Below are 144,179 nucleotides of genomic sequence, written 5' to 3'. Positions count from 1 at the left end.
AACAGAGTTGTGTGCCAGAGAGATCACTACGTGAATGTACAGACCAGCAGATGTCACAGAGAAATAACCAGGGAGTGAGATTCGTTGAGGGAGCTCCTCCCGAGGCCTAGCACAGACACAATGGGCCAAATAACCTTCTTTGCAATAATTGGGAATTAGTAATCGGATCCCACGGAGCAAAGGAACAATCTAGGGAATGCATTTCAAATGGAAGAGTTACGTAGTAATTAGTGCAATCGCTTTTCAATGCCAGCAGTTGCTAATCGGGGTCAGTTCCCACCACTATCTGAAAGGAATCTGTATGTGAGCAGAGCGACAAAGCATCTTTCTCCATGCCGGGCAGGACCTCTCACCTGAGCCGAGTCCGTCCCATTTCATTGTCAAGAACCCTCACCACCCAGGACATGCCCTTTTCTGATTACTACCATCAGGGAGAGGTACAGAAGCCTGAAGACGCACATTCAGTGTTTTGGGAACAACCTTTTCCCCACCGCCATCAGATTCCTGAACAGTCCGTGAACCCATGGACACTACCTCACTATTTCACTCTTTTTTTGCTCTTTGAAGGACTTTTTACAACTCATGTTCTTGGTTTTTTTGCACAATCACCCCACTATAGGAAAGATGTTGAGGCTTTGGAGAGGAAGCAGAAGAGGTTTACCAGGATGCTGCCTGGATTAGAGAGGTTGGACAACCTTGGGTTGTTTTCTCTGGAGTGGTGGGGGATGAGGGGAGATGTGTTTCTCACCATGAACACTCATAAAACGCTTGATTGCTCTAATAGGCTTATTTCTGGAGTAGCGTCTACAGCCGCACTCTGGCGGAAAGCTGTGGACCAGTCGCTCAGGGTTACCTCGATGACATCAGTGGGTGAACAGTTAAAGAACAGCGACCACAACTCCTTAACTTTCTGGATAGCTATAGATAAGGATAGGTATAGTCCTTGTGGGAGAATTTTAAGTTGGAGTAGGGCAAATTCCGAGGGCATTAGGCAGGAACTAAGAAGCGTTAATTGGGGACACCTTTCTCTGAAAAGTCCACATCAGGCATGTGTTGGGAGGTTAAAGATCATGGAGTACAGGAAAGGTATGTCCCTGTTAGAAGGAAGGATGGGGGTGGAAAGATAAGAGAACCTTGGATGACCAAAGAGATGAAAAAGGAAAAGTACGTAAAGCTTTGGAAGTCAGAATCAAATGAAACACGAGGAGTATAAAGAAGTCGGAAAAGAACTGAAGAAGGTAATTAGGAAAGCCTGCAGGGGCCATGAAAAGTCCTTGGCAAGTAGGATTAAGGTGAATCCCGAGCCATTCTATACTTACATCAAGAGCAAGAGGATAACTAGGGAGAGGGGGAGCCCACTCAAGGATTAAGAAGGTAACATTTGCTTGGATGCGGGGAATGTGAGTGAGGTATTTAATGAGTACTTTGCTTCAGTATTTACCAAGGAAAAGGATACGGAGGACCAGGAGATCAGTGCAGAGTGTATAAATACGTTAGGGCATCTAGAGGTCAAGGAGGAGGAAGTGTTGGGTCTCCTAATGTGTAATAAGATGGATAAGTCCCCAGGGGCTGATGGGATTTACTGCAGGTTATCGAAGGAGGCAAGGACGAGATTGCTTGGCCCTTGACCAGTATCTTTGTGTCCTCTCTAGACACAGGTGAGGTCCCGGAGGACTGGTGAATGGCTAATGTTGTACCTCTACATAAGAAGGGAACAAGGAAAAATCCTGGAACTATGGACCAGTGAGTTGTTGGGAAAGTGGTGGAGAGAATTTTTAGGGGATAGGATATATAAGCACTTGGAGACCTGTGGACTAATTACGGAGGTCCAGCATGGGGCATTCTGCGGGGCAGGTGGTGCTTTACCACCCTGTTTGAGTTTTTTGACAAGGTGACGAGAGAGATCGCTAAGGGTACAGTAGTGGACATTGTCTTCGTGGATTTTTAGTAAGGTTTTTGACTAAGTCCCTCATAGGAGGCTAAGCCAGGAGGTTAAGATGCATGGGATCCATGGTGAATTGGCTCTTTGGATTCAGAACTGGATTGTCCATTAAAGACAGTGGTGGTAGAAGAGACGTACTGGAGCTGGAGGTCTGTAATTAGTAGAGTTCCGTAGGGATCTGTGCTGGGACCTCTGCTGTTTCTGATGTATATGAATGACCTGGATGAAAATGTAGATGGGTGGGTTAGTAAATTTGCAGATGATACCAAGATTGATGGAGCTGTGAATGGTGTGGAAGTCTGGCAAAGAATGCAGTGCAACATAGATCAGTTGCAGACATGAGCAGAGAAATGGCAGATGGAGTTTAGCCCAGGTAAATGTGAGATGTTGCACCTTGGTAGAGAAAATGCAAAGAGACAGTACACTGTTAAGGGCAAGATGCTTAAGTATTGCTGAACAGAGAGCTCTTGGGGTCCAAATTCATAGTTCCTACATAGATTGATAAGGTGGTTAAAAAGGCTTATGGAATGCTTAGCTTTATTAGTCGAGGCATTGAGTTCAATGGGGTAGATGGTGATGAGGGGTAGATGGTGATGAGGGGTAGATGGTGATGATGAAGTAGATGGTGATGAGGGGTAGGTGGTGATAAGGAGGTAGGTGGTGATGAGGGGTAGGTGGTGATGAGGTAGATGGTGATGAGGGGTAGGTGGTGATGAGGGGTAGATGGTGATGAGGAGTAGATGGTGATTAGGGGTAGTTGATCAGGAGTAGATGGTGATGAGGGGTAGATAGTGATGATGAGGTAGCTGGTGATGAGGAAATAAATGATGAGGGATAGATGATGAGGGGTAGGTGGTGATGAGGAGTAGATGGTGATGATGAGGTAGATGATGATGAGGAGGTAGATAGTGATGAGGAGGCAGATGGTGATGAGGTAGATGGTGATGATGAGGGGTGGATGGTGATGATGAGGAGGTAGATAGTGATGAGGAGGCAGGTGGTGATGAGGGGGTAGATGGTGATGAGGTAGATGGTGATGATGAGGGGTAGATGGTGATGAGGTATATGATGATGATGAGGAGTAGATGGTGATGATGAGGTAGATGATGAGTAGATAGTGATGAGGAAGTAGGTGATGAGGAGGTAGATAGTGATGAGGAGGTAGGTGGTGATGATGAGGGGTGGATGGTGATGAGGAGGTAGATGGTGATGATGAGGAGTAGATGGTGATGATGAGGCAGATGGTGATGAGGTAGATGGTGATGATGAGGGGTCGATGATGATGATGAGGGGTGGATGATGATGATGAGGGGTAGATGGTGATGAGGAGGTAGATGGTGATGATGAGGGGTGGATGGTGATGAGGTAGATAGTGATGAGGAGGCAGGTGGTGATGAGGAGGTAGATGGTGATGAGGTAGATGGTGATGATGAGGGGTGGAAGGTGATGATGAGGGGTAGATGGTGATGAGGTATATGATGATGATGAGGAGTAGATGGTGATGATGAGGTAGATGATGAGTAGATAGTGATGAGGTAGATAGTGGTGAGGAGGTAGGTGGTGATGATGAGGGGTGGATGGTGATGAGGAGGGGTGGATGGTGATGAGGAGGTAGATGGTGATGATGAGGAGTAGATGGTGATGATGAGGAGGCAGATGGTGATGAGGTAGATGGTGATGATGAGGGGTCGATGATGATGATGAGGGGTGGATGATGATGATGAGGGGTAGATGGTGATGAGGAGGTAGATGATGATGAGGAGTAGATGGTGATGATGAGGTAGATGAGGAGGCAGATGGTGATGAGGTAGATGGTGATGATGAGGGGTCGATGATGATGATGAGGGGTGGATGATGATGAGGGGTAGATGGTGATGAGGAGGTAGATGGTGATGATGAGGAGTAGATGGTGACGACCCGGGCAAGGCCAATGTGGCTCTCCCCTTCTTTTAGACTACAAACACTCTTTGCCTTCTGTGGGCAAGCCAGTTCTGGATCCACAAAGCAATGTCTCCTTGGATCCCATGCCTCCTTACTTTCTCAATAAGTCTTGCATGGGGTACCTTTCAAATGCCTTGCTGAAATCCATATACACTACATCTACTGCTCTACCTTCATCAATGTGTTTAGCCACATCCTCAAAAAATTCAATCAGGCTCGTAAGGCACGACCTGCCTTTGACAAAGCCATACTGACTATTCCTGATCATATTATGCCTCTCCAAATGTTCATAAATCCTGCCTCTCAGGATCTTTTCCATCAACTTATCAACCACTGAAGTAAGACTCACTGGTTTATAATTTCCTGGTCTATCCCTACTCCCTTTCTCGAATAAAGGAACAACATTCGCAACCCTCCAATCCTCCAGAACCTCTCCAATCCCCATTGATGATGCAAAGATCATCACCAGAGGCTCAGCAATCTCCTCCCTCGCCTCCCACAGTAGCCTGGGATACATCTCATCCGGTCCCAGCGACTTATCCAACTTGATGCTTTCCAAAAGCTCCAGCACATCCTCTTTCTTAATTTCTATATGCTCAAGCTTATATGTAAGTCATCCGTACAATTGCCAAGATCCTTTTCCATAGTGAATACTGAAGCAAAGTACTCATTAAGTATCTCTGCTATCTCCTCCGGTTCCATACACACTTTCCCACTGTCACACTTGATTGGTCCTATTCTCTCACGTCTTATCCTCTTGCTCTTCACATACTTGTAGAATGCCTTGGGGTTTTCCTTAATCCTGTCTGCCAAGGCCTGTTGCCGTGGAGTGAGCTCGTTGGGTGGAAGGGCCTGTTGCCATGGAGTGGGCTCGTTGGGTGGAAGGGCCTGTTGCCGTGGAGTGAGCTCGTTGGGTGGAAGGGCCTGTTGCCGTGGAGTGAGCTCGTTGGGTGGAAGGGCCTGTTGCCGTGGAGTGGGCTCGTTGGGTGGAAGGGCCTGTTGCCGTGGAGTGAGCTCGTTGGGTGGAAGGGCCTGTTACCGCGGAGTGAGCTCGTTGGGTGGAAGGGCCTGTTGCCGTGGAGTGAGCTCGTTGGGTGGAAGGGCCTGTTACCGCGGAGTGAGCTCGTTGGGTGGAAGGGCCTGTTGCCGTGGAGTGAGCTCGTTGGGTGGAAGGGCCTGTTGCCATGGAGTCAGAAGAGGTCCACGCGGATACTGCTTCACCTGGAAGGTGTTTCTGGTTCCCTGGTGGTGGAGAGGGGGAGAAGTGAGGGTCAGATGCTTCATGGGAAGATGGGAAGTGCAAAGAATTATCTTATGATCTAATGATATTAAGAATTGTCAATATACAGACTCTAGGCCTGTACTCACTGGAGTTTAGAAAAATGAGGGAGGATCTCATTGAAAACTATTGAATATTGAAAGGCTTAGATAGAGTGGATGTGGAGAGGATGTTTCCATGGTGGGGGTCTAGGACCAGAGGACACAGATAGAGTGGATGTGGAGAGGATGTTTCCTGTAGTGGAGTTTAAGACCAGATGGCACAGATAGAGTGGACGTGGAGAGGATGTTTCCTGTGGTGGGGGAGTCTAGGACCAGAGGACACAGCCTCAGAATGGAAGGACAATCATTTAGAATAGCGATGAGGAGGAATTTCTTTAGTCATTGCCAGAGACGGCTGTGGAGGCCAAGTCATTGGGTATAGTTAAAGTGGAGACTGATTGGTTCTTGGTTAGTCAGGGTGTCTAAGGTTACGGGGAGAAGGCAGGCGAATGGGGTTGAGAGGAATAATAAATCAGCCGTGATGGAATGGCAGAGCACACTTGATGGACCAAATGGTCAAATTCTATTCCTATGTCTATGGTCATATGGTAAAACGGGGCATGTGAGGAAGTGTCATTAATACAGCTGTAGTGGCTGTGGATTTGTTTGGCATTGACTGACGTGGATGTGCCTTGACGTGGAAGCAGACAGACCCAGAGAGGGACGGGCTCAGAACTGACCACATGAAGGTGGGGATACGGTGGACATGGGCAACTGATAGTGTCGTAGAGTCATAGAAGAGTTCAGCACAGAAACATACCCTTCAGCCCTGCACCTGGACCCTCGCTCTCCATACCCCTCCCATCTAGTTCCCTATCCAAATTCCTCAATAACATTGAAATCGAGCTCGCGTGCACCACTTCCACTGCCAGCTCGTTCCACACTCTCACCAGCCTCTGAGAGAAGTTGTTCCCCCTCAGGTTCCCTTTAAAATTTCACCTTTCACCTGTAACCCATGACCTCTAGTCCTAGTCTCACCCAACCTCAGTGGAAAAAGCCAGCTTGCATCTACCCTGTCTATACCCCTCATGATTTTGGAAACCTCTATCAAAATTTCCCCTCATCCTCTTCTGCTTTAGGAAATAAAGTCCTAACCTGCTTAACCTTTGATAGAATGCGAGCTCGATTTCAAAGTTTAAGAGAAGTTTGGATAGGTACATGATCGATAGGGGTATGGTGGGCTATGGTCCCAGTGCAGGTCGATGGGAGTAGGCAGTTAAATGGTTCAGCATGGACTAGATGGGCCAAAGGGCCAGTTTCTGTTCTGTACTTTTCTATGATTCCAGTTTTCCTATAACTCAGCTCCTCAAATCCCAGCAACAACCTTCTAAGTTTTCTCTACACTCTTTCAAACTTGTTAATATTTTTCCAGTAGGTAGGTGACCAAAAATATCTTCTTAGGCAAGCTCTAGGCTTTCATGACAGCTCTGTGTGTGGCACTCGACCAAACTGGGATGTGTGATAACTGTCACGGATATTGCTCTGGGATTTCTTTGGCAGAAGCTGTGGACACCGATAAAGACTTCATTACAAATGCTGGGTCCATGGGTCTTGTTGTTTTGGCATATTTATCTTGTGTTGAGTGCTAGCATTGACCCAAAACAGTTTTCCATGTTCTCCCTGCCATTGAGACTGTGGAAGCCCTTGGCACAGCTCTGGCCCAGGGAAGCCTATTATTCAGCATGCTAGCAGGCCTTTCCAGCCCAATGAGCTCCACACCCAATTAAACCGCTAACCCGTACGCCTTTGGGAGGAGACTGGAGCACCCGGAGCAAACCCTCACAGTCACGGAGACGACGTATAAACTCCTTACAGGCAGTGAACCCGGGTTGCTGGTACTGTCATGGCGTTACGTCCCCATGTCACAAGTGTCGATGTTGGGAAGTCAAGTTCAAATGGAGTTTATTGTCATCTGCACAGGTCCGTGTGCGCACAGACGCAGGGAAAAACTTACTTTCAGCAGCATCAGCGACACAGCTTTCACAAAAACACAAACATTTAACATTATTTTTTCAAGAACACAATATCAGAACAAAAAAGAAATTCAAATTCTATGCTCAGCGTGATCATCATGTCGCTAAACGGTGGTGACTAGGGTTTTGCTGGCTGGTTCAGGAACCGAATGGTTGGATTGAGGAAGCTGCCCTTGATAGGTGGTGTGGCACCTCAGGCTTCTGGCCCTTCTGCCTGGTGGCAGCCGTGAGAAGACAGCATGGCCCAGATGGAGACATGTGAGCCTGTCCCCAGTACCTCTTCCGACTGTTCCCTACTCTTGACCTTTCACCTCTTCTCACCTCCCACTGGGTCCCCTCCTCCTTCCCTTTCTCCCGCGGTCCACTCTCCTCTCCTGTCAGGTTCCTTCCTCTCCAGCCCTTGACCTTTCCCACCCACCTGGCTTCACCTATCACCTCCCAGCTAGCCTCCCTCCCCTCCCTCCCCTCCCTCCATCTTTTTATTCTGGCATCTTCCCCCTTCATTTCCAGTCTTGAAGAAGGGTCTCGGCCTGAAACATCAACTGTTTATTCATTTCCATAGATGCTGCCCAGCCTGTTGAGTTCCTCCAGCATTTTGTGTGTGTTGCTCTGTGTTGTTTGTAGATGCAAACAGTGCATTTCGATGTTAGTGTGACAAGTAAAATTAATCTCTCTGAATCTGTGTCGTCGCTGATGATGGATGTTACCTGCTTGAGACAGCTCCTTCTGTAGATGGTGGCGACAGTTGTGCCCGTGATGTCACTGGGCCGACTCCACTCCTCTCTTCAGTTTTGTCTGCATTCGAATTGCCGTACTAGACCATCCCGTCGTGGCCTCAGGAGTTTATGCGTTCTCCCCGTGACAGCGTGGGTGTACTCCAGGTGCCCCCGTTTCTTCCCACAGTCCGAAGACATACCAGTTAGGAGGCTGATTGGTTATTGTAAACTGTTGCATGATTAGACTAGGATGAAGCAACACACATCAAAGTTGCTGGTGAACGCCGCAGGCCAGGCAGCATCTCTAGGAAGAGGTGCAGTCGATGTTTCAGGCTGAGACCCTTTGTCCGAGGATTAGACTAGGATGAAACTGGGGTTGCTGGGCGGCGCAGCTGGAGAGGCTGGAAGGCCTGACCCGCGCTCAAACCGCATGCAGTGAGCCAGGACACAGCCAACATTACAGCTCGGATCAGAAACAAGATGGACATTGATGACTGTGAGACCAAAAGAGGCCATTCACTACTGGGACCATTCCAGCAGCCCAGGAAGCAGTGCCAGCACTATCATTTGCCACTCTCTTTATTCCCCTGTCCCCGTTCAACTGATTATCACATTTCTGCCAACTCTCCTCTGATCGTTAGGGGATACTTAACCAACCCACATTTTGTTAGGAGGCGGGAGGTGTTGAAATCTGATGCTTTTGCAATCCGCAGGTTCCTTGGCAGACAAGAATGTCATTGTCATGGAAAAGTACAGCACAGAAACAGGCCCTTCGGCCCATCTAGTCCATGCTGAAACCATTTAAACTGCCTACTCCCAACAACCTGCACTGGATCCATAGACCTCCATATCCCTACCATGCATGTACCTATTCAAACTCCTCTTAAATATTGAAATCGTGCTCACGTGCACCACTTGTGTTGGCAGTTCGTTCCAACATCCTCACCAGCCTCTGAGTGAACATTTCCTCTCATGTTCCCTTTAAACTTTTCACCTTTTGCCCTTAATCCACAACCTCTCGAATATGGTGTAAAGCTTGTTGCTAGCTATTTCATTTAGTGTTCAACAGAGAAAGGCAAAGAAAAAGTACACCTGGCAATCTCATACTCATAAACTTTCCAGTGATAACAATTAACCTAAAAATTTAAGGTTAATTAACTTTATTAACCTTAATAAAATTATGGTTATTCAAGTGGTGTGATGCCTGCAACTGAAAGCTAAGAAATTTCTGGAAAAATACAGAAGTAACTGCGCTGTAATTACCTGAAAATTCACTGAACAGTTGCGTGTGTATAGGTGATCGTATAAAAATGCAAACACAGGAAAATTAAACTACACAATACAGGATCGAGGTAAGCTGCAGAAAGTTGTAAACTCAGTCAGCTCCAAGGTGGGCACTAGACTCTGTAGTATCCAGGACATCTTCAAGGCGCGAAGATGGTGTCCATCACTAGGGACCCCCATCACCCAGAACATGCCCTCTTCTCATCACTACCATCAGGGAGGAGGTACAGGAGCCTGAAGGCACAATGATTCAGGAACAGCCTCTTCCCCTCCACCTTCCGATTTCTGAATTGACATTGAACCCATGAACGCTACCTCACTACTTTTTAATTTCATTTTTGCCCTACTTAATTAATTAAACTATTTAATCTCCATATATGACTGTAATTCGCAGTCCAGCAGAGGAAACAGGAGCACCTGGAGCATCACACTACCAGTGACATGTGCTGCAGTGGAGATTTCTTACATGGATATTCCTGCCAAGCGACAGTAGTGGGAATTAAATGAGTGTAATAGATAGTTGTGTTCTATGTGCTTCTTAGCGGTCAGCTTGGCATGTGAGAGCTCCAAACAGACTGACAATCTTTGGCTTGATAGGAACCTCGGAACGTGTTCAAAATCAGAATCAGGTTTACTACCATTGATATCCAGAACTGTGCAGAAGTCTTACACACGCTCTGTATATATAGCTCGGGTGCTGAAGACTTTTGCACAGTACTGTAGGAATTTTATAAATTGCACTCAACTACTGTCACAAAAAAACCAAATTTCATGGCATATGTGAGTGATGATAAACCTGATTCTGATATGGGTCTCTGTTGTGGACTGAGAGTGGGAAGTGGGCAGGATGAGGGGAATCGAGGTTGGGAAAAGCGGGAGGGAGAGGGGAGCGAGTGGGAAGCACCAGAGAGACATTCTGTAATAATCAATAAACCAATTGTTTAAAATCAAATTACCTTGCTTGGTGTCTCAGGGCTGGGTGTGTCTGCACCCACAGCACTCCCACCCCTGGCACTCCTCTGCCACCTGTCCCAGGCCCCTCCTGTGGCCCTCCACCTCGCCATTCATTCCCAACATCCTTTGCTCTCACCAGATTTACAAACTGGCTCTCTGCTCCACGTTGACAAATACAGTCATGTGCAAAAGTCTCAGGTTCCCTAGCCTGCGTGTCGAAGAGTTTTGTACTGTATGTATGTTGTGAAATTTGTTGTTTTGTGGTAGCAGCACAATGGAATACATAAAAGATGCTGTAAAGGACTATTTAATGTGTATATATAGTAGCATAGTGATTAGCCCGACACTATTACATCACAGGGTGTCGGAGTTCACAGTTCAATCCCAGCATCCTCTGTAATGAGTCTCTGTACGACCACCCCATGGAACGTGTGGGTTTTCCCCGGGTGATGGAGTTTCCTCACACAGTCCAAGGGTTAGGTTAGGGTTAAATCACGGTTGTTGGGTGTCACGGGCTGTGTGATTCAGAGGGCTGGAAGGGCCTTCTCCACACCGTATCACTAAATCAAAAAACTAGTCAGACCGCTCTTCTCCAAATGCTCATAAATCCTGTCGCTAAGAATCTTCTCCATTTATTCGTCCACTACTAATGTAATGGGATACTGCTCTCAGTAGTACGAATGTCTGAAACTCGAGGGAATATGTTTAGGATAAACGATCCATTGGTAAATTGGTTTATTGTTGTCAAATGTTCCGATTTGCAGTGAAAAAGTTTGCTTTGGTATACTGACCGTACAGGTCAATTCATTCAAAGGTCAGAGTTCATTCATTATCAAAGTTATACAACCTTGAGATTCGTCTCCTTACAGGCAGTCACAAGACGAAGAAACCCAATAGAACTAATTAAAAAAAGACCATCAAACACCCAATGTGCAGAGAGAGAAGAAAAACAAATCGTGTAAACAATAAAAATAAGCAAATGGCTTCAGAACTGAAGTTGTACAAAAGCCACAAAGCCAGGCGTCACTGTAGCTGGAGCAGGTCACAGCCCCAGTTCAGTGCAGAGCTGAGTAAGTGCCGTGGAGTAGCGAGCAGAACCGGGCAGAAACAGCCTTCACCTCACCTTTAGTCCCGGCACCCTGACCATTTCAATCTGGCCCGGCACTTAAGTCGTCCAAACAATGGGTCGTTCCTTGCTCTTTGACTGATTCAGGGCCCGGACCCCACCGCCATGATTCGATCTTTCCGATTTGGCCCGGCGCTTAAATCGATCAGAGATCAGAATCAGAATCAGGTTTATTATCAACGGCGTGTGACATGAAATCTGTTAACTTAGCAGCAGCAGCTCAATGCAATACATATTGCTCTCCGTGCTCTTGGGAATGCCACCACTTTACCTCGGCTCTGCTTTGACCCCACCTCCACATTCAGTTGCCTCGACCTCTCCTTACTGCACCTTTGCCTCCACCACTGCCATCTCTCACCTCTCCACTTTCAGCGTTGGTCGTTATTAATAAGCTATTTAGTAGTTTTCTTAGTTTTGTTTTTGCTACCGATAAGTAGCTGAGCATCACCCGTGCCACCTTAAACTGGTACGGGTGGACACAGGTCACATCATTACACAGTGCATTGAGGTAGTACAAGGTAAAACAGAAACACAATGCAGAATAAAGTGTTACACTTACGGAGAAAGTGCACCGAAGACAGTCAATAAGATGCAAGGCCATAACAAAGTAGATTGTGAGGTCAAGAGTCCATCTTATCATCCTGGGGACAGAGGCGGAGCTAAGATGTCAGCAGAGGGCAGCTTCTTCTGCAAAAGTAATTGCTCATTAATGTCTCTGTTTTTCTTTTTCAAGGTGGAGGGTTTTGTCGGAGCCCGTGATCTACAGCTGCACCCAAACTGCGGTTCTTTACGGTGATGGTAGCTTACTGACCGGACGTTTATTGATATCCCCAGGATGTGGTCTGGAAGATGCACGCCTTTGGGGTAAGGCCCTGTGGATGAGCTGATTCCATGGCGGTGTCGCTGACTGAGGGGTTGTGGGAGAAACGGAACATCGTAAACTGTGGATCGGCTGTCAGAGGCCTCTGTATTTGGGATAGAGGGAGGGGGAGAGTTGATGCTTTGCTGCTGTTTGTGCATGGGAGGGTGAGGGGGAGCTTTGGGGTTCTAACGCTTTTCTGTCATTCATTCTTTGGGATTCTCTTTTGTTTCCATGGATGTCTGTGAAGAGTAAGAATTTCAGGTTGTTTACTGTATAGATTCTCTGATATTAAATTGAACCATTGAACGGTTCAATAGTCTGATAACAGTGGGTTAGAAGCCGTCCTTGAGTCTGATGGGATGTGCTTTCAGGCTTTTGTATCTTCTGCCCGATGAGGGAGGGGAGAAGAGAGAATGTCTGTGGTGGGAGGGGTCTTTGAATATGCTGGCTGCTTTACAGAGGGAGTGAGAAGTGTAGACAGCGTCCATGGAGGGGAGACTGGTTTCCGTGATGTGATGAGCTGTGTCCAGAGCTCTCTGCAGTTAGAAGTTTGGAGGGGACTTGAGGAGGAATATTCGGGGTGGGGGCAGTGAGGATTAGAATCTGGTAAGCACCTCCTATGATGGCTCTGGGCTGAGACTCTTACAACTTTGGAGAAGCATCTGGATTAGCTCTTGAACATCCAAGGCAGAGCAGGCTACACACCAGATACTGGGAAATGATGATCATAAGACCATAAGACAAAGGAACAGAAGTTGGCCATTCAGCCCATCGAGTCTGCTCCGCCATTTTATCATGAGCTGATCCATTCTCCCATTTAGTCCCACTCCCCCACCTTCTCACCATAACCTTTGACGCCCTGGCTACTCAGAAACCTATCAATCTCTGCCTTAAATACACCCAATGACTTGGCCTCCACTGCTGCCCATGGCAACAAATTCCATAGATTCACCACCCTCTGGCTAAAAAAATTTCTTTGCATTTCTGTTCTGAATGGGTGCCCTTCAATCCTTAAGTCATGCCCTCTCGTACTAGACTCCCCCATCACGAGAGAGAACTTTGCCACATCCACTCTGACAATGCCTTTCAACATTCGAAATGTTTCTATGAGGTCTCCCCTCATTCTTCTAAACTCCAAGGAATACAGTCCAAGAGCGGACAAACGTTCCTCATATGTTAACCCTCTCATTCCCGGAATCATTCTAGTGAATCTTCTCTGTACCCTCTCCAACGTCAGCACATCCTTTCCTAAATAAGGAGACCAAATGAATGCAGTATGAACAGGATGGGCCAAACGACCTCCTTATCTGGTGTTTATAACTCAATGAATGGAATTCAGAACAGAAACACTGGAAATTTTCTTAGTGTTCATTTTATTTTCTCCTTGTGTTTGCTGAGCACTGATCCGCACCCAAACACAAAAGTTCTCTTGTAAGGAAGACTTGCTGTGGGCTTTTGGTGACCAGGTTCAAAGGTGAGAGAGCGGAAACACAGCTTGATGGATGCAGGTCAAGTCAAGTCCATTGTCATGTGCACACTTGTGGTCAGGTACGGGTGTGGTGAAGAACTTGCCTGTACCGTCACAGGTGCGAAGGTACACACACTGCACAGAGAATACCCTCAGTGACCAATTATTAGGCACAGGAGTCGAACCTGGTGCGGTTTTCTGCTGCTGTAGCCCATCTACTTCAAGTTTCAATGTGTTGTGCATTCAGAGATGCTCTTCTGCACACCACTGTTGTAACGTGTGGTTGTCTGAGTTACTGTCACCTTCCTGCCAGCTTGAAGCAGTCTGCCCATTCTTACCTGACCTCGTTCATTAACAAGGCGTTTTCACCCACAGAACTGCCGCTCAACTGGACGTTTTTCACTCCTTTCTCTGTAAACTCTAGAGACTGTTGTGTGTGAAAATCCCAAGAGATCAGCAGTTTCTGAGATACTCAAACCACCCCGTCTGGCACCAACAATCATTCCACGGTCAAAGTCACTTAGATCACATTTCTTCCCTGTTCTAATATTTGGTCTGAACAACAACTGAACTTCTTGACCATGTCTACATGTTTTTAAGCATGTGAGTTGCTGCCACGTGATTGGCTGATTAGATATTTGTATTAACAAACAGGTGGTCAGATGTAGAATCATAGAGTCATAGAATGCCACAGCACAGAAACAGGCCCCTCAGCCCATTTACTCTGTGCTGAACTATTAATCTACCTGGTTCCATCGACCCACACCGGCACCATCGCCCTCCATACCCCTCCCATCCATGTACCTATCTGAATTTCTCTCGAATGTTGAAATCAACCCCACTAGCACTGGCAGCTCATTCCACTCTCTCACCCTGCTCTGAGTGAAGAAGTCCCCCTCATGTTTCCCTCAAACATTTCACCTTTCACCCTTAACCCATAACAACCAGTTGTTGTCTCACCCAACCTCAATGGAAAAAAACCTGCTTGCATTTACCTATCTCTACCGCTCATATTTTTGTAAACCTCTACCAAATCTCCCCTCATTCTCCTAAGCTCCAAGGAATGAAATCACAATCTATTTATCCAATCCACGTAACTCAAGTCCTCAAGCCCTGACAACTTCCTTGTAACATTTCTCTGTAACCTTTCAATCTTATTGACATCTTTCCTGTAGGCAGGTGACCAAAACTGCACACAATACTCCAACAACATTTTATAAAATTTCAATGTAGCGTCCCAACTCCTGCACTCAATATATTGATTTATGAAGGTCAATGTACCAAGAGCTTTCTTAATGAGCCAATCTACCTGTTCCTAGCCTATCTAGCCAATTATGGATCTGTATTCACAGCCCCCTCTGTTCTATCGCACTCCTCAGTTCCCTACACTCACTGTGTAAGACATACCCGGGTTGGTCCTCCCAAAGTGCAACACCTCACACGTGTCTCTATTAAATTCCATCTGCTATTTTTCAGGCCATCTTTTCAACCAGTCCAGCTCCCTCTGCAAGCTTTGATAGGCTTCCTTGCTCTCCACTACACCCCTGATCTTGGTGTCATCTGCAAATTAGCTGCTTCAGTTTACCACATTGTTATCCAGATCTTTGATATAGATGGCAAACAACAATGGACCCAGCACCGATCCCGATGGCACACCACTAGTCACAGGCCTCCAGTCAGAGAGACAACCCTAGACTACCATTCGCTGGCTTCTTCCGTAAAGCTAATTTACTACCTCATCTTGAATGCCAAGCAACTATAACTTCTTGACCAACCTCCCATGTGAGACCTTGCCAAATGCCTTACCTTCATCAACATTCCTGGCATCTTCCTCACAAAACTCTATAAGGTTGGTTAGACATGACTTACCACTCGCAAAGCCATGCTGACTATTTCTAATCAGACGCTACCAATTCAAACACTTATATATCTTTCCTTTAGAATACCTTCCAGTAACTTTCCTACTACTGATGCCCAGCTCACCAGCCTATCATTTTCTGGCTTATTCTTAGAGCCTTTTTTAAACAGTGGAAGAATATTAGCTATCCTCCAGTCCTCCAGCATCTCACCGGTGGCTAAGGACGTTTTAAATATCTCTGCCAGGGCCATGGTAATTTCTGCATTTGCCTCCCAAGGTGTCTGAGGGAGCACAGTGCCAGGCCCTGGGGATTTATCCACCCTAATTTGCCTCAATGCAGCAAACACCTCCTCCTGTGTAATCTGCACAGGGTCCATGACCTTGCCTCACATCTATAGACTCTGTGTCCATCTCCTGAGTAAATACAGATGTAAAACATCCATTTAAGATTTCCCCATCTCTTTTGGCTCCACACATGGATTACCACTCTGGTCTTCCAGAAGACCAGTTTTGTCCCTTGCAATGCTTTTGCTCTAAAGTTATCTGTAGAATCCCTTAGGATTCTCCTTCACCTAGTCTGCTAGAACAACCTCGCGCCTTCTTTTAGCCCTCCTGATTTCCTTCTTAAGTCTTCTCTTGCTTTTCTTATATTCAAGTACCTCCTTTGTTCCTGCCTGCTTATACCCTTCTTCTTCTTAACCAGGGCCTCAATATCTTTTGAAAACCAAGGTTCCCGAACCTATTATCTGTGCCGTTTATCCTGACAGCAAGATACAAACTCTGTACTCTCAAAGTTTCACTTCTGAAGGCCTCCCACTTACCAAGTACACCTTTGTCAGAAAACAACCTAACCCAATCCATACTTGCCAGATCCTTTCTTATACCATCAAGATTGGCCTTTCTCCACTTTAGAATCTCAGCCCACATACCAGACCTATTCTTCTCCATAATTGCTTTGAAATTAATGGCATTATAGTCATAGTCATACTTTATTGATCCCGGGGGAAATTGGTTTTTGTTACAGTTGCACCATAAATAATAAATAGTAATAAAATCATAAATAGTTAAATAGTAATATGTAAATTATGCCAGTAAATTATGAAGTAAGTCCAGGACCAGCCTATTGGCTCAGGGTGTCTGACCCTCCAAGGGAGGAGTTGTAAAGTTTGATGGCCACAGGCAGGAATGACTTCCTATGACGCTCTGTGCTGCATCTCGGTGGAATGAGTCTCTGGCTGAATGTACTCCTGTGCCCACCCAGTACATTATGTAGTGGATGGGAGACATTGTCCAAGATGGCATGCAACTTGGACAGCATCCTCTTTTCAGACACCACCGTGAGAGAGTCCAGTTCCATCCCCACAACATCACTGGCCTTACGAATGAGTTTGTTGATTCTGTTGGTGTCTGCTACCCTCAGCCTGCTGCCCCAGCACACAACAGCAAACATGATAGCACTGGCCATCACAGACTCGTAGAACATCCTCAGCATCGTCCGGCAAATGTTAAAGGACCTCAGTCTCCTCGGGAAATAGAGACGGCTCTGACCCTTCTTGTGACAGCCTCAGTGTTCTTTGACCAGTCCAGTTTATTGTCAATTTGTATCCCCAGGTATTTGTAATCCTCCACCATGTCCACACTGACCCCCTGGATGGAAACAGGGGTCACCGGTACCTTAGCTCTCCTCAGGTCTACCACCAGCTCCTTAGTCTTTTTCATATTACGCTGCAGATAATTCTGCTCATACCATGTGACAAAGTTTCCTACCGTAGCCCTGTACTCAGCCTCATCTCCCTTGCTGATACATCCAACCATGGCAGAGTCATCAGAAAACTTCTGAAGATGACAAGACTCTGTGCAGTAGTTGAAGTTCGAGGTGTAAATGGTGAAGAGAAATGGAGACAAGACAGTCCCCTGTGGAGCCCCAGTGCTGCTGATCACTCTGTCGGACACACAGTGTTGCAAGCACACGTACTGTGGTCTGCCAGTCAGGTAATCAAGAATCCATGACACCAGGGAAGCATCTACCTGCATCGCTGTCAGCTTCTCCCCCAGCAGAGCAGAAGTCAAAAAACATGACCCTCACAGTGCTCGCTGGCTTGTCCAGGTGGGTGTAGACAAGGTTCAGCAGGTAGTTCCACCTGTTATGATCACGAGAGTTCCCCTACACAAACTTCTGTCACCTGCCCTGTCTCATTCTCTAATAGCAGATCAAGAATCGCACACTCTATCGTTGGGACTTCTATGTACTGATTAAGAAAACTTCCCTGAACACATTTGACAAACTTTATCCCATCTAATGCTTCTACAGTACGGGATTCCCAGTCAATATGTGAAAAGTTAAAATCACCTCCTATAACAACCTCATGTTTCTTGCAACAGTCCGCGATCTCTCTACAAATTTGTTCCTCTAAATCCCCCAGACTGTTGTCTGGTCTGTAATATAGACCCATTAATGTGATCATACCTTATTATTTCTCAGTTCCGCTATAATGCCTCATTAGACAAGTTCTCCAGTCTGTCCTGAGAGAGAACTGCTGTGACATTTTCCTTGACTATTAATGTCACCCCTCCCACTCTGTCAAGTCTAAAACAACGGAACCCCAGGATACTGAGCTGCCAGTCCTGCCCCTCCTGCAACCCAGTCTCACTAACGGCTATGTTATAATTCCACGTGCTGATCCATGCCCTAAGCTCATCCGTATCCTCCAGACTTAGTGGGAATGATTCCTGACCACTGCTCTATCTGTTCCAGCACTCTGGTTCCCAACCCCCTGTAACCCTCATTGCACTAGCAAACCTTCCCACTAGGATATTAGTCCCCCCGCAGTTCAGGTGCAAACCGTCCTTTCTGTACAGGTCCCACCTTCATAAGAGAATGCCCAGTGATCCAAAAATATTATGCCCTCTCTCCTACACAAACTCCTTAGCCACCTGTTCAACTGTATAATCTTCTGACTTCTGGCCTCACCAGCACGTGGCACAGGTAGCAGTCCTGAGATCACAACACTGAAGGTCCTGTCCTTTAACTTTGCACCAACTCCCTGAACTCACTGTGCAGAACCTCATCACTCTTCCTGCCGACGTGGACCATGACCTCAGGCTGCTCACCCTCCCATTTAAAACTGCCGTGTACTGGATCCTTGATATCCCAGACACTGACACCCTGGAGGCAGCAAGCCATCTGGGATCAATCCCCAGAACCTCTGCTTCATTCCCTTAACCAAAGAATTCCCTGTCACTACAGTGTGCCTCTTAACCCCCTTCCCTTCTGAGCCACAGAGCCAGACGCAGTGCCAGAGACCCGACTACTGTGACTCTCCTCTCCTAGGCCATCCCCTCCCAACAGTATAATTATGATTATGATTATGAGGACACACAGTCCCCTTTTATTCTCATTTAGTAACGCATGCATTAAGAAATGATAAAATGTTTTTCCAGAATGATATCATGAAAACACATGACAAACCGACTTAAAAACTAACAAAAACCACATAATTATAACATATAGTTACAACAGTGCAAAGCAATACTGTAATTTGATAAGAACAGACCATGGCACAGTAAAAGTCTCAAAGTCTCTCGAAGGTCCCATCATCTCACGCAGATGGTGAACCTCCAGCGCCGCCAACTTGCCAGTGCAATATCCTGGAAGCATCTGACCACAGTCCGACTCCGAGTCCATCTGAAAACTCTGAGCCTCCGACCACCTCTTTGACACCGAGCACCGAGCACCGTCTCTGCCGAGCGCTTCGATCCCTGGCCCCGGCAACAGGCAATAGGCAAAGCCGAGGATTTGGGGCCTTCCCCTCCGGAGATTCTCGATCGCACAGTAGCAGCGGCAGCGAACCGGGCATTTCAGAAGTTTCTCCAGATGTTCCTCTGTGCTTCTCACGTCCGTCTCCATCAAATCAGAATTGTGCACGACCCCCTAGTTACACATACAATATTCATTCGGAACGGCTGCACGCGCGTATGCAAAGTGTTGTTGAGAGGAATGGCTACGGGGGTACTCCCACATTGACTGCCTATTCCCTTTCCCCCTCCTGATAGTCACCCAGTTACCTCCGACCTACACCTTGGATGTAACTACCTCCCTGAATGTTCTGTCTACCAACCCCTCCGCCTCCCAAATGATCTGGAGTTCAGCCAGTTCCAGCTCCAGCTCCTCAACACAGTTTATAAGAAGCTGCAGCTGGATGTACTTCTTGAGGGTGTAGTCATCAGGGACACTGGAGATCTCCCTGCCCTCCCACATCTCACAGGAGGAGCATTCCAGTATATTGCCTAACATCCCCACTGCTCTAAATGTGTAATAGGAAAGAAAGGAGGAATAAATAACAAACAGAAAAAACCTCCATATGGCCTACGCCTCTCCTCGCTGAAACCTAGATGACCCAAAGCCTCACATCCCCACTCCAACACTGGCCCACTCACACCATTGCCACTCCTACAGTGGCTGTTCTGCTTAAACATAATTTATTTTTATTGACATTGCCAAATGCTTAATTATGCATAAACCTTGTGACTGTGGCGCATGAAAAGTGTTGACTGTCTTCGCTCATTTCTTTTAAACTCACTCTCTCTCCCTATGCAATTCAGTGCCTTCTCGGGACTGTGGTGTGCAAAAGGCGCTGACTATTCTTGCTTGCTTCTTTTAAACTCTCTCTCCCTCAATGCAATCTGGATCTCCTTGGGATTGTGACGCACAAAAGGTGTACCTAATAGAATAGCCACTGAGTGTAAGTTATACAAAGTATTGTATTCTGTACAGTTTTGGTCACGCTGTTTTAGGAAAGTCATGATTAATCTGGAAAGTGTGCAGAGAAGATTTACGAGGATGTTGCCAAGACTCGGGGGTCTGAGTAATGAGGAGAGGTTGGCCAGGACAGGTCTTCATCCTTGGACACATGGGGGGTTGAAGGGCAACCTTACACAGGTGAATAAAATCATGAGATGTGGATACAGGGTGAATGCACATGGTATTTTAGCAGGGTTGAGGAGAGGGCCCAGGTTAAGGTGAGAGGGAGAGATTTAATAGGAACCCTTCACCCGGAGGGTGGTCTGTACATGGAAGTGGTTGAAGCAAGTACATTAACAACATTCAAAAGATATTTGGCCAGGTATATGGATTGGGAAGGTTCAAAGGTTATGGGCTAAATGGGACTATCTTAGATGGGCAGATTGGTCAGCATGGGGCATTTGGGCCGAAGGGCCTGTTTCCATGCTCTATGACCTCTATAAATTATAGAAACGACGTACAGTTCTGTCGTGCCTTTTACACACAAGACACCCACGAGTGCTCGACCAGTGAGGCCAATATTGTGGTGAAGGAAATGTCCAATCGGCAGATATCAGCAATGAGAGGAATGAGTTTCTGGAGGAAGTGGACGAGGAAACTGCACAGAGCGGACAGGGAGGCTCTACAACGGGTCGTCAAAACTGACAACACATCACCGGCAGCAGCCTACCCGCCATCAAGGACATAAATACAGAATGGTGCCGTAAAACGGCCAGCAACATCATGAAGGATCCCACACACCCTGCTCATGGACTGTCTGTCCCACTCCCGTCAGGGAGGAGGCTATGTAGCATCCACACCAGGACCAGCAGACTCAAAAACAGTTACCTTCCCCAAGCAGTAAGGCTGATCAACACCTCCACCCACTAACCCACCCCTTCACACCCCCAAACACCACTACTTTATCACTTCCTGTCAGTCACACTCCAGTACCTAGTGTCACTTTATGGACATACAATCAATCTATGTATTTATATATATATTTTTTAGATTAGATTATGAGGACATGCAGTCCTCTTTTATTGTCATTTAGTAATGCATGCATTAAGAAATGATACAATATTCCTCCGGTGTGATATCACAGAAACACAGGACAGACCAAGACTGAAAAACTGACAAAAAACACATAATTATAACATATAGTTACAACAGTGCAGCAATACCATAACTTGATGTAGAACAGGCCATGGCAAAGTAAAAAAGTTCAAAATCTCTCGAAGGTCCACACATCTCACGCAGACGGGAGAAGGAAGAAAACTCTCCCTGCCATGCCCGACCACAGTCCGACTCTGAGTTGTCCGAAAACTTGGAGCCTCCGACCAGCCCTCCAACATCACAATAATACATTTATTGTGTTTTTTGTGCTGTAGTGGATTCAGAGTAACAATTATTTCAATTTCCTTTACACTTGTGAATTGGAAATGCACATTTAACAATCTAGAATCTTGAAAATAAATAAATAATACACAGGAGGAGTAATGAGGTAAAACAGCGGGTGTTAAAGAAGAACAGAAAGAAGATTCGCTTTCTGTGTCACGTGCACATCGAAACACGCAGAGAAATCCATCAACGACCAACACAGTCTGAGAAGGTGCGGGGCAGCCGGCAAGTGTCAGCACTAACATAGCCTGCCCACAACCTCCTAACCCTAACCTGTACAGCTTTGGAATGTGAGAGGAAAATGGAGCACCCGGAGGAAACTCATGTCGTCACGGCAACATCCTTGTACATTTTCTCTCTGCTCTTTCAGCCTTATTAATACTTCCCTGCAGGTGGTGACCAGAACTGCACGCACTACTCCAAAATAAGCCTCACCAACATCTTATACAACTTCAGCATAACGTCCCATCTTCCTAAGGCCGTAAGATACAGGAGCAGAATTAGGCCATTTGGCCCATTGAGTCTGCCCCGCCATTTCATCATGGCTGATCCATTTTCCCTCTCAGCCCCGATCTCCTGCCTTCTCCCTGCTTCCTTTCATGCCATGACCAATCAACTTCTGCCTCACATACACCCATTGACCTGGCCCCCACAGCTGCCTGTGGTAACAAATTCCACAGAGTCACCACTCTTTGGCTAACTCCTGTACTCATGGAACATAGACAACCTGCAGCACAATACAGGCCCTTCAGCCCACAATGCTGTACTTACTTTAGAAATTACCTAGGGTTACCCATAGCCCTCTAAGCTCCATGTACCTATGCAAGAGTCTCTAAAAAGACCCTATCATATTCGATACATTGATTTATGCCAAAAGATCTCTTTACAACCCTATCTACATGTGACACCACTTACAAGGAATTATGGATCTGTATTGGTCCCTCTTTTCTAGTGCCCTATGCAAGTCAGTCCTATCCTGGCTGGCCCTCCCAAAGTGCAACACCTCACGCTTGTCCCCATCAGCCACTTTGAGCCCGTTTTTCCAGCTTAGGGAATTGGCGGAAGGTAAGAGATGGATAGTAGGAGAACAGAGAGTGATATGTGTTTAAAACTCACTGCTCTGCTCTGCACATTACAGGAGAGATGTAACTGTGCTGGAGGGGGTGCAGAAAACGCAGGATGGAGAACGATAGTGAGACACAGCCAACACGGAACAGGCTCTCGGCCTGCACCACTCTCCCCTGCACAGACAGCGCTGGGTGCAAGGCTGCAACGAGCTCGATTGTGAGGTCGGGAGTCTATCTTACCGTACCAAGAGACTCTTCAGTAGTCTTATAGAAGCCGGCCTTGAGCCTGGTGGGACGTGCTTTCAGGCTTTTGTACTTTCTGCCCGATGGGAGAGGGGGAGAAGAGAGAATGTCGGGGGTGGATGGGGTCTTTGATGATGCTGGCTACTTTACCGAGGCAGTGGGAAGTGTAGACAGAGTCCATGGAGGGGAGGCTGGTTTCCGTGACGTGCTGAGCTGTGTCCAGAACTCTCTTCAGTTTCTTGGTCTGGTATCGGTCAGAGCGAGCTGAAATGTATCTGGATGGAATGCTTTCTATGGTGCACAAATTAGAAATTGGGAAGGGTCAAGTTACAGGCAGTAACAGAGAGAGTGCTCCTTTAATATTCCTGTGTTTCAGCTCATAAACGAAAACACTCTTCTGGGTTTTTTAACCCCCTTGTTCACCTGGGCTGCTGCCCATATAGATTTGTGTGTGCATATGCAGTCCCAGTTCTCTCCACACCACCCAGAACCCTCCCATCCTCTTGCCTCGATGAAACCGCCCCCGTGCGACATCTCTCGTCTCCAGATTAAATTAAATGACGCCTTACTGCTCTCGTCCGACCAGCTTCTCTCTGCAAGAGCTAAACATGGAATACCCACCCCCACCTTGCTTTACTGGACCAACTACATTCCCTGCTAAACAAGTTCTTGCAGAGACCCCTGCACCTTTCACCCTGACCTTATCCTGGCCCGTACTCAGGTAATTGCAGTCTGCGAACATGTCAGAAAAGTGCTGACAGACTTCCTCTTTCATACTGTTTACTGGTCTAAGTTCATCCCCCGTGCGGTGACTGCTGTATTCTCCCAGTTCAGTGCACCTCCCACAATCTCCTTAACTGAACTGCCTGGTGCCTCGTTCCTTTTCAAACCTCTGAGGGTCTCTTCGATCAGTACTTTCAGCACCACCTCCTGTCTAACTTCCCTGTGATCCTGCCCCATTACGTTTGCAGAGTTGCTGTAATTCCAGGCCACCAGTGTCCATTGATGCCCACAGCTCAGGCTTGTTAACTGGAAATAAAAGAAAAGAAACACTAGAACACTGAAATAAAACAACTTCTTAAAATGCAATTTACATTGTAAATCTTTATTGTCATGAGTGCCCTGTCGTATGATGTGGGTGATCATAGTCTTTGACCGTGATTGTTCTTGGCAAAGTTTTCTACAGAAGTCGTTTGCCATTTCCTTCTTCTGGGCAGTGTCTTTACCAGACAGGTGACCCCAGACAATTACAGATGGGCATGGTCGACATTGTGGGCATCACTGAATCAAAAGAAGATTATAGCTGGGAGCTTAATACCCAAGGGTACATGTTGTATCAAAAGGACAGGCAGGAAGGCAGAGGGAGTAGCATTGTTCTGTTGGTAAAAAATGAAGTCAAGACTTTTTTCAAATTTCTTACTAGCTCTTCCTTCAGTTAGTCCTGACGAAGGGTCTCAGTCCGAAACATCGACTGTACCTCTTCCTAGAGATGCTGCCTGGCCTGCTGCATTCACCAGCAACTTTGATGTGTGTTGCTTCAAGTCATTATAAACAGGTGACATAAGGTCAGAAGGTGTTGAATCATTGCGTGTAGAATTAAAGAACTGCAAGGGTAAAAGGACCCTGAAGGGAGTTGTATACACACCCAGCCCCCAAACAGTAGTAAGAACGAGGCCTACAAATTACAACAGGAAATAGAAAATGCATGCCAAAAGGGCAATGTTACAATATTCAATGGGGGACTTCAATATGCAGGTAGACTGGGAAATTAGGTTGGACCTAGATCCTGAGTGGGAAAATTTCTAGAATGCCTACGAGGTTATTTTTTAGAGCAGATCATGGTTGACCCCTCTAGGAGGTCAGCTATTCTGGATTGGGTGTTGTGCAATGAACCAGAATTGATTAGAGAGCTTAAGGTAAAGGAACTCTAAGGGATCAATGATCAGAATATGATAGAATTCACCCTGCAGTTTGAGAAGGAGAAGCTAAAGACAGATGTATTAGTGTATAGTGGAGTGAAGGGAATTACAAGGGCATGAGAAAGGAGTTGTCCAGAATTGATTGGAAAAGAACACTGGCAGGGATGATGGCAGAGCAACAATGGCTGGAATTTCAGGAAGCAATTCAGGAGGTGCAGGACATACACATGCCAAAGGAGAAGTATTCTAAAGGAAAAATGACACAACTATGGCTAACAAGAGAAGTCAAAACCAACATAAAAACCAAAGAGAGGGCACATAATAGGGCAAAGATTAGTGGGAAATTAGAGGATTGGGAAGCTTTTACAAACCAACAGAAAGCAACTAAAAAAGTCACTAAGAAGGAAAAGATGGAATACAAAGGTAAGCTAGCCGATAATGTTAAAGAAGATATCAAAAGTTTCTTCAGATATATAAAGAGGCACAATTGAGAGCATCCTGACTGGCTGCATCACTGCCTGGTATGGGAACTGTCCCTCCCTTAATCACAGGACTCTGCAGAGAGTGGTGCGGACAGCCCAGCACATCTGTAGATGTGAACTTCCCACGATTCAGGACATTTACAAAGACAGGTGTGTAAAAAGGGCCTGAAGGATCACTGGGGACCTGAGTCACCCCAGTCACAATCTATTCCAGCTGCTACCATCTGGGAAACGGTACTGCAGCATAAAATGGTCTCCAGGACAGCTTCTTCCACCAGGCCATCAGACTGATTAACTCACGCTAATACAATTTTATTACTATGTTATATTGACTGTCCTGTTGTACATACTATTTATTACAAATTACTATAAATTGCACATTGCACATTTAGATGGAGATGTGACGTAAAGATTTTTACTCCTCATGATTGTGAAGGATGTAGGAAATAAAGTCAATTCAATTCAATTCATTTCAAGACTAAATGAGAGGCGAGGGTGGATATCAGACTGCTGGAAAATGACGCTGGAGAGGTAGTCATGGGGGACAAGGACATGACAGATGAACTGAATAAGTAATTTGCTGGAAGTTCAAGAGTGTCAGGGGGCAGAAGTGTGTGAAATTACCATTACTAGCAAGAAGGTTCTTGGGAAACTGAAAGGTCTGGATGTAGATAAGTCACCTGGACCAGATGGTGAACACCTCAGGGTTCTGAAAGAGGTAGATGAAGAGATTGTGGAGACATTAGTACTGATCTTGCAAAAATCACTAGATTCTGGGATGGTTCCAGAGGACTGGAAAATTGCAAATGTCACTCCACTCTTCAAGAAGGGAGAGAGAGGCAGATGAAAGCAAACTATAGACCAGTTAGTCTGACCTCAGTGGTTAGGAAAATATTGGAGTCGATTGTTATGGATGAGGTCTCAGGGGACTTGGAGGCACATGATAAAATAGGCTAAAGTCAGCATGGTTTCCTCAAGAGAAAATCTTGCCTGACAAATCTGTTGGAATTCTTTGAAGAAATAACAAGGAGGATAGACAAAGGAGAGTCAGTGGATGTTGTGTACTTGGATTTTCAGAAGGCCTTTGACAAGCTGCCACACATGAGGCTGCTTAACAAGTTACAAGCCCATGGTATTACAGGAAAAATGGATAAAGCATGCTAGAGAGGCAAAGAGTGGGAATAGAGGGAGCCTTTTCTGGTTGGCTGCTGGTGACTAGTGGTGTCCCACGGGGGGTCTGTGCTGAGCTGATTCTTTTTACATTATAATGTTATGACTTGGATGATGGAATTGATGGCTTTGTGGCAAAGTTTTCAGATGATACAAAGGTAGGTGGAGGGGCAGGTAGTTTTGAGGAAGTCCAGAGGCTACAGAAGGACTTAGGCAGATTGGGAGACTGGGCAAAGAAAAGGCAGATGGAATAGGGTGTCAGAAAGTGTATGGTCATGCACTTTGGGAGAAGAAATGAAAGCATAGACTATTTTCTGAATGGAATTAAAATTCAAAAATCTGAGGCATAGAGGGATTTGGGGGTCCTTGTGCTGGATTCCCTAAAGGTTCGTTTGCAGGTTGAGTCTGTGGTGAGGAAGGCAATTGTGATGTTAGCATTCCTTTCAAGAGGACCAGAATATAAAAGCAAGGATGTAATGTTGAGACTTTATAAAGCACTGGTGAGGCCTCACTTGGAGTATTGTGAGCAGTTTTGGGCTTCTTATCTTAGAAAAGATGTGCTGACATTAGAGAGGGTTCAAGGGAGGGTCATGGAAACGAGTCTGGGGTTTTTGACGGCTCTAGGCCTTTACTCACTGGAATTCAGAAGAATAGTGGGTGAGGTGACCTCATTGAAACCTATTGAATGTTGAAGGGCCTTGTTAAAGTCAATGTGGAGAGGATATTTCCTACAGAGAACACAGCTTCCAAATAGAGGGGTGTCGTTTTAGAACGGAGATGAGGAGGAATTTCTTTAGTCGGAGAGTGGTGGATCTGTGGAATGTGTTGCCACAGGCAGCTGTGGAGGCCAAGTCACTGAGTGTATTTAAGGCAGAGATTGATGGGTTCTGGATTAGTCAGGGCATGAGGGGATAGAAACATAGAAACATAGAAAATAGGTGCAGGAGTAGGCCATTCGGCCCTTCGAGCCTGCACCGCCATTTATTATGATCATGGCTGATCATCCAACTCAGAACCCCGCCCCAGCCTTCCCTCCATACCCCCTGACCCCTGTAGCCACAAGGGCCATATCTAACTCCCTCTTAAACATAGCCAATGAACTGGCCTCAACAGTTTCCTGTGGCAGAGAATTCCACAGATTCACCACTCTCTGTGTGAAGAAGTTTTTCCTAATCTCGGTCCTAAAAGGCTTCCCCTCTATCCTCAAACTGTGACCCCTCGTTCTGGACTTCCCCAACATCGGGAACAATCTTCCTGCATCTAGCCTGTCCAATCCCTTTAGGATCTTATACGTTTCAATCAGATCCCCCCTCAATCTTCTAAATTCCAACGAGTACAAGCCCAGTTCATCCAGTCTTTCTTCATATGAAAGTCCTGCCATCCCAGGAATCAATCTGGTGAACCTTCTTTGTACTCCCTCTATGGCAAAGATGTCTTTCCTCAGGTTAGGGGACCAAAACTGCACACAATACTCCAGGTGTGGTCTCACCAAGGCCTTGTACAACTGCAGTAGTACCTCCCTGCTCCTGTACTCGAATCCTCTCGCTATAAATGCCAGCATACCATTCGCCTTTTTCACCGCCTGCTGTACCTGCATGCCCACTTTCAATGACTGGTGTATAATGACACCCAGGTCTCGTTGCACCTCCCCTTTTCCTAATCGGCCACCATTCAGATAATAATCTGTTTTCCTATTTTTGCCACCAAAGTGGATAACTTCACATTTATCCCCATTAAATTGCATCTGCCATGAGTTTGCCCACTCACCCAACCTATCCAAGTCACCCTGCATCCTCTTAGCATCCTCCTCACTGCTAACACTGCCACCCAGCTTCGTGTCATCCGCAAACTTGGAGATGCTGCATTTAATTCCCTCATCCAAGTCATTAATATATATTGTAAACAACTGGGGTCCCAGCACTGAGCCTTGCGGTACCCCACTAGTCACCGCCTGCCATTCTGAAAAGGTCCCGTTTATTCCCACTCTTTGCTTCCTGTCTGCTAACCAATTCTCCACCCACACCAATACCTTACCCCCAATACCGTGTGCTTTAAGTTTGCACACTAATCTCCTGTGTGGGACCTTGTCAAAAGCCTTTTGAAAATCCAAATATACCACATCCACTGGTTCTCCCCTATCCACTCTACTAGTTACATCCTCAAAAAATTCTATGAGATTTGTCAGACATGATTTTCCTTTCACAAATCCATGCTGACTTTGTCCGATCATTTCACCGCTTTCCAAATGTGCTGTTATCACATCCTTGATAACTGACTCCAGCAGTTTCCCCACCACCGACGTTAGGCTAACCGGTCTATAATTCCCCGGTTTCTCTCTCCCTCCTTTTTTAAAAAGTGGGGTTACATTAGCCACCCTCCAATCCTCAGGAACTAGTCCAGAATCTAACGAGTTTTGAAAAATTATCACTAATACATCCACTATTTCTTGGGCTACTTCCTTAAGCACTCTGGGATGCAGACCATCTGGCCCTGGGGATTTATCTGCCTTCAATCCCTTCAATTTACCTAACACCACTTCCCTACTAACATGTATTTCACTCAGTTCCTCCATCTCACTGGACCCTCTGTCCCTTACTATTTCTGGAAGATTATTTATGTCCTCCTTAGTGAAGACAGAACCAAAGTAATTATTCAATTGGTCTGCCATGTCCTTGCTCCCCATAATCAATTCACCTGTTTCTGTCTGCAGGGGACCTACATTTGTCTTTACCAGTCTTTTCCTTTTTACATATCTATAAAAGCTTTTACAGTCCGTTTTTATGTTCCCCGCCAGTTTTCTCTCATAATCTTTTTTCCCCTTCCTAATTAAGCCCTTTGTCCTCCTCTGCTGAACTCTGAATTTCTCCCAGTCCTCAGGTGAGCCACTTTCTCTGGCTAATTTGTATGCTACTTCTTTGGAATTGATACTATCCCTAATTTCTCTTGTCAGCCACGGGTGCACTACCTTCCTTGATTTATTCTTTTGCCAAACTGGGATGAACAATTGTTGTAGTTCATCCATGCAACCTTTAAATGCTTGCCATTGCATATCCACCGTCAATCCTTCAAGTGTCATTTGCCAGTCTATCTTAGCTAATTCATGTCTCATACCTTCAAAGTTACCCCTCTTTAAGTTCAGAACCTTTGTTTCTGAATTAACTATCTCACTCTCCATATTAATGAAGAATTCCACCATATTATGGTCACTCTTACCCAAGGGGCCTCTCACGACAAGATCGCTAATTAACCCTTCCTCATTGCTCAAAACCCAGTCCAGAATAGCCTGCTCTCTAGTTGGTTCCTCGACATGTTGGTTCAAAAAACCATCCCGCATATATTCCAAGAAATCCTCTTCCTCAGCACCTTTACCAATTTGGTTCACCCAATCTACATGTAGATTGAAGTCACCCATTATAACTGCTGTTCCTTTATTGCACACATTTCTAATTTCCTGTTTAATACCATCTCCGACCTCACTACTACTGTTAGGTGGCCTGTACACAACTCCCACCAGCGTCTTCTGCCCCTTAGTGTTACGCAGCTCTACCCATATCGATTCCACATCTTCCCGGCTTATGTCCTTCCTTTCTATTGCGTTAATCTCTTCTTTAACCAGCAACGCCACTCCACCTCCCCTTCCTTCACGTCTATCCCTCCTGAATATTGAATATCCCTGAACGTTGAGCTCCCATCCCTGGTCACCCTGGAGCCATGTCTCTGTGATCCCAACTATATCATAATCATTAATAACAATCTGCACTTTCAATTCATCCACCTTATTACGAATGCTCCTTGCATTGACACATAAAGCCTTCAGGCGCTCTTTTACAACTCTCTTAGCCCTTATACAATTATGTTGAAAAGTGGCCCTTTTTAATGCTTGCCCTGGATTTGTCGGCCTGCCACTTTTACTTTTCTCCTTTATACTTTTTGCTTCTACCCTCACTTTACACCCCTCTGGATACGGGGAGAAGGCAGGAGATTGGGGCTGATAGGGAAAATGAATCGTCCAGAACAGATTCGATGGGCCAAATGGCCTAGTTCTACTTCTATACCTTCCGGCCCTGTTATCAATACTCCACAGAGACTGCCTGCCTGGTGACAGTGATCACATAACCGGGATTGTGATATGCACCGAGTTCTCATATGACCATCCACCACCTGCTCCCATGGCTTCTCAGGACCCTGCTCTGGGGGGGGGGGAGGGTAATGGGGGGGGGGAGTGCTACACCTTGCCCAAGGGTGACCTGCAGGCTAGCAGAGGGAAGGAGCACCTCACACCTCCTTTGGTAGAGACGGATCTCCACCCCACCACCCTACATTGTAAACACATGCTGTAATTACTGTAATTATGCACATTTTATTACATGTCTGTATTTCTAACTTTATTTTAGTATAATTCTTTAAAAGGTCAAGCTTTAACGTAAAGTTATTATCAAAGTTCATACCGTATATGTCACCATCTACAGTCCTGAGATCTATTTTCTTGCAGGCATTCACAGTGGAACCAAGACATACAATAGAATCAATGGTAAGCTACCCACAGACTGACAAGCAACCCATAATACTGAAAACATGAGTTCTAGAGTTCTGGAAAGTGAGTCTGTTGGTTGTGGAATCAGTTCAGTGTTGAGGTGAGTGAAGTTATCCACACTGGTTCTGGAACCTGGTGGTTGATGGCTACAGGGAAGAAGTCATCACCCTGACACAGTGGTGTCAAGAAAACAACCTCTCCCTCTACGTCGCAAAGACAAAGGAGCTGGTTGTGGACTACAGGAGGAATGGAGACAGGCTAACCCCTATTGACATCAATGGATCTGGGGTTGAGAGGGTGAACAGCCTTAAGTTTCTCGGCATCCACATCACTGAGAACCTCACGTGGTCTGTACATACTGGCTGTGTGGTGAAAAAGGCACAACAGCACCTCTCTCACCTCAGACGGTTTTGAAGAAGTTTGGTATGGGTCCCCAAATCCTAAGAACTTTCTACAGGGGCACAATTGAGAGCATCCTGACTGGCTGCATCACTGCCTGGTATGGGAACTGTACTTCCCTCAATCACAGGACTCTGCAGAGAGTGGTGCGCACAGCCCAGCACATCTGTAGATGTGAATTTCCCACTATTCAAGATATTTACAAAGACAGGTGTGCATAAAAAGGGCCCGTAGGATCATTGGAGACCCGAGTCATATCAACCACAAGCTGTTCCAGCTGCTACCATCCAGGAAACGGTTCCGCAGCATTGAAGCCAGGACCAACAGGGTCCGGGACAGCTTCTTCCACCAGGCCATCAGACTGATTAACTCACGCTGATACAATTATATTTCTATGTTATATTGACTGTTTGGTTGTATATCTTACTGTACATACTATTTATTACAAATTACTATAATCTGCACACTGCACATTCAGGTAGAGATGTAACGTAAAGATTTTTACTCCTCATGTATGTGAAGGATATCAGAAGTAAGGTAACTGTTCCTGAACCGGGTGGTGTGGGACTCAAGGCTCCGGTATCTCCTTCCTGCTGGGAGCAGTGAGAAGCGAGCGTGGCCTGGATGGTGGGGGCCCTTGATAATGGAGGCTGCTTTCTTGTGGCAGTGCTCCTTATAGGTGTCCTCAATGGTTGGGAGGGACTTTCCTGTGATGGACTGAGTCGTATCTGCTACTTACTGCCTGCTTTTCCGTTCCTGGACATTGGAGTTTCCAAACCAGGCTGTGACGCCACCAGTCAGGGTGCTGGCCAGAGAAGTTTGCCAAAGTTTTAGGTGACATGCCAAATCTACGCAAATGTTAGTCTCACAACCGTTGAACGTTGAGGTTTACTTGTTGGATTTGTTATAGGTTTTGGACCAGGGAACTTGAAATTGCTCACTCTCTCCACTTCTGCTCCCTTTATGTTCCCTCGTCTTACCCTTGCTGAAATCCACAATCAGCTCTTTTGTCTTGTTGACGTTGAGTGCTGATATTACTGACATTACCACACAGCACAGGTCCTTCAGCCCATGATGTTGTGCCAACCTTTAACCTACTCTAAGATCATTCTAACCCTTTCCTCCCACACAGCCTCCATTTTTCTACCATCCATGTTCCTAACTAAGAGTCTCTTAAATGTACCAAACGTACCTGCCTCGACCACCACTCCTGGGTGACCCATGCCCTGAGAATCCCCCTATACCTTCCACCAGTCACCTTCCAATTTTGCCCCCTCGTTTTAGCCATTTCCACCCTGGGAGAAAAGCCTTTGGCTTTTCATTTCAATGTATCCATCTTATCATCCCATACACCTCTACCAAGTCATCTCTCATCCTCCTAACCCTCACCCTCTCTTCATAACACATGCTGTCTAATCCAGGCAACATCCTGGTAGATCTCCTCCGCACCCTCTCTACAGCTCCACATCCTTCCTGTAATGAGCTGACCAGCACCGAACACAATATTCCAAGTGGGTTTTATAGAAGAGCAATGTTACCTCACAGGTCTTGAACTCAATCTCCCGTCTAATGAAGGCCAACACACCATATGTCTTCTTAGCCACCTTATCGACTTGCGTGGCTTTGATGGATCTATAGATCCTTCTGTTCCTCCACGCTGCTAAGAATCCTGCCATTAACCTGTTCTTTGCCTTCAAGTTCAAAGTAAAATTTATTATCAGGGAACAATCAGGTCACCACACACAACTCTGAGATTCTTTTTCTGCGGATTTCAACAAATCTAAAGAACAGTAACTGTAAACATCAGGGACTGCTTTCAGACTGAAGACTGTTCATCACCATTTGGGAAGTCAAAGAAAAAATATGTTGGTGAGCACACATCTCCAGTCACCCAGCTTTGTGAAAGACGTGATTACGATGGAGTGGGTGCAGAGAAGATTCACGTGCAGGCCCTTCCCTCTGGGACTTGAATGTCTGGACCTCTGGCCTGGGGACAAATATTGCCCACTAAGCTGAGAGGGGAGAGTTTTAATAGGAACTTGACCAGAGGGTGGTGAGTATATGAAACGAGCTGTCAGAGGACAGGGTTGAGGCAGGTACATTGGAAAACATTTACATGATATCCGGGCAGGTGAATGCATAGGCAAGGTTTACAGAGATATGGGCCAAGAGCAGGGAACTGGGATGAACTCAGAAAGGCGACTTGGCTAACCCTGTCCCCTCTAAGGTGCATGGCCATGCAGTAACGGAAATGGTCCCGCGCACACAGCCTTCATTGCCACACAGCTGGAACAGACAGACCAGTAAAAGTTTATGAAAGACGAAAAAATGTTCTTCTTGTACTGTATTTCATTATACTCTTCCAAATCAAGAGTGTTTTTTAAATTGTCATTCTCAACATTCATAGTATACATATTACAATAAAGAATTAACATGCCACACAGTTTTCAGGCCGTGTAAAAATTTCCAGCTCTCAGCAATTGTTGGTGTGTGCAGCTAACAGAAATTGTGAGGGAATCTTGTTGGTTGGCCTGGATCCGTTGGGCTGAATGGCCTGTTTCCTGTTGTCACGGCAGCACCAGCCTCCGAGGGAAATCCCCAGCTCCGTGTTGTCCTGTTCTGACAGAGCAGATGTCAGCACTCCTCAGGTCAGAGAGTAACACTGTGCTGGTGTGTGCTCACGTTCATCGGGCCTATCCTCACTCACACACACACACACACGCACACACACACACACACACACACACACACAGACACTCACACACTCTCACACACACACACACACACACCCATTCACACACACTCATACACACATACACCCATACACACACACACTCACACACACACGCACTCATACACACACTCATACACACACACACTCATACACACACTCTCACACACACACACACTCATACACACACACACTCATATACACATACACATACACACACACAGATATACACACACACACATACACAAATATACACACACTCACACTCATACACACACAGATGTACACACACACACTCTTACTCACACACAGACATACACAGATGTACACACACACACATACACAAATATACACACACTCACACTCATACACACACACACAGATGTACACACACACACTCTTACTCACACACAGACGTACACAGATGTACACACACACACATACACAAATATACACACACTCACACTCATACACACACACACAGATGTACACACACACACTCACACTCACACACAGACGTACACAGATGTACACACTCACATTCATCTCTTCAGTTGTCCATCGAAATCCATGACGATGTCCATTCCTTTAACGGTGAGATCTTTGATGACTGTACAGTCCTATCCTGGACCCACAAGCTCTGTTGCAGGTGGGACATGTATATGTAGTAGTGGTGGCAACTATGGCTGCATTTCTCCTGGCTCTCTTCTGCTGTCTTCTGGTTGTTCTTTCCATCTCCAGAATACGAACCCCGTCCCTACACAGCTGTCGCCAGGTGGTACAGTCAGCAGCAACATCCTCCAGGTCCTCGGGTCTAATCTTTCACTTCCTTAAAGCATTCTTCATCTGACCCTTATAGCGCTTCTTCGGCCCTCCAGCTGAGCGTCGACCATGATGTAGCTGGCCGTATAACACTCTGCGGGGTAGCCGACATGGGGGCATCCTTATCACGTGCCCCAGCCACTGCAGCCGACGCTGGGTGATCATGGCCTCAATACTCCTGCAGTTGGTCTTTACAAGTATTTCAGTGAGAGGCACCCGCTCACGCCAGGTAATTCCCAGGATGCGCTGGAGGCAGCTTATGTGGAAGTGCTCCAAGGACTTAATGTGACGGCTGTAGGTTACCCAAGCTTCACAGCTATAAAGGAGGGTGGTGACACAGACCGCTTGGTATATGGTGACCTTTGTGGAGGGACGAAGGCTCCTGTTCTGAAAGACTCTATGCTGAAGTCTCCCGAAGGCAGTTGATGCCTGTTTAATGCGGCTCTGGATGTCGTTGTCAATGCCGCTATCCTCAGAGAGAATGCTCCCCAGATATTTGAAAGATGGCACTACTGACAGCTTTTCATCACCAACAGTGAAGGCAGGTAGAGTGGGTGGGACACTGGTACTCCATTGGCAAACCACTTCTGTCTTGGTGGTATTGACAGTCAGCCCCACCCTGCTGTACACTCTCACCGCCACAGCAAGGACAGTCTGAAGATTCTCCGGAGTATGGACCACAAGAGCACAGTCGTCTGCATACTGCAGCTCCAGGACCTGCTCTCTACGGAGTTTGGTGGTTGCATGGAGCCTCCTGATGTCAAAGAGGTTGCCATCTAATCTGACGTCCACTGCCACACCACTGCTGTCTTCAATCTCGTTGTGAAGAAGCACTGGCGCGAGCACACACCCCTGCCTCACCCCTGTGTGTACAAGGAAGGGCTCCGACTCTTGTCCTCCTGTGGTCACCCCAGCAGTCATCCCATCCTGAAGCTGGTGGAGGATGTTAACAAATTTATTGGGACAGCCAAACCTGAGGAGGACATCCCATAAGAGCTCTCTTTGCACAGTGTCGAATGCTTTGGAGAGGTCGACAAAGGCCATAAACAGGTCCTAATGTTGCTCCCGGCAGTTTTCCTGAAGCTGCTGGGCTGTAAAGATCATGTCGATCGTGCTCCTGTTCTTCCTAAATCCACACTGTGATTCAGGCAGCATTGACTCGGTGATGTTGCTGATGAGTCTCTGAAGCATCACCTTAGCCAGGACCTTTCCAGCAACAGAAAGCAGTCATATGCCCCTACTATTGCCGCAGATGGCCTTGTCACCCTCCATTGCTGTAGGATGTTCTCATCAGTCCAGGCCTTGGTGATGTACTGGTAGAGGGTGTGCATACACATGTACCCTCCGTTCTTCAGTAACTCAGCAGGGATACTGTCAGTGCCGGGGACTTGTTGTTCTTAAGGGAATGGACAGCTGATAGAACCTCCTGGAAGGTTGGTGGTAGACTGAGGTTGTGGATAGGAGGAAGTTCAGGCAGTTCGTCCAGATGGTGGGGTCTGCGTCAGAGTCCTGATTAAGCAGGGTGTTAAAATGCTCAGCCCACCTCAGCAGAATTGTATTCTGATTCTTCAGAAGTGTTAGACCATCTGCTGTTTTCAGGAGGGTAACGCATCGATTTATTGGGCCGTGAATGGTTTTGACAGCGTTGTAAAAATGATGCATGCCATTATTATCGGCAAAGGACTGGATTTCATGTGCCTTTTCAGTCCACCATTCATTTTGTATGGCCCGTATTGCCTTTTGCACATTCCTCTGAGCTGCCTGATGCTGGTGGATGACAGTTTGTCTAAAGTTGCCCGGTATGCTTTGTGAATGTCCTTAAGCAAGTTGTGGATGGTGTCTGAGTTATCGGCAAGCTCACATTCATACACACACACACACACACACACACACTCAGATACACTAATACACACGTGTATACACACACACACACACACACACACTCACACTGATACTCCGTGGCCTGAAGCTGCAAGGAGCCTGCCTCGTGAGCTTGGGGTAGGATGACAGGATGATGTCGCTATGCCTCTCCCTGGGGGGCCTCAGCCAGCAGAGAGCCCCTAGGCCCCCAGGCAACAGGCAGTGTCTGGCCAGTGGACAAGGGAAACTCGGGCTGCAGAGAGTTAATGAAGTGAAACTAGATCTGTGCTGGGCTGGAAGGTGAAACCAAGAGCTCATTGTCTCTGAAGCTTTCGATTTCACTGTGCAATCATCTGCTATTTCAAGCGAAGTGCGGCCGCTCTGGAATCAGCCCAGTCCTTTAAGCTACTCGTGAGCTCTGCACCTCAGACCTGAGGCCCTGGCCCTGTACCCAGCTCTTCCCTGCAGGGGCTGCAAGACGAGGGCTGCACAATGCAGTATCTGGCCCTGCAGAGTTGAGTGGAACGCCGAACTTGAGACACCCAGCCTGGGTAAATATTGACCCAGCATCGACCTTCTGAATTTTGTATTTTTTTCAATGAGACCACCTCTCATTCTTGTAAACTTTGCAGATCATAGGCTGGAAAAATACCCCCCCCCCCACCGCCCTCACATGGTGTCAGGTTCCACCATCTTTGGCCCTGCTTGCCACTATCCCCACTCTCCTCTTCTCCACATACCCGTCACCTGCCACCTCACAGGAAACGTGCTCTTCGGCCAAAGCTGTCCACGCTGACTCCTGTGGCTGCGTGAAGGAAGTCACCAGAGGAAAATGCAGGTGGAAATGGAGCAGCTTCGATATTCCACAAAGCGAGGTACGGCGGGCATTGGGCCGAAGGTCTGGCTGGCCCAACGTGGAGCTCAATATTTTATGTGCTCAACATCAAAGAACAATTGCATATTTACAATGCTGTCTTTGAAACTACACACAAACCTCACACTTCCTGATGTGCACCCACACCGCAGACATCTAAAATCATTTTAATCAGCATTTCCCAGTCTGTGAGTCAAGGCTTTTAGGACCTTATAATTCAGAGCTGCATTTTAAATTAAATCTACAATCTATATTCAGATTTGAAGATTGGTGGCTGAGAAGTCATTAGCTAAATGTCAAAATTGCTCTAACAACTCCCCTACCCCGGGAAAAAGACTGTGACCATCTATCCCCTCCCTGACACACGTCACCATGAGCTGGCATTGAGCCGATGGGCTGAAAGGCCTGGAAGTACAGAGGCCGGAGTTGAAGGGGTTACAGTACAGGACTGGTAACGTTATCACACCCCGTGAGGAAGGTCAGGATACAAACCCGGAGAGGTGAGAGCGTGTCTGGTGTCACACACAATGGGTGAATGAACCCGGGGACAGGGAGAGCGCTTGGCTTCACCTCTGATAGGGAGAATGCCAGCGATGGACAGAACAGGGTCAGGGATGGTAAACCAGTGAAGAGGTGGGAGGATCCCAACAGGAATAAAAATAGCTGATAGATAAGAAAATGGAGAGCAAAGGTCAAGATCCACATAGATTAAAAGATAAATACGATGCTGGTGGAGGGCGGGGGCTGCAGCAACAGGAGCAGCCTGACAGAAGCACAGCAAGACTCCAGTAGAAGACAATGGAGATCAAATACTGCAGGTGCTGCAATTCCAAAACAAAATCTCAGATTTCAAATTCTCAACAGGTCAGTCAGTGAGAGAAACAAAATGCTAATCCTCTCTCAGTGTGACCCTCCCTCAGTACCACCCCTCCCACAGTGTGACCCCCCCCCTCGGTATCATCCCCCCCACAGTGTGACCCTCCCTCAGTACCACCCATCCCACAGTGTGACCCTCCCTCGGTACCACCCCTCCCACAGTGTGACCCTCCCTCGGTACCACTCCTCCCACAGTGTAACCCTCCCTCAGTACCACCCCTCCCACAGTGTGACCCTCCCTCAGTACCACCCCTCCCACAGTACCATCCCTCCCACAGTGTGACCCTCCCTCGGTACCACCCCTCCCACAGTACCATCCCTCCCACAGTGTGACCCTCCCTCGGTACCACCCCTCCCACAGTGTGACCCTCCCTCAGTACCACCCCTCCCACAGTACCATCCCTCCCACAGTGTGACCCTCCCTCAGTGCCACCCCTCCCACAGTGTGACCCTCCCTCGGTACCGCCCCTCCCACAGTGTGACCCTCCCTCAGTGTGATCTTCCCTCAAAGTGACCCCCTCCCTCAGTACGACTCCTCCCAGTGCTACTCCCCCTCCCTCAGGACTGTCCCCACACCCACTCCGTGTTACACTGTAAGAAATCACTGAAGACTGGAAGGTCAGTGAAAACTGTAAACATTTATTAATTTTTTTTTACTCACACATACAAGATCAAAGTTTCTAATACAATTCAAACTGTTACCTAAGAAAGCACATGACACATGAATATACCGTATCATATAAATACATATTTTTTTATATCCTTTATCTGTCTAAAAAAAACTTGCAAACTGCTAAACATTGAACCGAGTCTTGGTTCAAAACAGAGAAACGGTGAGAATTGGACAGGAACCGGCCCCCAGACAGCAACTGTGGGACAATGAGACTCACCCCACCCTCACAAACCCTTCACCACTAGGCCTGGTGTCCCAGAGTTCGGCAGAAAGGTGGGTGTGTAGGTAGGGGGAGAGGGGAGGATAGGGTGAGGGGCAGAAAGGGAAAGATAAAGAGGGTAAAGGGGTATAGTAGAGAGAGGGGGGCTGGGGAGACAGGGAATGGGGTGGAAGGAGGGGGAGCCTCAGGCTGACGAGGCAAATTCTGCTTCCCACCTGCAGGTTGTCTTGAGAGTGGGGATGGAATGGTAGCCATATCCCTTAAACCACCTCCCCCCCACCCAACTCTTTACCAAGTGGCCGGGGTTCCTGCCATGAAATTGAAACAATTCGACACGAGTCGACAGAATTACCAGCGAACTTGTCGAATTCGGAGAACGCAACATTTCCGTATATAAAACAAAAATGCACATTGTTTTTCAAAGCTTATTCACTAGGAAAAGTGTTTGGTATCTAAGATTGCAAATCTGTCGTCTTGACACATTAAAAAAAGGAGTTAAAATGCTATGTAAGTCAGGGGCACCTGTATTTACAGAGGGCATCAAGAGGGGCTGGGGTGGGGAGTTTGTGGATCAGAGTGATCACTACATCAGAGAGCGTCAACAAACGCAGGTTTTTTAAATACACAAAGCTTGTATTTAATCACTCAATAGAATCAGAGCAACAAATTCTTGCCAACACTGTAAGAGATCAGTGTAGTGTGAGCTGCTTCCAGCACTGCCTTCCTTCTGCCAAGGGAGTTCTCAGTGGCACACACTCAACTATCTGCCTCCTCTCAGTGAAACTGACCCTGCCAGCGGCCTACAGTGTGCATTGCTAGTGTGTGTGATTGAGTGTGCACGTGAGCCTGCACGCTCACGTGTGTCTGTGTTGAGTGTGCACGTGTGCCTATGTGCTCACGTGTGTGTGTGTGAGTGATTGAGTGTGCATGTTTGCCCGTGTGCTTACGTGTGTGTGCGTGTGCATGTGTGGTTGAGTGTGCAAGTGAGCCTGTGTGCTCACGTGTGTGTGTGTGTGTGATTGAGTGTGCATGTGCCCCTCTCCCCCCGGGTTTGTCTGGACTGGCCCTCTTGTAACCCTAACTATGCACAGCCCTGGCAATGGTACCAGACTCACCCTGGACAATGGTGCTAACTCCAAGTGGGGGGTTGTTAGGAGAAACGTTCCCTCCCCACGTGAGACCAGGAACTCCATGGGTATTGGGGGCCGATACCTCTCTCCATCTGGGACTTGAGCTGCATGAGGGACAGGGGAAATCGAGCTCTTCTCCAACTGGGACCAGAGCAGTACGGGTGTTGGGAGCGAGGGACCTCTGAGGAAGTGTGTTACGCGGCGTGGCGCGGCACCCTGGAATCACAGAACGTGCCCACAGCCGTTCAGATCTGGGCGGGCCAGAGTGGACCATAGATCACTGGTGAAGGTGTTCAAATCTCACCTCCCTACTCCCCACTCACCTGAACAGGGGGCAGTGATTTCCAGTGAGCCCCGGGCTGACCAAAGCATCACATTTCCCTCCTAGAGATCCAGCAGGGTTCTCTGCAGGGATGTCCTGGTGGTGGGGGGGGGGGGGTGCAGTGAGTTGTCCTCAGGTGGGACGAGGAGGGGCGGGGTGCAATCAGGAAATACAGCACCCACTGTCCACGGCAGGGCTGCGCTGTAGAGAGGAACCCCCTCCCTCACCGCGGCTGCAGGTTGGGGCAATATCTCTCGCCCCTCCCTCAACATTAACCCTACATCCATGTGGGGTCTGTGTGTGTGGAAAGAGGGTTCGGAATGGCCTCAGGTTCACTCTCCAGGTCTGGGGTAGAGATAGTACAGTCCAGCATCGTGTTAACTCTCCCTCCCCTCCCCTACCCACCGTCGCTAACCCAAGAAGGTGACATGGGGGCCAGTTCAGTTGGGGTGAGAGACGGAGAGAGTGATGGAGGGTGGGAGAAGGATGAGGGGAAGGGAGAGGGAGGGAGAGGATGGGAGAGGCAAAGAGAGAGGGGAGAGAGGGAGGGAGGGAGGGGGGGAGAAAGAGAGAGAGAGACTGACTGTCTTTAAATACTCCAGAAGTACTCAGTCATAGAACACTACACTACAGAAACAGGCCTTTCTGCCCATCTAGTCCATGCCAAAAAGATCCAGTGACAGACCAGTAGCACTGTTAAGCTGCAATATATTCAATGCTTCTCAGTAAAATATACAGTAAACCTACAACAGATTAACACAAAGTTGTCGTGGATTGAAAAATACGCTCCATACAAAAAAAACAACAAGGATTTTAAAATCTTCCTCAAACTCTCTACAATATTGATGCTGGGATCATGTGCACAATGATCTTTGTTACAAAAAGCCACAGGTACAATGTAAATTTAATTAATTATTCTTACATACAGGCTCGCACACACACACACACACACACGCACACTCACACACACTCATACACACAAAAAAGTCTTAAAACACTGTGCAACATATTTTTTTTTAAGCTTTTTGTAAATCTACCAGCTGTATGTCATTGACAAAGCAGCCTCCAGCCACACCATCTCCTGGCCATGGGATCCTGCCATTTACGGGGGATTGGTCCAGTGTTGTGTGGGATTTGGGCACTCCCCCTGATTTTTGGGAGAGGAGGGGGCAGGGCGTCAGAGGGGGAAGGGGAGATAAAACAGGGGGAGAGTAGACTCCCGACAGAGTTCAGTGTTTTGAACTGAAACTCATATTGCCCCAGTAATATTTAAGGGCTGATGGTATTGACAGAGAGAGGGGCAGGGAGTGTTGGCGGCAGAGACTGGAATTGGCCGGTTCTCTGCAACGACTCTCCCCAGCAGTTTGACAGGGTAATCCCACCCACCCACGAGAACCTGCAAAGCGAGATTCGAGGGCGGTGACAAGGGAAGGGGAGGTGGGGGGGGGGCACAACAAATTGCCTACCCGCCAGACACCTCCTCCTTTGGGAGCGGGGAAACGGGCGTTGGATTGGGGAGCAGGTTGACCACTCGGGCAATTTCGATGGGTTGGTAGGTCGGTTTCATCGTTGCCGGAACGCCAGTGGGCTTGGACCAGCTGCTGTGAATGGACGAGGTGAGACGTGGGGGGGGACTATGCTGGACGGTGGTGGGGTGGTGGAGAGGGAACTGGTCCTAAAAAGACTAGAGTTCGTCAAAAAAAGCAGAAATTGAGTCTCTCACAGAGAGCTTACATCGCAGTTTCTATAATTATTTGCGGTGGTTTCCCTCCATCGCTTTCCACAATCCCATTGGGACTGAGTGGGACCACAGCTTCAGCATCCAGAGCCACATCTTTGGGCTTCCGGCCTTCTCCTTTGGGTGCTGTGAGCAGTTTGATCCGCTGGCGAGAGAAGGGAGAGGAGCAGAAATGATGAAGCACAGGGGAGAGCTCGCCCGCCCCTCCGAGATCCCAGCACACGGTTCCGAGGAGTGATACCCCGCCTGCGCCCTCCCCTTCCCGGCCGTGGGGGAACCCGTCTCCCCCTGACCATCAGACTGTCTCAACGCCCTTCCCCTGAAGTGGGCAGCCAATATCCCGGCAGATTTGTAACTGCGTACTGGTGACCGGCTACAGGAGAGAAATCTTCCACCCACCTCTGGGGAACAGAAGTATGATCTCTCCTAGGAGTCTCCACTGGATTGTGGTGCTGAGGTAGATCTCCCGCTGACCACTAGATCGTGCCCACCCACCAGATCTTCTGACAACCAAATGTCCCCTAACCACTAGATCCTCCCCGGGTACCAGATCTCCTACCGATAACCAGATCATTCACAGGCCATCAGATCCTGACAACCAGAGACCCCCCACCCCCCACCTCCTTCAGCCTTCACAGACCAGGCAGGACAATGGCATAGCAGGGAGGGGTGGCAAGGGAGAGTCATCCTTAGCACAACACTTCATAGCACCAGAAACCCAGATCAATTGCTGCCACTGTCTGTAAGGAGGTTGTATGTCTGTCTGGGTCTCCCCCAGGTGCTTTGGTTTCCTCCCACGTTACAAAGTGGTACCGGTTAGGGGTTTGTGCGTTGTGAGCACGCTGTGTTGGTGTCAGAAACATTGGGACACTGGCAGGCTGCCCCAGCACATCCTCGGACTGCGCTGGTCATCGATGCAAACACATTTCACTGTGTGCTTCGATGTACGTGTGACATGTAAAGCGAATCTTTAAACCTTTAAGTGCCCACGTTGGAGGTCCATCTGTTGTGACCCAACTCAAGTGAGAATGACCCAAGCCCGTCGGGTGAATGATGTTTGAAGAGGATCTCTCATCAGCCACTTACCTCAATGATCGGCCCATCTGAATGAATGATCTTCACCACCACCACCAGCGGGATGCAGACCATGGAGGAGAGGGCAAGCAGCCAGCCGACTCCCTCTGCCCAGTCCGGGTACTTGTACGACTTGTTGTAGGTCAGGGGTGTGTACTTGGCCAGAGAGAACACAAAGCAAGCCTGTGGAGAGAACATCAGGATGATGCTAGTCCGCCAAGACCTTGCCAAACTTCGCCCAACCAGTCCTTCCTCTTCAAGACCTTTCAAACCTTCATCCATGAGCACTCCCACCCACTCCCTCCTCTTGCCGATCCACTAAGACCCTGCCAACCTTCACCCACCCACTGCTGGTCCAGCGAGACTTCGCTAACCTTTACCACATACACTCCCCTTCTACAGACACACTGAGATTTCACCAGCCTTCACCGTGTTAAACCCCAGCCATCACTCCTGTAAGACCCTACCAACCTTCGCCCACCCACTTCTTCTTGGTTGGTCCAACAAGACTGTGCCAATCTCCAGTGTGTACACCTCCCACGCACTCTCTCTCTGCTGGTCCGTCAAGAACTTACAATCCTTCGTGTGCACCCTGTGCCTCCCCTGCCACTCCGGGGCAGAGAACACCCATGTAAACATTGAACCAAATGATGGTTCAGTTGTACACCATAGAAACAAGCCCTTCATCCCAACTGGTCCATGTCAACAAAGGTCATTGTACCATTTGCCCAAGTCTGGCCCATATCCCTCCAAACCTTTCCGATCCATGGACCTGTCCAAGTGCCTTTGAACTGTTGTTATTGTGCCTGCCTCAACCACTTCCTCTGGCAGCTTTTCCACGGAGATAACACCCTTCATATAGAAGATTTGCCTGTCAGATTCCTGGAAAATTCCGGTTAGACCACACTACAGAGTATTGAGCCCTTCAGCCTAATCATCCATGCTGACTCCCCTACCCCAGGAAAAAGACTGTGACCATGAGGCACCTCATCTCTGACCTTCAAGATGTCACAAATCTCTAAAGGTTCACTGTATGGAAAAGAGCCTGTCCAATCTCTCCTTGGAACTCAAGCCCTCCAGTCCTGGTAACATCCAGATGAATCATTCTGCATTCCTTTCCAAGTTAATCACATCCTTCCTTTAGCTGGGTGAGCAAATCTGAACACTCTCCTCTAATAGTGGTCTCACCAACATCTGTACACTGTACCCAACTGTGCTCTCACCAACATCTGTACACTGCATTCCAACAGTGGTCTCACCAACATCTGTACACTGCATTCCAACAGTGGTCTCACCAACATCTGTACACTGTACCTCAACAGTGGTCTCACCAACATCTGTACACTGCATTCCAACAGTGGTCTCACCAACATCTGTACACTGCATTCCAACAGTGGTCTCACCAACATCTGTACACTGTACCTCAACAGTGGTCTCACCAACATCTGTACACTGCACTCCAACAGTGGTCTCACCAACATCTGTACACTGTACTTCAACAGTGGTCTCACCAACATCTGTACACTGCACTCCAACAGTTGTCTCACCAACATCTGTACACTGTACCCAACTGTGCTCTCACCAACATCTGTACACTGCACTCCAACTGTGGTCTCACCAACATCTGTACACTGCACTCCAACTGTGGTCTCACCAACATCTGTTTCTTCAAGTTTTCTAACTGTGATGAACAACCTTCAGCCTGAAAATATTAGCTCTGTCACCTGGATGAGGGTGTGGAAGGGTGGGTTAGTAAGTTTGCAGATGGTGGCATTTTGGATGATATAGAACATTGTCATAAGTTACAATGGGGCATTGACAAGATGCCGATCTGGTCTGAGAAGTGACAGATAGAGTTCAATCGAGATAAGTGTAAAGTAGTTTACTTTGGAAGATTAAACTTGAAGGCAGAGCACAAGTCAATGGCAGAATTCTTGGTCCATGAAGTCTGATCCATAGCTGATTTATTTTCCCTCTCGACTCCGTCCTCCTGCCATCTCCCTGTAACTTTTGACACCCTGACTAATCAAGAGCCGATCAATATCTGCTTTAAATATACTCGATGACTTGGCCTCCACAGCCATCAGAGGAAATGAATTCCACAGATTCACCACCCGCTGACTAAACAAAATGACGTCCTTCTGTTCTGAGGCTGTGCCCTCTGGTCCGAGACTCCCCCGCAATAGGAAACATCCCCTCCACATCCACTCTATCTAGGCCTTTCAACATTTGATAGGTTTCAATTAGATCTCCCTCATTCTACTAAACTCCGGTGAATACGGGCCCAGAGCCACCATACACTCCTCATACATTAACCCTTTTATTCCTGGATCCATTCTCGTGAAGCTCCTCTGCAGCCTCTCCAATGTCAGCACATCCCCTTTTAGATATGGGGCCCGACACAGCTCATAATACTCCAAGTCCCCCAGTTTGACCCTGCAGTGATACTGGTCCCTGTGAGTGATGCATGCACAGCCAGCCTCTGCCACAGTGAACCGGTAATGACTCAGCCAGGCCCCCCGCCCCCCACTCACCATGCAGAGGAACGGAGTGATCACTGCCCAGCTCCACTTCATCCACCGCCCTGGTCGGTACCCAATCATGTCCTCCACTGCGTCATAGAAGTTGTCGGCTCCTGTTGGGAGTTGGGAGAGCTAAGTGAGTCACCGGGGCACGCTGGAAAATGGCGCCCAGCAGCCGGGCACTGTACTCGTAGACTGCTGGAAAACTGGGGAAAGGCAGTTCACAGTGGCTGTAGCAGCAGAACTCACCCTGGGACCACCTTAGAGGGGATGGGACCATGGATGGGGTCCTGGTCAAGATGGGGAGAACTCACCCTGGGACCACCTTAGAGGGGATGGGACCATGGATGGGGTCCTGGTCAAGATGGGGAGAACTCACCCTGGGACCACCTTAGAGGGAATGGGACCATGGATGGGGTCCTGGTCAAGATGGGGAGAACTCACCCTGGGACCACCTTAGAGGGGATGGGACCATGGATGGGGTCCTGGTCAAGATGGGGAGGGTGAAGGATCAGCCAGGGCTGAAGCCGGTCAGGAAGGGTGGTGGGCAAAGACATTTATGGGTGTTCGAGTCCGGGAGAAACCGGAGGCACAGGAGCGTAGCCATTAGCGCAATTGTGATCCAATTCCCACTGCCCGTAAGAAGTTTATATCTTCTCCCCGTGACAGCATGGGCCTCGCCTGGGTGCTCGTTTCCTCCCACAGTCCAAAGACGTATGGATTTAGGATTAGAAAATCATGTTTTGTACAGCACATCGATCTCAGTGACCTTTCACCAAGAGCTACAAATCAGAAGGTGGCCGATATTCTAACAGATAAACACCACCAAAAATAAATGAGAGTGAGAGAGACCAGTGCTTTGGGGATGAGCCTAAACACTAACAGCAAGTCTTCAACACTGACCAAAGATGGTCAGGACCATGTATGGAGAGAGAGAACAGCTGCAGAAAGAATCCAAAAGGATCTCAATCCAATCAGCAAAATTCAGCACGGCCCCCCGCATGGAAAAGATTTAAAATTAGACTCTGCAAAGTCAGTTCAGGAAGAGGCAATCTGCGAGAGAGGGCACTCTGCATTTGTGTCTGTGCCTGTGTAGCACCAGGGTACAGTACCAGTGGGGACGGGTCTGTCACTGTGTAACACCGGGGTACGGTACCGGTGGGGATGGGTCTGTCACTGTGTAACACCGGGGTACGGTACCGGTGGGGACGGGTCTGTCAGTGTATAACACCGGGGTACAGTACCGGTGGGGAGGGGTCTGTCACTGTATAACACTGGGGTACGGTACTGGTGGGGACGGGTCTGTCAGTGTATAACACCGGGGTACGGTACCGGTGGGGATGGGTCTGTCACTGTGTAACACCGGGGTACGGTACCGTAGCTGTGTAACACCGGGGTTCGGTACCAGTGGGGATGGTTCTGTCGCTGTATAACACCGGGGTTCGAAACGGGTGGGGGGGGTCTGTCACTGTATAACACCGGGGTTCGGTACCGGTGGGGACGGTTCTGTCACTGTATAACACCGGGGTTCGGTACCGGTGGGGATGGGTCTGTCACTGTATAACACTGGGGTACGGTACCGGTGGGGAGGGGTCTGTCACTGTATAACACCGGGGTACGGTACCGGTGGGGACGGGTCTGTCCCTGTATAACACCGGGGTTCGGTACCGGTGGGGACGGTTCTGTCACTGTGTAACACCGGGGTACGGTACCGGTGGGGACGGGTCTGTCACTGTGTAACACCGGGGTTCGGTACCGGTGGGGACGGGTCTGTCACTGTATAACACCGGGGTTCGGTACCGGTGGGGACGGGTCTGTCACTGTGTAACACCGGGGTTCGGTACCGGTGGGGACGGGTCTGTCACTGTGTAACACTGGGGTTCGGTACGGGTGGGGACGGGTCTGTCACTGTGTAACACCGGGGTTCGGTACGGGTGGGGAGGGGTCTGTCACTGTGTAACACCGGGGTTCGGTACCGGTGGGGATGGTTCTGTCACTGTATAACACTGGGGTACAGTACCGGTGGGGACGGGTCTGTCATGGTACAACACCGGGGTACAGTACCGACCGGTGGGGACGGTTCTGTCACTGTGTAACACCGGGGTTCGGTACCGGTGGGGATGGTTCTGTCACTGTATAACACCGGGGTTCGGTACCGGTGGGGATGGGTCTGTCACTGTATAACACTGGGGTACGGTACCGGTGGGGAGGGGTCTGTCACTGTATAACACCGGGGTACGGTACCGGTGGGGACGGGTCTGTCCCTGTGTAACACCGGGGTTCGGTACCGGTGGGGACGGGTCTGTCACTGTATAACACCGGGGTTCGGTACCGGTGGGGACGGGTCTGTCACTGTGTAACACCGGGGTTCGGTACCGGTGGGGACGGGTCTGTCACTGTGTAACACCGGGGTTCGGTACGGGTGGGGACGGGTCTGTCACTGTGTAACACCGGGGTTCGGTACGGGTGGGGAGGGGTCTGTCACTGTGTAACACCGGGGTTCGGTACCGGTGGGGATGGTTCTGTCACTGTATAACACTGGGGTACAGTACCGGTGGGGACGGGTCTGTCATGGTACAACACCGGGGTACAGTACCGACCGGTGGGGACGGTTCTGTCACTGTGTAACACCGGGGTTCGGTACCGGTGGGGACGGTGATGATCTGTGCGTTTGATGTTCGCTGTGGAGGACAACTCACCATACACCCAGGCTATTGCAATGCATTCAAAGAATGCGACCCAGAGGAGGCACATGCCACTGGCTGCATAGTAATCGAACAGCTGGAACACGTACAGACCGCCCTGGGGACAGAGGAGGGAGAACACAGTGAGGGTCAGAGCGAAGAGAACCGGATTCCACTGCCCATTCTACCAGAAATGCACTCTCACTCTCCCACCCCTCTGCATTTCACAACTCCCCCTCCCTCGTTAACTTCTCCAGCCACTCCCTGAACAGCTCTTCCCCGGGGTCAGCCTGGTTTTACCTTGTCAGAAACATCCCCCTCCCTCACCCTGCTGTTTTGTCTGTCCCCTTCTCAGCTCTGATGAGATTGTTGGTCTGAACCAATGTGGGTTTCTCCCTCGTAGAGGCTGCCCAACCTGAGTGTCTCTGGCCGGCTCCACCACCCCCCCCCCAACCATCCTGTGCCTCTCGTGGAAGGGCCACTTACCTGGGTGACCATAGCCAGGCCCATCAAGTAGCTGAGCGTGCAGGTTATAGCGATGAAGATTTCCCTTCGGTAACCCTTCCTTAGGAAGGATGGGTACAGGTCCACCAGCGAAGTGATCTGACCTTCTACCTCCACGAACTGCGGGCAGAGATCAGGGGTTAGTGACTGGTTCGATTCCGGGTAGCATCCACCCACTACCCTCCCAACTGAGCAAAGGATCTGTGCCGGGAGACCCCTGGATTCTAGGGAGTGGCAGGGAGTCTGGGTGGAGGAGATGGGTGGAGCGGACACAGCTTAGGAGAGAGGGGAGGTAAGTTAAGGGAAGGCGAGAAGTAAGATGAGAGGGGGGATGGTGTGAGGAGGGGAAAGTGAAGTTGTGTAAAGGGCGAGCAGATATACGATGGGATGGAGGGGGTACTGTTTACTCAAAGGTGTTGGCTAGGACAGCTTACAGGGGTTCAAAACCAGCAAAAGGACACAACTGAGGGAAACGTTTCCCACTGAGGAGGGCTAGATTCCATCACAGACTATCCCACTGCCTATCTCAGTGCAGGGACAAAATGGATGAGAAGAGAGTGACACTCCCTGTCCACTGTCACTAAACACAAATTGAGTGAAACTTGCCCCCACACACTCCCAGCGTCATACACAGGGAGACCTCCGTCATTCCATCCCATCACACACACCCAGGGTTAAACACAGACAGAATCTCCCTCCACACTGTCCCATCACACACTCCCGGGGTCAGACACAGAGTGAAACTCCCTCCACACCGTCCCATCACACACTCCCGGGGTCAGACACAGAGTGAATCTCCCTCCACACTGTCCCATCACACACTCCCAGGGACAGACACAGAGTGAAACTCCCTCCACACCGTCCCATCACACACTCCCGGGGTCAGACACAGAGTGAATCTCCCTCCACACTGTCCCGTCACACACTCCCGGGGTCAGACACAGAGTGAATCTCCCTCCACACCGTCCCATCACACACTCCCGGGGTCAGACACAGAGTGAATCTCCCTCCACACTGTCCCATCACACACTCCCGGGGTCAGACACAGAGTGAATCTCCCTCCACACCGTCCCATCACACACTCCCGGGGTCAGACACAGAGTGAATCTCCCTCCACACTGTCCCATCACACACTCCCGGGGTCAGACACAGAGTGAAACTCCCTCCACGCCGTCCCATCACACACTCCCGGGGTCAGACACAGAGTGAATCTCCCTCCACACCGTCCCATCACACACTCCCGGGGTCAGACAGAGAGTGAAACTCCCTCCACACCGTCCCATCACACATTCCCGGGGTCAGACACAGAGTGAAACTCCCTCCACACCGTCCCATCACACACTCCCGGGGTCAGACACAGAGCGAATCTCCCTCCACACCGTCCCATCACACACTCCCGGGGTCAGACACAGAGCGAATCTCCCTCCACACCGTCCCATCACACACTCCCGGGGTCAGACACAGAGTGAATCTCCCTCCACACCGTCCCATCACACACTCCCGGGGTTAAACAAAGAGAGAACCTCTTTCACACCGGCCCATCACACACAGACTGAGCTCCTTCACTCCACTCCATCACATACTCCCAGGTTAAAAACACAGAGTGAAGCTCCCTCCACACAGTCCCCCTCTTAGGACGCTAATCTTTCTAATGAAGAGAGGTAGACAGGCTGTTGAAGGTTGCCTTCTGCAGCTTGGTTACTACGCTGCTGAGGCTGTGCCTGGAGTACTGTCAGCCATGCCAGTCACCACACAGCAGTGTGATTACGCTGCAGAGGGGGCAGAAAGGATACACTGACACGTTGCCGGGACCGGAGGGCTGGAATTTCAAGGCGAGACTAGTACAGGCTGGAGTGAAGGGGTGGCTGAGGGTGCCCTTATAGAAGTTTGTAAGGTCAAGAGGGACTTGGATAAGGTCACTGTCTATCCCCGGGGTAGGGGATACTGAAACTAGAGGGCACAGGCTCACGGTGAGAGGGAAGATTTAAGGTGGATCCTGGAGTCATGTTTTTCATGCAGATGGAAGAGGGTCTCAATGCAATGAGCTGCAAAAGGAAATGAAGCAGGTTGGTATGAGTACAATGTTTACAAGCCACTTAGATAGGTACATGGATAGGAAAGTTCCGGGGGATAGGCACCAAATCTCCCTCCACACCGTCCCATCACACACTCCCGGGGTCAGATACAGAGTGAATCTCCCTCCACACCGTCCCATCACACACTCCCGGGGTCAGATACAGAGTGAATCTCCCTCCACACCGTCCCATCACACACTCCCGGGGTCAGATACAGAGTGAATCTCCCTCCACACCGTCCCATCACACACTCCCGGGGTCAGATACAGAGTGAATCTCCCTCCACACCGTCCCATCACACACTCCCGGGGTCAGACACAGAGTGAAACTCCCTCCACACCGTCCCATCACACACTCCTGTGGTCAGACACAGAGTGAAGCTCCCTCCACACCGTCCCATCACACACTCCCAGGGTCAGACACAGAGTGAAGTTCCCTCCGCACCGTCCCATCACATTCTCCTGGGGTCAGACACAGAGTGAAACTCCCTCCACACCATCCCATCACACACTCCTGGAGTCAAACACAGAGTGAAGCTCCCTCTACACTGTCCCATCACACACCCCCGGGGTCAGACACAGAGTGAAGCTCCCTCCACACCATCCCTTCACACACCCCTGGGGTCAGACACAGAGTGAAGCTCCCTCCACACCATCCCATCACACACCCCCGGGGTCAGACACAGAGTGAAGCTCCCTCCACACTGTCCCATCACACACCCCCGGTGTCAGACACAGAGTGAAGCTCCCTCCACACTGTCCCATCACGCACTCCCGGGGTCAGACACAGAGTGAATCTCCCTCCACACCGTCCCATCACACACTCCCGGGGTCAGACACAGAGTGAAACTCCCTCCACACTGTCCCATCACACACTCCCGGGGTCAGACACAGAGTGAATCTCCCTCCACACCGTGCCATCACACACTCACAGAGATTCCCAAGGAGCTGTGGGTGACGTATATGTTTTCCATAGCGGTTTACAGTTGGATATGTGGGAGAGTATCAACGTACCCCAGCGTTATTACCAGGAAATATGGCTGCATTGTTTATTCACTATTTGTCTTGGCCAGCTCAATGCTAAACATACAAGATCTTTCTGCTAATCAGTCGTTTGTCAAAGACACACCTGTAAGTCAACATTACACGTACGTGTTTTAAGTCTTTTACAGCCTCGCGAGATTGTGAGTTAGACTCTGACCACAGGCAATGTCTGACAATGTGTTAACACCCAAATGGAGTTTCTGGAACATTCTGCCAACCATCTGGTGCACATCAGATGTTTAGCTAGGGTGGGGAATCGGAGAACATTGAAAGACTCCCAGTAAGTAAGGTGAGGCCAGTGACCTCTGCTTTCTTTCCACCTGTCGATGTCCCTGAGAAGCAGCCGGACATTGGTGGAGGACTGGGTGACAGGGAGCGCTCACTACGATGGGCAAAACCCCATCAGCTGTGGGCAATACGGAAACGTGGCAGTTACAGCCACTGAGGCTTGCTTCCCGCTGTCGCTCTCCCCATGACTGTGTGGGTTTCCTCAGGGTGCTCCAGTTTCCTCCCACATTCCAGAGATGCATGGGTTGGGTCTAGTTAGTTGTGGGCAAGCTGAACGTGGTGCTACTTGCAGGCTGCCCCCCTGCACGTCCTCAGACTGCCTGGTTGTTGGTGCAAACGACACATTTCAGCTTGTGTTTTGATGCACACAGAGCTAATCCCGTACCTCTGAAACACCCCTCCACCTCGGGCTGGGAGACGGGCAGACGGGGAGGGGAGCTGCAGGCTGCACTCGGAGGTCAGGCGAAGGTCAGAAATATAACCGGTGAAGGCAGAGAGCACAATGGAAATAAAACACTTACCTGCACACACACAACAGGATGTGATCAACAATAATTAACCCACACTTCAAGCCTCTTGACTGTTCTCCGGGTACACACACCCAGCAGGCGCGACAAGACCAATGTCCCTGAGTACACCAGCCCATCCCTTGGCACACAACCACCTCCCGATCCCTGGCAGATGCCATCTTCTCTGTTCTTCTGCCCCACGGGGAGGGAGCTACGCCAGGTAAGATGGGCAGACAGACTCCCTCGCACTCGCCAAAGTACAGGCTTTGTGCGTTGACTAGACACTGGAGATTGTGCAGACACTGGAAATCCAGAGCAACACACACACACGAGATGCTGGAGGAAATCTGCAGGTCAGGCAGCGTCTACGGAGGGGATAAAGTGCCCCACTGAAGGGCTTCGCTCTGGCCGCTACAGAAGGCAGGAACTCCTGGTAGCCACCCACTCCAACTCTGACATGTCAGTCCCTGGCCTCCTTTGCTGCCACGGAGAGCCCCTCTCAGCCTGCAGGAGCACCACTCCATGTTGTGCCTCCAAACCTGACGGCACGAACATCGATTTCTCCAAGTTCGGGTAATTTCTCCCCCTGGTTCCACTCGACCCCTCCTCATCTCCTCACCCCCCCATTACTCCCTCTTATTCACCTCCTCCTTCCCTTTCTGCCAGTCCACACTCCTCTCCAATCAGATTCCTCCTTCTTCAGCCCTACTCTTTTCCACCTATCACCTCCCAGCTTCTTAATTCATCCCGCCCTTCCACAAACTACCTGCCCCCTCAGCTGGTCTCACCTCTCTCCCCCCCCCCCCCACATTCGGGCTTCGTCCCCCTTCTTTTCCGGTCCCGAAACGTTGCCTGTTTCCCGCCCTGCCGAGTTCCTCCTGCATCTTGTCTGTGCTTATTGACTCTGTCAGTGTACGGGGCACCAAAGACCAGTTTGGGTCTGGTGAGTATGCCTTCCAGGCTGGGGAGCAGCCCGAGCCAGGCTGGAACCAGCAGTTCGTGGACAATCCCGGTGAAGAGAGACTGTCCTGGGTGTGAGAATGGGCTTGCACACCCACTACACACCGAGAGAATCTCACACACACACCCAAGATATCCGTGTCCAGGTGCTTCTCGGTAAGGCGAACGCACACATCTCACCAAGGAAAGGACACGTGTGCATGCATGGTGTCGATCCAGAGACACGCGTGTGTGGGCACGAGTGCCCAGAGACAACGGCAGGCGGGTGCCTGAAAAGGACATGTGGGTGTGGGGAGAACATGGGACACGCACATACGTGACCCAAAGAAAAGCGTGTGACACACATACACACACACACAGAGGCCAAGGCATACACCTGGCCAGAGACACGCGGGTGGACGCGTGCTCAAACACGCGTGTGGGAGCTCATGCAATCCAGAAACGGCATGCGTGAGTGCAGGGGATGAGCCGCCTCGTGGTCTGGATGCCAGTCAGCACCTCCTCCCTCACTGCGGGGGAGGTAGGGGTGGGGGATCCAAAGCGGGGAGTTTTCTTTCGCCCCATGCTGTCGGGTGGGGGAGTGGGGGGGGTTGGTGGGTTGACTCTCATTTCCTGGCTGGGCTAACCCCAGCCCCCATCTCCCACCCTGCCCTCCGCCCCGCCAAAGCCCCTCCCTCGCAGAGGGGCACAGCCACCAAGTATTGATGCGCGGCGGAGACCCTCGCCCCCGTGGTAGGGGGAGGGAAGCGAAGAGAAAGAGGAGTGGGGGAGCAGAAAGAGAGGGGGCGAGCACGGCACACCCCACTCTGCACTCCCCCCCCCATTAAACGATGAGAGAGACACAGTAACTGACCTGACTGTCCAAGCCAAGAAGAAGGATCATTACGAAAAACAAGACGGCCCAGAATGTTGGCCAAGGCATCAAGCTCACAGCTTTAGGGTAAGCGATGAATGCCAGACCGGGACCTGGAGGAGGCAATGCAGAAATAGAGGGTGGGGGTGGGGAGAAATAAAACGGGGAGGTGGGTAGAGAGAGGGGAGGGGGTGATGTCAGGGGAGGGTGTGGGGAGAGGGGAGGGGATGGGGAGGAGGGGTGTGGAGAGAGGGGAGGGGGTGAGGTCAGGGGAGGGTGGGGAGAAGGGAGGGGGGTGGGGATATGGGAGGGGGACAAGAGGCACTAAATGATAATGCTTTTGCATTGAACAAAAGTACAAGCACATCACATCGCAGCGGTATCTCTTAAAACAAAGCTAACGTTCGACCTGATGAGATCTCCCACCCGACGGTGTGGGTGTGGATAGCAAACCTACAGTTACAGGAACTCCCTCCCTAAATATGGCCCAGCACGTGGTGATGGGCAGAGTGGCCTGAGAGGCTCGGTGCAGGCCAGTCTGAGTGGAGGGGTGTGAGGGGGTGGGTGGTTCTCAGACAGAGTGCCCGTTCCTTACACAGCCTCCTCTGTGGTTAAGTTCCAGTCTTCCAGGAAAGTGATTAAAGGGCACGGAATGTTCCAGAAACTGCAGCAAAATGTCCAACAGAGATCGTATGGAGATACACAAATCCTCTCCCTCCCAAAAAAACCCTTTTGGCATCTTCCTCGTTACGGCAGAATGTGAACGTCAGTAGGAATTACGCAGGTTACAGCTTAACAACGCAAATCGTTATCCAAAAAACAAAGCAATGCAGAGAATTGTGTGTGTGTGTGTTTGTGTGTGAGTGTGTCTGTGTGTGTGTGTGTGTGTGTATGTGAGTGTGTGTGTGTGTGTGTGTGTGTCAGAGTGTGTGTGTGTGTGTGTGGCTGTCTGTGTGTGTGTGTGTGTGTGTGTGTGTGTCTGTGTGTGTAAGTGTGAGTGTCTCTGTGTGTGGATCAGTGTGTGTGTGAGTCTCTCTGTGTGTGAGAGTGTCTGTGGGTCTGTGTGTGTGTGTGTGTGTGTGTGTGTGTGTGTGTGTGTGTCAGAGTGTGTGTGTGTATGTGAGTGTGTGTGAGTGTCTGTGTGTGTGTGTGTATGTGAGTGTGTCTGTGTGTGTGTATGTGTGTGTGTATGTGTGTATGTGAGTGTGTGTGAGTGTGTCTGTGTGTGATAGTGTGAGTGTCTGTCAGTGTGTGTGTGAGTCTCTGTGTGTGTGTGTGTGTGTGTGTGTGTGTGTGAGAGTGTGTGTGTGTATGTGAGTGTGTGTGAGTGTCTGTGTGTGTGTGTATGTGAGTGTGTCTGTGTGTGTGTATGTGAGTGTGTGTGTGTATGTGAGTGTGTCTGTGTGTGTGTGTGTGTGTATGTGAGTGTGTGTGAGTGTGTCTGTGTGTGATAGTGTGAGTGTGTCAGTGTGTGTGTGAGTCTCTCTGTGTGTGAGTGTGTGTGAGTCTTGAGGATATGTGTTTCTGTGTGACATCACGTGCAAGTTTGTGAAAGTGTGTGGGGATGTGGGTCCATCAGTTTGTGTGTGTGTGTGTGGGAGGATGCGAGTGCGTGTGATCACAGTTACGATCAGGTCAACCAGTTACTGGGCAAGAGAGAGACGTGTACCCCTGACGCTGTGGGGGCTGTACTGGGGAGGTGCTGGGAATGAAGCAGATTCCGTTTGATGTTGGGGAGTGGGAGAGACCGGGGGCTGAGTCAGAGGGAGATGTTGGTTTGGGTTGAGAGTGGGGAACAGCAGGGGTGACTTGTGGGAACTGAGAGGGAGTGGTGGTGGAGGGAGTCCTGGGTATCAGGGAAGGATAATGTTTCAGAGACATGGAACTACATCCATCTTGCAGTGGGTGGAAAGCTGATGTCAATGGCCTCTGCGGATCGAGCACAGGCCTTGGCCGGGAAAGCTGCATATTGACCTCAGATATCAGGGAACGTGGCAGATGGGCAGGCCAGTGGCCAAGTTCAAGGTCTGGGCAAATCAATCATAAGATTTACAAAAAAAAATTCCAAATAGCCTTGGTTTGAGATCTCAGTTCCACGATTGTTTACACTGAAGAAATCGATGAACATTACAGCAATCGATGCAATGAAACCGTGTCAGTTCTGATCATCTCCTGGCCACCAGGTATCACGTTTGGCCAGCTCTCCTTGACATGAGGTGGTGGCACACAGAGGGATGGACAGCTGGGGCAAGGCTGGTGCCCAGCAATGTTACGGCTATGAAAACCATGAGCCCTCTGCCCAAAGTGATAGACTAACCCTACGCGAAAACTAGTGAGGGACAGCTTGGGCCGTCGAGACAGAGCGGTGGGAAAGGCAACGGACATGGACAACAAAACATATCTCGACAAATAACAATAACATTTCAAACTTTCTGCCACAGATTATGGTGTTTACGTTAAACCCTTGGTAGACACTTATTAAGGGTTTATAATGTGGGCTAAAACTATAAACTCGGGCAGTATGTGGAGACTACCACGGCAGCTCACTGAGCATTATCCTAAACTGTTCCCACCACACTTGACCAGATCTACATCTCCCTCCACACCATCCCATCACACACTCCCGCGGTCAGACACAGAGTGAAGCTCCCTCCACACCGTCCCATCACACACTCCCGGGGTCAGACACAGAGTGAAGCTCCCTCCACACCGTCCCATCACACACTCCCGGGGTCAGACACAGAGTGAAGCTCCCTCCACACCGTCCCATCACACACTCCCGGGGTCAGACACAGAGTGAAGCTCCCTCCACACCGTCCCATCACACACTCCCGGGGTCAGACACAGAGTGAAGCTCCCTCCACACCGTCCCATCACACACTCCCGGGGTCAGACACAGAGTGAAACTCCCTCCACACCGTCCCATCACACACTCCCGGGGTCAGACACAGAGTGAAGCTCCCTCCACACCGTCCCCTCACACACTCCCGGGGTCAGACACAGAGTGAAGCTCCCTCCACACAGTCCCATCACACACTCCCGGGGTCAGACACAGAGTGAAGCTCCCTCCACACCGTCTCCTCACACACTCCCGGGGTCAGACACAGAGTGAATCTCCCTCCACACCGTGCCATCACACACTCCCATGGTCAGACACAGAGTGAAGCTCCCTCCACACTGTCCCATCACACACTCCCGGGATTAGATTGAGTGAAGCTCTCTCCACACCGTCCCATCACACACTCCCGGAGTCAGGCATAGAGTGAATCTTCCTCCACACTGTCCCATCACACACTCCCGGGGTCAGACAGAGAGTGAAGCTCCCTCCACACCGTCCCCTCACACACTCCCGGGGTCAGACACAGAGTGAATCTCCCTCCACACCGTCCCATCACACACTCCCAGGGTCAGACACAGAGTGAAGCTCCCTCCACACTGTCCCATTACGCACTTCTGGGCTCAGACACAGAGCGAAGCTCCCTCCACACTGTGCCGTGGTCTGCCTCTGAACGAACCCTACTCATGCTGGTCAGATGTGCTTGTGTAGTTTCTCACGGAGTGAGTACATCGGTGGCTCCATTTCCTGACTGCTCAGTAGGCCCATCAGAGAACAGAGTGTAGAACACAGAACGTTACAGAACAGTACAGGCCCTTCGGCCCACAATGCTGTAGCCACCTATTAACTTACTCCAAGATCAATGTAACTCTTCCCTCCTATATAGCCCTCCATTTTTCTTTCATCCATGTGCCTATCTAAAGTGTCTCTTAAATGCCCCAAATAGGCGTCTGCATCCACCCTGTGTAAAAATCCTACCTCTGACAACCCCCTGTACTTCCCTCCAAACACCTCAAAATTATGCCCCTCATGTTAGCTATTTCTGCCCTGGGGGAAAGGCTCTGGCTGTCCCCTGCATCTGTGCTTCTGGTCATTATCTACATCTCCATCAAGCCACCTTTCATCCTCCTTCACTCCAAGAAGAAAATCCCTCACTCGCTCAACCTATCCCTATGAGACATGGTCTCTAATCCAGGCAGCATCCTGGTAAATCTTGTCTGTACCCCCCTCTCAAGCTTCCACATCCTTCCTACAGTGAGGTGATCACAACTGAACAGCTGCCCCCCACCCCTACCTGACTCCGCCACGTCGGCGATGTTTACTCCTTGCTCTTGCGCCATGAAGCCAAGGATGGAGAAGATGGCGAAGCCTGAGACGAAGCTCGTCCCACTGTTCAGGCATCCCAGAAGCAAACAGTCCCTGAAGGCAAAGGCGATAAGTGGTTCTGGTTATTTCTACACAGGGCACGCCCCAACACTTCCGCCACCCCTCCCTCTCCTCGCTGCCCCGCAGTCTCACCGGTAGCAGTTGTACTTGTATTTGTTGTAACTCCCCAGGGACGTCATCGCACCCAAGCAGATTGCATAGGAGAAGAAAATCTGAGTTCCTGCATCAATCCAGACCTGCATGAGGATGGGGAGAACCAGAGAGAGAGCGAGAGGGGGGAGGGGAGAGATACAGAGACAGACAAGGGTAGAGGTCAGGACAAGTTATCGTACCAGTGGTGGGAACCGCCCACACAAAGAATCAAACAGGCCCTTTGGCCCAGCTCTTCCATGCTGACCAATGTGACTGCCTGGGCTAGTCCTGTTTGCCTGTGTTTGACTCTTATCTCTCAAAATCAGGGGTTCCCAACCTTCTTTATGCTAGGGACCAATACTATTAAGCAAGGGCTCGATGGATCTGCTCTGAACCTTTCCTGTCCATGTAAACGAACCTGTCCAAATGGCTTTTAAAATTCTAATTGTACCCACTTCCACCATGTCCTTGGACAGTTCATTGCGTATATCTACCAACCTCTGGAGAATTTGGTCCTCAGGGTCCTTTAAATCCCTCCCCTCTCATTTTAAACCTCTGCTCTCTAGTTTTAGAGTCCTTCACTCTGGGGGAAAGAAAGTCTAACCACCTACCTATGATTGCCCTCTTGATTTTACAAACCTCTGTCAGGCTCCTCCACTCCAGGGAAAACACTCCCAGGTTGTCCAGTCTTCCCCTGGAACTCAAGCCCTTCAGTGCCGGTAACTTCCCTCGTAAAAAGTTTCTGTACCCTCTCAAGTTTAATGACCATCAGAACTATACACAATTCTCCAAATGTGGCCTTAACATCATAGTCATAGTCATACTTTATTGATCCCGGGGGAAATTGGTTTTCGTTACAGTTGCACCATAAATAATAAATAGTAATAAAACCATAAATAGTTAAATAGTAATATGTAGATTATGCCAGTAAATTATGAAATAAGTCCAGGACCAGCCTATTGGCTCAGGGTGTCTGATCCTCCAAGGGAGGAGTTGTAAAGTTTGATGGCCACAGGCAGGAATGACTTCCTATGACGCTCTGTGCTGCATCTCGGTGGAATGAGTCTCTGGCTGAATGTACTCCTGTGCCCACCCAGTACATTATGTAGTGGATGGGAGACATTGTCCAAGATGGCATGCAACTTGGACAGCATCCTCTTTTCAGACACCACCGTGAGAGAATCCAGTTCCATCCCCACAACATCACTGGCCTTACGAATGAGTTTGTTGACTCTGTTGATGTCTGCTACCCTCAGCCTGCTGCCCCAGCACACAACAGCAAACATGATAGCACTAGCCACCACAGACTCGTAGAACATCCTCAGCATCGTCCGGCAGATGTTAAAGGATCTCAGTCTCCTCAGGAAGTAGAGACCAGTCACCCTGACCAGTGAGAAAGTGATATCCCATCTCCTGTCCTCGGTGCCCTGACCGACGAAGGCTAGTGGGCCAAATTCCTTCTTCACCAGTCTGTGAGAGAACCATGCATGTGACCCCCGGGTCTGTCTGTTCTATGACATGCCTCGGGCCATCGCAGTTACTGTGAAAGTCCTGCCCTGGTTTGTCGCCAATATATATTGCTCATTTATTTATAATTATTATTTCTTTCTTTTTGTATTTGCACAGTTTGTTGTCTCTTGCAGACTGGTTGTCCACCCTGTTGGTCTGATCTTTCATTGATTCTGTTATGATTATTGGATTTAATTAGTATGCCCTGAAGAAAATGAATCTCACAGTATAGAGTAATATATACTTTAATAATATATTTACTTTGAACTTTGAAGAGTTTGTTCGTCACGGGGTCCAACTACTTTAGGATGGCATTTTGAAAGGGGATGGGAGAAAGATCCAACTCAGGGCACTATTATTTCCTTCTACCCCAGGCATAGAAACATAGAAAACCTACAGCACAATACAGGCCCTTCAGCCCACAAAGCTGTGCCAAACATGTACTTACCTTAGAACTACCTAGGCTTACCCGTAGTCCTCTATTTTTCTGAGCTCCATGTATCCATCCAGGAGTCTCTTAAAAGACCCTATCGTTTCCTCCTCCACCACCATCACCAGCAGCCCATTCCACGCACTCACCACTCTGCATAAAAAACTTACCCCTGACATCTCCTCTGTACCTACTTCCAAGCACCTTAAACCTGTGTCCTCTTGTGCAACCATTTCAGCCCTGGGGAAAAGCCTCTGAATATCCACACAATCAATTACCTCTCATCATCTCATACACCTCTATCAGGTCACCTCTCATCCTCCGTCGCTCCAAAGAGAAAAGGCCGAGTTCACTCAACCTGTTTTCATAAGTCATGCTCCCCAATCCAGGCAACATCCTTGTAAATCTCCTCTGCACCCTTTCTATGGTTTCCACATCCTTCCTGTAGTGAGGCGACCAAAACTGAGCACAGTACTCCAAGTGGGGTCTGACCAGGGTCCTATATAGCTGCAACATTACCTCTCGGCTGTTAAACTCAGTTCCACGATTGATGAAGGCCAATGCACCGTATGCCTTCTTAACCACAGCATGTGGCCCAGTGAGGAGAGCGAGCCCAGCACCCGAACACAGCAGGCCATACTGATGGAGCTAAGGCAGCCATGTTTGATGTGGGCAGGGTGGCTATTCTTGCTCTCTGGATTTCTGGTCATTGTTCTTAAACATGAAGTCTTTTTCTCTCTCCATTGATACTGAATTGATGAAAGTTGTTTCATGAATTTTCTATTTTAATTCACTGTATGTCATGGGCTAGGCAGCTATGTTTGATATAGGTATATCGGCCATACGTTAATTGGGCATAGAGGCCTTTTTTTGATATTGGCTAGGTGTAGGTAGGGTGGCCATGATTAATGTGGGCAGGTTGGCCGCCATTCGTGAGGTCAGGCTGGCCATGATTAGCATGGGCAGGCTGGCCACCACTGGCATGGGCAGACTCAATGGGTGTGGGCAGAGCGGCCATGATTAATGTGAGCAGGTTGGACACTGTTGGCATGGGAAAGATGGCTACGATTAGTGGGTCAGTTTGGCCATGAGTAGCATGGGCAGAGTAAAACATCATTATTATGGACAGGGTGGCCATGGTTAGTCTGGTCAGGAAGCCAATGCCTGACAAGGCATTGGCAGCTGTGTTTGATTGAGGATGTTTCACAGTTGACCTCAATGGAAGCTCAGCCCTGATCTGGAAGTTTCTGCAGGACACTCACCTGTGGGTCACCCAGGCGTGTCATGTCAGGATACAGATAAAACTTGATTCCCTGAGTTGCTCCTGGCAGGGTGACTCCACGGATTAACAACACCAACAGCATCAGGAAGGGGAATGTGGCAGTGAAGTACACAACCTGGCAGGGAGAGAGGACAACGGGCAAGAGAACGGTGAGTGTTAACATCATCAGTAGCTTTCCCCACTGTCACCCGCTCGATTGACACACCGTCCACCTACACACTCGCTCCCACCAACACACACTGTGGCCGCAGTGTGCTCCGTCTACACAATGTACCGCGGTGACCACCAAACCCACAACCGCTTCCATCCAGACGGACAAGGGCAGCAGGAACACCCCCACCCACAGGTTCCCCATCCAGTCACACACGCCCACCCACAGATTCCCTCCCAGTCACACACCCCCAACCACAGGTTCCCCATCCAGTCACACACCCCCACCCACAGGTTCCATATCCAGTCACACACCCCCACCCACAGATTCCCCTCCCATTCACACACCCCCACCCACAGGTTCCCCTCCCAGTCACACACCCCCACCCACAGATTCCCTCCCAGTCACACATCCCCACCCACAGGTTCCCCTCCCAGTCACACACCCCCCACCCACAGGTTCCCCATCCAGTCACACACCCCCACCCACAGATTCCCCTCCCAGTCACACATCCCCACCCACAGATTCCCTCCCAGTCACACACCCCCACCCACAGGTTCCCCTCCCAGTCACACATCCCCACCCACAGGTTCCCTCCCAGTCACACACCCCCACCCACAGATTCCCCTCCCAGTCACACACCCCCACCCACAGGTTCCATATCCAGTCACACACCCCCACCCACAGGTTCCCCATCCAGTCACAAACCCCCACCCAGATTCCCCTCCCAGTCACACACCCCCCACCCACAGGTTCCCCTCCCAGTCACACACCCCCCACCCACAGGTTCCCCATCCAGTCACACACCCCCACCCACAGATTCCCTCCCAGTCACACACCCCCACCCACAGGTTCCATATCCAGTCACACACCCCCACCCACAGGTTCCCCATCCAGTCACAAACCCCCACCCAGATTCCCCTCCCAGTCACACACCCCCCACCCACAGGTTCCCCTCCCAGTCACACACCCCCCACCCACAGGTTCCCCATCCAGTCACACACCCCCACCCACAGATTCCCTCCCAGTCACACACCCCCACCCACAGATTCCCTCCCAGTCACACACCCCCACCCACAGGTTCCATATCCAGTCACACACCCCCCCCACAGGTTCCCCTCCCAGTCACATACTCCCACCCACAGGTTCCCTCCCAGTCACACACCCCCACCCACAGGTTCCTCTCCCAGTCACACACCCCCACCCACAGATTCCCTCCCAGTCACACACCCCCACCCACAGGTTCCCTCCCAGTCACACCCCACCTTGTCTGGGAGATCCATTTCTGTTCTGTCACTGGCTCTAACCTCAGGAACTCTCCCCCCATCGGCTTTATCTCTGACTCAGGAGGGTGGGGACTCGGTCAGCTCCCACCCTCCCACCTCCTACAGCCCCGACTGAAGCGCAATACAGAATTAGGAGAGACACGGGACAAAAGCACGCCCCTCCACCCAACTGGTCCACACTGACCAGTCACATGTGCCTCCATTCAGTGCATATCCCTCTGAACCTTTCCTGTCCAGAGTCGCTGAAAGTTCGAAGTTCAGAGATTATAGACGTCAGGAGGAGGAAACCACAGGTCCATGACCCGGTCCTCAGCAGGCGGGGGAATCAGAGGGAGAGAATCGGCAACTTTAAATTCCTCAGTGCCGTCATTTCAGAGGGCCCAGCGCAGGACGGTGATTACCAAGGAAGCACGGCAGTGTCTCTGCTTCCTTTGGAGTTTGCGGAGACTTGGCATGACACCTGACTTCTACAGAGCTGTGGTGGAGAGCGTACTGACTGGCTGCAGCACAGAGGCGAAACCATCGAGCATCTCCACACGAAACACTGTCGCAGGAAAGCATCCCCGCCACCCGGGACGTGCTCTCTTCCCACTGCTGCCATTTGGAAGGAGACACAGGCACCTTCTGATCTTCTCCACCAGGTTCAGGAACAGTTACTAGCTCAACCAAAGGAGATAACATCACTCACCCCATCATCAAAATGTCCCTACAACCAATGGACTCACTTTCAAGGACTTTTCATCTCGTGCTCTCAGTATTTACTGCTTATTTATTTATTATTATTGTTTCTTTTTTTAGGATTTGTACATTTCGTTGACTTCTGCACTTTGGTTGGATGGTCTTTCATTGGTTCTGCTTTGCTTGTTATTCTATAGAATTATCGAGTATGCCCACAAGAAAATGAATCTCGGGGTGGTATATGGTGACATATATGTACTTTGAACTTTAAAGCTTTCCTGGCCATGAATGTGTCCCAGTGTTGTTGTGAGTGATGGTGTTACCAGCTCTGGAGAGAGGACATGAACATCATGGCATAGTACAGGCCCTTTGTCCCACAATCTTGTAACCTATTCTAAGATCAATCTGACCCTTCCCTCCTACACCCTCCATTTTTCTATCATCCGCCTGCCTAATTAAGAGTTTCTTAGATGTCCCCAGTGTATCTGCCTCCATCACCACCTCGCAGTGCATTCCGCCTACCTCTGATATAACCACTATACTTTCCTCCAATCAGTTAAACTTATGCCCCTTTGTATTAGTCATTTACTAGTCTCTGGGTATACACTCGATCTCTGCCTCTCGCCATCTTGTCATGCAGACGTGTGGCGGCAGGTTGCATCGGAATAAAGTGATTTAATTTAGGGGTGAGGGGCGCAGGCAGGTGAAAAGGATGGGCCTGCAGTCCTGAGTGAGCAGTAAGCCAGGGGAGAGGCGTTTGGTCTGATAACGGCCCTCACCGGGTGGTGGGGAGCCTGGGGCAAGGGAGTGGTACGGGTTTGGTGCCGACGGACGAGCTGTGCTCTCACCTTCCCGGTGGATCGGACGCCCTTCCAGATGCAGAAGAAACAGATGACCCAAGCGGCAAGCAGGCAGAGGGCCAACTCCCACCGCAGCTCGCCCATCTTCTCGATGCCCGTCGACAGATCGAGGACATTCCGCCTGGGGAGGGGAGAAGAAAAGGAAGGGAGAGAGGGGGGAGAAGAAAGGAGGAAGGAGAGGGGGAGAGGGACGGGGAGAGTGGGGGGTGAGATGGGAGAGGGTTGGAGCAAGGGGAGAGAAGAGAAAAGACATTACTCAATCTGTGGGCCAGGGAGTGTCTGCAGGGGTGGGTGGGGAGGTAGGGGCCGGGAATCTCCTTCAGGTTGTGCCAAACATGCTGATCGGAAGCAGAGAAACTCGCCTCGTCCTCGAGCTGGGAAAAAGCCGGCATGCAAAAACGCTCGGAGAACATTAAAAAACAAAAGAACCAAGGGCTACCTTTGGGTCAACCCAAATTCCAATTTAGTGTGCGCACTCCGGCTGACAGTACGGCACGCTGGGCACAGCCGTGGGGGGGAGGAGCACCAGGCTGGCCGGGGGTGGAGTGTGTTAGCCCCCTGTCCTGTGCAGCTCTGCCGTATGGCGTTCACGACCCCGCTGGATCAGACACCCCCACACAGTGCAGGGGGCGGGGGCACGGGTTTAACAAGGGCACACATGCCAGCACACTGCAAATAACATCAGAACACAGATTGGTGCGGATACAGATTGCCAGAGCACTCTGTTACATTTCAAATGAACCCCCACCCTCCACCCGCCAGTTCAAATGCAACAACCTCCATGTTACACCACCCACCCCCCCCCTCCACATAAGAGTAACAGATCTAACAGCAGAGACTCTTGCAGGTGCTGGAAATCCAGAACAAAGCACACAAAATGCTGGAGGAACTGAGCAGATCAGGCAGCACCTACTGAGGGGAATAAACAGCCACTGCTTTGGTCCTGATGAGGGGTCTCGGCCTGAAACGTCGACTGTTTACTCCTCCACAGAAGCTGCCTGACCTGCTGAGTTCCTCCAGCACTTTGTGAAAGTCCTTTACAGTTCACTGTACCTCTGACAAACAGATCACCGTTAGCACCAATGATCAACGTAGTCTTGAGAAAGTGCTGGGGACAGCCTACAAGTGTTGCCACGCTTCCCTGACCCATGTTTTTTTGGAACGTGGGAGGAAACGGGAACACCCGGACGAAACCCATGTGATCTCCTCAAACAGGGAGAATCCTCACGGACAACGGTGGGAATTCAATCCCGACCGGTGATCGCTGGCAATGATATAGACTTGCACAAACCGTGACAGTGCCGCCCACATATTGAACCTGTACCGTATGACTCACAGAGTCACACCGCACAGAGTCACCCTTTGGCCCAACCAGTCCATGCTGACCAAGATTCTCATATCCCTTTAACTTTCCTATCCATTTACCTGGCCAATTACCTTTAGAATGTTCTTAATGTACCTGCCTCAACCACTTCCTCTGGCAGCTCGTTCCACATACAGACCACCCTCTGGATGAAAAAGATGCCCCTCAGGTTCCTATTAAATCTCTCTCCTCTCACCTTAAACCTGTGCCCTCTGGTTCTTGATTCCCCGTCCCTGGGAGAAGGGCTGTGTGCACTCAGGTATGAATGCGCGGCCTGTGTACAGATTGTAATGTCAACCAGCGTTTGGGAGACGGTGGAATGCAATTGCCAGCCGCAGGAATCTTCTGCTGTGTGTGGCCGCACATCAGACTTGTGAACTGCCCGGATAGCGGACAGTTCACAGGAGCGGAGCCCGGAGTAACCTGGGAAGGAGCTGTATAGAGTCATGTAAAATATGCATGGGATTTCAACGAACACCAGGGAATAGGCCTCACTACACTGTCCCATCACACACTCCCAGGGTCTCAGAGTGAAGCTCCCTCCACACCGTTCCATCACACACTCCCGGGGTCAGACACAGAGTGAAACTCCCTCCACACCACCCATCACACACTCCTGGGGTCAGTCACAATGTGATGCTCCCTCCATACCGTCCCATCACACACTCCTGGGGTCAGTCACAATGTGATGCTCCCTCCATACCATCCCATCACACACTCCCGGGGTCAGACACAGAGTGAAACTCCCTCCACACCGTTCCATCATACACTCCCGGGGTCAGACACAGAGTGAAACTCCCTCCACGCCGTCCCATCACACACTCCCGGGGTCAGACACAGAGTGAAACTCCCTCCATACCATCCCATCACACACTCCCGGGGTCAGACACAGAGTGAAACTCCCTCCACACCGTTCCATCATACACTCCCGGGGTCAGACACAGAGTGAAACTCCCTCCACGCCGTCCCATCACACACTCCCGGGGTCAGACACAGAGTGAAACTCCCTCTACACCGTCCCATCACACACTCCCGGGGTCAGACACAGAGTGAAACTCCCTCCACACCACCCATCACACACTCCTGGGGTCAGTCACAAAGTGATGCTCCCTCCACACCATCCCATCACACACTCACAGGGTCAGACACAGAGGGAAACTCCCCCCACACCGTCCCATCACACACTCCTGGGGTAGGACACAGAGTGAAGCTCCCTCCACACCGTCCCATCACACACTCCAAGGGTCAAACACAGAGGGAAACTCCCCCCCACACCGTCCCATCACACACGCTCGAGGTTAGACACAATGTGAAGTACCCTCTACACCGTCCCATCACACACTCACAGGGTCAGACACAGAGTGAAGCTCCCTCCACACCGTCCCATCACATACTCCCTCCACACCGTCCCATCGCACACTCCTGGGGTCAGACACGGAGTGAAGCTCCCTCCACACCGTCCCATCACACACCTCCAGGGTCAGATACAGAGTGAAGTTCCCTCTACAGCGTCCCATCACAAACTCACAGGGTCAGACACAGAGGGAAACTCCCCCCCCACACCGTCCCATCACACACGCTCGGGGTTAGACACAATGTGAAGCTCCCTCCACACTGTCCCATCACACACTCCCGGGGTCAGACACAGAGTGAAGCTCCCTCCACACTGTCCCATCACACACTCTTGGGGTCAGACACAGAGTGAAACTCCCTCCACACCGTCCCATCACACACTCCCGGGGTTAGACACAGAGTGAAGCTCCCTCCACGCCGTCATATCACACACTCCTGGGGTCAGACACAGAGTGAATCTTCCTCCACACTGTCCCATCACACACTCCCGGGGTCAGACACAGAGTGAAACTCCCTCCACGCCGTCCCATCACACACTCCCGGGGTCAGACACAGAGTGAAACTCCCTCCACGCCGTCCCATCACACACTCCCGGGGTCAGACACAGAGTGAAACTCCCTCCACGCCGTCATATCACACACTCCTGGGGTCAGACACAGAGTGAATCTTCCTCCACACCGTCCCATCACACACTCCCGGGGTCAGACACAGAGTGAAACTCCCTCCACGCCGTCCCATCACACACTCCCGGGGTCAGACACAGAGTGAATCTCCCTCCACACTGTCCCATCACACACTCCCGGGGTCAGACACAGAGTGAATCTCCCTCCACACCGTCCCATCACACACTCCCGGGGTCAGACACAGAGTGAAACTCCCTCCACACTGTCCCATCACACACTCCCAGGGTCAGACACAGAGTGAATCTCTCTCCACACCGTCCCATCACACACTCCCGGGGTCAGACACATAGTGAATCTCCCTCCACACCGTCCCATCACACACTCCTGGTGTCAGACGCCGAGTGAAACTCCCTCCACACTGTCCCGTCACACACTCCCGGGGTCAGACACAGAGTGAAACTCCCTCCACACCGTCCCATCACACACTCCCAAGTGAAGACAGGGGTTCTCTGTCCTTCACTCTCTGATCCCCTCATCACCCCACCCCTGCATCTATTCTCCCCCCACCCCCAGTCCCCAACACACACATGTGAAACTAAATATAAAGGGTGATAGAATGAAGAACAACTGGACTGGATCACCAATATCTGTAAAGAGAAAGAGGGGTGAAAGTTGGTGTATCGGTGCCGTGGAGGGGAGGCGTGGCTGACGGGGTGTGAGTGTGAGGCTGTATTAGTTCTCAAGGATGTGATGGCCACACTGGGCTCTGGCGTAGCAATCCTTGGGCTGGAATGAAGCCGCAGAATGGACAACACGTATGTCCCTCCGAAACAGAATCTGCTTCCCACACCGGACTGACATATCCCTCTGTTCAAGAGAGAGGGTCAGTGTGTAAGACAGAGAGGGGGAGAGGGAGAACGAGGGTGGGGGAGGATGGAGGGCGGAGAGGTGGTGAGGAAAAGGGAAATGAAGAGAGGGAGGTGTGACAGAGAAAGGAAAGCGAGATAAGATTTTGAGGAGGAGGAAGGGGGAGGGGAAGAGAGAAACAGAAAAAAGTGCTGAATGGGGGAAGTGAGATAAAAACAGGGAGGAGGGAGGAAGTGAAAGAGGCACTCTGGGGAGACACAGAGAAGGAGGGGGAGGGGAGGGAGAGAAAGTGGAAGAGGGACGGAGAGATGGGGAGAGGGGAGGGTGAAGAGGAGGTACGGAGAGGGTACTGTCTGGTCTGGTAGAGGAAGGAACATACTTTGAGTGGACAGATATTTTGGTGTCAGTGATGGTGAAAGCACAATCACAACGGGAATCTACAAAAATGGAGGGAGGGGCAGGGGTGTGGGGCAAACAGGGAGAGGTACTATCTTCAACACGGATGTTCCTACATGGAGGGCGGGTGGAGTCGATGGCAGTCACTGTGTACGACAGGCAGCGAGCCATTGGGAGGACCGTTCCCACTGTGAGCGTTGAGGACAGAGGGGTATGGAGGGGTTAATGGGAGGCTCGAGGAGGGACACAGGACCCATGAAGCTCGGAGACCAGAGATGGAAGGTACCACCACCAACAGTGGAGTGGGCTGCAGATCCCAGGATCGTGGTGCAGAGGCCGAGAGATCGAGGAGACCAGTGACGGAGAGTTATAGCAGACGGTGTTATATAGAGATGAGGAGAGCTGAGGCTCTGGAGGACCAGGCTCTTAAATAAACAACAAAACAAACTGCAGATGCTGGAAACAATCAAAAAGCACGGAAACAGGCCATTCAGCCCATCTTCTCCATGCCAACCGTGATGTTTATCTAAGCCAGCCCCATTTGGCCCAGATCCCTCTAAAGGAGAGGGGAGGGAATGTCGACTCAGACCATGAGAGGCCTGCATCGGGCATATTCATGCCTTACAAGGTGCAGATTGGAAGTCTGTGTGGGGCGCCATTCCTTGCACAGACACTAGAGCAATGTGTGGTTAAGTGCCTTGCTCAAGGACACAATCACGCCGCCACAGCGTGTCTAAAGCAGAAGGGCAACTTTTTCACCCAGAAGGTGGTGAGCATTTGGAATGAGCTGCCAGAACTGGACAACACAGATGGCTTGGGTGTGACGGGGCCCTAGGGGCCTGTTTCTGTGATGTATGTCTCTATGGTAATCCTGCTCCTCACCCATCCCACCATGGCCTCTCCATCCACTGCTGCTACATTAGTCCAACCTGACTCAGGCGTAAGCATCGGGAACAACTTCTCATCAAGGACCAGGGCACAACTTCAGATAACCTGCCCTTCCTGTTTGTTTCAGAGCCACCGCTAGGCCTCAACATTAAATGGGTGCCCCTCCCCACCTGCTCCACATCTGGAAAGTGTGGTCGAGTAACTGTTAAAGTGTAACACTTCACAGTGTCGGTGATCAGGGTTCAAATTCTGCTGCTGTCTCTAAGGAGTTTTTGTACGTTCTTCCCGGGACTGCACCGGTTTCCTCTGGGTGCTCTGGTTTCCTCCCACACTCCAAAGCGAATAGGTTAGGGTTAGTGAGTTGTGCACATGCATGGGACACTATCGGGCAGAACACCCCCTCACCCTGGCAGCCCGCACACCCTCAGACAGGGCTGGTCATTGATGCAAAATGATGCATTTCACTGCGTGCTTTAATGCTTCAATATACGTGCGACTAATTTATAATCTAATCTCCAGCACATGCTGCATTCTCTTCTCACCATTCCAACGCGCTGTCTTTCTTCCTCACACTCTCTAAGCACCTCGCTCTCCCTTCTTCTCACTTGCTGATGTATCACTAACACTTCCTGTCCTCCCCCTCTCTGCAACACACACTAAGTGCTGGAGGAACTCAGCAGGTCAGGCAGCATCGGAAGAGAGGAATAAACAAACGGTCGATGTGTCGGGACGAGGCCCTTCGTCAAGGAAAGACGTGCTGAGCTCCTCCAGCGTCTTGTGTGTGTTGCTCTGGACTTCCAGCAGAACCTCTCGTGTTTCACTCGTTTACTCTTCTCCACTTCTGTTGAAGAGCCGTAGGCCTGAAAGTTTAACCCCGTTTCTCTCTTTCTGCCCAAACGGTGGCGTGCTTCCTGCCTGCTTCTGTTATTTCCAGCAAACTGCAGTTTCTGTTTTGATTCTCAGACTTGAGTTGGTGAGGCTGGGCTGAGAACAGGAAGTGGTGTCAGTGAGTCTGTGTTGTGTAGAGAGAGAGGGAGTGACAGGTTACCGAGGCTGGGCTCTGCAGAGAAGGTTTCGGGGTGTGGAGGGGTGAGGGCAGGTCACCCGGTCAGAGAGCAGACAGTGGTCTGGGATCTGGACATGAAAGTTACATCAGAGGTGAAAGATCTCATTGAGTGGCTGGGCAGGAGGGGCAGAATCTGAGGGGAAAGTGGGGGGGGGGAGAGGAATCAAGATTGAACCAGAGGCCTTGAACATGACTTTCCTCTCAGGGTGGGGTGTACCCAAGGCCATTCAGCCAGTAACCCTGTACTGGCCCTTCCTGAGGGAGTGTCAACAAAGAACAGTCAGGGCACTAAGGTCAAGGTGCAACCAGGTCAAAGGGTAGTTAGGCCAAGGGGAAACAGTACTGCGAGGAGAAGGGGCAGATAGTGAGGCCGAGAGTTAGACAGGCCAATGTGCAATGAGTTCAAGAGGCAAGGGGATGAAGGGGCAGCAAGGTCAAAGGGCAGACCCTGCAGCAGAAGGGAGTGGCATTTGGGAGCAGGGTGCACCCCAGTGGTGCTGGGACACCCCAGTTTGGTGCTGTTCACCAAACAGAGTCACGGAGACATTGGAAAATAACGCGATCACTGGCTTTCTTACTCCCAGAATTCTGTCACGGGGGAGGTGTAGTTGGTGTAGTTGGTGGCGTTGCAGCCGGCACAGAGAGAGAGGTTCTTTCGCAGGCGGTCCTCAATGCAGTGATCAGTGTTCCAGGTATGGCCACACCTGGCCCAGGGCAGCTCGCTCTGGAAGGTCTGGAAGAGGTAGTAGATTCCCCAGGCCAGGATCACGATATAGTAGACATTCAACAGAGACACGATGACGACGGAGGCACAGCCAATTCCTGTCAGGGCAGCCATACACGGCAAACAATTAACATGGCAAACAGTCCCAATTGCCCCCCCCCTTCGCTTCAACACCTCCATTCCCAAAAGCTAGACCAGAGTGTTCCAATTCCAATGTCTGCATCAACTACCAACCATTGGCCCCAAATCCCAACCCTTGACGTGAAATCCTAAACATTGGTTCCAAATCACAACCCTTGACTCCAGTTCCCAATGAATAGTCCCAAATCCCTCTGGGTCAAAATCCAAACCTATCTCCACCCCGATCCCCTGCCTCACCCACCATCTGCTGTGGGCCATTAGTTAGACATGTCTTCATCCCCTACTTCTCTCTCTCAATCCTCTCTCTCCTCGGCCCAGCCCATTTTTCTGATCATTGTGGTAACACCACCTTTTCTGACCTGTCTTCCTTCCAGTCCTGCACTCTATCCTGTCCACTTCTTCCTTGTCCATCCTCCACCCCCATATCTCTCATTCTCTCCCATTTCCCTCCATCATCTCTATCTCCATCCCTTCCCTCATCTCCTCCTCTCTTTTCCTGTATGTCGCCACCCATTCCCCCCTAACTCCCCCCCCATGCGCTGCCCTGACATGAAAGCCACACTCACCAGAGAAAATGGGGCAGAGTTTCTCCCAGCAGGTGATTCCTCCTTGAGATGTGTACTGGCCAACAGCAACTTCCAGAAAGAACACAGGCAGACCTCCACCAATCAGGAAGATAAAATATGGGATAAGAAAAGCACCTGAATGGGGGAAGAGAAGACTTACAGATAATACAAGCTCAAACAAAAATTCCTTGATTGTCAGACTACAGGAGTCATTCCTAGTGGGAGGTCTGTGGCAAATTCATTGCAAATACAGGATCATGTATATCCTCCAGTCCTATAGGGGGCGCTGTACGTGGATGCAAGTCTCTCTCTCTCTCACACACACACAAACCAATCAGATGTGTTGTAAAGCAGCAACAACATGGTAGTTGGTGGGTCTCAGACCCTGCCTGACCTCCGTGGAGGCTCCATCCCAGAGCCTGACTCCCACTTTGACCTTGCAATGGGGTTGGGCAGCAGCTGGCTCCCAGAACTGGTGACAGGAGAAAGCCAGGGCATTACACCATCAAACTAAGCACACTCTGGAAAGTGACGGCATGGGGAAGCTCGGAGAAGGTCGCTGGTGGAACGGCTGTACATTGGGCCTGACTCAGGACAGTCTGTGCTTAACCTGGATGAAAAGCAGGGGCAGGTTGTGATGCCTGTCACAGCTCAAAAACCCAGCATTCATAGTCACAAACAGGCCTTTCAGCCCGACTCATCCATGCTGACCAAGATACCCAACTAAGCTAGTGCCAGTGTTTGACCCATGTCCCTCTAAACCTTTTCTATCCAGGTATCGGGTCCAAGGGTCTTTTAAACGTGATAATGTACCTGACTCAGGCACTTCTTCTGGCAGACTGTTTCATACACCCCCTGGGTGAAAATATTGCCTCTCAGGTCCATATTAAATCCCTCTTCCTTCCCACCTTCAACCTGTGCCCTCTGGTTCTTGATTTCCCCGTCCCCGGGACATTCCCAGCCCTGGCCCAGCAGCACTGTACTCATTCACTGTACTGATGCCCCTCGGCATCTTACACTCAAGGGAACTCGGCCACCAGCTAGTTGGAGGCAGTAACCCTTCCCCTGCCTTCTGAGTGCCGTCTCCGATAGAGATAGGAGACACAGAGCTTTTATCTCGCTTGTTTTGGAACAGGGTTCGCAGCTGACGGTTCAAAGTTGTGGACGTTTTGTCCAAGTGGCGCCACAGTGCTATGTCTCAGTCACATCAGCGTCATCAGTACACCGCTAAGCCGGCTTTAGGAAGGCCACACACACACAGACCCTCACTGGGGACAGGTCCCGTGCATACTAAAGTACTAAACACACACACAAAACAGGTTAATTCTATTCTGCGGATAGGAACCATCTCCCAACATTCACCGTTCAGCCACTGTGGGTTAAACTCTATTCAATCTCTTCACAGCTCACTCTTCAAAGACTGAGACATGATGACGATTGGAATCCAGTCTGGCCCAAATCAAAACATTCTCGGCCCCTTTCCCAGAGGTACACAAAAAATATTTTAATTTGTTTTCCGATAAACTTAACCTTGAGTTCATTCATGCAGGGTCTGAGGAAGTATAAAATCAAATGACTCACTTTCAGCCAAAGTTCTGAGATGCCTTCATCTTAACTGCAACAAGCTCGGGGTCACGACCAGGGAGGGACTGAAGTCCCACAAAAATTAACTCCCTTTGCAACACACACACAAAATGCTGGAGAAACTCAGGTCATAAAATTCCATGGCATTACAGGAAAGACACTGGCATGCATAGTGGAATGGCTGGCAGGCAGGAGGCCGCTAGTGGGAATAAAAGGGGGCCTTTTCTGGTTGGCTGCCGCTGACTAGTGGTATTCCTCAGGGGTCAGTATAGGGACAGCTACTTTTCACACAGTGAAGTCAACGATTTAGATAATGGGATTGACGGCTTTATGGCAAAGTTTGCAGATGATACAAAGATAGGTGGAGGGGTAGGTAGTGCTGAGGAAGCAATGCAAATGCAGCAGGGCTTAGAGAAATTGGAAGAACGGGCAAAAAAGTGGCAGAATGGAATACAGTGTTGGGAAATGTATGATAATGCATTTTGGTAAAAGGAACAACAGTGTGGACTGTTATCTAATCGGGGAGAAGATTCAAACATTAGAGGTGCAAAGGGATTTGAGAGTCCTTGTGCAAGACTCCCAGAAGGTTAATTTACAAGTTGAGTCTGTGGTAAAGAAAGCAAATGCAATGTTGGCATTCATTTCAAGTGGAATAGAATATAAAAACAAGGAGAATAATGCTGAGCCTTTATAAGACACTAGTTATGCTGCACTTTGAGCATTGTCAGCAGTTTTGAACCCATATCTCAGAAAGGATATGCTATCATTGGAGAGAGTCCAGAAGAGATTCTCGAAGATGATTCCAGGAATGAAGGGGTTAACATATGAGGAGCTTTTTTTTCAAGCCTGTACTCACTGGAATTTAGAAGAACGTGGGGGTTAACCTACCGAACGTTGAGAAGACTAGATAAGGTGGATGTGGAGAGGATGTTTCCTATGGTGGGGGTATCCAGAACTAGAGGGCACAGCCTCAAAATTGAAGGGTGACCTTTTAGAACAGAGGTAAGGAGGAATTTTTTTAGCCGGGGTAGTGAATCTGTGGAAGGCACTGCCACAGACTGCGGTGGAGGCCAAGTCCGTGGGTATATTAAAAGTGAGAATTGCTAGTTTCCAGATTGGTCAGGGCATCAAAGACTACGACAAGAAGGAGAGTGTGTGGGGTTGAGTGGGACCCAGGACCAGCCATGATGGAATGGCGCAGCACTACCAACGAGCTGAGTGGTCGAATTCTGCTCCCATGTCTCAATTTCAGGCAGCACCTATGGGGGGCAGGGGGAACAAACGGTCGATATTTCGGGCTGAGACCCTTCATCAGGATCCAATACTGACCCCTGCAGAACAACTCTAGTTACTGGCAGTCAACCAGAAAATGCTGTCTTTATTCCCAATCTTTGCCTCCTGCCAGTCAGCCAATCCTCTATCCATGCTAGAATCTTTCCTGTACAACCAGGGGCTCTTATCTTGTTAAGCAGCCTCAATTGTGGCACCTTGTCAAAGGCCTTCTGAAAATCCAAGTAAATAACATCCCACTGACTCTCCATTGTCTATCCTGCAATCCTTCATTGTTATTTCCTCAAAGAATTCCAACAGATTTGTCAGGCAAGATTTTCCCTTGAGGAAACCATGCTGACTACAGTCTATTTTATCATGTGCCTCCAAGTACCCTGAGACCTCATCCTTTCCAACCACGAAGGTCAGACTAACAGGCCCATGATATCTTTTCTACGACCTCTCTCCCTTCTTGAAGAGTGGTGTGACATTTGCAATTTTCCAGACTTCCAGAAGCACTCCAGAATCTAGTGATTCTTGAAGGATCATTACTAATACTTCCATGATCTCTTCAACCACCTCTCTCAGAACCCTGGGGTGGACACCATCTGCTCCAGGTGACTGATCCAAGTGAGTTTAAGAGTCGTGATGTAGTGATGCAGCTCTATAAAACTCTGGTTAGGCCACACTTGGAGTACTGTGTCCAGTTCTGGTCACCTCACTATAGGAAGGATGTGGAAGCATTGGAAAGGGTACAGAGGAGATTTTCAGGATGCTGCCTGGTTTAGAGAGTATGCATTATGATCAGAGATTAAGGGAGCTAGGGCTTTACTCTTTGGAGAGAAGGAGGATGAGAGGAGACATGTTAGAGGTGTACAAGATAATAAGAGGAATAGATAGAGTGGATAGCCAGCGTCTCTTCCCCCAGGGCACCACTGCTCAATACAAGAGGACATGGCTTTAAGGTAAGGGGTGGGAAGTTCAAGGGGGATATTAGAGGAAGGTTTTTTACTCAGAGAATGGTTGGCGCGTGGAATGCACTGCCTGAGTCAGTGGTGGAGGCAGATACACTAGTGAAGTTTAAGAGACCACTAGACAGGTATATGGAGGAATTTAAGGTGGGGGGTTATATGGGAGGCAGGGTTTGAGGGTCGGCACAACATTGTGGGCCGAAGGGCCTGTAATATGCTGTACTATTCTATGTTCTATCTACCTACAGACCTTTCAACATCCCAGGCACCTTCTCCATAGTAATAGCAACTACACTCACTTCTGCCCCTGACACTCTTGAACTTTCGACATACTGCTAGCATCTTCCACGGTGAAGAATGGTACAAAATATTTATTCAGTTCTTTTGTTATTTCCTTGTCCCCTATTACTAGCTCTCTAGCATCATTGTCCAGCAGTCCAATATCTACTCTCACCTCTCACTTACTCTTTACACATCTGAAAAAAATTTCGCAACCCTCTTTGATATTATTGACTAGCTTACCTTCATATTTAACCTTTTCCCTTCTTATCACTTTTTCAGTTGACTTCTGTTGGTTTTTAAAAGTTTCCCAATCCTCTAACTTCCCACATGTCTTTGCTCTATTAAATGCCCTCTCTTTGGCTTTTATGTTAACACAGAAACATAGAAAACCTACAGCACAATACAAGCCCTTCGGCCCACAAAGTTGTGCCGAACATGTCCCTACCTTAGAAATTATTAGGCTTACCTATAGCCCTCTAATTTTCTATGTACCTATCCAAAAGTCTCTTAAAAGACCCTATCGTATCCGCCTCCATCACCATTGCCGGCAGCCCATTCCACTCTCTGAGTAAAAAACTTACCCCTGACATCTCCTCTGTACCTACTCCCCCAGCACCTTAAACCTGTGTCCTCTTGTGCAACCATTTCAGCCCTGGGAGAAAGCCTCTGACTATCCACACGATCAAGGCCTCTCATCATCTTATACACCTCTATCAGGTCACCTCTCATCCTCCATCGCTCCAAGGAGAAAAGGCCGAGTTCACTCAACCTGTTTTCATAAGTCATGCTCCCCAATCCAGGCAACATCCTTGTAAATCTCCTCTGTACCCTTTCTATGGTTTCCACATCCTTCCTATAGTGAGGTGACCAGATCTGAGCACAGTACTCCAAGTGGGGTCTGACCAGGGTCCTATATAGCTGCAACATTACCTCTCGGCTCCTAAACTCAATCCCACGACTGATGAAGGCCAATGCACCGTATTCTTTCTTAACCGCAGAGTCAACCTGCATAGCAGCTGCTTTTTTTGTTGTTTTTGACTTCTCTGGTCGCCACAGTTGCATCATCCTGCCTTTAGAATACTTCTTTGTTGGGAAGTATCTCTCCTGTGCCTTCCGAATTGCTCCCAGAAAGTTCAGCCGTTGTTACTCTGCTGTTATCCCTGCCAGGGTTCCTTTACAATCAATTCTGGCCAACTCCTTTCTCTTGCCTCTGTAATTCCCTTTACTCCACTGTAATACTGATACATCTGACTTTAACTTCTTTGTCTCTCTCAAATTGCAGGGTCTCCTGAGGGTTCCTTTACCTTCAGCTCTCTACTCAAATCTGGTTCATTACACAACACCCAATCCCAAACAGCTGATTCCCCTAGTGGGATTAACCACAAACTACTCTAAAAAGCCATCTCATAGGCATTCTACAAATCCCCTCTTTTGGGATCCAGCACCAACCTGATTTTTCCAATCCACCTGAATTTTGAAATTCCCCATTACTATACATAACATTGCCCTTTACACATGTAATTTACATCCCACATCCTGGCTACTGTCTGGAGGCCTGTATACAACTCCCATCAGGGTCTTTTTACCCTTACAGTTTCCTAAATCTACTCACAAGAACTCTGCATTTCCTGATCCTATGTCACTGCTAAGGAATTGATTTCATCTTTTACCAACAGAACTATCCCTCCCTCCCTGCCTATCTGCCTGTCCTTTTGATACAACATGTATCCTTGGATGTTAAGGTCCCAACGATGATCTTCCTTCTGGCACGACTCAGTTATGTGTTAGAGTCATATCTACCAATCTCTGAGCTGAGCTACAAGACAGCCTGCAGACAGGTTCACCAGCGGTATCTGTGTGCTTGTGTGCGCGCATGTGTTCGAGCACGTGCTTGTGTACGTGTGAGGAAGGACCTGACCTTCAAGCTTGTACGACACTTCCCCATCTGCCTCTGAGGCATCACAAGCAGCGTGCATCATCTGATCCAGCGCCTCCACCAGGCCTCAACACCGAGCAGCTCTGTGAAAGCTCCTCCCCGACTCAGAGCCCTCCCCCCTCTGTGGCAGAGACGTGCTGTGAGCTGCAATGTCACTGTGGTGGGCAGAGGTGTCTGCTGCCTGATACAGTCACTGCTCACACAATGACTGCACTCCCCTGCACTGAAGCAGGACATGACTGGGAACAGGCATGGCTCCCCTAACTGGACCCCCCCCCCAACCCCCCAACAGTTCTGAACAGCCGGGGGAACTACACAACTGAGACCGCTGGTGTCGGAGGGGAGGGGAGTATGTCGGGGGCTGCAGGAAGGACGAGGGTACGGGACACAACGTCACCAGATCATCTCTGCCACAATCTAGGAGGCTGATGATTCATTCCCAGAACCCACAATGGCTCAGACTGCAATTCTAATTCACAGACCTCAGAGAGATATGGTGGGAGGAAGTTCATTACACTGCAGACTCATTCCAGCACATGCCGAGAACAGGAAGGCAGGCTTTCGATGAGGTGGTGACAGTGAAACAGCGGGTAAACCATCATTTCTAGCCGATTTCAAACCCCACCCACCATTTCTAGTCCATTCCCACGCCTTATGAGGAAAGACTGAGCAAGCTTAGGCTGTTCCCTTTGGAGCCAAGGATGAGAGGTGACTTGATAGAGGTGTACATAGTGATGAGAGGCAGAGATCGAGTGGCAGCCAGAGACTTTTTCCCAGGATGGAAATGGCTAACAAAAGGGGGCATAATTTTAAGGTAATTAGGGGAAAGTATGCTGGGGTGATGTCAGGGGTGGTGGGAGAGGCAGATACATCAGGGACATTTAAGAGACTCTTAGATAGGCACATGGGTGATAGAAAAATGGAGGGTTATGCAGGAGGGAAGAGTTAAATTGATTTAGGTTAAAAGGTTGGCACAGCATCGTGGGCCAAAGGGCCCATACTGTGCTATCTCCTAACATTTAGAGTTTACACAAAGACAGGTGCAGTTATTAAATGGTTTGAGGGAGAGTACAAAATTATTATAATAATCTTTGTCTTGGTATGGATGATTTTTGTTTTGCAATACCGTCCGGGTCAAAGCAACTTCCCAAAATATTTACCCCCTTAATGTTCTCTGGCTGCCTACGCAACCTGGGCCTCATCTTGTACACCTCTATCAAATCTCCTCCTTCACTCCAAAGGAAAAACCCTTAGCTCACTCATCCTCAGCAAGTCACAATGAACTGTACAGTCAGCTGGACAAATGCCGGGTGAGATTTGTACTCAGCTCCTCGGGGTTGTTAGTCCGGGCCTCCGGAGAACCAGAATGGCAATTTAACCACTTTTCTCCCGTCACCGCTTCAACAGGCTGCCTGAACACCCCATCCTCCCAGTGTCTGGTCTGTCATTCACAAGGTCATGCTGGAACTGCAGGTGAACCACATGCTCAGCTCCAGCCACACCCCGGGGCGTTGGCGGAGTCCACATTGTCCCCAGCTCATTCCCAGCGCTTTCAGAGTTTCACTGACATGCAGTTATCAATCCACACCTGCACGTTCCCCGCTCCCTACCTCTCATTCTAACGCCATCTCTAACTTGCAGGTGGAGCCAGGCGTAGCAGAAATGATCCTTTATTCCTACCCTTGGGTACGGGATGCTCCGTTGCTGGCCGGGAGGCAGAGAGGGCAGGTGGAACTCCGCCGGCCACCTTCCCGAGACCGGACAGGGACAAGTGCCCAGCCAGAGCTGGCGTTCCATGCCTGGTTATGCACAGAGGTCAGAGACAACTCATCTGACTCAGGAACGGGAGACCGTATCCAGGGCTCTTCTGGCCCAACCAGCCCACCCTGCTCAATGACACCCCTGTAACCAATTAACCAACCAGCCTGAGTTCAAATCCCACCCGGCATTCAGTTCATCGGGCTCTATCGACGTTGAGTGAGCTGGGCTTTTCCTTTTGAAGTGAGGGAGGGTGAGAGGTGGTTGACAGAGGTATACAAGGTGATAAGAGGCATCGATCGAGCGAACAGGCAGAGACCTTTTACCAGAGGGTAAATGGCTGATGCAAGGGGACTTAATTTTAAGGTGACTGGAGGAAAGTATAGGGCGAATGCCAGACATAGGATTTTTATACAGTGGGGTGGGTGTGTGGAATGCCCTGCCAGGGGTGTGGCAGAAGCAGATACATTAGCGACATTTTAGAGTCACGTGGATGATAGTAAATGGAGGTGTTTGTGGGAAGGGTTAGATTGATCTGGGAGCAGTTCAGGCCTATACTGTGCTGTAATGTTCCGTATCACTCTGAACAACCCTCTTGTACAATGGAAGATTAACTCTCAATCTCCCAGTCTACCTCATCACGACCCCTGCCCTCTATTGGCCAGCTTGTCTCAGTAGCTGTAACTGCAGGTGACCATCTTACTCGCTTTTCTTCTGATCGCAAGACCCTGTTGGACATTGTTGATGTGGAATGCTGCAAGTCCGATTCACTGATTTATAGGTGGACGGCGGAGCAAACTGCTTGGATCGGCTGTGGTGAGGACTGGGCCTTGACCTGCAAGGAACATGGAAAACCTACAGCACAATACAGGCCCTTCAGCCCACAATGCTGTGCCAAACATGTCCTTACCATAGAAATTACCCATAGCCCTCTATTTTTCTAAGCTGCATGTAACTGTCCAGGAGTCTCTTAAAAGACCCTATTGTATCCGCCTCCACCACCGTCACCGGTAGCCCATTCCACGCACTCACCACTCCGTGTAAAAAAACTTACCCTTGATATCTTCTCTGTACCTACTTCCAGGCACCTTAAAACTATGCCCTCCTGTGCTAGCCATTTCAGCCCTTGGGAAAAAGCCTCTGACTATCCATACGATCAATGCCTCTCATCATCTTATACACCTCTATCAGGTCACCTCTCATCCTCTGTCACTCCAAGGAGAAAAGGCCGAGTTCACTCAACCTATTCTCATAAGGCATGCTCCCCAATCCAAGCAACAATCTTGTAAATCTCCTCTGCACCCTTTCTATAGTTCCCACATCCTTCCTGTAGTGAGGTGATCGGAACAGAGCATAGTACTCCAAGTGGGGTCTGACCATTTGCCACCTTTCTGCTGTACATTTCCGTGAGAACATTTGTTCCCAATTTACGCTTCCAAGTTCCTGCCTGATAGCCTCATATTTCCCCTTACTGCAATTAAACACTTTCCTAACTTGTCTGTTCCTATCCCTCTCCAATGCTATGGTAAAGGAGATAGAATTATGATCATTATCTCCAAAATGATCTCCCACTGAGAGATCTGACACCTGACCAGGTTCATTTCTCAATACCAGATCAAGTACAGCCTCTCCTCTTGTAGGCTTATCTACATATTGTGTCAGGACACCTTCCTGAACACACCTAACAAACTCCACCCCATCTAAACCCCTTGCGCTAGGGAGATGCCAATCAATAGTGGGGAAATTACAATCTCCCATCACGACAACCCTGTTATTATTGCTCCATTCCAGAATCTGTCTCCCTATCTGCTCCCCAATGTCCCTGTTACTATTGGGTGGTCTATGAAAAACACCCAGTAGAGTTATTGACTCCTTCCTGTTTCTGACTTCCACCCACAGAGACTCCGTAGACAATCCCTCCATGACTTCCTCCTTTTCTGCAGCCGTGACACTATCTCTGATCAGCAGGGGTACTGGTCGCCTGTTAACAGACGGCCAGCAGAGAGACGTTGGCGTCGGTGCACTCCACTGGGGCATGGGGGTGGTGTGATGTGTCATCCATGCTGGAGTCTCTGCTGCTCCCCACCTCCCCCCCCCGCAACACCAGTGTTACTTGGCAGAAGACAAGCCATATTGTGTTCGGCTGCAGACTGCTGCAACGTTCATGGACTCGAGGACTTGGACTATATACTTTTTGTGTGACTATATTTTACTGATATCTTCTATGTACTTTCTATCTTATAGGTGCTATATGTACCGTGGTATTGGAGTAACGCTGTTTCATTTGGCTGTGTTCATGAGCATTCATGTTGAATGACAATAAAACTTCAATTGAACTGAATATTCTGTGGTCTTTCTTTCCCTCTGTGCTGCGTTGATGAACTTAAACACGGAATTATCTGGATGGCGCGTAAACAAAACCTTTTCACTGTGTCTGAGTGCACAGGAAAGCAGAGAGCAAGTAACAAGGCAAAATTCCCTGAAAAGTCAAGTGGAGGCTCTGAAAGGGCGGTAGTACTGAGAAGGGATCCACGTCACACAGTGTCTCTCTGTAACTCAACAATTGATTCGGAAGTTTGGTTAAGTACATAGATGATAAGATGGAAAAAAGTGGAGAGAAAATTTGCAAGGATGTTTCCGGGACCCGAGTTACAGAGAAAGGTTGAACAGGTTCGGACTTTATTCCCTGGAGTGATGAGGGGAGATTTGACAGAGGGATACAAAATTATGAGGAGTATAGACAAAGTAAACGCAAGTAGGCCTTTTCCACTGAGGTTAGGTGAGACTAGAGCCAGGTCATGTGTTAAGGGTGAAAGGTGAAATGTTTAAGGGGAATTTCTTCGCTCAAAGGGTGGCGAGAGAGTGGAACAAGCTGCCAGTGGAAATGGTAGATGCGGACTTGATTGCAACATTCAAGAGAAGTTTGGGTAGGTACATGAATGGGAGGGGTATGGAGCACTATCGTCTGAGTGCAGATCAATGAGATTAGACAGAATAACAGTTCATAAGACCATGAGATATAGGAGCCGAATTAGGCCATTCAGCCCATCGAGTCTGCTCCACCATGGCTGATCCTGGATTCCACTCAACCCCGTACACCCGCATTCTCACCGTATCCTTTGATGCCCTGACCGATCAGAAATGATCAACTTCTCCCTTAAATATACCCACACACTTGGCCTCCACTGCAGCCTGTGGCACTCTTCCATAGATTCACTACTCTCTGGCTAAAACAATTCCTCCTTACCTCTGTTCTAAAGGGTTACCCCTCAATGCTGACGCTGTACCCTCTAGTTCTGGATACCCCCACCATAGGAGCATCCTCTCCACATCCACCTTATCTAGTCCTTTCAACATTCAATAGGTTTCAATGAGATCCCCCCACATTCTTCTAAATTCCAGTGAGTACAGGCCCAAAGCTGCCAAACACTCCTCATATGTTAACCCCTTCATTCCCAGAATCATCCTCATGTACGTCCTCTGGACTCTCTCCAATGACAACGCATCCTTTTTGAGATGTGGGGCCCAAAACCGTTGACAATACTCCAGGTGCAGCCCGACTAGTGTCTTATAAAGGCTCAGCATTATCTCCTTGCTCTTATATTCTATTCCCCTTGAGATAAATGCCAACATTGCATTTGCCTTCTTTACCACAGACTGAACCTGTAAATTAACCTTCTGGGAGTCTTGCACGAGGACTCCTAAATCCCTCTGCACCTCTGATGTTTGAACCTCCTCCCCATTTAGATAACAGTCCGCACTATTGTTCCTTTTACCAAAATACATTATCATACATTTCCCAACACTGTATTCCATCTGCCACCATTTTGCCCATTCTTCCAACTTGTCTAAGTCCTGCTGCAATCACATTGCTTCCTCAGCACTACCTACCCCTCCACCTATCTTCCTCAGCACTACCTACCCCTCCACCTATCTTCCTCAGCACTACCTACCCCTCCACCTATCTTCCTCAGCACTACCCACCCCTCCACCTATCTTCCTCAGCACTACCTACCCCTCCACCTATCTTCCTCAGCACTACCTACCCCTCCACCTATCTTCCTCAGCACTACCCACCCCTCCACCTATCTTCCTCAGCATTACCTACCCCTCCACCTATCTTCCTCAGCACTACCCACCCCTCCACCTATCTTCCTCAGCACTACCCACCCCTCCACCTATCTTCCTCAGCACTACCTACCCCTCCACCTATCTTCCTCAGCACTACCTACCCCTCCACCTATCTTCCTCAGCACTACCTACCCCTCCACCTATCTTCCTCAGCACTACCCACCCCTCCACCTATCTTCCTCAGCATTACCTACCCCTCCACCTATCTTCCTCAGCACTACCTACCCCTCCACCTATCTTCCTCAGCACTACCCACCCCTCCACCTATCTTCCTCAGCACTACCTACCCCTCCACCTATCTTCCTCAGCACTACCCACCCCTCCACCTATCTTCCTCAGCACTACCTACCCCTCCACCTATCTTCCTCAGCATTACCTACCCCTCCACCTATCTTCCTCAGCACTACCCACCCCTCCACCTATCTTCCTCAGCACTACCTACCCCTCCACCTATCTTCCTCAGCACTACCCACCCCTCCACCTATCTTCCTCAGCACTACCTACCCCTCCACCTATCTTCCTCAGCATTACCTACCCCTCCACCTATCTTCCTCAGCACTACCTACCCCTCCACCTATCTTCCTCAGCACTACCTACCCCTCCACCCATCTTCCTCAGCACTACCTACCCCTCCACCTATCTTCCTCAGCACTACCTACCCCTCCACCTATCTTCCTCAGCACTACCTACCCCTCCACCTATCTTCCTCAGCATTACCTACCCCTCCACCTATCTTCCTCAGCACTACCTACCCCTCCACCTATCTTTGTGCCATCCACAAAGCCATCAATTCCATTATCTACATCATTGACAATGTGAAAAGTAGCGGTCCCAATACTGACCCCTGAGGAATACCACCAGTCACCGTCAGCCAATTTATTCCTGCAGCAGGAACACCACCACCCACAGGTTCCCCATCCAGAAAAGGCCCCCTCCTGCCTGTCAGCCAATCCTCTATCCATACCAGTGTCTACCCTGTAACGCCTTAGGATTTCATCATGTTAAGCAGCCTCATGTGAGGCACCTTTTCAAATGCCTTTTGAAAATCCAAGTAAATTACATCCCCTGCCTCTCCTCTGCCCACCCAGCTTGTTACTTCCTGGAAGAACTCTGACAGATTTGTCAGCTAAGATTTCCCTTCACAGAAATCATGCTGACTTTGACTAATTTTATCATGAGTGTCCAAGTACCCCAAAGTATGGACTAGATGGGCCAAAGGGCCTGTTTCTGTACTGAAGTGACTCTAAGACTCATTCATAGGTGCTTAGATTTCACTGAACCCCCCCCCCCCCACCCCAAGGTACCACAGTTCTCTCCACTCCAGTCGGGACCAGCTTCTGCACATAGTCACCGTCCCTCTCTCCCACCAGCATTCCGTGCTCATCTCCAGTTCCCTCTGGGAACCGCGGTGGTTCTTCTGTGGTGGGGAGGGAGTTACAGGGAGTGACGGAATGGTCAGATTACCCAGACAGGCCGGTGTGTGACCGGATGGGGAACCTGTGGGTAGGGGTGTGTGACTGGGAGGGGAACCTGTGGGTGGGGGTGTGTGACTGGATATGGAACTTGTGGGTGGGGGGGTGTGACTGGATATGGAACCTGTGGGTGGGGATGTGTGACCGGGAGGGGAACCTGTGGGTGGGGGTGTGTGACTGGATATGGAACTTGTGGGTAGGGGGGTGTGACTGGGAGGGGAACCTGTGGGTGGGGGGGTGTGACTGGATATGGAACCTGTGGGTGGGGGTGTGTGACTGGGAGGGGAACCTGTGGGTGGGGGTGTGTGACTGGATATGGAACCTGTGGCTGGGGGTGTGTGACCGGGAGGGGAACCTGTGGGTGGGGGTGTGTGACTGGAAGGGGAACCTGTGGGTGGGGGTGTGTGACTGGATATGGAACTTGTGGGTGGGGGGGTGTGACTGGATATGGAACCTGTGGGGGGGGTATGTGACTGGGAGGGGAACCTGTGGGTGGGGGGGGTGTGACTGGATATGGAACCTGTGGGTGGGGATGTGTGACCGGGAGGGGAACCTGTGGGTGGGGGTGTGTGACTGGATATGGAACTTGTGGGTAGGGGGGTGTGACTGGGAGGGAACCTGTGGATGGGGGGGTGTGACTGGATATGGAACCTGTGGGTGGGGGTGTGTGACTGGGAGGGGAACCTGTGGGTGGGGGTGTGTGACTGGATATGGAACCTGTGGCTGGGGGTGTGTGACCGGGAGGGGAACCTGTGGGTGGGGGTGTGTGACTGGAAGGGGAACCTGTGGGTGGGGGTGTGTGACTGGATATGGAACTTGTGGGTGGGGGGGTGTGTGACTGGGAGGGGAACCTGTGGGTGGGGGGGTGTGACTGGATATGGAACCTGTGGGGGGGTGTGTGACTGGGAGGGGAACCTGTGGGTGGGGGGGTGTGACTGGATATGGAACCTGTGGGTGGGGGTGTGTGACTGGGAGGGGAACCTGTGGGTGGGGGTGTGTGACTGGATATGGAACTTGTGGGTGGGGGGGTGTGACTGGATATGGAATCTGTGGGTGGGGGTGTGTGACTGGATATGGAACTTGTGGGTGGGGGGTGTGACTGGGAGGGGAACCTCTGGGTGGGGGGGTGTGACTGGATATGGAACCTGTGGGTGGGGGTGTGTGACTGGGAGGGGAACCTGTGGGTGGGGGGGTGTGACTGGGAGGGGAACCTGTGGGTGGGGGTGTGTGACTGGATGGGGAACCTGTGGGTGGGGGTGTGTGACTGGGAGGGGAACCTGTGGGTGGGGGGGTGTGACTGGGAGGGGAACCTGTGGATGGGGGTGTGTGACTGGATGGGGAACCTGTGGGTGGGGGTGTGTGACTGGATATGGAACTTGTGGGTGGGGGGGGGTGTGACTGGATATGGAACCTGTGGGGGGGGTTGTTCCCGCTGCCCTTGTCCGTCTGGGTGGAAGAGGTTGTGGGTTTGGGAGTCACTGCAGTACGTTGTGTAATTGGAGCACACTGCAGCCACGGTGTGTGTTGGTGGGAGCGAGCATGGATGGGGCACAGATTCAGTGGACTGATCTGTCTTAAATGTCGCTGATCTTGCTTAGTTTTTCCAAACCTTAACCTTTTCAAACCTTAATATGTTATCTAGAAATGCGTTTCTGTTGCCTGTGGTCTGTTATCTCCCATTGCGATCTTAATCTGAGCATCTAATTCAGGCCCCAGCCACTCAGACATTCTCTCTTCTTGCCTCTCCCATTGGGCAGAAGATGCAAAAGACTAAAAGCTCGTACCGTTAGGAGCTCTATCAAAAGTATTGGCATCAGTATTGGTTTATCAAAGTCACATGTACTGGGACACAGTGAGAAGTTTGTCTTGCACACTGTTCATACAGATCAGATCATTACACAGAGCACTGAGGAAAAACAGGGGAAAATAATAACAGAATGCAGAATAAAGGGTCACAGTCACAGACAGAGAGTGCAGTGTAGATGAACAATAAAGTACAAGATCATAACGAGGCAGATTGTGAGGCCAAGAGTCCATCTTATTGTACAGGATGTTGATTCAAGAGTCTGATCACAGTGGAGTAGAAGTTGTCCATCACCCTGGTGGGACGTACTTTCAGGCTTTTGGCTTTCTGCCCCTTGGGAGGTTATAGAAGAGAGAATCTCTGAGGAGAGGGGTCGCTGATGATGCTGGCTGCTTTACCAAGGACGTGAGAAGAGTAGAGACAGAGCCCATGGAGGGGAGGCTGGTTTCTCTGATGTGCTGAGCTGTGCCCCCAACTCTGCAGTTTCTTGTCCTTACGGGTAGAGCAGTTTGCATACCAAGCAGAATGCTTTCTGTAGTGCATCAGTAGAAACTGGACAGTCCCCAAGTACGGTAAGGATTCTTGACTTCACAATCTACCACAATCTGATCTTGCACCTCCTTGTGTGACTGTAGCACGCTTTCTCCAAAACTGTAACACTTTCTTCTGAATTCTGTTTTCCCTCGCCCTTGTACTACTTCAATACACTGTGTAATGATTTGACTGGGTGACAGAGTGGAGACACCTCTCTTAAGGCACTCTCTCCCCCCGCTAGCCGGCAGGACCTTGGGCAAGGTGTAGCAGTTACTTAGCCCCCCGATCCGGGCCACGTGAAGCCATGGGAGCAGCCGACGCAGACCACACGTCCTGATTACGCAAACGTTGACGCCAGGCAGACAATCTCTGAAGAGTATAGACAATGTCTTGTAAAGACACTGCCCAGGAGGCGATGGCAAACCAGTTCTATAGAAAGATTTACCAAGAACAATCATGGTCATGGAAAAATTATGATCACCCACATGATATGGCATGACACATAATGATGATGCCATATGATACAGCACATAATGATGATGATGAATGACTTGATCTATATAAACAGTATGCAGGACAAGCCTTTCACTGTACAATATGTACTGCTCTGCCAACTTATCTACTAATCCATTAACTCCATACCTTTTGTTCAGACAGGTCAGACTGGTTATGGGACTGAGGTGACTCACAGCAGACACAGGGACAATTGTGTCTTTACTTATCAAGAGATCTGTATTTCAGACACAACATCTCAGGATCTAAACACTGAGAATCCCAGCCTCGCTGTAGTACCCTGCAAACGTCTGCAAACTCTTCCCTCGTGCAGCCCACCTTTGTCTGGAATGTGCTACTCATACCCTAAACAAGGGAATCTGCAGAGGCTGGAAATCTGCAGCAACACACCCAAAGTGCTGGAGGAACTCAGCAGATCAGGCAGCATCTGTGGAGGGGAATAAGCACTTGATGTTTCAGGCCAAGACCATTCATCAGGACTCATTGTACCAGGGAACCGTTCAATAGTCTTATAACAGCAGGAAAGCAGCTGTCCTTGAACCTGGTGATACGTACTTTCAGGCTTTTGGATCTTCTGCCTGATGGGAGAGGGGAGAAGGGAGAATGTCTGGGGTGGGTGGGGTCTTTGGTAATTACACTGGCTGGTTCACTGAGGCAGCGAGAATTAGACAGTGTCCATCGAGGGGGAGGATGGTACCTATGATGTGCTGATCTGTGTCCACTGCTCTTTGTAGTTTCCTGTGGCCATAGCATCTCGAACGTACTGTCAAAGGAGGTGCTGGAATCAGCTACAATCTAATAGGTAAAGGAACAGCAGGGAATGGATCGAAAGCAATTGAAGTTCTCTGCTATCCTTGTCCTTCCAGCAGGTGGAGGTAGACATTTTGGACGGGGAGCCTGTAACCCATGGATCATATCGATTTCTCCAACATCCAGTAATTCAGATGGAGTGGACATGGAGAGGACGTTTCCTATAGTGGGGAAGTCCAGAACCAGATGGCACAGCATCAGAATAGGAGGGCCATCCATTTAGAACAGAGATGAGGAGGGATTTCTGTAGCCAGAGGGTGGTAAACCTGTGGAATTCATTGCCATGGGGCTGTGGAAGAAAGGTCACCGGGGATATTAAAAACAGGGGTTGATTACTTCCTGATTAGTCAGGGAGTCAAAGGTTATGAGAAGGCAGGGGAATGGGGTTGAGAGCTTTAATAAATCAAAAGTAAAAGAGCAAAGAAGGCTCAATGAGCAACTGTGAGTAGTTGGCTGGTTCACCAGGAGAGCAGAGTTTGGCTTAGTGTTGCCCGGGTCACTCCCCCATCCATGGCCTGTTGCAGTATCACATAACATTTCCACTTGGATCCCTGCCCGGTATTTCATTAGGAGTTTGAGGAGATTTGGTATGTTACCAAATTTCTACAGAGAAAACCCCTAGCTCACTCAATTATTCTCATAAAACGTGCTCCCTAATCGAAGGAAAACCTCCTGGTAAATCTCCTCTGTGCCCTCTCTAAATCATCCAGATCCTTCCAGGTCTGAACTGCACACAATTCTCCAAATAAAGGTTTAGTGGGGATTTTTGACCCCACTAGCCCTTGAATCCATAAGACACAGAAGCCAAATTAGACCATTCAGCCCATTGAGTATGCTCTGCTATCCCATCATGGCTAATTTATTATCCCTGCAACCTCCTGCCTGTAACCTTTGACACCATTAGTAATTAAGTACTTATCAACATTGGCTTTAAGCGTACCCAATGACTGATTCCTCAGCCGTCAGTGGCAATAAATTCCACAGACTCACCATTCTCTGGCTAAAGAAAATCCTGCTTATCCCTGTTCTGAAGGGATTAAGTACTGTGGGAAGCATTCTAACTGGTTGCATCATCGTGTGGTGTGGACAGGATCAGAAAAATCTGCAGATACTTGCAGGCTTAGTCAGCGGCTTGAGTCCCCCCAGCAACAAGGACAGCTTCAAAAGGCTATGGCAGCATCCATCATTAAGAACCCCTTCATCAGGGTCAGCCCAAAATATCGACCCTTCTTCTTTTCCATATATACTGCCTGACCTGCTGAGTTTTATGTGCGACACACTGAACTTCCAGTATCTGCAGCATCTTGCGTTTATAACCAATGAGGATAAAGGCGATGCAGAAAGCTAACCAATGGAAAATACAGGAAGGTGATCAAGGCTAACCAATAGTGACAAAGCAATGCAGAATGCTAACCAATAAGAACAAAACAATTCAGTAAGCTAACCAATAGGGATAAAGGAGATGCAGAAAGCTAACCAATGGGGATAAAGGATACTCAAGGATAACCAATGGTGGGAAAGGAAATACAGAGGCAAACCAATGAAGACCAAGGACACTCCAAAGCCAACCAATCATGATAAACCAGATACAGAAGGCTAGCCAATAGAGAGAAAGGTCACTCAGAAGGCTAACCAATAGTGGTAGTACTCAAAAGAAGATGTGCCAGTCTCTTACAAGAAAGGTTTGCAGGATGTTGGTGGGGAGAGCAGGGATAGGAATATCTCACCAGATCTGGCAATACGATATATATTCAATAAGCTGTACAGGACAGGATCAGGACCTTTAGGCCAAATAGCTCTACAAAAAGGCTTCACTGATGCATGCTGCCCATTCATGGGATGTCAATTCATTGCCCAGACTCTGATGTTTTGTGGGGTAGTTTAGAGTCAAATCGAGACTAGATAAAGAGGGCAGATTCCCTCCCTTGACGGCCACCAGGCAGCACCATGGGTTCTTAAACAATGATCTGGCAGGTAACAAAACGCTGAGGGTTTCAGGCACTCCACCATGGGAGAGGCATAGCCACACTGGAGAGGGCAGAGAAGTGTTACCTGAGGTGGAATGAGGGGCAACTTCACCCTGCCTGGAACACAGCAGGCTGGGGTGGGAGACGGAGTGGGGGAATGACCTGATTCTGCGAGGCCTAGTCCATGAGACACAGGAGCAAAATTAGACCATTTTGCCCATCAAGTCTGCGCCACCGTTTCATTATGGCTGACCCATTTCCTTCTCCGTCCATTTCCCCTGCCTTCTCCCTCCATTTCCCCTGCCTTCTCCCTCCATTTCCCCTGCCTTCTCCCTGACTAACCAAGAACCTATCGACCTCTGCTTTAAATATACCCAACAACTTGGTCTCCACAGCTGTCTGTCGCAATGAGTTTCAGATTCACCATCCTCTGGCTAAATTTCCTGCTGATCTCTGTTCTAAATGGACATCCCTCTATCCTGAGTGTGTGATAGACATACGTGGTTCCTGAATCAGAGGGTGCAGGTTCAGAAAATTGAAAACAGCCAACAGGTTTGGTTTGTCACCAAAGGCTCCAGCAACTTTCTTCAGATGTACCATGGAAGGCATTGTAACTGTTTGCAACACCGTCTGGTATGGAGAGAAAACACTGCAGAAAGTTGTAGACCGAGCAAGGTCCATCATGGTCACCGGCCTCTCCAGCAACAAGGACACTACCGAGAGACGGTGCCTCGAAAAGGCATCATCCACCATGAAGGACCCTCACATCCAGGACATACCCTCTCCTCACCACTACAACCAGGACATACACTCTCCTCACCACTACAACCAGGACATGCACTCTCCTCATCACCACAACCGAGAACATGCCCCCTCCTCATCACTACAACCAAGGAGGAGGTACAGAGACTGAGGACTCACACCTGAGTCAGTCATCGTTTTAAGACTGGCTTCTCCTCTTCCACCTTCCTGAATGGTTCATGAACCCATGGACACTGCCTCAGTATTTTTGTTTACTTTCTTGGGCACTGTTTATTTAATAATTATATATTTTTCTATTATAATTTATAATATATTTTACACATTGCAATGCAGTGCCGTCACAAAACAAATTTCACGAGGTATGCCAGTGATAGTAAACCCGACTTTGATTCTGGGGGAGAGAAAGGAAAACAATGTCTGCATTAAAAAAGAGATTAGGGCTCAGGGGGAAGGTTTGAGTCCAGCATGAGATGTGTGTGTCAATACAGGAAGGAAGCAGCAGCAGAGCAAGCAAATAGAATTGAAACCCATCGTGATGTGGAATTGGTTTGATCTGCTGCCTTTCCTCCACCACCCCACTCTTTCACAGACAACAGGTCTGTAGAAAGAGGGGAGAGAGAGTCAGAAAGTGCCAGGGTAGGAGGGACACCTCCTCACTTCTTCCAGAACACAATGAACAAGCCGAGAGATCGTGTTTACACTTCTGTATGTCTTCAAATACAGCTCCAGTTTCCACTTCACTTGGCCACATTAACTACTGTGCACGGAGCAATTGCTATCTCCTAGTGTGTTCCTGGGCCCTTTCCTTCGAGTTTGGTGGTCGAACAGAGGCGATGCAGTGAGGCATCATCACAAGAGATTCTGCAGCTGCTGGGAATCCAGAGCAACACACACAAAATGCTGGAGGAACTCAGCAGGCCAGGTAGCGTCTATGGACAGGAATAAACAGTCGACATTTCTGGCTGAGACCCTTCAACAGCCCCTCATTAAAACTCACAGACAGCACAGTAGTATAGAGGTTCGTCAAACAGTACTACAGCACTAGTGACTCAGGCTCAATTCCCACACTGTCTGTAAGGAGTTTGTATGTTCTCCCCATCACCACATCGGTTTCCTCCCACAGCCTGAAGACATACCGGTTAGGGTTAGTAAGTTATCGTGGTGGTTCCAGCACACCACCCAAGGGCGGTGGGGAAGAGGGGGAGGGAGAGGGAGAAAGGAAGCTGCAAGGATGTACGGCCGCGCAATAACTGAAATGCTATTGCGCACATAGCCTTTGTTGCCACACAGCTGAAATTTTTTTTATATAATGTTTCATTAAAATGCTGCTCAGTCTTCAAGCCATGTATAAATTTCCTGCTCAGAGCAAAGGCTAGTGTGAACAGCTGTAAAATAATCTCGAGGGAATGCTGCTGTTAAATAATCTTTTTAAAGCCAAGCCGACTGCTACCACTCATGTGGCTCCCTGGGGTGGTACATGACTATAACTGAGGGCTGGCTCGCTCACCCAACCCAGTCCCTTCCTCTGCAGTAACAGAGCCTCACTGGGCAAGTAGCCACGTCTGGTGGGTGTTAACCACTTCACCCATATTCTGACGTTTCCCAACTGCTGTTGTGTTGGGTACAGGAAACCACACCCTGCAGCAAGTCACCGGCTCACTGTAGCTCACTGATCACCACTCTTCAGCACTGACGTCGGTCACCAGGTTGCAACAGTCAAATTCATTCAAATTTATGTGGTATTAGTCGCTCCACACCAAACTAAACACGGGACACTTAGTGTGAGAGAAGCACTGTTCACTTTCTTTGCAATTGTCTGCAAGAAGATGCGTTAGACTCATCTTGAAGACTCTTAGGCACATGGAGGATAGAAAAATGGAGGTCATGTGGGAGGGAAAAAGTTAAGATTCATCTTAGAAAAGGTGAAAGGTCGGCTGAAGGGCTCGGACTGTGCCGTAATGTGCATGTTCTAAAACGTGGGTACAGTATGGGGGGGGGGGGTGCAGAGGACTTCTACATGCCGAGTGGTGGGTGTGTAAAACATGCTACCAGGGGTGGTGGTAGAGACAGATACATTAGGGACGTTAAAGAGACTCTCAGGTAGGCACACGGATAATAGAAACTGGAGGGCCATGTGGGAGGGAAGGGTTCGATTGATCTTAGAGTGGTTTAAAACTGCTGTACTCTACTGTTGTACCTTCTGTGTTCCACTGTGAGGGGCATAGTGATGAGATATGAGACGTTTGGAGGGAAGTACTGGGTGGACGTCAGGGGTGGGGGGTTTTTCAGAGAGTAGTGCCCTGTCATGAACAGTGGTAGAGGCAGCTAGTTTAGGAACATTTCAGAATCCAATCACTGCCAAATGTCATGACATTTGTAGTCTCTGAGGCAGCAGTAGAATTCAATATATAATGGAGAAAATAACTGCACTACAGTAAGCATATATTAAATAGTTACATTAAATAAGTCGTGTGGAAATAGAAATAAAAAAGTAGTGAGGCAGTGTTTGTGGACTCGGATGGCAGAGGGAAAGAACTGTTCCTGAACTGTTGAGTGTGTGCCTTCAGACACCCGTACCTCCTTCCAGCTGGTGGTAATGAGAAACAAAGCGTGTCCTGGGTGATGGGGGTCCTTAATGATGGACATCATCTTTCAGAGGCATCGCTCCTTGAAGCTGTTCTGGATTCTACGGAGGCTGGTGCCCATGATGGAGCTGACTTGAGTTTACAACTCTCTGCAGCTTACTTGGATCCTGTGCAGTGACCCCCCTCCCCTATACCAGACGATGATGCAGCCGATTAGAATACTCTCCGCAGTATGTCTGCAAAAATTAGCGAGTGTCTTTGGTGCAATACCAAATCTCCTCAAACTCCTGATGAAATATAGCCGTTGTTGTGCCTTCTTTGTAGCTGCATCGAGATGTGGAGTCCAGGACAGGTCCTCAGAGATACTGACACCCAGGAACTTGAAATTGTAAACTCATTCCACTTCTGATCCCTCTGTGAGGACTCATGGTAAGAGACTACTACACAGGGAGATGGTTCTGAGGGGAAAGATTTCTTCCAGAGAGTGGCTGATATACAGAATGTGCTGCCAGAGGAGGTGGAGGAATCAGACTCAGTTTAGACTGCTACTTCAATAGATGGGGCATAGAAGGGTAGAGTTTTAGTGTGGGCACGTGGGTTTAGTGTGTGTTGGGAGGCATGATCCGTAGTGGTTAGTGCAAACGCTTTACAGTGCCAGCTGTGAGATCGGGGTTCAGTTCCTGCCACCTGTAAGGAGTTTGTACGTCCCCCCCGTGACTGCGTGGGTTACCATCGGGTGCCCCGTTTCCTCCCACATTCCAAAGACGCACGGGTTAGGGTCATGCCACGCTGGTGCTAGCAGCATTGCAACACATGTGGGCTGTCACAGCAGGATCCTCACTAATTTGATTTGATGCAAAAGACGCTTTTCAAAGTTTAGTTGTACATAGGACAAATTAAGCCCATCATGAGATGAAATCACTGCACCGAAGAGATACTTAGACAGACATTAAAACTAGGCAAGGATACAGTCCTAATGAGGGGAAATTGGACTAGAGTAGATCAGAGGTTTCCAGCCTGGGGCTCACAGACCCCTGTGCTTCATGGTATTGGTCTATATCATAAAAAAGTTGGGAATTCCTATGTAGATGGACAAATAGAGGTCAGTAGGAAAGACAGTGGCCAAAGGGCCGCTTTTGTTGTATGGCTCTAAGGCTCTCTCACTCAATGTCAGCAAAGGAGGGTCTGTGAGGAACAGTTCAAAGATGGCTGGAAATTGAAGGCAACCAGCAGATAGGAAAGGCATTTGAATAGATCTGATTAGCCGGGTGTTTTGATAAGGACCTCACCACGTGAGCTGGGTACCCGGTGTCAGGCTCAACAGCGTCGTGTATTCATTGTCCACCTCAGTGGGCTGTATCTCATTCGGAGTTTCAGGAGATTCTAGCACATTCCTACAGATGTACGGTGGAGAGTATTCTGACTGGTTGCATCATCATCTGGTTCGGAGGCTCCAATGTATCGATCGGAAGAAGCTGCCGAGCATTGTAGACCCATCATGGGCACAATCCTCCCCACCGGTGGGGCCGTCTTCAAAAGGCGATGCCTCAGGGAGGCAGCATCCGTCACTGAGGACCCTCCCCACCCAGGACATGCCCTCTTCTCATTACTACCAGGAGGTACATGAGAGTGAAGACACACACTCAACCGTTCAGAAACAGCTTCTTTCCCTCCGCCAGCAGATTTCTGAACGGTCCATGAACACTCTCTCACTACTTTGCTATCTTTTTGCACTTTCAAAGACTTTTTAACAACTCATGTTCTGTGTTTTTTTATTTGCTTGAGCGCCCCATTATAGGAAAGATGCTGAGGCTTTGGAGTAGGACCAGAAGAGGTTTACCGGGATTCTGTCTGCATTAGAGACTGTGCTGTAGTGAGCGGTTGGACAAAGCTGGGTTTTTCCCTGTGCTGTGTTGTGCTGTTCATTGTTCTATTTTGTAATTGGTCTCCGTTTGCACGCTTGTTTTTGTCTGTCTTTATGTAGATTTTCAGATATTCTGCTGTATCCTTCTTTGCTGTGAATGCTGGTTAGAAAATGAATCTCAAGACACCTTGATAATAATTTACTTGGACTGTTCTTTGACTTCTGCGAGCAGAATATATTAGTAGGGTTGGTGTAAATGGGTGGTCGGGTCAGGTCAGTCCAGAGTTGATGGCCGGTAGGGACGGCTTCTGTGCTGAATCTCCCTACGACCAAAATGAGCTCCAGGGTTCAGAGTTCAGGTCCCTGCCATCAGCTCCCGACAATGCCCAGACCAAGTCATGTTCTTGATTTAACACGAGAGACACTTAATCCCAACAGCGTGACCTTAATTCTCCCCACTTTCTCTGAGAATTTGAATTTAACTCTTTTTGTGAAGTAAGTTGATATTTATTTTGCATCATTTCAGATTATGCATTTGATGATTTGCATAAAATTCAACAGGATGAACAGAGTTGTGTGCCAGAGAGATCACTACGTGAATGGACAGACCAGCAGATGTCACAGAGAAATAACCAGGGAGTGAGATTCGTTGAGGGAGCTCCTCCCGAGGCCTAGCACAGACACAATGGGCCAAATAACCTTCTTTGCAATAATTGGGAATTAGTAATCGGATCCCACGGAGCAAAGGAACAATCTAGGGAATGCATTTCAAATGGAAGAGTTACGTAGTAATTAGTGCAATCGCTTTTCAATGCCAGCAGTTGCTAATCGGGGTCAGTTCCCACCACTATCTGAAAGGAATCTGTATGTGAGCAGAGCAACAAACAAAGCAGCATCTTTGTCCATGCCGGGAGGATCCCTCACCTGAGCCCGTCCCGTCTCCCTCTGTTCTCGCTGTTAACATCGGGTAGGTGTCCCACGCCGCAGTTGTTGCTCTGCATTCCTCGGGCTCCTGGACCGATATTACTCGCCTCAGTGCTGAGCTCTGCAGCCATTGGCCTAGCTACCGGTTTTTTGTTGTTTACGATTTGGACAATTTGTCCTCTTTTTCAACAATTGGTCTTTGTGGTTCTCGAATTCCATTTACTTATTCATTGATCTAGTGATTGCGTTTCTGTGTTTTGTGGGCCAAGAAGACAAATCTCAAGGTTCTATGTGGTATATATTCGATATTAAATTTGAACTTTGCACTGTGACCACGTGAATTTCCTGCCACTGTCCGAAGCCGTAGGGGTGAGGGCTGGGGAGCGGTGGGCACGCTATGTTGGTGCCAGAAGCACAGTGTCACTTGTGGGCTGCCCCCAGCACAGCCTCAGACTGTGCTGTCGATTGACGCATTTCACTGTATGGTTTCAAGCTCGTCTCATCTTCTTCCCATATTTGGGTTAGTATTTTAATTGGTCACCTGGGTGTAAGTGGGTTTGATGCCGTGCACTATCTCAAAATAAATAAACAGAATGCTCAGCACAGGAAAAGCTTCAGTGTTTTTCTACACTAATACAATCACATCATGATCAAATTTTGTAGCGGCACAAAGATGCTCCTAGTTTGGGTGCTCGAGCAGTAGCCAGCAGTGGTTTATTCATTCAGATTGAGATTCCCCAGTGCAGACAAACCTCACACCCTCACCCCTGGTGGCAGCTCTGTAGTGCACTTAATATTTGGGTAGCATTGTAAATATATTGCTTGATTGTTTGTTTACATAACTCATTACAGGTTATATGTAAAAGTATGTGAATGGTATACGACATTACACCACCACATCATACGTACATGCCTCACCAAAGAGAAACCAAGTACACAAGTAAACCCGGCTCCCATGGGATATTTATATACTCAGAGATTCAGCCCTGACAACATCAAATTTGGGTGTGTGGGATCTCTGTCCCTGAAAGGTTTGATACCATCCGTGTGAATTTCTTTGTCCCAGCAAGGGTGTTTGTACATTCAGAGTTGCCTCCCACTGTAGATATGTAATTCAAAGGGAAGCATTGTCAACCCCAAATACTGAAATAAACAACGTGATTGTAACTACTGGAATTGTGTTGAATCACCTTTGATCATAAGTACTTTGAGTTTGGGAACTCCTGCTTGTCGTGATGAATAAAGACCACCAGAGTCAGTGGAGTCTCTCCGGTGACTCCAATCACAGTCACAACAGACGACTTCTGCCTTCCACCTGGTGTCAGAGATCAAACCGCTGTGTACCTGCTGCTGAAATCATCACCAGATCACAGGATCGATCAAGTGGTCAGCCAGCACCTTCTCCCCAGGGTGGAAGTGGCTAATAGAAGAGGGCATCATTTTAAGGTGTTTGGAGGAAAGATTGGGGTGAGGGGGGCAGATGTCAGAGGAAGGTATTTTTACACAGAGTGATGAGTGTGAGCGCGCACTGCCAGGGGTGTTGGGAGAGGCAGATACATTAGGCACATTTAAGAGATGGAAGGAAAACAGAGGGTTAAATAGGAGGGAAGGGTTAGATTGATTTTGGAGTAGGCTGACAGGTCACATCATCGTGACCCAAAGGGTCTGCACAGGCTTGTAATGTCCCACGTCCTAACGAGTCCACATCAGTGAGCACTCTCACCCAGTACTGGGGAGCGCAAGTGAAGGTTATGTAACAGTTATTGATAAGAATGTCTATCTCACTAACCAGGCAGTTACAGCGTTTGGAACCTCTTACCGTTGGGTAACTAGAGACACTAAGGCACAACAGCGGTCCCGAGATATTTGCAAATCCAGTTTAGCAACAACTCCAGAGAGAAGGCTTTAATTCACACAATGTGTCCGAGTGAGCACTGCCAGCAGAGATTGCTGGTACCAATATTTTAATTTCCAAATCTACCAATTAAAAATAGAACTGGCAGATTGCTGTAGGAAGCCTTGTCAATTCTTGATAGATGTCCAAGGAGATATTATGGAACAAGTTAAACAGCAACAAGATATTAATTCTACACGTGACATAATCACAAAGCCATATAAGGCAAAACTAAACACACTGTCCAAAGCCTCTTGTCTCCCGCCTACCTCCCGGTCGATGGAATCTCTCCCCAGTTAAGGTCTGGCCTAACCAGAAACGGGGGCTTCACTCACCTCCACCATTCTTGTAGCAGAGATACGGGAACCTCCAGACATTGCCAAGCCCGATGAAACCCCCGGCGACGGATAGAATGAAGTCGAGCTTGCTGGCCCATTTCTCCCGCTGGACCTTGCCATCTGCCTCGTCCTCTGGTCTTGTCCCAGGGCTCTTCCCAGGGGAGGGCTTCAGGATGTCTTTGTGAAAATCTTTTAAGCAATGCATCTTTTCACCCCGGGCCATTCCTGAGCTCATTCACACGGAAAGCATCCCGACACAGGCACACATACACACAGGGACACACACAAGTATGCACACGCACCAACACAGACACAGGTATGCATACACAGACACAGCAACGGGTATATACATACAGGGATACACACGCACACCCACAAACACAGGGGCACACACACATATAAACACACAGTGGTACACAGGCATGCGCACACACACACACACACACACGCAAAGACCAAGACATACATGTACACACACAAACACCCCCGTACACACAGACAAGCAAAGGCCAAGACACACATGTATACACACACAGACACATACACAGAGACAGGCAGACACACACACACACACACAGGAAAAGAAAGAGAAAGGGTCTAAATCAGTTATGTTAATCTCAAAATAAAAGAGCGAAATATGAGTCGGATTATAATCCGATGCCTCCCTCCCGGACCTCCCCCCCCCCCCAATCCCTGATCAATCCCAAAACACGGATCAATGTTCCCCACCCCGGCTCCCTCCCCCCACCGCCCCCTCCCCCTCAAACCGCCAGCCGAGCCAACCTCCATTTTACCTTCGCTTGAAGAAAGAATAACGCTCGCTTTCATTCCACCCCCGGCCGCTTCCAACCCGCCTCACCACCACCACCACTCCCCGGGGCGAAATGCAGACCCTTTGCCCAAGGAATGCGCCGATTTGCGGCGTCGCTTCCCGCTCGGTGCCCGGGAATTCTGTTCAACCTTTCTCTTTGCCTGCCCGCTTCAACCGCCCTCCCTTCTACACAAGACGCTTACAATCATTTCCCTGAAGTGCTGAGAGCGTGTTTGATTAAAATCTTTGTAAACGTTAATTTTTTTTCTCTCTCTTTGTTCTTTAATGTTTTCTTTAAACGATCAGAAAAATATAATATTCACTCCCAGGGCGATACCTACAGCTGTACAGGACTCGGAGAATAACGCCGCTTACTCGCTCCAGTACACTTGTCCGCCTTTCTGTTTGAGAGAATAACAAAAATAGAAAAAAGAACAAAAAAAGAGGGAGAGAGAGAGAGAGAGAGAAAGAGAGAGGGGGATACAGCAACGGGAAAGGAGCACACACAATCGCAAATAAACGCCCCAGAAGGCAGCTATCCTTTAATAGATTATTTTTGGATTAAATTCGTTTAAACATAGAGTGTTGCTTCGTTTTCAGGTGATTAAACGGGTGCGGGGAAAGATTCAGTGGCTGGTTATTCCTGGGTAATTCGTTTTAAATGATGATGTCTGGACCTCAAGTCTTTGTTCAGACGCTGGGCGATGCGTGTAGGGCTTCAACCGCCCAGCAGAAATTCGCCAAAAATATTCACATCAGATAAACCCGATTGTTTTATTTCCCCCCTGACGGGTAGAGCTTTGCTCGAGTTTGGGGTTGAGGGAGAATTTTGAAGGAAAACAGACCCCCCCTCCCCTTCACAACCCGCCCCCCACCCCCCGCCAGCGGGGATCTATCCGACCCGTTTATTCCCAAACCATTTTAAAACGATTCCGTGCTAAAATGTACCAACCGTCCCCCAAGGGTGTTTTTTTTTCGGTGGGATATTGTGGATTACCTGTAGCAGGGTGGTGCGGCGTGGGTGCTCCCTCAGTCGCGCACGGAGCGCTCTGTTAGTCCGCAATGAAATGAGGTCCCCGACTGACGAGTGATTTTCATTTATACGGGCCTGCTAAACTGTTCCTCCTCGCACAGCTTGGCTAACCTCCCGCAGACCGAGTGGAAAAAACCCAGAGCCGGCTTCCTCTTTGCGTCAGCGCGTAGATTGGCACTTGTGTGTGTGGGGAGGGTGGGGGGAGAGAGGGAGGGAGAGTAGCCCCGAGTCCCGGCAGCAGAGGGAGATCACACACCTCACACAGCACGGCTCCCTTCCCATCACTCCTCCTCCTCCCTCACGGCCGACCCCTCCGAAAGCCCCAGCTCAACTCCCCCTGATCCCAGCCCTCCACAACATCATCACACAGTCCTCTCCTCTCCGGGACAGCTTCTCCCACCAGGACATCATCACGCTGACACTGCTGTATTTCTGAGCTATGTTGACTCTTCTGTTGTATATCTTACCGTACATACTGTTTATTACACATTATTTTAATTTCCACATTCAGGTGGAGATGTAAAGATTTTTACTCCTCATGTATGTGAAGGATGTAAGAAATAAAGTCAATTCTACTGTCTTTTGCTCCTCCACTTCCATCCGAGCCCAACATCCCTCCATTCCTCACCGCTCCTCCTCCTCCTCCCTTCACCATTCCTCACCCCTCCTCCTCCCCTCACCTCTCCATTCCTCACTCCTCCTCCTCCTCCTCCTCCCCTCACCTCTCCATTCCTCACCCCTCCTCCTCCCCTCACCTCTCCATTCCTCACCGCTCCTCCTCCTCCTCCCCTCACCTTTCCATTCCTCACCGCTCCTCCTCCTCCTCCCCTCTCCATTCCTCACCGCTCCTCCTCCTCCTCCCCTCACCTTTCCATTCCTCACCGCTCCTCCTCCTCCTCCCCTCACCATTCCTCACCCTTCCTCCTCTTCCTCCCCTCACCTTTCCATTCCCCACCGCTCCTCCTCCTCCTCCCCTCACCATTCCTCACCCTTCCTCCTCTTCCTCCCCTCACCTTTCCATTCCTCACCCCTCCTCCTCCCCTCACCTCTCCACTCCTCACCCCTCCTCCTCCTCCTCCCTCACCTCTCCTCACCCCTCCTCCTCTCCTCACCTCTCCATTCCTCACCCCTCTTCCTCCTCCCTTCACCCTTCCATTCCTCACCACTCCCTCTCCCCTCACCACTCCTCCTCCCCTCACCCCTTCTCCGCCTCCCCACCTCCATTCCTCAACCCTCACCCCAACTCCACCTCAATTTGACCTCCACGTCCTTACCTCGTCACCCATCATCCCTCTCTTCAACCTCCTCCTATCTTCGTCACCCCTCAACCCTAGCAAGCCTCTCCTCTTCATTCCCACCTTCTCACACCTCTGCCACCTATTACTCTGTTCATCCCGCCATCCTCCCCTAGCCACTGTTCCTCACCCACAGGGCTACCCCACCTCCTCTTCCCCTACCTCCTACCCATAATATCCCTCTTCTACCCACACCTCTCTGTCCCACAACCCTTCCTCCCCTCATCCCACAACCACTTCACCTTCTCCCCTCTCCCTATACCCCTCCCTTCTCTATCCCTCTCCCCTCCCTTTCCTTATCTCCCTCCCCTCTCCCAGTCCCCTTCTTCTTTCCCTGTTCCCTTCTTCCTTCCCCTTCCCCTATCCCTCTCCCCTCTCCTCACCCATTCCCTTCTCCTCAACCCTTCTCCCTATCCCACTCCCCTCTCTGCCCCTCCCCTCTCCTCACCCTCTCCCCTCCCCACCCCTCATGCCCTCCGCTCTCCTCACCCCTCCCCGCTCCTCACCCCTCCGCTCTCCTCACCCCTCCCCGCTCCTCACCCCTCCGCTCTCCTCACCCCTCCCCGCTCCTCACCCCTCTGCTCTCCTCACCCCTCATGCCCTCCCCGCTCCTCACCCCTCCGAAGCTGCTGTCTGACTTGCTGATGTTCCTCATGAATTTCCTGAAATGCCCCTGTGTAATTACACTGGGCCCCAGGGGTCACGTTCTGACCTGAGAACTGAGAGGATGACAGATCCGTACACCCACTCCCCAGGCACCAAGGATCACAGTCCCGAGATACAGTGATTCTTCCCCACCCCGCCCCCCCGTATGTAGGTAAAATGGAGCTTTGTGGGAGCTGCTTCCCTCTGCAGGTCCTCCTTGGGTAAGGTGTAGTACCAGTTTAGCCACCGCCCAGAAGAAGACAATGGCAAACGACTTCTGTAGAAAAATTGCCAAGAAAGTCACACTGAGTAGGTGAAGGCTCAGCTCAATACTGGGTTGGAGGGCCTGAACTTTGCTGTAATGGTCTATAAGGACCAGCTGTGAGAGATGGAACAGAGATACAGGGGAAGGATAGTCAACTACACACACTTACTGACACTGTGTACGGTTCTGCCAGCAATAGTCGTGTGATTGGTGAATTTGTGGATGGTGCTCGAGCTGTGCCTAGCCACGTAGCCGTGTACAGAGAGAGGAGAGCAGCAGGCTGAGCACGTATTCGTGAGCTTCACCTATCCTGACACTCTCCTCCAGAGCACAGGATCACAGAGCCTCTGGTCACTGCCTCAGCCAGCTCCATCACAGGCAGTAGCCTCTCCACCGTTACGGACCTCTTCAATAGGACGGTGCCTCATCCAGCACCCAGCACATGCCCTCTTCCCATTCCTACCAACAGGGAGGATAGATAGGATAGAGGCTTCCCCTCTGCCATCCGGTTTCTGAATGGACATTGAACCCATGAACACTACCTTACTGTTCTGCTATCTTTTATTTTTGTGTATTTCTTTTTGTAACTGACTATGATTTTTATGGTGAGTAGGTTGGTCACTCAAAGACAAAGGTGGGAATCGATGGCTGGAGCCTGAGAAAATGGGCGAGGCACTAAACGAGTGCGTTGCGTTGGAACTCACCAATCAGAGGACACGGATGGTAGTGAGATCGGACGAGTGGTCTGCTGGTATCAATAACAAGAAGAACAATGTGCTCGGTTTGAAGAGCCTCGACTCGTTATAGGAAGGATGTGGAAGCTTTAGAGAGGGTGCAGAGGAGATTTACCAGGATGGTGCCTGGGTTAGAGAGCATGTCTTATAAGGATGGGTTGAGCGAGCTAGGCCTTTTCCTTTTGGAGCGAAGGAGGATGAGAGGCGACTTGATTGAGGTGTATAAGATGATAAGAGACAAGAGATAGAGTGGACAGCCAGAGACGTTAGTGTAATGCTTCACAGCGCATTAATCTGGGTTCAATTCCCAGTACTGCTTGTAAGGAGTTTGTATGTTCTCCCTGCAACCGCATGGGTTTCTTCCAAGTGCTCTGCTTTCCTCCCACACTCCAAAGGCAGGGTTAGGGTTAGTTAGTTGTTGGCATGCTACATTGGCACCAGAAGTGTGGCACTTGCAGGCTGCCCCCAGCGCATCCTCGGACTGTTGTTTGTTGACGCAAAATGGCACATTTCACTGTATGTTTCGATATACGTGCAACAAAAAAAATCTAATCATTGGAAGTTCTTTAGTCTTTCGTCAGTTTATGGAGGAAAGTTTTGCAGACGACACAAAGCTGGGTGGTAATGTGAAATGTGAGGAGGATGTTATGAGAATGCAGGGTGATTTGGATAGGTTGGGTGAGTGGGCAGATGCATGGCAGATGCAGTTTAACGTGGATAAGTGTGAGGTTATCCACTTTGGTGGCAAGAACAGGAAGGCAGATTACTATCTGAATGGTGTCAAGTTAGGAAAAGGGGAAGCACAACGAGATCTAGGTGTCCTTGTTCATCAGTCACTGAAAGTAAGCATGCAGGTACAGCAGGCAGTGAAGAAAGCTAATGGCATGCTGGCCTTCATAACAAGGGGAGTTGAGTATAGGAGCAAAGAGATCCTTTTGCAGTTATACAGTGCCCTGGTGAGACCACACCTGGAGTATTGTGTGCAGTTTTGGTCTCCAAATTTGAGGAAGGACATTCTTGCTATTGAGGGAGTGCAGCGTAGGTTCACGAGGTTAATTCCCAGGATGGTGGGGCTATCATATGTTGAAAGATTGGAGGGACTGGGCTTGTATACAGTGGAATTTAGAAGGATGAGAGGGGATCTGATTGAAACATATAAGATTATTAAGGGATTGGACACGCTGCAGGCAGGAAGCATGTTCCCGCCAATGGGTGAGTCCAGAACCAGAGGCCACAGTTTAAGAATAAGGGGTAGGCCATTTAGAATGGAGTTGAGGAAAAACTTTTACACCCAGAGAGTGGTGGATTTGTGGAATGTTCTGCCCCAGAAGGCAAGTCTCTGGATGCTTTCAAAAAAGAGTTAGATAGAGCTCTTAAAGATAGTGGAGTCAAAGGATACAGGGAGAAGGCAGGAACGGGGTACTGATTGTGGATGATCAGCCATGATCACAGTGAATGGGGGTGCTGGCTCGAAGGGCCGAATGGCCTACTCCTGCACCTATTGTCTATTGAGAGATGTCAGAAGTAGGTTTTTTACACACAGAGTGGTGGGTGCATGGAATGAGCTGCCAGAGGTAGTAGTGGTAGAGACAGATACATTAGGGGCATGGATTAGAGAAATGGCGGGCTATGTGGGAGGGAAGGGTTAGATTGGTCATAGAGTAGGTTATACAGATCAGCACAACACCGTGGGCTAAAGGGTCCATATTGTGCTGAACAGTTCTACGGTCTGGTTTGTATTCATTAAGGTGGATAAGCCCCCACAAAGAATCCAATGTTAGAACATAAAACATAGACCAGGAACAGGCTCTTCGGCCCACAATGTTGTGCTGAACCAATTAAATTAGTAATCAAATGGCCAGCTAATCTCTTCTGCCCACCCAATGTCCACATCCTTCCATTTTCCTCACATTCATGTACCTATCTAAATGTCACTTCAAAGTACCTAATGTATCTGCCTCTACCGCCACCCCACGTCTTACCAACCAAGCACCCACCATGCTCTGTGTAAAAAACTTGCCCCTCACATCTCCTTTGAAATTACCCGCTCACCTTAAATGCTTGCCTCTTGTATTAGACATTTCAATCCTGGGAAAAAGATATTGTCTGTCTACTCTAACAGTGCTTCTCATAATCTTAGACACCTCTAACACTTCACCCCTCAGCCCCCTCAAAGTTATTGAGAGAGGTAAGAAAGGAGATTTTGAAGCCTTGAAAAAGAACTTTGTATATTCTTTAGTCACAGGAGAATAACCAACATTGTTTCCCTGTTTAAGACAGAATAGTAGAAACTATAGGGCGGTGGGGTGGAGATACGTCTCTACCAAAGGAGGTGTAAGGTGCTCCTTCCCTTCACTAGCCTGCAGGTCACCCTTGGACAAGGTGTAGTACCTGCTTAGCCCCCTGATCAGGGTCACGCGATGCCATGGGAGCAGGTGGTGGATGGTCGTATGAGCAGCTGGTGCATATCACAGGTCCTGGTTATGTGACCACTGATGCCAGGCAGACAATCTCCGAAGAGTATCGATAATGGCTGGGGTCACCAGTCTTGTAAAGACACTGCCCAGAAGAAGGCAATGGCAAACCACTTCTGTAGAAAAAATTGCCAAGAACAATCATGGTCATTGACAGACCATAATCACCCATGTCATGAAAAGGCCATGATCACCCACGTCATACAACACAGCACACAATGAACCACCATAATCACCCACGTCATACAACATGGCACACAATGAATGAATAAGCTGACATTCATCAGGATGTGTTAGGCTGATAAACTCCATGTCATTGTTGGTGAAATTATTGGTGAAGACTTTTAGGGATAGGACTTGTCACATCTGAAACACAAAGACCTTTGTCCAAATTTCACTTTAATCAAACATTTTATAAAAGAAAATTCCCACTTCATGGCAACAGAGGCTATGTGCATGGGAGCATTTCAGTTACTGTGTGACCACGCACCTGCACAGCTTACAGGGAAAGTACTTTTGTCTATGTCAGTACATAGTCAGCATGGGTCATGTCTTACAAACTTGATGGAGATTTTTGAGGAGGTGACGGAGATAATCGATGAGGGTAGGGCAATGGACTCCAGCAAAGCTTTAGACAAAATTCCCCATGGTAAGCTGTCAGAAGATTAAGGGGATTCATAGAGACTCAGAACATAGAGCACTACAGCCCAGAAACAGGCCCTTCAGCCCATCTAGTCCATGCCGGACTGTTATTCTGCCTAGTCCCACCTTCATACCCATCTACATACTTATTTGGAGTAAGAGACCTCGAGCTTGTGTGCGCGCGCGCGCGGGGGTGGGTGGGGGCTTGTTTGCTGCTGTTGATTGTCACTTGGTAAGTTCTGTTTTGTTGTGTTCTCTGTTTTTCTGCCTTTCATCGTGGGCATGCTATGTTGTCACTGGAATGTGTGGTAACACTTGCAGGCTGCCCCCGACACAGGTTTAGGTTGTGTTGGTTGTTACCGCAAGCGACGCACTTCACTGTGTGTTTCGATGTACATGTGATCAATAAATCTGAATCATTAGTGTTCCAAAGACAAGTTAAAGGAAAGAGGACTACAAGAGGAAAGAAAAGACTCAAAGATCTGTGGAGTGTAGTTGTGGACACCAGCACAGACCGCAAATGTTTGGTGTTACATGCTAAACAGAATACGTATCAGTCCGAACAAACAGGCTCTCACCTCTCGTTTGCTCCCTCTTCATGTCTCCTGCTGCCTCTACGTGGCAGTGAAGAAACAAATCTTATTCCCGCGGAGAACTTGACTGTCCCGCATTCTAATACGCCCTCTGACAGCCATTCTACATAAATTTGTATCACACTAACATCTTGGCAGTGCAAAAAGTCAGGTCTGTGGGAAACCTTCTCTGATTGGCGAAGTGGAGGTGTGTTGTCAGAGGCATTGTGTTGTCAGAGATCCCTTGCCCCTCCAGTTCCTAGACCAGCTGTGGGACCAATGGGCTGGCAGGAAAGGATCGTGCTGAGGGGGTGGTATTGTGGAACAGACCACCTCACCTGGCGGTGGACACCACCTCGTGCCTGGAGGGCACTTCCAAACAGCTCCCTCCCTGACTCATGGTAGCTGCTCTCCTCAGCCCAGGAGGAGACAAGCATTTTTTCCTCACATGCTGGCACTTTGCCAGTCTCCAATCTGTTCCCACTCCCTCTTCCCTTCCTTATTGTTTGTTTCAGAGTTCATCCAGTCCCTTCAGGAAGTTCCTGTTGAATCCACACCCACTGCCCCTTCTGAGAAGGCATTCCAGATCAGAACAGGGAAACATCCTCTCCGACCTTCTGGTACCAATCGCCCTGTTCCCATGTCCTTTGATCACCCGCCTTCATGCCCTTTGAAACTATCTCTCCTCATTCTCTTTATTCCCCCCTCCATGGCTTTGAACACCTCGTTACCATCTCCTCTTAATCTTCTGCCTCAGAAACTCTTTCCTTCACTCCGCGTAACTGAAGGCCCTCATCACTGTCCCCATCCTGACCAGTCTCCTCTGCTCCCCACTCCACGGTCTCTCTCTAAAAATAAACCATTTTTCAGATTTGTAGGGATTGTTGGGGGACAGAGTGGGGAGTTAGGGTTCAGGGACAGGGATGAGAGGGGTCAGAGGTCAGGCTGAATCCAGGTCAGAGTGCTCCGATGTCGAAGGCTAGTCTCTGTGGTTGGATGTCATGCCGGCTGGAGTTGTGGTCAAAGACCAGCAAGGACTACGGTTGATGACAGCCTCAGATTTGCGAGATCTCCAAGCTTGGCAGGTCCTGGGATTGGAAGTCCTAGTGGGCAGATGGCAGGACGGCTGGTGAACCTCTGGGTTGACATCTGAAGCCTGGAGTTCGAGGTCCCATCATCAGCAAGTCCTGGGCTCGACAACAAAGATCGAAGATCAAAGATGGCGAGTCTGAAGTTGGAACCCAATGGCTGAAGACCTGTGTCTGAGAGGCCACTGGGGAAGTCAGAGGCCTGGCGGTCAGAATCCTGGAAGACCTGTCTGTGAGAGTGAGTGGGTGGGAGGGGAAAGGGGCTTGTTCTGAGCTGTGGTTTTGTTTTCTGCTGAACACTGTGGGCACTGGTTCACACTGGAATACCTGCCGACACCAGCAGGCTGCCCTCAGCACGTCCTTAGGATGTGTTGGTGTTTAATGCAAATGACACAATACTCTGTGCGTTTCCATGTACGTGTGATAAATAAATCAATCAGGATTTAGAGGCCAGTATGGTCCAGATGATGCGTTGATATGGGAGGTCAGTATGGTCTAGACGAGGTGTTGATATGGGAGGTCAGTATGGTCCAGATGATGCGTTGATATGGGAGGTCAGTATGGTCTAGACGAGGTGTTGATATGAGAGGTCAGTATGGTCCAGATGATGTGTTGATATGGGAGGTCAGTATGGTCTAGACGAGGTGTTGACATAAGAGATCAGTATGGTCTAGACGAGGTATTGAAATGGGAGGTCAGTATGGTCTAGACGAGGTATTGAAATGGGAGGTCAGTATGGTCCAGATGATGTGTTGATATGGGAGGTCAGTATGGTCTAGATGAGGTATTGAAATGGGAGGTCAGTATGGTCCAGATGATGCGTTGATATGGGAGGTCAGTATGGTCTAGACGAGGTATTGAAATGGGAGGTCAGTATGGTCTAGATGAGGTATTGAAATGGGAGGTCAGTATGGTCTAGACGAGGTATTGAAATGGGAGGTCAGTATGGTCCAGATGATGCGTTGATATGGGAGGTCAGTATGGTCTAGACGAGGTATTGAAATGGGTGGTCAGTATGGTCTAGACGAGGTGTTGATATGGGAGGTCAGTACGGTCCAGATGATGTGTTGATATGGGAGGTCAGTATGGTCTAGACGAGGTGTTGACATAAGAGATCAGTATGGTCTAGACGAGGTATTGAAATGGGAGGTCAGTATGGTCTAGACGAGGTATTGAAATGGGAGGTCAGTATGGTCCAGATGATGTGTTGATATGGGAGGTCAGTATGGTCTAGATGAGGTATTGAAATGGGAGGTCAGTATGGTCCAGATGATGCGTTGATATGGGAGGTCAGTATGGTCTAGACGAGGTATTGAAATGGGAGGTCAGTATGGTCTAGACGAGGTGTTGATATGGGAGGTCAGTATGGTCCAGATGATGTGTTGATATGGGAGGTCAGTATGGTCTAGATGAGGTATTGAAATGGGAGGTCAGTATGGTCTAGATGAGGTATTGAAATGGGAGGTCAGTATGGTCTAGATGAGGTATTGAAATGGGAGGTCAGTATGGTCTAGACGAGGTGTTGATATGGGAGGTCAGTATGGTCTAGACGAGGTGTTGATATGAGAGGTCAGTATGGTCTAGACGAGGTGTTGATATGGGAGGTCAGTATGGTCTAGACGAGGTGTTGATATGGGAGGTCAGTATGGTCCAGATGATGTGTTGATATGGGAGGTCAGTATGGTCTAGACGAGGTGTTGATATGAGAGGTCAGTATGGTCTAGACGAGGTGTTGATATGGGAGGTCAGTATGGTCTAGACGAGGTGTTGATATGGGAGGTCAGTATGGTCCAGATGATGTGTTGATATGGGAGGTCAGTATGGTCTAGACGAGGTGTTGACATAGGAGATCAGTATGGTCTAGACGAGGTATTGAAATGGGAGGGCAATATGGTCTAGACGAGGTGTTGATATGGGAGGTCAGTATGGTCCAGATGATGTGTTGATATGGGAGGTTAGTATGGTCTAGACGAGGTATTGATATGGGAGGTCAGTATGGTCTAGATGAGGTATTGAAATGGGAGGTCAGTATGGTCTAGACGAGGTATTGAAATGGGAGGTCAGTATGGTCCAGATGATGCGTTGATATGGGAGGTCAGTATGGTCTAGACGAGGTATTGAAATGGGAGGTCAGTATGGTCTAGACGAGGTGTTGATATGGGAGGTCAGTATGGTCCAGATGATGTGTTGATATGGGAGGTCAGTATGGTCTAGATGAGGTATTGAAATGGGAGGTCAGTATGGTCTAGATGAGGTATTGAAATGGGAGGTCGGTATGGTCTAGATGAGGTATTGAAATGGGAGGTCAGTATGGTCTAGACGAGGTGTTGATATGGGAGGTCAGTATGGTCTAGACGAGGTGTTGATATGAGAGGTCAGTATGGTCTAGACGAGGTGTTGATATGGGAGGTCAGTATGGTCTAGACGAGGTGTTGATATGGGAGGTCAGTATGGTCCAGATGATGTGTTGATATGGGAGGTCAGTATGGTCTAGACGAGGTGTTGACATAGGAGATCAGTATGGTCTAGACGAGGTATTGAAATGGGAGGTCAATATGGTCTAGACGAGGTATTGAAATGGGAGGTCAGTATGGTCTAGACGAGGTATTGAAATGGGAGGTCAGTATGGTCCAGATGATGTGTTGATATGGGAGGTCAGTATGGTCTAGATGAGGTATTGAAATGGGAGGTCAGTATGGTCCAGATAATGCATTGATGTGGGAGGTCAGTATGGTCTAGACGAGGTATTGAAATGGGAGGTCAGTATGGTCTAGACGAGGTGTTGATATGGGAGGTCAGTATGGTCCAGATGATGTGTTGATATGGGAGGTCAGTATGGTCTAGACGAGGTGTTGATATGAGAGGTCAGTATGGTCTAGCCGAGGTGTTGATATGGGGGTCAGTATGGTCTAGACGAGGTGTTGATATGGGAGGTCAGTATGGTCCAGATGACGTGTTGATATGGGAGGTCAGTATGGTCTAGATGAGGTGTTGACATAGGAGATCAGTATGGTCTAGACGAGGTATTGAAATGGGAGGTCAATATGGTCTAGACGAGGTGTTGATATGTGAGGTCAGTATGGTCCAGATGATGTGTTGATATGGGAGGTCAGTATGGTCTAGACGAGGTATTGATATGGGAGGTCAGTATGGTCTAGATGAGGTATTGAAATGGGAGGTCAGTATGGTCTAGATGAGGTATTGAAATGGGAGGTCAGTATGGTCTAGATGAGGTATTGAAATGGGAGGTCAGTATGGTCTAGACGAGGTGTTGATATGGGAGGTCAGTATGGTCCAGATGATGTGTTGATATGGGAGGTCAGTATGGTCTAGACGAGGTGTTGACATAGGAGATCAGTATGGTCTAGACGAGGTATTGAAATGGGAGGTCAATATGGTCTAGACGAGGTATTGAAATGGGAGGTCAGTATGGTCTAGACGAGGTATTGAAATGGGAGGTCAGTATGGTCCAGATGATGTGTTGATATGGGAGGTCAGTATGGTCTAGATGAGGTATTGAAATGGGAGGTCAGTATGGTCCAGATAATGCATTGATGTGGGAGGTCAGTATGGTCTAGACGAGGTATTGAAATGGGAGGTCAGTATGGTCTAGACGAGGTGTTGATATGGGAGGTCAGTATGGTCCAGATGATGTGTTGATATGGGAGGTCAGTATGGTCTAGACGAGGTGTTGATATGAGAGGTCAGTATGGTCTAGCCGAGGTGTTGATATGGGGGTCAGTATGGTCTAGACGAGGTGTTGATATGGGAGGTCAGTATGGTCCAGATGACGTGTTGATATGGGAGGTCAGTATGGTCTAGATGAGGTGTTGACATAGGAGATCAGTATGGTCTAGACGAGGTATTGAAATGGGAGGTCAATATGGTCTAGACGAGGTGTTGATATGTGAGGTCAGTATGGTCCAGATGATGTGTTGATATGGGAGGTCAGTATGGTCTAGACGAGGTATTGATATGGGAGGTCAGTATGGTCTAGATGAGGTATTGAAATGGGAGGTCAGTATGGTCTAGATGAGGTATTGAAATGGGAGGTCAGTATGGTCTAGATGAGGTATTGAAATGGGAGGTCAGTATGGTCTAGACGAGGTGTTGATATGGGAGGTCAGTATGGTCTAGACGAGGTGTTGATATGAGAGGTCAGTATGGTCTAGACGAGGTGTTGATATGGGAGGTCAGTATGGTCTAGACGAGGTGTTGATATGGGAGGTCAGTATGGTCCAGATGATGTGTTGATATGGGAGGTCAGTATGGTCTAGATGAGGTGTTGACATAGGAGATCAGTATGGTCTAGACGAGGTATTGAAATGGGAGGTCAATATGGTCTAGACGAGGTGTTGATATGGGAGGTCAGTATGGTCCAGATGATGTGTTGATATGGGAGGTCAGTATGGTCTAGATGAGGTATTGAAATGGGAGGTCAGTATGGTCTAGATGAGGTATTGAAATGGGAGGTCAGTATGGTCTAGATGAGGTATTGAAATGGGGGGTCAGTATGGTCTAGACGAGGTGTTGATATGGGAGGTCAGTATGGTCTAGACGAGGTGTTGATATGAGAGGTCAGTATGGTCTAGACGAGGTGTTGATATGGGAGGTCAGTATGGTCTAGACGAGGTGTTGATATGGGAGGTCAGTATGGTCCAGATGATGTGTTGATATGGGAGGTCAGTATGGTCTAGACGAGGTGTTGACATAGGAGATCAGTATGGTCTAGACGAGGTATTGAAATGGGAGGTCAATATGGTCTAGACAAGGTGTTGATATGGGAGGTCAGTATGGTCCAGATGATGTGTTGATATGGGAAGTCAGTATGGTCTAGACGAGGTGTTGATATGGGAGGTCAGTATGGTCTAGGTGATGTTGTTGATATGGGAGGTCGGTATGGCCTAGATCAGAGGTCCCCAACCCTTTTTGCACTGCGGACCGGTTTAATATTGACAATATTCTTGCAGACCGGCCCACGGGGTTGGGGGGGGGGGTGTTAATCACGACCGGAATATAGGTGATAAGCCAACTATAAGTCACTTATAAGTGGCTAATACACTCAATTTCATTTCTAAAAGGATTTATCTAATGATTTTAATATTAAATACACAGCGCATATTTTCCTCGCATGAATATAGTGATAAGTCAATTATAAGTCACTTATAAGTCAATAGCATCATAACATTTTAAGTAACGTTTAGATATTAAACACACAATGCATATTTTCCTCCCATGAATATAGTGATAAGTCAATTATAAATCACTTATGAGTCAATAGCATCATAACATTTTAAGTAATGTTTGGATATTAATCACACAGCACATATTTTCCCCGTATGAACATATAAAATCATTGCAACACACCAATATCGCTGAATCAGTGGGAACCCTGGGCTTGTTTCCCTGCAACAAGACGGTCCCATCGAGGGGTGATGGGAGACAGCGATACTAGAAGGGGGTTCCTTATGTCCAGTCTATTCCGCAATTTAGTTTTCGTTGCACTCATTGTAGAAAACTCTGCTTTGCAGAGGTATTATGTTGGAAATGGAAGCAACGTTTTCAGTGCTTTCGTGGCTATCTCAGGATATTTAGCCTTGACTTTGATCCAGAATGCCGGCAGAGATGTTATGTCAAACATACTTTTCAGCCCACTGTCATTTGCAAGCTCGAGGAGTTGATCGTCTTCCCGCGCTGACATGGATGATTCACCGGGGACATTCACAAATGGGTCACGGACCCATTCCTTTGCACGCCTTGGGTCATCTGCGGTTGGGAAGTAACACTCGAATTCTGTCGACAGCGAAGATAGGTGATCGCGCACCAGCTGTGAGAAGGACAGTGCAGCCTCAGTCTCTCCCAAAATCACAGCAGTGTTGGGAACATGTCAAATATGTCCCTGTCCACTCACTGTCCCCACAGTTCCAGTTTGGCTTTGAAAGCAGACACTTTATCTGCCAACTTGAAGACAGTTGTCATTCTCCCCTGAAGTGACAAATTGAGTTCATTGAGCAGGTTGAAGATGTCACACAGATAAGTGAGTTTTGCTGTCCACTCCTCGTTACTGAAGTGTGCTGCCAGTGGTGACTTTTCCTGAAAGAAATCTCTGTCGCTGCTCTCTTAACTCAAAAACCCTGGCCAGGGCTCTCCTCCTTGATAGCCACCTGACTTCAGTGTGTAAGAGAAGCGTTTGTGCTCTGCATCCATTTCCTCGCAAAGCTGCTCAAACAGACGTGAGTTCAGGGCTTTTGCTTTGATGTGATTGATAACTTCAACGTCACTCAATACGCTGTTAAGATCAGGTGACATTTTTCGGCTAGCCAGCATTTCCCTGTGTATGACACAGTGTGTAGACTGGCATTTAGGAGCAACCTCTTTGGACTCTGGTAGTGAAACCAGACAGCCGTCTAGTCATAGCTGCAGCCCCGTCTGTGCATATTCCAACACAGAATGACCAGTCCAGTTTGCCTGATGTGTAGTTATTCAAAGACTTGAATAGTTCTGCCCCAGTTGTGTTAGTTGGCAGCGGCAGTGCACACGACATATCCTCCTGCACATCGTCTTGAAATATATATCGCAGATAAACCAGCAGTATTGCCTTGCTGTCGACATCAGTAGACTCATCGACCTGGACAGCATACCATGGTGACTCGTTAAGCCGTTCCAAAAGCTGTGCTTCGATGTCCTCCGCTATGTCATCGATTCTCCTTGAAACTGTGGTAGCTGAAGGAGAAACCTGTGCCATCTTGTTAGCTGCAGCTTCTCCCAACAGTTCACGGCACATGTCCTTGGCAGCAGGCAGAATCAATTCTTCACCAACAGTGAAAGGCTTCTTAGCCTTAGCAATACGGCCAGCCACTAAGTAGACACTCTCAGAGCAGCTGCATTTGTGGAGGTGATGGCTCTCAGCACTTGCTTCTGTCCCGCTTACTCACGTTTTTTCTGCTCAAAAAACTCAACAGGTTTGTCTTTAAGTGCAGGGTGCTTGGACTCAAGGTTCCAAAGCAGTTTTGAGGGCTTCATTGCCTCATTAGACAGCTTGTCTCCACATACCACACACAGGGGGCTTGGAGCGTGCGAGTCACCGGTCACAATAAAGCCATATTTTATGTACGACTCGTCGTATTTTCTGTTGAAGGAAGCTTTCTTTTTTTTTGCAGTCTCGGCCTCAGCTGTCTCTGCGTTATCATCATCGTTAGGCCTTTTATGTCCCCTACCATCTCTTCCAAAGAAACTCTCAAGCAACATTTGTTTTTCACTCATCGAGTAATTGTAGGTTAATGACCGACTGATGACCTCGCGTGGGTAATGACCTCGCGTGCGTTCAAGTTCAACAGTGGACGTGATAGGGAATGAGGAAAGGTGCAGCTGACTCATATCATTTCATATCGCCAAATCATATCGTTTCCTTGTGGCCCAGTAGCACATGCTTTGCAGCCCGGTGGTTGGGGACCACTGGTCTAGATGAGGTGTTGATAAGGGAGGTCAGTATGGTCCAGAGGAGGTGTTGATATGGGAGGTCAGTATGGACCAGAGGAGGTGTTGATATGAGAGGTCAGTATGGTCTAGATGAGGTGTTGATAAGGGAGGTCAGTATGGACCAGAGGAGGTGTTGATATGAGAGGTCAGTATGGTCTAGATGAGGTGTTGATAAGGGAGGTCAGTATGGTCCAGAGGAGGTGTTGAAATGGGAGGTCAGTATGGACCAGAGGAGGTGTTGATATGGGAGGTCAGTATGGTGCAGAGGAGGTGTTGAAATGGGAGGTCAGTATGGACCAGAGGAGGTGTTGAAATGGGAGGTCAGTATGGACCAGAGGAGGTGTTGAAATGGGAGGTCAGTATGGTCCAGAGGAGGTGTTGAAATGAGAGGTCAGTATGGTCCAGAGGTGTTGAAATGGGAGGTCAGTATGGTCCAGACGAGGTGTTGAAATGGGAGGTCAGTATGGACCAGAGGAGGTGTTGAAATGGGAGGTCAGTATGGACCAGAGGAGGTGTTGAAATGGGAGGTCAGTATGGACCAGAGGAGGTGTTGAAATGGGAGGTCAGTATGGACCAGAGGAGGTGTTGAAATGGGAGGTCAGTATGGACCAGAGGAGGTGTTGAAATGGGAGGTCAGTATGGTCCAGAGGAGGTGTTGAATTGGGAGGTCAGTATGGACCAGAGGAGGTGTTGAAATGGGAGGTCAGTATGGTCTAGATGAGGTGTTGATAAGGGAGGTCAGTATGGACCAGAGGAGGTGTTGAAATGGGAGGTCAGTATGGACCAGAGGAGGTGTTGAAATGGGAGGTCAGTATGGTGCAGAGGAGGTCCTGTCCTCCACCTCTGGCTTCTTGGAGGTTGAAAGCCGAAGGATGAATCTAACATCATGTGGAGCTGGTGGCCAGTATGTGTCAGACAGGTGGAGATCAAGACAAGGCTGACCCACACAAACGACACCATTACTCCAGAGACACAGCTGACCCCGTCATCACATCATGGCAAACCAAGATCCCCCACTCCGCCATCTGAGTGGTCCCCGAGCCCCTGGGCACTGCCTCACTGTTTGCCCTTCATGCTTTTTATTTATTTTTAAAGATTAATGACTTAAATATTAGATTTACTTGTCACGTGTGCAGTGAAATGTGTCATTTCCGCCAATGACCAACAGCAGTCCAAGGACGTGCTGGTGGGGCTGCCACAGCTCACTAACCCCAACCTGTGCATCTTTGGAATGTGGGAGGAAACCAGAGCACCTGGAGGAAACCCACGCTGTCACAGGGAGAACGTGCAAACTCCTTACAGACAGTGGCCGGTATTGAACCACGACTGCCGGTGTTGTAAAGTTTTGCATTAACTGCTGTGCTAATCCTCCACCCACCTGCGGTAACAGTGATTTTTATGTCTTACTCTATCCTGCTGCCACATAACAACAACGTGACCAACCCACGCCAGCCGGTAACAATAAACCTGGTTCTGCTCTGCCCTTGACACGGGTTTGATGTGGTTACTCACATCCGTGGTATTGGGCACAGGCTGATCCCTATGATGCACGGATTACTTTAAGAATAATTAGAGCATAGAATGGTCCCGCACAGTACAGGCCCTTCAGCCCACAATGTTGTGCCAACCTTTTAACCTACTCCAAGATCAATTTAACCCTTCCCTCCCACGTGGCCTTCCATTTTTCTATCATCCATTCACCTTTTACATGTCCCTAATGTATCTGTCTCTGCCACCATTCCCGGCAGAGCATTATAGGCATCCACCACGCTCTGTGTAAAAAATCCTACCACTGACATCCCCTATACTTCATCCAATCACCTTAAAATTACGCCCCTTTTTACTAGGCATTTCCACCCCGGAGGAAAGTCTCCACCTCTCCACACAATCTCTGCCACTTATCTTGTACAACTCTGTCAAGTCACCTCTCATTCTCCTTCGTTCCAAAGAGAAAATCCCTAGCTCGCTCAACCTATCTTCATCAGACATGCTCTCTGATCCAGGCAGCATCCTGGTGAATCTCCTCTGCACCCTCTCTAAAGCTTCTACACCTTCCTATAATGAGGAGACCAGAACTGAGCACGATATTCCAAGTGTGGTCTAACTGGGATTTTATAGAACTGCCGCATTACCTTGTAGCTCTTGACCTCGGTCCCCTGACTAATGAAGGCCAGCACTCTGTATGGTAATCGTTACGGACAGCCAACAAAAGCACAGGCTTACCTGTGGAGACTGCAACAAGAACCACGTCGGCCAGACTGGACATACATTCTCAACTCGCTTACGGGAACACAAACGAGCTGTACAGAGACGCGATCCACTGTTGCTGATCTCGGTCCATGAAGACCAGGAACTGGGACACCGCGGAGGTTCTGACGCAGATGAACAGGAGGCGGGCAAGAAAATTCTTAGAAGCATGGTTCTCTTCTGAAAACCCCGTAAGCAAACTTATTGAAATCGACACCATCTTCAAACCCCCAAGTGTCAAAGAAATACGAGCCAGAAGAATTCAGAGGTCAACTGAGGGGGTAGCCAATCAGAACTGAGGCAAATGGACAGGGGCCTGTATAAGGACAAGCACGCCCAGGGAGAAACACCAACAACTGCGCTCTGAGGATGTGCTGGTGATGAAACATCTGCAAGCTAGCTGCACGCTCAGTAGACACCACAACATCAAACCTTACAGGCAGCAGTGGAATTGAACTCCAAACACCCCAAGCTGTAACAGGGTCCCGCTGACCACTTCTTAGCTTCTGCCTCTGGCAACTCGTCCCAACGACTCCGTGTGAAAGATTTACCCCCTCAGATCCCCTTTTACATTAAACCTGTGCCCCCCAGCGTTAGGACCCCTGGTCTGGGAAGCAGACCTCTGCCTCTCACTATTTTCTGTACCTCTATCACGTCGCCTCTCAGATTCAGAATTTTTAATAATCTAGGCATTGAAACGTGCAGTGAAATGCACCGTGTGTTTTAACAACCAACTCACACAAGGCTGTGCTGGGGGCAGCCCGCAAGTGTTGCCACACATTCCACTGCCGACGTAGCACGTCTGACAACAGAGCACACCAGTCAACAAAGCAACAACAGCAAAACTAGGCCCCGGTCACAGTCCTCCAGCCCCAGGTCAGGCCACATTATCTCCAGCCTCCATCAGATTTGGAGCCCCGACTTCCCCAGCAGACTTGCAGAGGTTCACAGACTTGGGGTGGGGAGGGGGTGGTTCCCGTTGTTATAAGTTTTCTAACACCACAGAAGGTCAAAAAAGTTGGAATAACGAGTGGTGAAGAAGATTGTGAGAGAGAAACAATTGATGTGGAAAATTGGGCAGAATAGACAGATGAAAGTTAGTCCAAACGATTTAATCCGGACGAGGGTGAGGTAATGCACATTGGGATGTCTAGTTCGGCACGGACTAGAAGGGCCGAGATGGCCTGTTTCCATGCTGTAATTGTTATATGGTTATATGGTTAAATAGCAACAGGATAAACTTGAGGGACAACTTTTTCACACAATCAGTAGCACACATGTGGAATGACCTGCTGCGAGGAGCAGTTGAAACTGGCACAGTAATGACTGTTGGACGGATACTGGACGTGAAATGGACAAGCTTCGAGAGTTATGGGCCAAATGCTGGCAAATTCCTGTTGGCACCGGAATAGCGACACTTCCTTACATTGTACTGATGTTAATGCAAATGTTGCATTTCATACACACAAGAGGTTCTACAGATGCTGGAAATCCAAAGCAGCACACACAAAATGCTGGGGGAGCTCAGAAGGTCAGGCAGCATCTATGGAAAAGAGTAAACAGTCGACTCTTTATTCTTTTCCATAGATGCTGCCTGGCCTGCTGAGTTCCTCCAGCGTTTAGTGTGTGTCGCTTGGATTTCCAGCCTCTGCAGAAATCTCTTGTTTGAGATCAGGCAGCATCTATGGACGGGAATAAACAGTAACTGTCTTGGGTCGAGACCATTCATCAGGACTTCCTGATGAAGGGTCTCAGCCTGAAACTTCACCTGTTTATTCCTCTCCATAGATGCTGCCTGACCTGCTGAGCTCCTCCAGAATTCTGTGTATATGTTTTGCCTGTTTCGATAACGTCTGTTCATTCATTATGTGCCATTTCATGTGACGTGGGTGATCATGGTCTTTCCATGACCATGATTGTTCTTGGCAAATTTTTCTACAGAAGTTGATTGCCATTGCCTTCTTCTGGGCAGTGTCTTTACAAGACGGGTGACCCCAGCTATTATCAATACACCTCAGAGACTGTCTGCCTGGCGTCAGTGGTCACATAACCAGGACTTGTGATCTGCACCAGCTGCTCATATGACCATCCTCCACCTGCTCCCATAGCTTCACCTGACCCTGATTCCTGGGGTGGGGGTCTAAGCAGGTGCTACACCTTGCAGATGGAAGGAAAGCCTTACACCTCCTTTGGTAGAGACGTACCTCCACCCCACCGCTCTTCCATAATGTACTGCCTTTGATTCTATGACTCTAAGACGTATCAAGTAAAGCAGCAGGGATCTCAGGGATTTGGATATGCAGAGAGACCTTGGAGTGCAAGTTCACGGCTCTTTGAAAGTGAGTGGACAGGGCAGCGGAGAAATCATCTGGTACGTTAGCCTTCACTGTGTGTAGGAGTTATGGTGGGGTGATGTTTCTGTGTAATATATTGAAGAGGCCACACCTGGAGTACCATGTATGGTCTGGGTACCTCACTGTAGGAATTGTGGTAGCAAATAGAGAGAGTGCAGGCTGGGTTTTTCCACCCAAAGTTCAAGTTTGTTTCATTATCATTCAACTTACACGAATGTCCATGTATACAGACAAATGAGACAGTGTTACTCAGGGACCGAGGTGCAAAGCACAGAACCAACAGGTATACGCAGCTCAAGCACATACAGCACATATAAAATTTCAGCAAAATACAGTCACACACAAAAATAATCCAAATCCCTGAGTCCATGAATGTTGCAGCAGTCTGCAGTCAAACACAATACGGCTTGTCTTCTGCCAAGTGAACACTGGGGGCAGCACTGACTCCAGTTTGGATGCCGTACCACCCTGCCTCTGGTGGACAGCACCGATTCTGACGCCTCTCTCCTGGGCGGTACTGCAGGCTGAGGCCTAATCCTAGCTGCAACCAAAGCCACGCAGATTCCCTGCCGTCCACCCATTGCTGTCTGCCAGTAAATCAGTGAATTGGACTTGCACCATTCCACACTAACAACGTACAACTGCGTCCTTTCACAAGAAAAGCAACTAAGACTATCGCTCAGTGTTAGACTGCGCACCAACTCCTCCGACGTCTCTCTGACGCAGACGGCAACACGAGCCGCTCCTCCAGTTTCCCTGCCCACAGACAGCTCGCTGATGGGGTAGCCTTTCAGTTCTGAATGTCCAGCAGGGTCCTCGTTGTAAAAACTACATCTAAAAAAGACAATAACACCCTTGGTTGATCACGTAGAAGCCGCTGCGATCAAATGCACTGCCATCTTACCAGAAGGGGGAATGTAGGAGGCTGACCTTAAAGAAGATTATAAAATCATGAGTATTACCAGCGGCATATGGCATGAAGTTTGTTGTTTTGCGGGAGCAGTACAGGGCAGGACATAAACATGGCTACAAGTTACAAACAAACAAACAAACAAACGAATCGTGCTAAAGAGGAACAGTGAGGTACAGACCCGACATTTGGACCACTTAATTGTTGGGTCGGATGGGTTGAAAAGGCAGGGTGTTGGGATCAGGGGCAAGGGTCGGATTGGTTCTGCTCTGGTCTGCACTGATCAGAGGCTGAGACTGTAGGCCTGCTCCAGCAGCCCTGGGCTTTGTGTCTGAGGACTCACTTTCGTTCTAAATGCTATTTGCTTCGTTTTATTGTTTGCATGGTCTGTTTTATTTTCTCTGTGTGCACACTGGGTGTGTAACGCTCTTTTTAAAAATGGTTTCTTTTGTGTTCTTGTTGTTTCATGCCACCTGTAAGGAGATGAAACTCAAGGTTGAAAATGTATACATAATTTGTTAACAAGAGGAACTCTGTAGATGCTGGAAATTCAAGCAACACACATCAAAGTTGCTGGTGAACGCAGCAGGCCAGGCAACATCTCTAGGAAGGGGTACAGTCAATGTTTCGGGCCGAGACCCTTCATCAGGACTGGTCTCGGCCCGAAATGTCGACTGTACCTCTTCCTAGAGATGCTGCCTGGCCTGCTGCGTTCACCAGCAATTTTGATGTGTGTTACATAATTTGTTCATGGATTCATAGACCATGCAGAAATCTGATGGCAAAGGGGAAGAAGCTGTTGGTAAATCATTGAGTGTGTGTCTTCAGGCTCCCGTTCCTCCCCCCGCCAATGGTAGTCACGAGAAGAGGGACGTGTCCTGGAGGGGGGGCTCCTTGTGGCAACACCTTTTGAAGGTGTCCTCAGTGGTGGGGAGGATAGTACCCATGAATGGCCTGGGTGAGCCTGCAGTTTTTACCGATCCCGTGCAGTGGCCCATCCACGCTAGACAGTGATGCAACCAGTCAGAATGGTCTCCACGGTACGCCTGTAGAAACTTGTGAGAGTCTTTTGTAATATAGCAAATCTCTCCAAACCCCAAATGAAGTGTAGCCAATGGCGTGCCTTTGTCGTGATTTCCCTATGTGTTAGTGTTAGGTTGAATCTATGACCCTATGGCTCTAGTTTAATTGGGAGATTAATGACTGGTTTAGTTATTGTTTTATTTAGAGATAGGGTACGTAAAGAGGCCCTTCTGGCCCAACAAGTCCACACCACCTGATTGTACTCATGTTGCCAATTAATCTAGTAACCCATAGGTCCTTGGAGGGTGAGAGGAAACTGGAGCATGCGGAGGAAACCCACGCAATCACAGGGAGAATGAGCAAACTCCTTACTATCTCAGTATGATACCATGGGGCGACGGGCCTGTTCTGGTACATTAGTTCCACAGACAGTGGCCATTTTATTAGATACACCGGTTCACTAATACAAATACCTAATCAGCCAATCACATGGCAGCAACCCAATGCATAAAAGCATGCAGACATGGTCAAGAGGTTCAGTTGTTGCTCAGACTAGACATCAGAATGGGGGAAGAAATGTGATCATGGTCACCTTGTGGTATGATTGTTGGTGCCAGACAGGGTGGTTTGAGTATCTCAGAAGCTACTGATTTCCTGAGGGTTTCACACACGACGGTCTCTAGAGTTTACAGAGAATGGTGCAAAAAAACAAAACAACATCCGGTGAGCGGCAGTTCTGTGGGTGAAAACATTTTGTTACTGAGAGAGGTCAGAGGAGAATGGCCAGACTGGTTCAAACTGACAGGAAGGCAACAGTAACTCAGATAACTATGTTTTACAACAGTGGTGTGCAGAAGAGCATCTCTGAACGTACAACAGATCGAACCTTGAAGTGGATGGGCTACAGCAGCAGAAGATCACACCGGGTTCCTTCCCTGCATCCAATAAACCGTCCAGTGTGTTAAACGTGCTTCACCAAACTCCAAATGAATGGGATGGGTGCCACAGCAATGCAGGTCTTTCTGCATTTCCTGCGGCAGAGCAAGTCCTGGGTGCACGGCAGGACACAGGAAAAATTGCACGGTGCAAAGCCGATCGGAGACGGCAAGTTGTGTGTCAGCACTGTGCAGCATACTCTGACCAACACCAAGCACATGTTACAAGCAGATTAATGAGGTTTGACTTGTTAGAAATTGACTAATTGCTTCCAGCAAGTCAGAAGTTTATTAAGAAAGGCATGAATGATTTTCCCCTAGGCGGATAAGCTGAGCACATTAATGGCCTGCCTGATTTATTCAAAGGTACACATTAAACCCAGCACTGGGGTTGTGCAATCAGCAGCATTCCTGGACAGTCAGAAAGTTGCAGAGACCTGAAGCAGGCCGTTCACTGCACCTTGCCCGTGCCAAGAACGTACCCACCCACCTATGCTCATCCTATTTAGGTGTGTATTTATGTAAAACAGAGGGATCTGGGAATACAGATACATAATTCGTTGGAAGTTGAGTCACAGGTAGATAGGATCATAAAGGAAACTTCCGTCACGTTGACCTTCATAAATCAAAGTATTCAGTACAGAAGTTAGGATATTATGTTGAAGTTCTATAAGATGTTGGTGAGGCCTAATTTTGTGTATTGTCTGCAGTTTTGGTCACTGACCTACCGGAAAGATGTCAATAAGACCATAAGACATTGGGGCAGAAGTAGGCCATTTGGCCCATCAGGTTTGCTCCGCCATTCAATGGTGGCTGATCCTTTCTCCCCCTCCTCAGCCCCACTCCCCCGGCCTTCTCCTCATAACCTTTGATACAGTGTCCAATCAAGAACTTATCAAGCTCTGCCTTAAATACAGCCAACAACCCAGCCTCCACAGCTGCCTCTGGTAACAAATTCCACAAATTCACCAGCTTCTGGCTAAAGAAATTTCTCCGCATCTCTGTTTTAAATGGATGCCCCTCTATCCTGAGGCTGTGCCCTCTTGTCCTAGACTCTCCCACCACGGGAAACATCCTTTCTACATCTACTCTGTCTCAGCCTTTCAACATTCGAAAGGTTTCAATGAAAACCCCCCTCATCCTTCTGAATTCCAGCAAGTACAGACCCAGAGCTATCAAACGTTCCTTGTATGATAACCCTTTCATTCCTGGAATCATCCTTGTAAATCTCCTCTGGACCCTCTCCAATGACAGCACATCTTTTCTAAGATGAAGGGCCCAAAACTATTCACAATACTCAAGGTGAGGCCTCACCAGTGCCTTATAAAGCCTCAGCATCACATCACTGCTCTTGTATTCTAGACCTCTTGAAATGAATGCTAACATTACATTTGCCTTCCTCACCACTGACTCCACCTGCAAGTTAACCTTTAGGGTGTTCTGCACAATGACTCCCAAGTCCCTTTGCATCTCAGATTTTTGGATTTTCTCTCCATTTAGAAAATAGTCTGCACATTTATTTCTTCTACCAAAGTGCATGACCATGCATTTTCCAACATTGTATTTCATTTGCCACTTTCTTGTCCTGTCTAAGTCCTTCTGCATCCTACCTGTTTCCTCAACACTACCTGCCCCTCCACCAATCATGGTATCATCTGCAAATTTGTCAACAAAACCTTCTATTTCATCATCTAAATCGTTGATACATGGCATAAAAAGAAGTGGTCCCAACACCGACCCCTGCAGAATACCACTAGTCACTAGCAGCCAACCAGAAAAGGATCCTTTTATTCCCAGTCACTGCCTCCTACCAATCAGCCAATGCTCTAACCATGCCAGTAACTTTCCTGTAATACCATAGGCCCTTAACTTGGTAAGCAGCCTCAGATGTGGCACCTTCTCAAAGGCCTTCTGAAAATCAAAATATGCAACATTCATTACATTCTCCTTATCTATCCTACTTGTAATCCCCTCAGAGGATTCCAACATGTTCGTCAGGTAAGATTTTCCCTTAAGGAAACCATGCTGACTTTGTCCTATCTTGTCCTGTGTCACCAAGTACTCCATCACCTCGTCCTTAACAATTCACTCTAACCACTGAGGTTAGGCTAACTGGTCTATAATTTCCTTTTTGCTGCTTTTCTCCTTTCTTAAAAAGTGGAGTGATATTTGCAATTTTCCAGTCCTCTGGCACCATGCCAGAGTCCAATGGTTTTTAGAAACATAGAAACATAGAAAATAGGTGCAGGAGTAGGCCATTCGGCCCTTCGAGCCTGCACCGCCATTTATTATGATCATGGCTGATCATCCAACACAGAACCCAGCCTTCCCTCCATACCCCCTGACCCCTGTAGCCACAAGGGCCATATCTAACTTCCTTTTAAACATAGCTAATGAACTGGCCTCAACAGTTTGCTGTGGCAGAGAATTCCACAGATTCACCACTCTCTGTGTGAAGAAGTTTTTCCTAATCTCGGTCCTAAAAGGCTTCCTCTTTATCCTCAAACTGTGACCCCTCGTTCTGGACTTGCCCAACATCGGGAACAATCTTCCCGCATCTAGCCTGTCCAATCCCTTTAGGATCTTATACGTTTCAATCAGATCCCCCCTCAATCTTCTAAATTCCAACGAGTACAAACCCAGTTCATCCAGTCTTTCTTCATATGAAAGACCTGCCATCCCAGGAATCAATCTGGTGAACCTTCTTTGTACTCCCTCTATGGCAAAGATGTCTTTCCTCAGATTAGGGGACCAAAACTGCACACAATACTCCAGGTGTGGTCTCACCAAGGCCTTGTACAACTGCAGTAGTACCTCCCTGCTCCTGTACTCGAATCCTCTCGCTATAAATGCCAGCATACCGTTCGCCTTTTTCACCGCCTGCTGTACCTGCATGCCCACTTTCAATGACTGGTGTATAATGACACCCAGGTCTCGTTGCACCTCCCCTTTTCCTAATCGGCCACCATTCAGATAATAATCTGTTTTCCTATTTTTGCCACCAAAGTGGATAACTTCACATTTATCCACATTAAATTGCATCTGCCATGAGTTTGCCCACTCACCCAACCTATCCAAGTCACCCTGCATCCTCTTTGCATCCTCCTCACTGCTAACACTGCCACCCAGCTTCGTGTCATCCGCAAACTTGGAGATGCTGCATTTAATTCCCTCATCCAAGTCATTAATATATATTGTAAACAACTGGGGTCCCAGCACTGAGCCTTGCGGTACCCCACTAGTCACCGCCTGCCATTCTGAAAAGGTCCCGTTTATTCCCACTCTTTGCTTCCTGTCTGCTAACCAATTCTCCACCCACACCAATACCTTACCCCCAATACCGTGTGCTTTAAGTTTGCACACTAATCTCCTGTGTGGGACCTTGTCAAAAGCCTTTTGAAAATCCAAATATACCACATCCACTGGTTCTCCCCTATCCACTCTACTAGTTACATCCTCAAAAAATTCTATGAGATTCGTCAGACATGATTTTCCTTTCACAAATCCATGCTGACTTTGTCCGATCATTTCACCGCTTTCCAAATGTGCTGTTATCACATCCTTGATAACTGACTCCAGCAGTTTCCCCACCACCGACGTTAGGCTAACCGGCCTATAATTCCCCGGTTTCTCTCTCCCTCCTTTTTTAAAAAGTGGGGTTACATTAGCCACCCTCCAATCCTCAGGAACTAGTCCAGAATCTAACGAGTTTTGAAAAATTATCACTAATTCATCCACTATTTCTTGGGCTACTTCCTTAAGCACTCTGGGATGCAGACCATCTGGCCCTGGGAATTTATCTGCCTTCAATCCCTTCAATTTACCTAACACCACTTCCCTACTAACATGTATTTCGCTCAGTTCCTCCATCTCACTGGACCCTCTGTCCCTTACTATTTCTGGAAGATTATTTATGTCCTCCTTAGTGAAGACAGAACCAAAGTAATTATTCAATTGGTCTGCCATGTCCTTGCTCCCCATAATCAATTCACCTGTTTCTGTTTGCAGGGGACCTACATTTGTCTTTATCAGTCTTTTCCTTTTTACATATCTATAAAAGCTTTTACAGTCCGTTTTTATGTTCCCTGCCAGTTTTCTCTCATAATCTTTTTTCCCCTTCCTAATTAAGCCCTTTGTCCTCCTCTGCTGAACTCTGAATTTCTCCCAGTCCTCAGGTGAGCCACTTTCTCTGGCTAATTTGTATGCTACTTCTTTGGAATTGATACTATCCCTAATTTCTCTTGTCAGCCACGGGTGCACTACCTTCCTTGATTTATTCTTTTGCCAAACTGGGATGAACAATTGTTGTAGTTCATCCATGCAACCTTTAAATGCCTGCCATTGCATATCCACCGTCAATCCTTTAAGTGTCATTTGCCAGTCTATCTTAGCTAATTCACGACTCATACCTTCAAAGTTACCCCTCTTTAAGTTCAGAACCTTTGTTTCTGAATTAACTACGTCACTCTCCATGTTAATGAAGAATTCCACCATATTATGGTCACTCTTACCCAAGGGGCCTCTCACGACAAGATCGCTAATTAACCCTTCCTCATTGCTCAAAACCCAGTCCAGAATAGCCTGCTCTCTAGTCGGTTCCTCGACATGTTGGTTCAAAAAACCATCCCGCATACATTCCAAGAAATCCTCTTCCTCAGCACCTTTACCAATTTGGTTCACCCAGTCTACATGTAGATTGAAGTCACCCATTATAACTGCTGTTCCTTTATTGCACACATTTCTAATTTCCTGTTTAATACCATCTCCGACCTCACTACTACTGTTAGGTGGCCTGTACACAACTCCCACCAGCGTCTTCTGCCCCTTAGTGTTACGCAGCTCTACCCATATTGATTCCACATCTTCCCGGCTTATGTCCTTCCTTTCTATTGCGTTAATCTCTTCTTTAACCAGCAACGCCACTCCACCTCCCCTTCCTTCACGTCTATCCCTCCTGAATATTGAATATCCCTGAACGTTGAGCTCCCATCCCTGGTCACCCTGGAGCCATGTCTCTGTGATCCCAACTATATCATAATCATTAATAACAATCTGCACTTTCAATTCATCCACCTTATTACGAATGCTCCTTGCATTGACACATAAAGCCTTCAGGCGCTCTTTTACAACTCTCTTAGCCCTTTTTAATGCTTGCCCTGGATTTGTCGGCCTGCCACTTTTACTTTTCCCCTTTGTACTTTTTGCTTCTACGTTCACTTTACACCCCTCTGTCTCTCTGCACTGGTTCCCATCCCTCTGTTGTGAACTAACCTCCTCACACCTAGCCTCTTTAATTTGATTCCCACCCCCCAACCATTCTAGTTTAAAGTCACCTCAGTAGCCCCCGCTAATCTCCCTGCCAGGATATTGGTCCCCCTAGGATTTAAGTGTAACCTGTCCTTTTTGTACAGGTCACACCTGCGCCAAAAGAGGTCCCAATGATCCAAAAACTTGAATCCCTGCCCCCTGCTCCAATCCCTCAGCCACGCATTTATCCTCCACCTCATCGCATTCCTACTCTCACTGTCGCGTGGCACAGGCAGTAATCCCAAGATTACTACCTTTGCGGTCCTTTTTCTCAACTCCCTTCCTAGCTCCCTATATTCTTCTTTCAGGACCTCATCCCTTTTCCTACATATGTCATTGGTACCTATATGTACCAGGACCTCTGGCTCTTCACCCTCCCACTTCAGGATATCTTGGACACGATCAGAAATATCCCGGACCCTGGCACCAGGGAGGCAAACTACCATCCGAGTCTCTGGACTGTGTCCACAGAATCGCCTATCTGACCCCCTTACTATCGAGTCCCCTATTACTATTGCCCTCCTCTTCCTTTCCCTACCCTTCTGAGCTACAGGGCCAGACTCTGTGCCGGAGGCATGGCCACTGTCGCTTCCCCCGGGTAAGCTGTCCCCACCAACAGTACTCAAACAGGAGTACCTGTTGTTAAGGGGCACAGCCGCCGGAGTACTCCCCATCACCTGCCTTTTCCCCTTCCCCCTCCTAACCGTGACCCACTTGTCTGCCTCCCGTGGCCCCGGCGTGACCACCTGCCTTCCACTCCTCTCTATCACCTCCTCGCTCTCCCTGACCAGACGAAGGTCATTGAGCTGCAGCTCCAGTTCCGTAACGCGGTCCCTTAGGAGCTGCATCTCGATGCACTTGGCGCAGATGTAGACGTCCGGGAGGCTTGGAGACTCCAGGGCCTCCCACATCCGACACCGAGAACAGCAAACTGCCCTCACAGTCATAATGCCCCTCTCCTCAAATAGCAACAGAAAATGAATGTCAAACCTTCCTCGCCTCGCCCGCTTCCGCCTAAGCCCGGTGAGCCGAAGCCCTTAAGTCTTCACTCTGCTCCCGGCTCACTCAGCAGCCCGCAAACTACGCTGCCCGCTCTCTGAGGCTTTTGAAAGATCATTACAAATGCCTCCACAATCTCTACCGCTACCCTTTTCAGAACCTTAGGGTGCAGTTCATCAGGTCCAGGTGACTTATGGATCCTTAAGTCTTTCAGCTTTTTGAGTATCTTCTCTCTTGTAACAGTAACTGCACCCATTTCTCTTCCCTCACACCTTCAATATCTGGCACACTGCTAGTGTCCTCCACAGTGAAGACTGAAGCAAAATACTCATTTAATTCATCAGCCATCTCCTTGTTCCCTTGCCTTATTTTCTAGCGGTCCTATATCGACTCTATTCTCTCTTTTATTTTTTACATACTAGAAAAAGCTTTCACTATCCACGGCCTCCTCTACTGTAAAGATGAAGCCACACTCAGGTTGGAGGAACAACACCTTATATTCCGTCTGGGGAGCCTCCAACCTGATGGCATGAACATCGACTTCTCTAACTTCCACTAATGCCCCACCTCCCCCTCGTACCCCATCTGTTACTTATTTTTATACACACATTCTTTCTCTCACTCTCCTTTTTCTCCCTCTGTCCCTCTGAATATACCTCTTGCCCATCCTCTGGGTCCCCCCCCCGTCTTTCTTCCCGGACCTCCTGTCCCATGATCCTCTCATATCCCTTTTGCCAATCACCTGTCCAGCTCTCGGCTCTATCTCTCCCCCTCCTGTCTTCTCCTATCATTTTGGATCTCCCCCTCCCCCTCTCACTTTCAAATCTCTTACTAGCTCTTCTTTCAGTTAGTCCTGACGAAGGGTCTCAGCCTGAAACGTCGACTGTACCTCTTCCTAGAGATGCTGCCTGGCCTGCTGCGTTCACCAGCAACTTTTATGTGTGTTACTATCCACTTTGATACTGTTTGCTAGCTTGCTTTCATATATTATCTTTTCCCTCCTAATGATTATTTTAGTTGCTCTCTGTAGGTTTTTAAAAGCTTCTCAATCCTCTACCTCCCCACTAATTTTTGGTTTGTTGTCATCTCTAATCTCAGCGGCATCTCGTTCCTTTGCCCTGTTTGTACTTGGCCACATACACACGAGATATTACCATCGGTCTTGCTGAGGGCTGGGGGAGGTGTCAAAGTCAATCAACAATCTGAGGTAGGGGAGACACAAGAGATGCTGGAAATCCAGAGCAACACACAGAAAATGATGGAGAAACTCAGCGGGTCAGGCTGCATCTATGGAGAGGAACAAACAGTTGACATTTCTTTTGCTTTTACAATAGCTTTGACTTCCCTCATCAGCCACTGTTGTACTATTTTGTCATTTGAGTATTTCTTTGTTATTGGAATACATCTATCCTGCACCTTCCTCATTTTTCCCAGAAACTCACATCAGTGCTGCTCTGCTGTCATCCCTGCCAGCATCTCCTTCCAATTTACTTTGGCCAATTCCTCACTCGTACCACTGTAATTTCCTTTACCCCACCGAAATACTGCTACACCAGACTACTTTCTCCCTATCAAATTCCAAGTTGAAGTCAATAAGATTGGAAGAGTACAGAGAAAATTCACAAGGATGTCGCTGGGACTTGAGGACCCGAGTTACAGGGAAAAATTGTGCCTCTGACCTCACAATCTACCTCACTGTCTGCCTGCACTGCACTCCCTCTGTGTCTGTGACGCTTTATTCTGCACTGCACTCCCTCTGTGTCTGTGACGCTTTATTCTGCATTGTTATTGTCTTCCCTTGTTCCACCTCAATCACTGCGTAATGATCTTAGATCATGTCTACACAAATGTGGCTGATGCTTACAAAGCCACTACCCTCCCCCACCTGGGGCAGTCCGACCATATTTCATTGTTTCTGCTTCCCAAGTACAGCCCGGTCATTAAACGTGTGAAACCCACAATGAAGACTATTCAGATCTGGCTGGAGGGGGCTGACTCTGCTCTTCAGCACCAATTCCAACACACAGACTGGAGCGTGTTTGCTGCCCATGCCACCACAGACTCTCAGATTAACATTGATTTATATACCAACTCTGTCCTTGAGCACATCAACAAGGGTGTAGATGACATCACAAAAACAAATAAAAGTTTTCCCCAATCAGAAACCATGGATGAACAGAGAAGTTCGCCTACTGCTCAAAGCCAGAGATTCAGCTTTCAGGTCTGGAGACCGGGAGGCTTACAGCTCAGCCAGGGCCGACCTGAGGAGGGGAATCTCTCAGGCTAAACACACATACAAACAGAGAATTGAGGAGCATTTCAACTCCTCAGACCCCCGGCATATGTGGCCTGGCATACAGGTCATTACAGACTTCAAACACCTAGTACTGTGCCCCCTTCCAGCTCTGCTTCCCTCCCTGATGAGCTCAATTACTTCTACGCTCACTTTGACCGCGAGAACAAGGAGGTCACCCTCAAAGCGGATCTCCCACCTGGTGAACTGCCTCTCTCACTTTCCACCTCCAATGTTTGTGCCACCCTGAGCAGGGTGAATGTACGGAAGGCAGCTGGTCCGGATGGAATACCTGGCCCTGTGCTCAGAGTCTCTGCAGGGCAGTTGGCCGGGGTCTTCACGGATATTTTCAATCTATCCCTGGCCCAGGCAGTTGTCCCCACGAGCTTCAAGATCGTCACCATCGTGCCAGTGCTGAAGCATTCCACTGCCATGGGCCTGAATGACTTCCGCCCAGTTGCACTCACCCCCATCATTGCAAAGTGCTTTGAGAGACTGGTTCTATCACATCTGAAATCCTGTCTGCCCACTACCCTGGACCCCCATCAATTTGCCGATCACACCAACAGGTCAACAGAGGACGCCATGTCCACGGCACTTCACTCTGCCCTGACCCACCTGGACAGCCCCAACTCTTACATCAGAATGCTGTTCATTGACTTTAGTTCAGCATTCAATACTGTGATCCCCTCCAAGCTGATCACCAAACTTCGCCAGCTTGGTATCAGCTCATCCCTCTGCAATTGAACCTTGGACTTTCTGACTAACAGACCCCAATCAGTTAAGTTAGACAACCTCTCCTCCTCCACTCTCACCCTGAACACCGGCGTGCCTCAAGGCTGTGTGCTGAGCCCTCTCCTGTACTCCCTATTCACCTATCACTGCGTTCCTGTACACGGTTCTAACTCCATAATCAAGTTCGCAGATGACACCATGGTGTTGGCCTGATCAGAGGGGATGACAAGACGGCCTACAGGGATGAGGTCCAGCACCTGGCCGCATGGTGTGCCGATGACAACCTGGCCCTTAACACCCAGAAGACCAAGGAGATCATTGTGGACTTCAGGCATGCTAGGAGCCACATCACGTCCCCATCTACATCAACGGAGCTGTAGTGGAGCGTGCATCAAGCTTCAAATTCCTTGGTGTCCACATTTCCGAGGATCTCACCTGGTCCCTGAACTCCTTCATCCTGATCAAAAAGGCACAACAGCGCCTTTACTTCCTGCGGAGCATCAAGAAAGCTCACCTCTGTCCCAGGATACTGACAGACTTTTACCGCTGTACCATTGAACATACTCACCAACTGCATCTCAGTGTGGTATGGCAATTGTCCCGTATCGGACCGCAAAGCACTCCAGCGTGTGGTGAAAACTGCCCAGCGGATTATCGGCACCCAATTGCCCACCATTGAGAACATCTACCGTAAACGCTGCCTGGGCAGGGTGAAAAGCATTATCAAGGATGCATCTCACCCTAACCATGGACTTTTTACTCTCCTCCCATCCGGTAGGCGTTACAGGAGCCTCCGCTCCCGCACCAGCAGGCACAGGAAGAGCTTCTTCCCTGAAGCTGTGACCCTGCTGAACCTCACATCACAGCGCTAAGCAGTATTGTACCCATATTGTACTGTCTCAGTACTTTCATATTTGTGTGCTGTAGCACTTACTTTTTATTCGCAGTTATTTTGTAAATAATGCTATTCTTTTGCACTTCTGGTCAGATGCTAATTGCATTTCATTGGCTTTGTATCTGTACGGCACAATGACAGTAAAGTTGAATCTAATCTAATCTAAAATCTGCTCTCTGTGAACAGTGTGCAAGACAACATTTCAGTGTATCTCAGAACATGTCAAAATATGACACATTTCATTGTATGTTTTGATATGGCAAACAACCAACTCCAATTCCACCGAGCACTCCCAGCTTCTCTCCTCATTCCCCCTTATTCTCCTATCACTTGCCAGCTCAAGCTCCCCCCCACGCATTTTTATTCTTCCCCCTTCCTTTCCAGTCCTGGTGAAGGGTCTCGGCCCAAAATGTCAACTGTTTGTTCCTCTCCATAGATGCAGCCTGACCCGCTGAGTTTCTCCATCATTTTCTGTGTGTTGCTCTGGATTTCCAGCATCTCTTGTGTCTCCCCAACCTCAGACTGCTGACTGACTTCGACACTTCCCCCAGCCCTCAGCAAGACCGATGGTAATATCTTGTGTGTATGTGGCCAAGTACAAACAGGACAAAGGAACGAGATGCCGCGAGATTAGAGAAAGCTCGAGGAGAAGTCAAATGATGCTACAAAAAACAGACGTTTCTCATGTTTGACAGAGCTTAGCATTGGATTGCCATGGGACTAACGTGATTGGGGGAAAGTATAGGGGGGGTTGTCAGAGGAAGGATTTTTTTACACACAGAGAGTGGTGGGTGTGTGGAACACTCTGCTGGGGGTGGTGATACAGGCAGGTACATCAGGGACAGTTAGGAAATTCTTAGGCACGTGCAGGACTACTTGGGAGGGAAGGGTTACATTGATACTATAATAGTTTAATGTGTTGGCAGAACTTCGTGGGTCAAAAGGGCCTGTATATCATTCTATGCTGTATGCTCACTCTGTACTGGTGATCCCTATTAGAGTCAAGGGACAGTCCATTCGGCCCTGCTCCTCCATGCTGACCAAGTTGTCTAACTGGGCAATTCCAAATCGCCCGTGTTTGACCCTCATCCTCCAAACCCTTCATACCTGCCCTAATGTCTTGTAAATCTTGCAATGGGACGGTAGCGTAGTGGTTATGCTCTACAATGCAGATGACCGGAGCTCAGTTCCTTCTGCTGTCCGCAAAGAGTTTGTACATTCTCCCGTGATCGCGTGGGTTTCCTCCAGGTGCTCTGGTTTCCTCCCACAGTCCAAAGACCTACTGTATTTAATCGGGGGTTGCTGGTCGGTGTGGCTTGAACAGCCAGAAGGGCCTATTCTACACTGTATCTCAATAAATGAATAATTATACCCACCCCTACCATTTTTTTCTGACAGTTTGTTCCACCGCTGTCTGGGTCTTAAACTTTTTAATATTTTTTCCTTCCCAGCTTGAACAGCAACCTCTCACTAAAGTCTGTTACCACCCATCTTATCTATGCCTCTAATGATTTTATAAACCCCTATAAGGTCACTCTTCAATCTCCCACAATATTAAGAGGTAATCCTGTTAAACCAGCTCTGAACACATAATCCTCTAACTGAAGTGGTAGTTAATCCACTAACTAATTCTACAGGTACTTCCCACAACCAACACTGATCAGTTAATGGAGACCTGACAACTACCTTGCCCTCAATGTCAACAAAACAGAAGAGCTGGGCCATTGACTCCATGCTGACGTCACAGGGGAACTAACCAACGTCTCCACTTTCTCAGATGACTTAAGAAATTCGGCATGTCAGCACCACCTCTGATCAATTTCTAGATGTGCTTTAAAATGCTTACTGTCTGCATTGATGTGGCAACTGCTCTGCCCGTGACTGGTAGAAAACCGCAGAGAGTCTTGGACACAGCTCTGCGCAGCACAGGAAGTTACCTCACCTGTCAGTCTGGACTTTGTCTACGTCACTGAAGAATCAGGGTCAGATTCATTATCATTGACTTATGTAAGACCGTAAGATACAGGAGAAGAATTGGGCATTTTGGCCCATCGAGTCTGCTCCACCATTTCATCATGGCTGATCCACTTTTCCTCTCAGCCCCGATCTCCTGCCTTCTCCCCGTATCCCTTCATGCCCTGACCAATCAAGCATCTATCACCCTCTGCCTTAAATATACGTAAAGACTTGGCCTCGATAGACGCCTGTGGCAATGAATTCCACAGATTTGCCACTCTGGCTAAAGAAATTCCTCACCTCTGTTCTAAAAGGCTGCCCCTCTATTCTGAGGTTGTGTCCTCTGGTCTTAGACTCTCCCACCAGAGGAAACAATCCTCTCCACATCCACTCTATCGAGGCCTTTCAACATTCGGTAGGTCTCAATTAAGTCACCCCTCATTCTTCTGAATTCTAGTGAATACAGGCCCAGAGCCATTGAACACCCTTCATATGACAAGCTATTCAATCCTGGAATCATTTTCATGAAATGATACAAAATTTATTGTTTTGTGGCAACATAAGATTACTATAAATGGCAAAACAAATAGTGCCAAAAGAAATGGAGTAATGGGTTGGTGTTCATGGGTCCCCAGAGGGTTCAGAAATCTGATGGTGATGGTAAAGAAGCTGCTTCTGAAACATCTGAGGTCTTCGGGCTCCTGTATCTCTTCTCTGGGTTGTATGGGGGTGTCCAGGGAGGGGTGGCACCTCTGCTGAAGAAGCTGGCAGTACCCATTCCAGGGCAGCTCCCTCACCTTTGATTCCCACCGGACGCTCAGATCTCCCCTGCGGCTCCAATCAGCTGTCTGCGTGCGACAGTTACACCGCTTCAGAAGGCGGGCTGAACAGGCTGAGGTTAGTCAGTGGCCTCCTACCCCAGTGAGACAGGGACGTGCCCGATCTAGTGCGCGTAGTCAGCTCCAGCGGACTGGGCAGATGAGATCCAACACGCCAGGGAGGCGGTACTGCAACGAAGGGCGTGACGAGGCACAGAAGACATCACAGTCACCCACCGCTACCAAGGAAGAGCCCAGCTTGTGGCGGTTGTTCGTACCACTGGACCCAGTATTCTGAGGTCAGGAGAGTGGACCTGCCCATCATCAGACCCGACAGACAATGGCGATCGTCTCCTCTCTGACGGTGATAACGAGGAGAAGGCATGTCCTGGATGGTGAGGGTCCTTCACGATGGATGCTGCCTTCCTGAGGCGATGCCTTTTGAAAGTTACCTCGAGGGTGGGGAGTGTCGTGTCCGTGATGGAGCTGGCTGAGACTTCAGCAGCCTCTTGCGATCCTCTACCTTTAGTTTTTGTCTAACGATATGCGTTTTTTCTCTCTCTGCCTCTCTTGCAATCCTCTACATTTGCTTTTTGTCTAACGCTGTGTTTCCTCTCTCTCTCGCTTGCTTTTTAGAGTGTATGTTACGCACCTAGGTGAGGACACTGTCTCGTTTGGCTGTATCCACGTATGGTTTGAATGATAATTAAATTTGATTTGATTTTGATTTTAATTACATTGGAACCTCCATTCCAGGCGTGATGCAAACAGTCAGGCCCGGTCCTGTACCAGAAGCAACCTCTCGTTCGCCCTGCGAACCTCTTTCCTGATGGGAGTGAGGGGAAGAGAGCAAGTCCTGGACGGTGAGGAGTAATCGTGATAGAAGCTGCCTTCTGAAGATATCCTCAGTGGTGAGGGAGGTCGTGGCCTTGATGGAGCTCGCTAGGTTCACAACACTCTGCAGCTCTTCCTGATCCTGTGGAGGTAACGCTTGGCTGCAAGTTTCAAGCTAATCCCTTTGTCATTGAACGGACTGGCCTGGGAATAAACCGACAGAGAGGATTGTTCGAAATTGTGCATTGCCCTAATTTGGTTAATAGGTTGTTAATTATACAATAAGGAGGCACATTCCTAATTTGAAACCTCAGTCCCTGTTGTTCTACTAATTAAGTGATGCTGCTGCTCCAAAGTTCAAAGTTCAAAGTAAATTTATTCGCAAAATATATATATATATATATGTTACCATATATATCCCTAAGATTCATTTTCTCGTGGGCTAAGTTCAAAGTAAATTTATTATCGAAGTACATATATTTCACTATATATAATCCCGAGCTTCATTTTCTTGTGGGCATACTCAATAAATCCATCATAGAAAATAATAACCATAATAGAATTAATAAAAGACCACACCAACTTGGGCTTTGCAAAAGACAGCAAACTGTGCAAATACAAAAAGAAAGAAGTAATGATAAATAAACAGATAAGGAATAAATATTGAGAACTTGAGATGAAGCGTCCTTGAAAGAGGTTGTGGGAATATTAATGGCGAGAGTTAAATTGTGTGAAGTTATTCCCTCTGGTTGAAGAGCCTGATGGTTGAGGGGTACTTCAGTTCCTGCACCTGACTATGTGAGTCCTGGGGCTCCTGAACCTCCTTCCTGATGGCAGCAGTGGGAAGAGAGTGAGAAGTGGGGCACTGCCGTGGTTTCTTCGTGATAGCTTCTCTGAATAATATCCTTTGCACTCCGGTGGATAACAGGATCTGGAGAGGAAATTGTGACAGAATCAACTGCCTATGGTGGTAGTTAGTGAGGGATGATTGGTTCAGTTGTTGGTTAATAGGGATAACCCGTTTACAGGGTTGGAGGTGTGTCGGGGAAGCTCTGGAGGCCTGAACTCATTTGGCAGATCTGGCCGTCCAAAGTCAGTCAACAGGTCCAGATGTCGAACTCTGGAGAATGGAGGTTGGGATGGCAGGTGATGTGGACCCGCGATCCCCAAGGTCAGGGACAGCAGTCCGTAGGCCTCAAGGATGAGGACCAGTGACCTCCACTGAGGTTGGCATGTCCTGGGTCTGATTGGGGATAGTCATAATGGCTTCATGTGTGGTAGAGTATAGGAGTTGGGATGTAATGTTGAATTTGTATAAGACATTGGTAAGGCCAAATCTGGGGTATTGTGTACAGTTCTGGTCACTGAATTATAGGAAGGATGTCAATAAAATCGAGGGAGTACAGAGGAGGTTTACTAAAATGTTGCCTGGGTTTCATCTCCTAAGTTACAGAGAAAGGTTGAACAAGTTGGGTCTTTATTCTTTGGAGCGTAGAAGGTTGAGGGGAGACTTGATAGAGGTGTTTAAAATGATGAGGGGGATTGATAGAGATGATGTGGATAGGCTTTTCCCATTGAGAATGGGGGAGATTCAAACAAGAGGACATGAGTTGAGAGTTAAAGGGCAAAAGTTTAGGGGTAACATGAGGGGGAACTTCTTTACTCAGAGAGTGGTAGCTGTGTGGAACGAGCTTCCAGCAGAAGTGGTTGAGGCAGGTTCAATGTTGTTATTTAAAGTTAAATTGGATAGATATATGGACAGGAAAGGAATGGAGGGTTATGGGCTGAGTGCAGGTCGGTGGGAATAGGATAGGGTAAGAGTTCGGCACGGACTATAAGGGCCGAGATGGCCTATTTCCATGCTGTAATTGTTATATGGTTATATAGGTCTTGTCTAACCAATCTTAAAGTTTTTCAAGGAAGTTACCAGGAAAGTTGATAAAGGCAAGGCAGTGGACGTTGTCTACATGGACTTTAGCAAGGCCTTTGACAATTTCCTGAAAGAGAGGTTGGTCAAGACATTTGCTTGACATTCATGATGAGGTAGTAAATTGGATTAGACATTGGTTTTGTGGGAGAAGTCAGGGAGTGGTAGTAGAGGGTTGCCTCTCTGACTGGAGGCCTGTGACTAGTGGTGTGCCGTAGGGATCGGTGCTGGGTCCGTTGTTGTTTGTCATCTGTATCAATGATCTGGATGACAATGTGGTTAACTGGATCAGCAAATCTGTGGGTATCACCAAGACTGGGGGTGTAGTGGACAGTGAGGAAGGATTCATGACATGGTAGGATTTGGAGCATCTGGAAAAATGGGCTGAAAAATGACAGATGGAACTTAATGCAGGCAAATACGATGTGTTGCACTATGGGAGGACAATACACATATATATAGCTAGGCTGTGTACAGTACTGTATTTGTCAACGTAGAGAGGAGAGTGAGTTTGTAGATCTTGTGAGGGCAAAAGATATTGGGAATGGCGAGATTGAAGCTCCACGGGAGGAGTGTGGGACAGGTGGCAGAGAAGGAGTGCTAGGGCCAGGGGCAGGAGGTGGCACGAGTGCAGACACACCCAGCCCTGAGACTCCAGGCAAGGTCATTTGATTCCAAACAATTGGTTTATTGATCATTACAGAATGTCTCTCTGGTGCTTCCTGCTCCCTCCCCTCTCCCTTCCACCTTTCCCAACCATGATTCCCCTCTTCCCACCCCCTTCCCACTTTCAGTCCACAATAGAGACCCAGATTAGAATCAGGTTTATCATCACTCACATATGTCATATTTTTTTTGGCAGTAGCAGTACAGTGCAATACACGACATTAGACAGTACTGTGCAAAACTTTTGGCTCCCCAGACATTTGCATGGTTCCGTATTTCTCAATTCTTTTGCAATTTATAATATATTTTATGTATTGCCTGCATTACTGCCAGAAAACAGCGAATGTCACGACATGCTGTGTGTCAGCGATAACAAATCGGATTCTGGTTCATTGCCCTGGTGGTTGAACCCTACCCCTTTTCCTCTGCCCTGCCCGCCTGCCCGCCTGCCCGCAGCTGTGAAACAGGGCAGCCTGTATCCCATTGCCCTCCAGCCCGGTGGCTGCTCGCAGTGAAATGGTAGGGTTGCCGCATCGGTTTTGCCCAGAGGGGATACCATGTTGCACAGGGATTTCTCACTCATCTGGCTCCTTTGTTTATCCACAAGATTGCTAATTTACTGTTAAGTGGTTCAAAAGCTGCCCCTCCTACCTTCACCGGTTCATTGCACGAAACTACAAACTATTTAGAAGAAAAGGATCAACGGGCCGAGGTTGCGAAGGTGCATTGAAGCAGCGTGATATTCCCATTAACGGATCCACTTACTCTGTTATTAGTGGTAACCTGATTGAAAAAAACGTCGACAGCACTGAACCGTTCAGGATTTCAGGTGTATGCGTTGCCATTGGCAATTCCTTGTGTTCAATGGAAATAGAAACATAGAAACATAGAAAATAGGTGCAGGAGTAGGCCATTCAGCCCTTCGAGCCTGCACCACCATTTATTATGATCATGGCTGATCATCCAACTCAGAACCCTGCCCCAGCCTTCCCTCCATACCCCCTGACCCCCGTAGTCACAAGGGCCATATCTAACTCCCTCTTAAATATAGCCAATGAACCGGCCTCAACTGTTTCCTGTGGCAGAGAATTCCACAGATTCACCACTCTCTGTGTGAAGAAGTTTTTCCTAATCTCGGTCCTAAAAGGCTTCCCCTCTATCCTCAAACTGTGGCCCCTCGTTCTGGACTTCCCCAACATCGGGAACAATCTTCCTGCATCTAGCCTGTCCAATCCCTTTAGGATCTTATACGTTTCAATCAGATCCCCCCTCAATCTTCTAAATTCCAACGAGTACAAGCCCAGTTCATCCAGTCTTTCTTCATATGAAAGTCCTGCCATCCCAGGAATCAATCTGGTGAACCTTCTTTGTACTCCCTCTATGGCAAAGATGTCTTTCCTCAGATTAGGGGACCAAAACTGCACACAATACTCCAGGTGTGGTCTCACCAAGGCCTTGTACAACTGCAGTAGTACCTTCCTGCTCCTGTACTCGAATCCTCTCGCTATAAATGCCAGCATACCATTCGCCTTTTTCACTGCCTGCTGTACCTGCATGCCCACTTTCAATGACTGGTGTATAATGACACCCAGGTCTCGTTGCACCTCCCCTGTTCCTAATCGGCCACCATTCAGATAATAATCTGTTTTCCTATTTTTGCCACCAAAGTGGATAACTTCACATTTATCCACATTAAATTGCATCTGCCATGAATTTGCCCACTCACCCAACCTATCCAAGTCACCCTACATCCTCTTAGCATCCTCCTCACAGCTAACACTGCTGCCCAGCTTCGTATCATCCGCAAACTTGGAGATGCTGCATTTAATTCCCTCATCCAAGTCATTAATATATATTGTAAACAACTGGGGTCCCAGCACTGAGCCTTGCGGTACCCCACTAGTCACCGCCTGCCATTCTGAAAAGGTCCCGTTTATTCCCACTCTTTGCTTCCTGTCTGCTAACCAATTCTCCACCCACACCAATACCTTACCCCCAATACCGTGTGCTTTAAGTTTGCACACTAATCTCCTGTGTGGGACCTTGTCAAAAGCCTTTTGAAAATCCAAATATACCACATCCACTGGTTCTCCCCTATCCACTCTACTAG

General features: G+C 48.8%; 1 protein-coding gene across 3 annotated transcripts; it reads right to left on the bottom strand.

The window, feature by feature from the left end:
• Positions 1 to 39,581: 39,581 nt before the first annotated feature.
• On the bottom strand, positions 39,582 to 103,116 carry LOC134356976 (sodium- and chloride-dependent taurine transporter-like). 3 transcript variants are annotated; one of them, XM_063068265.1, is made up of 15 exons: positions 102,941 to 103,115; positions 102,285 to 102,344; positions 101,130 to 101,357; positions 73,735 to 73,869; positions 72,882 to 73,125; positions 65,736 to 65,868; positions 62,753 to 62,887; positions 59,552 to 59,655; positions 59,328 to 59,452; positions 55,198 to 55,310; positions 49,452 to 49,589; positions 48,981 to 49,083; positions 46,294 to 46,394; positions 43,772 to 43,942; positions 39,582 to 42,830 (listed from the first exon to the last, which is right to left on the bottom strand). In XM_063068265.1, the coding sequence occupies exons 3-15, from the start codon at positions 101,353 to 101,355 to the stop codon at positions 42,678 to 42,680; spliced, it is 1,881 nt and encodes a 626-aa protein (XP_062924335.1). In that variant the 5' UTR covers positions 101,356 to 101,357; positions 102,285 to 102,344; positions 102,941 to 103,115; the 3' UTR covers positions 39,582 to 42,677. The 3 variants fall into 3 exon arrangements, with proteins under 3 accessions (XP_062924335.1, XP_062924336.1, XP_062924334.1); XM_063068266.1 differs by lacking the exon at positions 102,285 to 102,344 and having other exon boundaries at positions 102,941 to 103,116; XM_063068264.1 differs by lacking the exons at positions 102,285 to 102,344; positions 102,941 to 103,115 and having other exon boundaries at positions 101,130 to 101,367.
• Positions 103,117 to 144,179: the final 41,063 nt, after the last annotated feature.

This window comes from Mobula hypostoma, chromosome 15 (assembly GCF_963921235.1).
Source record: "Mobula hypostoma chromosome 15, sMobHyp1.1, whole genome shotgun sequence".
NCBI classification, from domain to species: domain Eukaryota; kingdom Metazoa; phylum Chordata; class Chondrichthyes; order Myliobatiformes; family Myliobatidae; genus Mobula; species Mobula hypostoma.
Note: the sequence above shows the minus strand (reverse complement) of the source record. Positions and strands in the feature narration are given on the sequence as shown.

Excerpts from the sequence above, each read along its gene's own strand:
- LOC134356976 (XM_063068264.1), bottom strand. The coding sequence starts at position 101,367 with ATGAGCTCAGGAATGGCCCGGGGTGAAAAGATGCATTGCTTAAAAGAT. Across the intron at positions 65,869-72,881 it reads CCCGTGACAGAATTCTGGGA|GCGGAATGTCCTCGATCTGT; the intron begins GTAAGAAAGCCA and ends TCCCCTCCCCAG. Across the intron at positions 49,590-55,197 it reads TTCTTGGCTTGGACAGTCAG|TTCGTGGAGGTAGAAGGTCA; the intron begins GTCAGTTACTGT and ends CTCTGCCCGCAG.